The sequence below is a fragment of the Odontesthes bonariensis genome, chromosome 22, assembly GCF_027942865.1.
Source record: "Odontesthes bonariensis isolate fOdoBon6 chromosome 22, fOdoBon6.hap1, whole genome shotgun sequence".
Lineage (NCBI taxonomy): Eukaryota > Metazoa > Chordata > Actinopteri > Atheriniformes > Atherinopsidae > Odontesthes > Odontesthes bonariensis.
The window spans coordinates 10,527,026-10,671,204 of record NC_134527.1 but is presented as its reverse complement, the minus strand read 5'-3'; the positions used below and the strand labels follow the sequence as shown (position 1 = coordinate 10,671,204).

At 39.4% G+C, this 144,179-nt stretch overlaps 1 protein-coding gene across 2 annotated transcripts; it reads left to right on the top strand.

Moving 5' to 3' along the window:
* Positions 1–49,160: 49,160 nt before the first annotated feature.
* Positions 49,161–142,726, top strand: LOC142372986 (matrix metalloproteinase-17-like). 2 transcript variants are annotated; one of them, XM_075456027.1, is made up of 10 exons: positions 49,161–49,596; positions 95,656–95,788; positions 98,684–98,819; positions 109,784–110,070; positions 122,040–122,216; positions 122,662–122,764; positions 126,024–126,106; positions 127,647–127,799; positions 127,878–128,135; positions 138,609–142,726. In XM_075456027.1, exons 1-10 carry the CDS (start codon positions 49,456–49,458, stop codon positions 138,929–138,931), a joined length of 1,794 nt encoding a protein of 597 aa, XP_075312142.1. In that variant the 5' UTR covers positions 49,161–49,455; the 3' UTR covers positions 138,932–142,726. The 2 variants fall into 2 exon arrangements, with proteins under 2 accessions (XP_075312142.1, XP_075312143.1); XM_075456028.1 differs by lacking the exon at positions 49,161–49,596 and adding an exon at positions 54,595–54,653.
* Positions 142,727–144,179: the final 1,453 nt, after the last annotated feature.

Here is a 144,179-nt window from a genome sequence, read left to right as displayed (position 1 = left end):
AACAAATATGTTAACCCAGTCTAACCTCATAGAAATACATGGAATGGACATAACTTCTTAAGCACGCTCATGAATGTGCTTAAATTATTTGCCTATAACACAGAATTCAACAAGTGCCTTTTCCAATGACTTATTTATCAGATTAATGAGTCCTGCTCCCATGCAGTGATGGTAACCCCAATACTTCTGTAAAAATATCTACGATTTTCAGTGCACTTGACTCAGACCAGAACAGAACAACAAATTCTATTGTTGTTTTTCAGGTAAAAATTAGGCTCTTGTCACACCGCGGTGAGGTTAAGTTGGGTTTTTGTCTCGTTTCATGTATTGTTTCGTCATTTCCTGTTTTATTTTGAAAGATTAACTTCCCTCTCGTTTCAGGTCATTTGCCCTTCCTCTCGTGCTCCAGTCTGATTGTCGTATGAATGATTCCACCTGTTTCCCACCCCGGTGTGCTTAAGAGTCTGCGTCTCCCCCTGTGTTGTGTATCTGTCCGGTTGACGTACCTCACTCTCGCCTTTGAACCAAGCCTGATCTAAGCCTCGTGTATCCCAAGTCTACCAGTTGGTATTATCCTCATAAGAGTGTTTTTTGTTTTCCTGTTAATCTTTGATAATTAATCTTGTAAGAGTTACAGAGATAGTTTATGTTTATAGCCCTCTTGTTTTTTCCTCCGGGTTGGAGTGATTTTCAGTTGTAATATTCTATAGTATAGTTCCTCCGTTTTTAGGAGAGGTGTTTTGGTTTTTCCTCCGCAGCAGGAGTGATATTTATTTAATATTAACTTTTCATAGATCTTTGTTTTTTCCTCCGTTAGAGGAGTGATTTTGAGTTTGATAATTTATATAGATATACTTCTCCATTTTGGAAAAGTGTATTATTAGAATAACATTTCATAGTCTGTGTAGTTTCTCTGAAGAGGAACTTGGTGTATCTGCTGCCCTCCATAATAAAGCTCTTGGAATTACATCTCCTGCATCTGCGTCCTCCGTTCTCTAAGTGTGACAACTCTTATGTATTTTACAAAGCCTAACCTATGATTTTTTTTTTTTTTTGGTGCCTAAACTTTATTGCTTACACCTAATCAAAAATGAACAATTTTAACTCAGAAATTAAATTATGGTTTTGTTACATTTCTTGTATCGGTACTCTCCACTACCAGCCCCTTTTCCCTTTAAAAGTGTACTTTTTTGAGAGGGGGGGGGATTATACAGTCTTCATGCTGTATAATCTCAACTTTGAGAAGAAATTTGTGTATCCAGCAAAAAAAGTGCCGTATCCTCCACAACCTGAGAAGTTATGTATCCACCTCAACAAAGCCACTGACTGACTATTCATTGGCATCATTTCTATGGTTCCGGCATGTCAAAAGTAGTCATGCTCATTTCATTCCAGATCACAAAATGCTTACGCTTGCCATTTTTTGAGCTGCCATATAAATTATTTGAGAAGCTTAAAAAACGTATCACACCTGAAAGATGTCACAGTTAATTTTTTTCCCCAAGAGAGCACTTTGCCCTCAAAGTTCACTCACTGTGATTCCTAGAATTCCACAAAGTAAAATAGGAGGCAGAGCCTGCTTTTATCGGGCCACTCTCTTGTGGAACCAGCTCCAAGCTTGGGTTTAGGAGGCAGAACCCCTCTCTACCTTCAAGATTAGGATTAAAACCGTCCTTTTTGCTAAAGTTTATAGTTCAGGTGGGTTCATTCCTGTCGTTATGCTTTAAAGCTAAACTTCTGGGGGACTCTTCACCTGACTCTCACTATATGCACTTTAGGTCTGTATATGCCATAATTGATGTCATTAGCTTTTTGTTTTTATTTGTCTCTTCTTCTTTCTCTGGTATCCCCGGCCTGAAGTTACTGTGCTTACCTCTCATCCCCAGATCGATCGAGACTGATCGCCTTGTGTCGAACTTGTTTACTTAATGTTTGTTCTGTAAGTTTTGTATTGAATTGGTGCTATGTAAAAAAACTGAATTGAATGGTTAGACCCAGACATTTCCTTACACGTTTAACTTATATGCTAATATGCAAATTTGACAGAAATCATGCCACACATGTCGATCTGTCGGCTGACATCCTTTTCAGGATCTTGCATCTTTACCTGCTTTTATCCAGAGCACATTGCCACTATTCCCAATCTCTCACATTTTGCCAAATTATCAAGAAATCCCAGCTACATTATTGATATTATAAGGGTGTCCCTACTGTTGCAGAGGTTCTGTGTAAATATAGTCTACTAGAGTGTTAAACTAAATGTTAAGTCAGTTGGAAATAATGTAATGGCTCTGAATATTTTCCCAGGATGTCTCACTATAATTTTTTTCCTGTGTAATCATGCTTTGAGCTCTTCCTGCAGCCTCATCTGGGATCACGTTGAGCTTGTATATCATATAGAACTGGGTTTATAGCTGCAGCCAGTTTACCTGTGCGTATCAAATCTATTCTTACCAATGGGATGGCATCAAACATAGACCCATGTCTCTGCTGCATATGCACATCCTGATACACTTGTTAATGAAAGTACAGCTGTGGACAATGCTGAGCTTTATCTTCTTTCTTTTCCCCATTCACCTGTTTTTTCTCGCTTCAGCATCTTCTTTGCTGCCCGCTGAAAATGTCTGAGTGCCTTCAAGTGCACGCTTCAATTGTTTCACTCCCCTTAGTGGAGCAACACAGCAGGGTCACATCTTCCCTGGTGCTTTTAAAACCACTTACCAACTTGTGCACTCTGTACACACAAGTGTAGAACGTGGATAGCCATTAGTTTTAGTCCTTCACATTAACATGTTCCCTTATATCTCATTATGAACACATTTTTCACCACCTTGTCATGAACAGCTCCTTTTCAAACTTCTTTCCTCTTTCTCTTTTGTTCGTTTTGTCTTCCTGACTGTTCATATTTCTGTGGCACTTCTGTATTTTCCTGTCTTGTTTACTTTGTCTCATCACTTATTGCATTGGCACATGCCAACATTCTTTTGTATTCGAGAGGTATTCAAGTCATTTAATTGGGATCTTGTATGACTGCTGTGTGCGTTTATGTGAATGTTTGTTGAAATAATTTCTGCTCTTTCTTCATCTTCCTCCTTCTCTTGCCATGCAAAAGGGCCAATCAACTGTGGGCAGACACAGGAGGGAGGCACCCTTGAGTATTTTTGAGAAAAGTAGGAGCAGCTTTGGAACACGGGCAGAGTCCTCTGAACAATGGCTGCTGAATAACCGTTGGATGTGCAGACATTCCCACCGCAATTGGAAATGACCTCTAATGAGTGAGGTCAACAGGCCATGGGCCAACAGGCCTGAAGCTAAAGTTTGTATTAATGTCTTTGTGCACCAAATGCATTGGATTTGAGTTCTTTGGCATTGTTTATTTGAAGCATGTGAGGATTTACTGTGAGAATATCCATTTGGGTGAGCGGTCCTCTACCACAGTGCACATCTTATCTTTTGGTCTTGCCTGCTTTGCATTCAATCTAAAGGCTCTACTCCTATTCACTGATTCAATCAGTGGTCTTGCTGTGCTTGCTAACTACCTGAAATGCCCATGCAAATCCTTATTCTTTTAAATTTAATCAAAGACTTTTTAAATTCCTTTTCCTTTTCTTTCCCTTCTCTATGAATAGACGTGGTTGGTGATGGCTTGCTGTGGTAATGCAGTTTTTTTTGATAATGAGTTTCCAGTCTGGAGAACAGCCAGGTCACAGCTCATGTCTCCTAATAAAAAGAAATTGGTTGCCTTTCTTCTGTATGGAGAGCTATTCAGCTCAGACTTGTGAGTGAGGAAGTATCTTAATTAGGGGCATTATTACTCCAGTAGGAACCCAAAGGAACATGTGAACGCCTTGTATATTTATGTCTTTTTGGTTGTCAAAACATTGAATCAATACATCAGTGCTTCATCATCCTTGTCACATCTTCACAGCATTATAATTCCTTCAATGGTAAGCCTGTTTCTTTCACAGCTGAGCAGCAGACATTTTGCGCCAACCCTTCTCCCATTCAACACATAGTGAGGTCACAGCTCGTCTGGACTTCAGTCTGACTGGCGGGAACTGTTAGTTTTCTCTTAATTTTAGCACATTGATCTGGCTTTTAACCATACGGCATGTTCCATAACATATAGCAACAAAGCATAACATAATTCTGACACAGAGACATTGTTTTCTTCACAAAATAAGAATTTAGTTTATATTTTTCTCTTCAGTCTGATGACTGACCTGACCTGACCTGTCTCTCTGCTGCGCTCCCTTTATATTATTATTCTTTAAGCGCATTGTTTGTGATAGATCCTCCTGAAAAATACTCAGCACAACAGTGAGTATGAAATAAAAAAGAGAATGCGTTCTTCAACCAGCTTCCGTTGAAACGCAGAGAGTTTAACAGCCATGACGCGGTCTAATTAGAGAGCCACGCCAAAGGAAACGGCTCATGTTCCTTGTTAAACATGCTGAAGGCTGTAAGCTCACCGTGCAGACTGTCTGGGGGTCAGCAGGTCAGACGCGGATGATAAAGTTTCACCTACATGTTTCCTGTATTCGAATGAGGTAAGAGTCCTTCGGTAGACTGCGTTAGATAATGATCCTCTGGATGTAATTATGTCTTGAATAATCAACATAACTTAAATATCACTGTGACCACTTGAGAGACTCCAACATTTGTTTCTTAAGCTCACTCCAGACATGGATTAAACCTCTAAAAGTTCATCACAGTGACAAGATTTCACATTTTTTCTTTCATGCAAATGCTCTTCTTGTGATTAAAATTGGAAAAAAATATGCAAATATGGAAATAAGCTCAGGCTCTTTCTTGATCACTGACCGTGATGCAGTGATGATCACTGACGACTCCCCCCAAATCCTGCTAAAACAGTCTTATAATCAAGAACAGTCTTGTTCTTCAACAACTTGTACGTTTTGAAAGCCAGGACTGGTTCGTTAAACTTCTTTTTAAGCTTCTTAATTGAATCGAGGGCTTTGTCTACTCAGCACACCACTTTGCTTTGTGCAAAGAAAATATTTTCATGAAGCAAAAATATAATGTTTGAGAGGCTGTAATGGAATCTGCCTGACTCTTTACACAGCTGGCGCGGTGATCATGCTCACCATCTCCTTTGACGTCTTCTCTCTTTTCTAAGTTGCAATATGCACAGTATCAATGCTCCTATAGAGTAGGTTACTTGAGCAGAATATGGCATAGGCACTGCAAAGATTCAAAGCAGAAGTTTAAATCAAGCTCCAGAATATCAGAAACTCTGGCTGAATCTGTTTTTCTCACTTTTCCAAGGTAAGTGCTCAGCTTTTATGCTTGCTTTTTGTTTTTCCCTCTATACGTCTTCTTACATGTTAAAAACACCACAAGGACATGTTGTCAAGGTTAAAACTTTATCTTTTTTTTTATTCATTAAAGGGAATACATTATGCCTTCAAAAACCAAATTCACTTGTTTTGAACTGTTGCTGAGCAAACTTGCGTAGTCTTCAGTGCTTTGCTTTGTTTATGCCACTAATCATTGCTGTGCAGTTAGTCAGAAAGTTTTGTATGCTAAAAGCACTTTCAATCAACACAAAGGGTTTTACACACACACACACACACACGCACACACACACACACACACACACACACACACACACACAGACACAAAACCTCGATACATAAGACTGAAGAACAGAGCAAACGCTGTTAACCATAGAACTCATATATCTCTTATATTTGTAATGAGGAAACCCTTTAAAGGCAAATGAAAGAATTGTTATATTGTCAAATTGTACAATCGTAAAAGGGTACTACTGGACCATAAACACAAACTAAATGAAAGTCTAATTAGAAAAAGTGAAGAATATATTACATGTGTGGGATGTGTTAGTGTAATGTATGCAAGTGTAATAAAGATAAATGCAAATACCAACAAGAAAAAGTCAAATGGAAACAAAATAGGTCGCTCTTAAATTTTCTATTAAATCATCACAACTGTTTAATATGAGCTTTCTGCTATACCAGAGGCTGTGTTTCTAGGGCCCTCATTTTCAGCATGATCTCACTGCAATGTATTTAGATAGCATGCAACTTTCATTCCTTTTTGAGCATTTGAAATTTTTCGGTGTGTCATTACACTTTGTTTACATACCATTAGGGATGGGAATCGAGAACCGGTTCTCTTCGTAGTAGTTCGATTCCGTGGAATCGTTAATCCACCTGTCTAACAATCTGGTTCCACCAGAGCTATAGAGTAATACATGTATTCTGCTAACGTCTGATGCATTTGTGCGATAACGTCATGTGCACGGTTCATATTTTGGCTCAGAATGTTTCCAACATGGCGTCGAGGCAGAAGTGCTCCAAAGTTTGGTTATATTTTACCAATACAGGGACCAGTTGCAACATGTGCAAAGCTTTGATCTCATCAAAGTGGGAAACACCTCCAACCTGCTGAAACATTTGACCACACAGCATGCAATTACTTTGCACGAATGTAAAGTCTTTGACTGTTGATTGTAATAATGTTAGCGACATACTTTATGAATAATTTCCATCTGATATAAACATTTAGTTGATGAGGACTACAAGAGTGAGGCAGACTCAGAGGCAGGCTCCCACATACCTGTAGCTACCCCTTTCATCGAGGCAGGGAAAAGTAAAATGACAGAGGCGAAAATAGATAAAATGTTGGTGCATACATGAAATTAAAGTGTTACTATATAACTGGATGAAAATCGATAAGAGAACCGACAAGGAACCGAATCGCTAAGCGATATCGATAATGGAACCAAAATTTCAAAATTCTAAACAATTCCCATCCCTACATGCCATAATGGCTCGGGAGAAAGTACAGAGTGACATGTCATTCTCTCATCGTAGATAGTGTGAACTCTTTCCTACGCTTTCTTATTTATACTCCTCCAAAGTAACAATATGAAAAAATTAGGGTCCTGGTATTGCTGTCCTGAAACCGCAACCTCCGATTCTGCTGGAACCCCCTACTCTCCCTCTCTAATGCATTCAGTTCTTCAGTTAGGCTGTTCCTCAGACAAGAGCCGTGTTAAAAAAAGGACACCTCAATGTGGATTTTAGTTCTTAGTGTAATTAAGATGCCTTTAATAGAAGATCTGAGGGTTCTGAAAGATTTGTAAGACAAAAGCAAATCGGATAAATATACCGGGACAAGACAATTATCAGATTTCTAAACCCAACAAAAGAACCTTAAAAAAGGTACATCAATGCAGACACTTTAGAACTGGTGTGATATGAACTTTATTTCTGTTCATTTTCGTCTTTTGTGCTGTGGCCCAAAGGTGACACAGCCTTATAAAAGAGTCAGAGGTTCGTGTAGACTCATCTGAACTCATGAACTGTACAGCAAAAGGGTTAAAGGAGCAGTTCACTATTTAAGACCTTGAGTCCCAGTTCCAGCTTGTTTATCAAGAATAAGAAATGAGGAGACCATTTTCACAACAATGGCTCATTTCTATCCATTTTGGCTGTTTTCGCTGGTCCATCCTGCTGCTACAGACAGGGTTCCATTGGGCACTCTGTTCAATGTCCATAAAACAATACTAATGTTAATTTTAAAGAAAAGGTCAACTCACCGGGTGGTTCGTGGATGTTCCTGTGTGTCCCAAAAAAAATTGCGTTGCGAAATAAAAGTTATTTCTTGCTTTATTTAGCATTTTGTAATCCAATTGTATTCCGTTTGGAAGACTTTTCACTTTCACTTTCACTGTCAGATCACTGCGCCAGGGCTAGAGCCTCAGACTCAAATATAGAGCGGATGTTTACGTGCGTCGTGATTTAGCATGAAAAATAGTTCCTGAACAGCAAAGAACACGGATTACACGGACGGAAAACCATAAAATGCGCCAACATTTTTTTTTTAATACCACTAACCACCCGGTGAGTTGACCTTTTCTTTAAAATTAACATTAGTATTGTTTTAAGGACATTGAACAGAGTGCCCAATGGAACCCTGTCTGTAGCAGCAGGATGGACCAGCGAAAACAGCCAAAATGGATAGAAATGAGCTATTGTTGTGAAAATGGTCTCCTCATTTCTTATTCTTGATAAACAAGCTGGAACTGGGACTCAAGGTCTTAAATAGTGAACTGTTCCTTTAACTGCAATTAAAACAACAAAGCATTTCAAAGGCTTACAGTAGGATTAAAATGTATGACTACTGAAGTGCTAATTTACTTATTATTCCAACAATATGTGCATGGATCACCAACAGTAGAAATTGTTAAGGCGTGCTGAATAATGTGATAGGGATTTGTTTTGTTTAGCAACCTGTCCACAGTAACATGTACAGTCATTTAGAAACAGTTTTTTCCTTTTTCAAGAATACAGTTCATGAAGAATACAGGACATTTGGGGAACATCAGTGAAACACATGCAAATAGGCCACGATATCAAGTGCATACTTGATTCAAAAGTGACCCTGCAACACTCACATATTTTCCCTGTCCGATAGCACCTCTTCACTGTCGCTCAACAGGCCACAAGACAAATGTAGTGTGTAATGACCCACTGTCCTGTTACTCTTGGCTGCTCCGTTTCTACCATCCCCGGGGTGTTTTATTTTGCCAGCCTGACTGAACCTGTGCAGTCATTCAGATCCACCAGACGAACCCAGACATCGAAATATAAAACTTTAATCTGAAGTGATTTATCCTCTTAGTTGTATTCTAAATCTATCTATCTATCTATCTATCTATCTATCTATCTATCTATCTATCTGGGAATCTTTGGTCTGCAATCCCTTAGTTATGGAGCTCCCTGCTGATTAATGGCTTTAATGATATTTTACATAATATTTGATACAAATACACTGAATAAATGAGACAGGGAAGGGATTTGAGGAGTGTGTAGAATTAGAAAAAATGCAGCCGCAAATAGAGTGGAAAGGTTACTCCTCTACTAGAGAGCCAGGAGGAGGAACAGCCGGGACTGACTGATCAGTACTCTGTAGAGAAAAGAAAAAAGACAAGTGGGTGATAATACGAGAGCACTTGAGTTGAAGACCTAACCGTAGGCTGGAGGTTTGGGAAAGCATGCCAGCATCAAAGGTCTGACCTTGAAAGAAGTAGTCGGGTGGAAACAAAGTGTAGGGTGGTGTAAGAGGCTGACATGCTGCAATGTTCTTGAGCTGAAAGAGTTCAAGAAGTCAGCCAGGAGGAAGCTGCAAAACAAATGGGAGAGACAATGCAGTGATGACTGGGGAAAGAGCTGGGCCGAAACCTTAGCTAGCAGGACATTTTATTTAATTTGTGACAATATGTGCAAACACAGTAACAGAGCAGATTGTAGCTGTCGTAGTCTTGAGCTGAAGTCATCATCATCATCATCAACTTTATTTCCAGACTCGGGGTCCATTTTTAAAAATCAAAACACTATAGACAATACATAAAGACAAACAGAAACACACTTATAAAAGACACTTGTACCAGTGTTTCCACATATATGACTGGTATCGCACCGCACTAAGCGCAGGATTTGACAGTAGCATAATAATTTGATTCCATGAACCATCCAATTTACAGATAAAACTATACATTAAAATTCTCAACAATGCATGGAATGTGTTGACCCCTACACCACAAAACAATTTGCTTGCACTGCTCCACCTGGGCTTCTTAAGCAGAATGCGCAGCCCATCATTATATGCGACTTGAAGTTTCTGCAGGCTACCCTTTTTATACTTAGCCCACAGGGGGGCAGTATACAGGGGGGTGCAGTATGCCTTGAACAGGCTCATTTTAACACTATCAGTGCACCAGTGAAACTTTCTTACCAGCATGTTAGCTTGTGCATATAACATGCGGCGCTGCCTGAAGATGTCATCATCATCACACATTTGATCAGTAATTATATGTCCCAAATACTTTGTTTTGTTATTTACAGGTAAAGCCTGCCCCGCCAAATAAAAAGAAGGAAAAGTTTTACATATAAGCACAACACTTTTCTTGCAGTTGTATTTAACATCAAAAGTCAATCCATAATTGGAACAAACATGTAGCATTTCTTGCAGCCCAGTACTGCTGGGGGAGAAGATGGCTAGATCATCGGCATACATGAGATGGTTTAGCAGTGCATTCCCAACCATGCATCCTGTCCTACAGGCCCTCAGTTGCTCAGACAGGTCATTCATATAAATATTAAAAAGAGCGGGAGAGAGTAATCCACCCTGTCTGACCCCATTTCCCACCCCAAATGGTGTAGAGAGCACCTCCCCCCATTTGACCTGCATGGTCTGGTTGGCATACCAGTATGACAGGATCCTAATTATACTGTTGGGGACACCCCTCTGTCTGAGTTTTAACCCATTGAAGCCGGATGTTGCGAAGCGCAACATTGTGCCTAACGCCGGGTGTTGCGTAGCGCAACATGGTCCCTAACGCCGGTTGTTGCGTAGCGCAACATTGTTCATTTATCATTATTTTCAAGACGCATGTAATGCACAATGATTGGTATTTGTTTGGAGAGGATGAGGACGAGGACGAGGAATTTTTTGGCTTTCAAGTAGACTGGCAGTCCGCTGGATTTCGCCCCCGACGTCAACAAAAGTTTACTCGTACACCGGGGCTGAAGGTGCCAATATCTGAAGATGCAAGTCCTTTAGATGTGTTCTCGCATATTTTCACTGATGAAGTTTGGGATATGTTGGTGACACAGACAAACTTATATGCGGATCAGGCGCGCGGCCACACACCATCCAACTCGAAGTGGAGCCCCGTGTCAAAGCAGGAGATGAAATCTTTCATCGGTCTCTGCCTAACTTTTGGAATGATCAAACTACCAACTCGCCGGGATTACTGGAGGCAGAGCAAGTGGCTGTATCAGGCAAATGTCGCCCGAGTGATGGCACGAGATCGTTTCGACATGATCTGGAGGTAATTATTTATTCTTGCGCTTCATTCTGACAACTTCTCATTCTTATTTGAGTGGCGTTGCCTTTATGTAAAAAAAAAAAAGAGAGCCCGGTGCGAATTACTGCAGTATGACAACTATGATGTTTTAGAAGTCGTGTCACTGAAGTTTAAAGTATAACTGCACAATGCAAGATATATTGCAGGTTTTTTTTATCATTCATTATTATTGCTGATATTATTATTTTGCAATGACGTCTCTATCATGGCCAGTAATGTAGCTGAAGTGGTGCCTACAACTACTACTATTACTAATAATAATTGTGTGTGTGTGTGTGAATAAAATGGGTGTGTGTGTCTGTGTGTGTGTATCTTTTTTTTTTATAAAAATGTGTTGGTGTTAATGCTGAATGAACATGACGGAATAAAAGCAGAGAATTTAACCTTTAAAATGCAACTTATTTCATGTCTTTATGTGTTTCAGAGGCTGAGACTATTGAATTGTTCTTAGGTGTTTTCAATGAATTGTTTTTAGTTAAAAAAATCCTCAGGCATTGGGGACCTTTTCTAAAAACTGGCTTAGGCATTGAGCAGCCTTTTTTGCAGGTGCTTTAGGCGCCAATGGGTTAAAAACAATTTTAAATGATTTATTCCGTCAAATGCCTTAGACGCATCAATAAAACAAATTAAAATGGAGGAATTCTGTGTTCTGTACATCTCCACCATCTCCTTAAGAGCAAAAATACATTGATCAGTGCCATGCTTCGGCTTAAAGCCAAACTGATTATCTGTAGTGCTAATAGAGCTATCAAGTCTATCAAGCAAAATTCTTTCCAGGACCTTGGATAACACACTGGCCAGTGCAATAGGCCTATAGTTATCCAAGCTCCCCACCTTGCCCGCCTTGTCCTTAATAACAGGCACAAGTGTAACAGACAACATAGTATGAGGCAAAATACCATGAATCATGAGCCCTGTAAAGCATATTGCTAGAAGAGTTGCAGCTCTTGGGCTAGCAAGCTTGAGGTGCTCAGCAGTGATCATATCCTGACCACTAGCTTTGTTATCAGCTAGCTGTGTGATAGCGTGCTGGACCTCCCTACATGTAATTCCCACAGTGTCACTATTAGCAATATTGTCAACCATGTATACATCACTTTTAACACAGTTAAATAGTTCAGAGTAGTGTTGCTTCCACAACTCCGCTATATTGCTGGCCCCAGACACCCCTTCAATGGAACATGGCAGTGGTGTATTGACCCGGTTTATATTCTTCCCCTCCTTCCAGAAACCATTGACGTCTTTACCAAGAAGTTTCTCAGCCATAGCGTCTGCTCTCATTGCTTGCTCATGCTTACTGATATATCGAATTGCATATTTATACCTCGCATTAGTGTACTTTTTGTGGTCCAAGGCCGGCCCGTGTCTGGGCCTACCTGCCAGAACCGAGGCCTTGTATGCTTTTTTGGCTTCTGCATGAAATGCACTCACATACTTATTCCACCCTGGCTTACTGTTCTGTCTTTTATTAGAACAAGTAAAGAAAGGCCTACTGGCTTCAAACAGTGCTCTAGTAATGGAATTATACATACTACACAAGTCTTCTCTATGTGAGCTATTATTACAGTTTACATTAGAACACAGGATTGCATCCCTGGATAACAATGTGTGCTTTAAAAAAATATCAGTTTTCTCAGAGTACAAAAACACATCTTCTCTTGTGAGCTTAGTCCAGTCCAGCCTAGCATGAGAAACACTGTTCGCTTCTTGTGACAACTCTGGGAGATTATCACAGTCCAGTACCATAACCAGAGGGATATGATCAGCCATTGTAACCTCATACACAATCTCCATAGATGTCATTGCAGTATGTGCATCAGCCGTGCTTATGCAGTGGTCAAGCCATGATGTTGAATGACAGGCCTCACTAATGTAGGAATAACTTCCTGCAGGAAGGAGTTCATGGCTGGATATTTCAAGATTATTGTCATCACAAAATTGTCTTATATGCTTGGCAAATAGGGAGCCTTGATCTGATATGTCAGCGTTCATATCTTCAACTATAAACACACTTGTGGATGAACTGACAGAAATAAAAGAATTAATAAAAGCAAGCCTATTTAAATATTCATCCTCGTTTTGCTGCGACTCCTATGGTGTGTACACATTAAGGATGACAAAGTCTTTGTTATTCACTCTTATCTGGACAGCAATGCACCAGTCAGCATCCAGTCTAATGACCTTAACGACGGGGTCCAACTTTTTATGCCACATGATGGCCACACCCCCTGCAATTCTTCCTCTTACTATCCCCATTGATAGGTCCGTGGTAGACTCGCCTGCGCCATGAAAGTTGGCATTAAAAGAATTTAGTTGTCCCAATTCCTGTTTAGGTAAAAACGTTTCTTGTAAGCATAAAATGTCACAACTCTGCAGCAGTTTGTCAACCACAGCACGTCGGGCTTTATCGCCTGCGCTGTTGCCCAAACGTAGCCCACGGCAGTTGTAAGATCCAACTCTCATGCAGTGGAATTACACAGTGTGGCAGCAGCCCCACTCAGAACAGACAGTCAGAGAGAGGCCTTGCTCTCTGTGCAAGTGACATCTTTAGATGGATTTTCGGTAAGCAGACATTCAACAAAAGATTTCAAAGGTCCGGGTTGGCATATCAATATTGCTATAATGAAAGAACACCTTGAAAAGACCGTCTCGATACCTTAATCCATCTTTCAATACTTTCTGACTTAGCCACGCTGTGGTGTTCAGAGCAACACATAAATCTTAGAAAATCGTTCACAGTTTTTGCAAATCAAGTTATTTTCGGAAACAAGTCTTATACAAAATATAAAACCGTATCCTTCAGTCCAGTAGCTTGAGATGTGCTTTGTCAGAGTCAGTGGACATAAAATGAAATGAAGAAAAAGGTGTTTTCAGCATTTTGGTGATCAGGGTTATAGAACACAATGATAAATCTTCATCCAGTTGTGGTTTTCCAAGACTCATGACGGAGAAATTGTCCTGCAAAGAGATCTATAGAAATTGTGCTCTTGGATACTTTTTTTTTTCCTTCCAAGAACATTAACATAAATTTTTATTAAACATTTCCCAGATTTGACAGAGGAAACAGTCTGTGTTTTGATTTTGAGAGGTGTGGGAGTGACGGTTTACACCTTACTACTATACAGGAGACATGACTCCTGTCTGTTCCACAGATAATTCCACTTTAAACTTCACTTTTGTTTTCTCTTGCTGCTTACTTTCACTTTCACACAGCACTGGAATATGTTTAGGCCAGGGCTTTGAACCGGTTCAAGGAACGAAAACGAAAACCGGGAACTTTTTGTATTTTACAGGGAACAGAAACAAAACCGGAAACGTTATTATTTTTTATGTTCTGGAACAGGAACACTTATTTAAAAATAATGGTAACCGGTTAATACCAGTTTTATTTTGTTCCTCAAAGTTTTCGTTGCCTGATTAACTAAAAAAAAAAAAAAGTTATTATTTTCCTGCACACGTTACCATGACGGCTGAGGTTCACTTCCTGTGTGACATCAGACATTCGCTGACTGAACGGAGAGAGAGCGGTGGATTATCAAGTCTCCACATCTTAAATAAGAGGTAAATTACGATCCATCGTTAATTTAAACACTCATTCCAAGCACAATATCGATAGTTATATCATATATTATATTATTTGTTGACTCCACGTTAATGATGGACTAGCGAATATTTGGCTAAATGGCGTCAACACTGTTTGCCTAATGCATAGATAACACACTAAACGGATTATCTTTCTCATTTGTGGCGCCTTTTCTGTTTGTGTAGATGGGAAGACATGCTGAGAATCCAAATCGCCAACATTTTTCCTTTGACCCAGCAACAAACAAATCGAAGTGCAACGTTGAGAGATGTGGAGCCGAAATAGCGGGCAACCATAGGGGGAACTTGCAGAGGCACATCTAAAGGCGTCACCCGGACCTGTTCAACAATTCTACTGATAGGCCTACCACACAAAAAAGACCTGGCCCAAGGCAAAGTACTTTAGATGAGGTTGCTGTTAAGAAGCCAAAATTGCTCCATGTGCCCATTACATCGGAGGCCCTCGTAGATGCGTGTTTGGAGCTTGTCACAGTGAACGGCAGACCATTTTCCTTAATGGAAGACACTGGCTTTAGAAAAATAATTGACCCACTACAACAAGCAATTGGAAATGGTTTCGCAATTAATTCAGCCAACATTCGTGAGAGGGTCACAACACTCGCTGACAGCGAAAGGAGAAAACTGACAGATGAGCTTAGTGGCAGGCTTATCCTGCTGAAAATCGACGGTGCCACTTGCAGGGATCGCTCTGTTTTGGGGATCAACGTGCAATATGCAGAAGGAGAAAACATTGTGTTACGGACGTTGGCTGTTCGAGAACTGTGCGAAAGACATACGGCCTCCTACATATCTTCTGTGGTACAGGAGGTGTTGGAAGAGTACAAAATCAGTCTGAAGCAGGTGAGAGAGTAGAGAGAGTGTACCTTATTGAAACTGTGCAGCGCACCTGCAGCGCATGTCTATCTGTCATTAAGCATTCTCATTAAGCATTCTTATTCTTAGGTGTACTCGATCACTGCGGACAACGGTGCCAACATGCAAAAGGCAGTGCGACTATTGTCTGACCTGCAAGCGACAGGCAATGATGATGATGAGGAGACTGATGCAGACACAGAGGCTGACGACACGGGAAGAGAACCTGATGTTGAAATTGATTCTGTTGTGCAGGGGCAGATTTTGCGGAGTGTGCGTTGTTCAGCACACACTTTACAGCTAGCAGTAGATGATGCATTGAAAGAGAAGGGGGTGTCTAACATCATTGGCAAAGCACGCCGTGTTGCTAAAAAGTTGCGCACTCCAAATGTTGTGGCCGTTATCAAAAGAGTGGGCCACAAGAGGGCCATAGTTGACTGCCCAACGCGCTGGCATTCCACGCACGATATGCTAGAACGACTTTGCAAGCTCAGATCGTTTTGTGATGACATGTCACCTACCGTTAATGAGCTGCACCACGTGCACCCGAGTGGCAGGCCATTTCAAATGTAGTCAATGTGTTGAAACCTGCAAAAATTACAACGAAATGCATCCAATCAGAACAGCTTACCGCAGGTGACTTTTACGGCCAGTGGCTGAAGTGTGTGTTAGATACCGACAAAATTGACACCCCCTTTGCCAAACGACTGGTCCAGTGCATGAAATCACGTCAACATACACTGTTTGAAAATGACGCATTTGTGGCCGCTTTATTTGTTGACCCCAGATATAGGCTATTGTTGACAGATAATCAGGCTGAGATGGCGAAATTACACCTGTGCCGCACTTGGGACATGATCCAAAACCTGTCCGCTGCCCCCAACACAGACAGCGTAGCTGAGTGTTCATCATCTGAAGATGATGACGAAATTGAGAAGCTGCTGGTGGCTAAAGAAAGAGAAACCACTGTCATACAAAAGGGCCGAGTCCCCATTGCATCGTTGTTAGACGCCTTTAGCAGAGAAGCGCGTTTAAAGCGCACCGAGAACGTTCTTCGTTATTGGGCATCCATGGCCGCTTCAAATGCAGATATGCATAAACTCGCAATGTCCGTCATAGCGCTCCCCGTGACCCAAGTCAGCGTGGAGCGCGCATTTTCATCTTTGAAGTTCATTCTTTCTCCGCTTAGGTCGTCCCTGAATGACAAAATTCTGGAGGATATTCTTTTCATCTGCTTGAATAAACAGTTTGGAATGTAGGCTGACCCATTTGCACTTCCGTCTTCTTAATGTCAGTCACAAATTGTTTTTTGTTGTTTAAAAACGCCAGGTTGGTATATAGCCATGTTTTTGAGTTTTTGCGAACATTTTGTTAAATGTGAGCCACTGTTGTTACCTAGTTGTTACATAGTAGGCTATGTTTGTTGATAAACAAGGCCCAACCCTGATGATACAGGCCTAATTGAAAGTAGGCCTAAGCAAAACAAAACAAAAGACTTGTTACGGTATGAGTACTGGATGCCTTTCCCCCCTACAGTTGGATTTTGTTGTTGCCTGTGTGGCATAACCACGTTTCTTAATGTCGTTACGTTTGTGTATAAATTTTCTCTTTTAACAATAAACAACACATTTAAAATAATTGTTGTCCTATTTAATTATTATTATAATAATAATTATTATTATTTAATAATGGCTGTAATATTATTACATTTGGTTTAAGCCGTGCATCCTAGATTAACTTTGTTGTCGGCAATGCGCAGCTGATATTTTAATATTGTCTTTATGGGTTGCATACGGCGGCCATGAATAGGCTATCCTACCACTAGAGCCTGGCTCGGGCCGGATTTTTCTGTCCGAGCCCGGCCCTCAACCGACTGAAAAGTTCTCAAATCCGACCCGAGCCCGAGATTAATTAAAATATTTGTGTCTGAGCCCGCCGGAAGCCCGAGACCAGTGACCAACGCTAGACGGCGCACCCTAATCAGTAAAGACACATTGGTGACAGCGCACCATTATCCACCATAATCCATTATAGCTTAAAGCGTTTCCACACAGTGGATTTCCCCCTCTCATTTTCCACGACTTTCAGTTCTCCAGAAGCTATTTTTCTTTTAATGTCCTTAATAGCGCTTCCAGCCAACTGAGCTCGGCTGCACTGATCGCACGTGTTTAATGTAAAGTTGTTCGAATGTTCGATATGCGTGCGTGCGCACCGAGCATGCACAGACCACAGATGCACACAGATGCATGCTGCACGGCATGAGGCACGAATAGCCTACCAACATTTTCATTTATGCATATTCAATTATTTATGTTTATCACAAAAACTGACGTTTGCAATTAACTGAAACCTGTCCTCTGGCTGTTTATAATTTTCACGATGTCTGCTTGCTTTCGAGCCCGACCCGAGTCCGACAAGACATTCAAATTTTTTTTCCGAGTCCGGCCCGGCCCTTCGGGCTTCGGTCGGGTTGCCATACTCTACCTACCACGCAAACGTTCTTCTCTGGAAGACATTAAGCAACACCATGTTTCCATGGCTTCATGGTCGAAACGCAGTTTGGGTGTTTCAAGGCTCACTTATTGTACACGGAATGTGTTGATTAACTATGTTTGGTTATGGAATAATACTCTGAAAACATTTGTGTGTGTATGCATAGCCTATGTGTTTGAATGGTTCGACTAGTGATTTTTGTGCTCATGGCATTGTTGTAGTGCCATGTCCGCGTGCGTCTCGGGGAAGTCAACGCAGTTCAAAAGACATCGCATCGTCTTTTTTCGCACTGGAGCCACTCATCCTCTGCGCTCCGGGACCTCCCGCTTGACAAATTAAGCACTGCGTAATAGTATGCGTAATAGTATGGCTCCATGAGTATGCGCTCACGTGCTATGGTGTGTTCTGCATCTCTGGGCACTGTGTCACTTTATGTTTTGCAGTGGTTGCATTTGTTCTCTGTTAAAAGAAAACAAATGGTTAATGTAGCCTATTATTTTGGAGTTAATACATTTGAAAAAAAGGAACACCTGTATTTCCATGGGAACACCTAGAATTTGTTGTCTGGCTACGCTACTGGTTTAAGCTGGATGAGAAAGGTATGACATAATTCTATAGCATTAAACAGCTGACAGGAATGAAATGAACCGTTCCGGGAACAATATGTTTTTGTTCTAACCGGTTCGGGAACGTCAATTTATTGGTGGAACTCATAACCGGAAACGTTATAATTCCGTTTCTGTTCGGAACGAACCGATTGGAAAAAAAATTCGGTTCAAAGCCCTGGTTTAGGCATCTAAATCATTTGGTTTGGTCAAGGCATTAAAAACTAAATGGTTATGTTTTGGAAAGGGTGTCATGGCTTGCCTCAAAGTAGGTCCTACATAGAAAGTAGAGTAGAGTTGAAGACATTAAATGAAGATATATGATGTTTTTAAAAAAAAATAAAATTAACAAACCAAGTACAGAGTAATGCCTTGTGTACACCAAGAACGACCTACGCTAACTGAACGCCGGAAATCATTATTTCTCTATGGAGGGTGAGCGAACTGGGCGACCAGAGCGAATTCGCCAGGGGCGAAGCAAACTGAGTGACCAGAGCGAATTCCAGCGATTAAACTCAAGCTAATATTATGGTAATGAGCTATGACGCGGTTCGGCGAAAACCAATGACAATCCACAGATTGTAGGGGTCCGACAATCCGTGGGGTTCGCGGAAACAGACGTGTAAACTTTGATTCCTAGTTCCTACGTCCTTTAAACAATAGTCGTTTAATCCTGAGACTGTTGCAATTGCCGTGTCGAGTGCTTCAATACAATAGTGTAGTAACCCCACGCATACCTTTCTCACTGCAATTAAGTTTTATTTCGGATTTATTTCGGATTTTATTTCGAATTTATTTTATTTTTCACAGCTGCCTCTGCTATTCCTGCTCTTCTCAGGTGTACCTAATGTAGTTTTACATAATTTGTAATGTGATGTATATCTTGTATAACAAATTGTAAATAACAACACGTTTATTCGTGTCCCTGCCCTCTCTTTCCTCTTTTGTTCTTTTTCGCGGGGGTGCTGCACAGCCGCACTAATAGCAAAGAATTTGCTATTAGTGAATTCTTTAAAAATTGAACATTCTAAATGTGACGTCACGAGCGAACAAAGCTACCAAAGCGAATTCTCAAGCGAAGCTTCTCCAGCTACCTCCGCTACCAGGCAGCGTAGGTCGCCCTTGGTGTACACGCAGCATAACAGTGGAACAAGGAAAAAAAAGGTCCCTTCAGTCTCAGACAGGTGTCAGACACTGGTCTCCAAATTCAAAGGCTCTAAACTTCTATATTTACCACCCCTCCGACCTCCTTGTGTGGACCTTTTCTGTCAGTGACAGGCCAGCCTGTCAGCTATTGCTATGGCTTATACTGTATGTCGCTGTCCTGTAACCAAAGCATATGGTAGAGGAGCTAGAAGTTTCCAAAAACAGTGGAATGAGACACTGAGAAGATTGATTTTAGGTTGATTTTAGAATATCATCCATTATTTCTCCATACAATGGAGGACTGATTTATTTCTGCTCGCTTCATATAACTGAAATGGTGTGAGAAAGATCAAGGAATGCTCCTCCTTCAATATGTGAAAAGCAGAGATGATAATCTTCCTTTTTAATATGGTTTGACTGTCGCAGAAAGATTGGAGATAAAGTTGGGATACTGGAAATGAAGTGATTAATAACAGATTTAAGACTTGATTTTGTCATAATCTGACAGGATAAAGAAGATTATATTCTTACAAGTGTTTGTAACAAATTTTCACTGTTTAAATATTTAACTGTACATTAATATATTTTTTATATATAAAACATTTTTTTGGGGCATTTTAATCTCCCACTTTAAACTTTTTTTCAATCAAGAATCAAGAATCTTTATTGTCACTATGCAGGCATAATGAAATTTTGTTCAGGAGCTCTTGGCTTAGAATACACAAAAAGACACAAAGCACACAGTGTAAAGATATCTAAATAATGTAAAAATAGAATAGAAATAGTAAAAGTTAAAGTTTCAATAATTCAACCCTGCCGTACTGAGCAAATGCTTCCAGTGACTGGAGCAACAACAAAAACACGAACAAAACAAACAAAAGCCGAGAGCCCTGAGCCACTGCGTGCGTACGCGCCGCCATCTTGGAATTCATTTCCATATTAAACTCTCCAGTGACCCTTTTCCGTTGTCTTTAATCCTTTTTCCACCCTCCCCAATCTCGTGCTTTTCAGGGGATCCCAGTGGGGCCTTATGATTTATAAGCTGGTATCTTCCTTGAGTTGCCTGATTTGTTAGCCTATTCCGATCACAGACTTCTACACTTCACAGTCATGTCAGTGAATGATTATCCGCTCTAAGAAATACTCTCTTAGTTAACAAGATAACGTTTCCACCATTTCTGCAAAGTCTAACACTCTCCCAATGACACTGCTATTATGCTGAGGTTTAGCACTTGTAATATTCACCATTTTCATCTTTGTTCACAGACTAGCATTTGCTAATAACCACTGTTCAGAAAGTTGTCTGAAGGTGATGCAAACAGGCATGGTAATAGAAATAGAAGTGTTGTGATGATATTTCCAAAAAGGAACAGAGCAATATCGTAAAAAAAATAAAATAAAAACTTAATTCAAACAGTTTCCTGTCTTTCCACACAGGGTGATCCAGCTAGAGAGATGGGAATTATTCCCATTCCAGTAAATGCTTTTATTTCTAGTGCTTCGAAAGATTTATTGTGCAATTTTCTTTTAGTGACAAATAATTTTTTGTCTTCACATTGCTGACGTAAAACGACTACCTTCCTTTGGTATTGTTTCATTATTTTCAGCCGCTGCTTTTATAAGCTTGCTGTCTATTGGCAAAGCGCGCATGTGCAAGCATCTCTAAGGAAATTGTGATGGATTACGTTACCATCCTACCTTCAATAAACTGCTGATACTGAAGACAAAAGCTCAATAATCTAGATTCTGTTATGTCTCGTAAAATTTTTTAATCATGTTTATGTTATGACATGTCTTGTTTCGTTTCATGTGTGGGTCCTGTATGTTTTAGTTTAGTCAAGTCACTCTTGTCCAGTCCTGTCATGCACTTCCTGTTTTATTTTGTACTCACATTCTCCCCTCTCGTTTCAGATCCTGACTTCCTCCCTTTTTGTGCTTTCCCTCATTGTGATTGTCAACCCCGCCCCTGATTGGTTCCACCTGTGTCCCCCTACCTCGTGTTCAAATAGTCTTTGTCTCCCTTTGTCTGGTTGTCAGTTCGTCTTGTTCAGTCCAAGCCAAGTTTATGTCAAGCGTGAGTGCAATTCTAGTTTGGATTATTATCACCATCCTCTTTGAGAGCGCCGTTTATTGTATTCTTTGAAGGAAAAAGAAGTGAAAATCTACTTTGAACTATCATCGTCATCCTCTTTAAGAGCGTCTTTGGTTTTTTTGGAAAATAAATACCTTATTGGATTACCTCGCCTTCTGAGTCGTGCAATTGGGTCCATCTGAACTGTGTCTCAGGTCGTGACAGATTCAGTAATTTAGACTTTTTTCACCCTATAAAAGAACAAAAAGAAAAAAGTTAATGAATTCAATATACTACCACACTATGACTCTAAAGAGAATTACGAATGTACCTGATTTCATGGTAATCTAACCAGATGTTTAGACATCTTAGTCTAAACCCACATCATTCTCTACCTCAATTTCAGTGCTATCCACCCTGTTGCTGATCAGACAGGTCGATGTGACATGTCCTGAGTAGACCAACATTTTCATTGTCGAAAAGAATATAAATAATTGTTAACTGTTCATATAAAGAATCCAGTTCCCTTGAAAGTAAATATTCTAAGTGGGCTGCACGTGGTGTGGTGGTTAGCACTGTCAAGACAAGAGGGTTCCCCGTTCGAATCCTGACGGGGGGCCTTTCTGTTTGGAGTTTGCTCGTCTCTCTGTGCATGCATGGGTTCGCTTATATATGGGTTCATTTGTAATGGACCGTCAGAGTGAGAGTGCATGGTTGTTTGTCTCATTTGTCCCTGTGACAGACCGGCGAACCCTCCAGGGTGTACCCTGTCTCTCACACAATGGCAGCTGAGATAGGCTCCATGGCAAAGATGACTCATTGGTTTAATTGCAAACATAAAATGCAATTTCAAATGGATAAACCATGGACTGTCCTTGCAAAAAGAATAATGACAAGCCATCTACTCAGAGAAACAGTCATTGAGTAATGCAACACCACCCCAAATGAACTGAGGGAGAGGAGAGGAGCAGTGTCAAATCTTTTACCCTCATTCTATTGATGCCTCGGCTTAGCTCTAATTAAGGAGGTGCTCACTTGACAGAGCAAGCGTCCCGCCTATAGCACTCACTTAGAGCAGCTCTCCCTGAGCTGGAAAAGATGTCCTTTACTCCCTGATGTCCTGCACTCAACTTTTAAAATATCAATTGTAATTTGAGCTGAATAACCTTATCGACTGATGGATTGCTCACACAGACTCATGGGGATCAAAAGATCAATACAATTTTAGAAAATGAAATAGGTGCATGAGCCTTCTATGTTTACTCCAAAGTTAAACATATACTCTGTTTAGCTCTTACAAAGTCTGGCACTGAGTTACAGATGACGGAGTTTGCTAATAACACCTTGGTATGAAAGCCCAACTGTTTCTGGTGGGGATGTAGGAGATTATGCTGCGAGATTTTGTTTGTTCGAGGTACTACCTGTTGGAATCTATGATAATCGAGTAATAATCTGTGCATCTTGAAAGTGTTTTGTTATCGTTTGGGGTTTGTTGATTGATATTGAGTAAAGTCTTATGATGGATTGATACCTAGTTCAATAGAGATAGAGTGCTGCTTCTTCCATGTTGGTTTATGAGGGATGACAAAATGATTTCTCTTTAACAAATGAACTGGCTCTAGTAAAGGATCACAGACAGAACTGATGCAGACTGTAGTGTGTATGAGGATGGGCTAACAAAATCTATATCCAATCTCTTGCTATGCCATTTGTAAAGGCTGATTTAGAGGATCAGAGTGAACAACCCCTTAAGCATGTGAACTGAAACAACAGTATCTTGTTTAAATGCTCAGTACAACCTCCCTTTATGCTCCCTCTGCAAGCAGCTTCTTGTGGTGATGAAATGTGCTCTCCCAGAAATAAAGTAGTGTGACATCATCACCAAACATTTCTTTCCTATTAACTGTCAAAACTGGTTTCGATGGCAGGTCGATGACAGATCGAATGTTGAGTCTGATCTTATTAGAATGAGCCAAACGTAGAAGTAACACAGAGCGATCAACCATGACACTTAACACATCTCTGGCAATTTGATTTATTTCTAGAATTGAAAAATGATAATTGAAAATAATGGTTATTGTGAATTTTAGGGCTGCACGTTGGTGTGGTGGTTAGCACCCTCACACTAAGAAGGTTCCAGGTTCAACTCCCGGCTGGGGCCTTTCTGTGTGGAGTTTGCATGTTCTCCCTGTGTATGCGTGGGTTCTCTCCAGGTACTCCGGCTTCCTCCCACTGTCCAAAACCATGCATGTTAGGTTAATTGGTGTCTCTAAAATTGTCCTTAGGAATGAGTGTGTGCGTGTGTGTGATTGTTTGTCTCGTTTGTCTCTGTGTGGCCCTGTGATGGACTGGCAGCCTGTCCAGGGTGTACCCTGCCTCTCGCCCGATGACCGCTGGGATAGGCTCCAGCCCCCACCGCGACCCGACCGATGGATTCAGCGGGTATAGAAAATGGATGGATGGGTTATTGTGAATTTTAATAAATTTTAAAGGTATGATCTTACACTTTTGCCTTTGCACCTTTGAGCGTTTCATTGTACTGATCAAATTCCTCCAACCAGGGGCACTACAAAAATGGTTGAATAATGTAACTAGAAGGATATTTAAAGATAACACCCACTACCAAAAATAGTTGTATTTATTTTATTTATCGTTTTATTTTTTTATGGAAACATCTTGCCTCTGTACTTAAAAAAAAAAATTAAATTAGATTAGTTATTGAAACTTAGGTTTGGGCCTTGACCTTGCCTTCTGCACACCTCAGTGACAGGATAAATATCATGCAGGTGGACCGTTAGATGTAGAACTTCTTAGTTGATTTACCATGTCCCACATTTTCTAGCGGAGTGAAGCATCAACACAATTTTGAGACGCAACGTGTTCTGTGTGGTGGAATTAAACATAATGGTTACTTCAGCATGTTTGATTTCACTATGCTGGGTTCATGCAATCCCTCCAAACCATGGCTGCGATCAACTTTGACACACATTCACCCCCTTCCGATAGAGTTCAGCGATTTGCGTCTGATCCTGAACTGACTTGGGATAGATTGATATGAACTGTAACTATTTGTTTTGGTGAGGGCTGCATGAAATGCTGTGGAAGCTAGCCAATACCATTGCTGGGTTTAACAAACAACCCATCTCTCTGTACTGAATTAACCCAGCTTGCATTTAGTCCAGTATTTACTCTGAGATGTATTTGAAAACTGCCCAAATTTGGTTGTTTTAACCACAAATTGTATGTAAAGAAATTGACTTATTGATTATTGAACTGTCATTTTGAAGCCCAGAGTTTGGTATTTGGTTTTCACCATGTTGGCTTTTCTTGAAGCAGATTATTGGGACAAAAAGGAGCTTGATAGGAATCTTGATTGCTAATGGGAAAAAACTGCATGTCTTTAAGGATCTTTATTGAAAAATGAAAGTACTTTCAAAATGACTGATCAGACAGCCTTAAGTGTTGCTCACATGACCATAATAAACCGAGCGAAAACTTTACAGACTTTGGAATTCAGGAAGAGAAGCTAATGTTTTTTACATGTTTTGGACCCAATACCTTGAATCTGTTGGTGGATGGCTTTGTCCATCATCAATCTATGTTTTCAACCAAGCATTTTTTAGGGTGTATATCTGACCAATCAAAAAACATGTGAATGATTTGTAGCAATAGTAGTAGAGTATTTTCATCGATTATTTTCATGTTAATATAGACACTAATTGCCTAAAGAAATATATTAGTCAGAGGATTTCAAATGGGAAATCAGTGTATTATTGTGAAGGTTGGGAACATTTGCCATAATATGCTTACACGCACCAAGAAAAAAAAAGACATTCACACAAAACTGCAAATGTTATTGTTCTGCTAACTCAACATGAATATGTCTAACACATGAACAATCCACAAAAGTCAATTACTGCTAAGAAATCACTTTTTCTCCTCAGGTACATAATTGACACGGTTTCATTAAACATATTTTCATCTGTAAGGGGTTTTCATTGTTACTCCAAAGGGATACTTAATCACAGGGATTAGATCAGTGGAATGTGCAGGAACCATGTGCTGCCAGCAGAGCCAGCACCAGGGAATTGGATAAAGGATGATGCATTCCTCATAGAGCATGCAGGCAACAGAACCTTTTAAGAGGAAAGCGCAGATGCAATCATGAGCTTTCGTATTTTCACACAAAGTCACAGTAATACACAGTAGTACACATGCAACTAGACACATGTCCAAAGATCAAACCACAACTCATTTTGGGATTAAGGGTTTAAAGGATCGGATGTATAATCCAAGCTTGCGTGTTATGGCACAAGTTTATGGCAGCGTTTCACTAAGATCACTTTACTTTAGTTCATGGCATGTACTATCACGTATGTGCTATTGTAACTCATATTCATTCCACCCCTGTCCAGTGATGTTAAACTTGTGACGGAGTCACCAGCCCATTACATCTATTACTCAAAAAACCATGAGTCTGCAGCTGTTCTCTAGCTCATTAGACAGAGATCATAGTGTCACTGATGATGCAAGTTTAGTAGTGATTTCTTCTTTCAGTAAGGCAGCATGGATGCCAGGGAGCCCATAAATACCCCCATATAGCAGATGAAGGGGTATGGGTATATACTGTACACATGTCACCGTCTGCTGTGACAATTCCCCTTGTTTAGTCACATGCCAGAGTAATTCCTTATTCTGGGCTGTTTCTCCAATGCAACTGTTTGACACTGACTTGGTTTTTAGTAAAGACTGTAGGGATAAATGATATATGTGTAACATTCATTGATTCGGATTTAATTTCTTATTGATTGAGAAAAATTTGGAGGTTGGAGGTAAGCAGAAGCCACAGAAACAAGTCTATTCATTGTAAAATTGTAGAGGATTTTAAGATAATTTGGTGTAGCTTTTGATTATTTGATCATCATTAACATACAGAGGCATATTCAGACAAATGCATGTTCTATTTTGACCATTTTTCAAGGAATAGACTAACCACAAGCATAGAGACTGCTAGCTTGTTGAAAAATAGTTAACAATCACTAGATAACCAAATACAATACAGGATACAGTCAGTACACCCAACATTTTCAATACCAGAATTCTCTTTTTATTTCTTCTTCCTATTTTTTGTAGCCTTTGTTGCTTGTGTTATACACTGAGTACACAGTGGGTCCACCATGCCTGCTGCAGTAAGACTTTTTAAAAGCCTACCGTGTACCCTGATTGTTTTAATGTATCCTTCTCAATAGAGACAGTTTTCTTCCACACAAACATGTTCCTTTGATGCAAAACCATTTTTAGGAAATGTCAGAGGCAACATATTGTGTAGAATGTTTTCTCACACAGTCCACAGTGTTCCGTTGGGATCAATATTGTTAACTACCATCGAAAAAACTTCTTGCATTAGGTTTATCATGCAATCAAGTTATTCCTCAAGATATTCTAGAGTTAAGTAGGAAATAAAAATCAATGGATGCAGTTTTTCCCAAAAGGGTTGCTATTATCACTTTCCAGCACTACAATCATATCTAAAAATGAAAAATTAAATATGAACTTTTTGATGGGTGTGAAGTGCAAGTGGAAGTCCAGAAAGGGATTATGGAATCTTTAGCACACTGGTGCACTTTTATACTTTTTTTAGAAGAACATTTTTTGTATTTTGTTGGGTTGTTTGCTGTCATTATTGAAAATAAAATTTAGTAGGATTTAGGAAAGCATAGTGGGGGTTGAGTCAAAAGAGCTCCTTCAATAATGTTAATCACAAACACACTTAAAAAGGATGTCTATTTCAGATGTTGGGGTACATTTATACAGGCTTATTGTTGGAAAACAACACTTAATACATACAATGTATGTGCTAAAATGTGAGACTAAGGGGCCCTGACCAAGAGTCCGATCCACATGTACCAAAGTCTGTTCAGTTTGAATTTAATTCAGTCTCATTTACATGTTGCCAAATCATAATATAATTCATGAAAAGGAACTTTATATTATAAAGTCAACAACTTTCAATTGTGACCTGACCTTACTGAAAGAACCCCAACAGTTTCCCAGCAATTCCCCTTTGAACAGTGCTTGGAAACAGTAAAGAGGTTCAACTCCTTGTGGAGTGAATAAAGGTGCAGGAGCCTTTGCAGAAATTCAAGTGCAGAAAAGAGACAAATGATGGAGAAATTCTTTGCTTGCTTCTTGGCTTGTGCTGGTTATGGACAATATTAAACATGCTCTTTGATCCCCTTCGTATCTCTTTAGATGCTTAGATGACTGAGTAATTAAGGGAAAAGCCCGAATGCCCCACCAGTACTTTCTGGTAAGCTCCACCCTGCCATTATTCCTATCCAGCTGCTAATTAATGAAGTGCTATGAAAGGGTCACCCAATCAAATCACTTCATGCATAAATAAAAGGCTTCCATTCCCATGGGATGCTGGCTATGTTGTCAGATTAAGAATTCTGGAAAGAGAGAGATTATATGTTTCGGAATTGGTGCTCTTGGTCTTTTATAAGTGTTTGAATGTTAACAGGAGTGTTCCTGCGCAATAGAATGTTCCCTAAGTTTCTTGCATTTTGTTTAGTGTGTGTGTCTGAGCATTTGTGTATTGGTGCAAAGATGCGGATTAGTTTTTCTTTGCAGGGTGGTATGAAGAAATTTACCGAATGAAATACTTGCTCAGCTCAGTTGCACAAAGACAGGGGCCATTATCTAAATTAATTTGGAAGATTGGATGAATGTGAAAGGATGGATGGAGGGAGAGGGGAGAGACACCATCCCAGCCAAAAGAGAGAAGCGAGATGAGATGAGATCCGATGAGCTGAGATGGAATGACAGACACCTGTAAAGATGGTAAAGAGATGGGGATAGTAAAAAGACGTGAGTGGAAGGGAGAGAGAAAAATAATGAGCGATAAAGAGATTTAGCAAGATCGGAGTGCAGGCTCACAGAGGACGAGACAGAAACAGATTGGAAACAGGAGAGCAGCAGTGGAACGTTAAAATTGAGACCGTAGGAAGGTAGGATGTAGATGTGGGATCCTCTTGTGGAAGATAATGGTTCCCCTCTGCTCTCTTCTCTATTGCTCACGACAGGGCACAACCATCTGTGGGCAGATACTATGCATCAGACTCTGGGTAGCTTAGGCAATTTCATGGAGCTGAGGAAGATGATGATAATCCAGTTAAATTGAAAAATGGGAATGACTATAGGTCCTCCTTCATCCTGTAATTAATCCTCTCTTACATTCATGCATCATGATAGTTTATGAGATTAAATCTGAATGAGGACAATACTTCCCTTAGTGTTGCCCTGCTGAAATAGTGCTGCCCCCATGATGTGCAAATGAACATTTATTTCATGCTGTCTATTCAACAAAATTGGGGCTGAATTTGAATAGCGGGGTTTTAAGTGTGCTTCAGTGACACTCGGCCATAGATCAGTCATTAATTTTTGTAGGTCCTTCAGTATTTAATGGAACAGTTAAGGTGTTATCAGGACAGGTAGGGAAGCTACTCGGTTTTTACTGTACATGAGGGAGAGCATAAGTGACAGTGCGTGTATCACATTCTATGACCAATGTCTGGACCAAACCAGTTGACTGGAGAAGATGGAGGGAAAAAATATGACGTTCCCAATTTTGCTTATGTTGCACTCATGAATATGCATTTATCAAGCCTATACACTAAGAAATTAAGGAATGGTCCCAAAAACATGTTACTTTTGGATCTTCTTGCCTGTCCCTTTCAAAGATCATTTCTGAACCCCTAATGACATTAATCTGAATAAATCGTGCAGTTGGATTTACTGAAGTTCACAGTAGTCAGCGTACTGAAAATCATTTATCACCAAAAGTAATAAGTGATATCCCTTAAAATGGCTGTGATAGCAGCTTGAAGCTGTTATATTCTACAGTGTAGAACACCAACAGTTTCTTTGTGTAATCTAGTAGAAACTGAAACGCCTACTGTACAAGACACTTCAAATCATCACTGTTAGAAATAGTGTTAGGATATCAATTTCTTAGTACATTTGATTCAATATTCCTTTTTTGTCTCTACACAACATACAGCAAAATTCTGAAGGACTCCATGATGACGCCTTTATTGATGGAGTCTGCACAGCTCCAGCCACTGTTTCAGACTGTGAGTAATTGCATGTTTTAATAAAAAAAATGAAAGTTTTTTTTCATTTCATTTGATTTTGAGAGAACACTGTAGAGATCTTGCTGGCTTTGGGCCTTGCATGACCTCAGTCTGCTTTTGTACTGGCCTGGATCCGCAATTTTCTTTTGCTTTTGGCAACAGGTTGGGATCACCTCTGAATTTTGGCCAATTTGCAACAATTTTTTTTGGACGATTGGTAAAGTTTACTGCCATCTTATCTTGTTTAGGAGCTCAACTCTGCCAAACAAGTTGGCTTGAATGCTCCTTTCTGCCCCCAGCAGCATGATGACATTACACAGAAGCCAGTCTATCATAAAGAAACACCCTGGTATTTGGCCTTATCTTTCTATCTTTTGGAGTCTAATTGGTTTTTTGATGTTTGGACTTGTCCTGCACTGATAGAGAGGGCTATTGTTGGCAACCATGAAATAGCTGCTATGGCTAAGTGGAAGTGCTTGTTTTACACACTGAAAGGGTCAGGTTGTCGAAGTGTTAGATAGAATTCCAAAAACTGAAAAGGTCTCCCTCAAGTGTCTGAATCTCATGGGATATGAGTAAACATGAGTGAGAGTAGATTCAGAGTTGGCATAAAAAAAAAAAAAAGTGAATCCCTAAAGAAGAAAAAATCAATACGAACATGGTAAACATTTGGAGAACTCTTCAGCAGTATTCCCCATGAGCAGGTTAGATTAGTGCATTCATAAATGGCCCTCATGCTATCTGTGAAATTTGAACTGTTCAGCACAGTTTTTTGCTATCAAATATTAAGTGAGTGCAGCTCTGTCTCGCAGCATTGAACAGTGTTCTTGTCAACAGTGAACGTGTCATGCTAAATTGTGCAGGTACACGCTCTGGTAAGCATCAAAGACCTTGCAATGATTCCTGCGCCAGTCATAGTCATGAATACTGTACAACTAATGCAACAGCATTAGGACAATTTCAGAAATGTGTAGTCATAGATATGTGCAGAACTGTACAGCAACACTCTTAATGTAGACAACAAGACAGAAACTGACAGAAAGTGGCGTACCAAAACAGGTTTCAGAGGAGAATTTTAAAAAAGAGAATAAAGACTGAGGCCTACCAGCTGAATCTAATGTATTGATTTGCATTGCAGAAAGCCAGAGGAGAGCAGTTGAGAGATTTAAAAAAAAAAAAAAAACACACAAGGAGCTTGAAGGAGATACATTAAGTGGCTCAAAATACAAACTTTTCTTTTGGTTATGCTGCAACTTCTGCCGCCAGTAGTGTTGGCTGCAATGAGGATGCCAGCAGCAATAGTTGACTGGGTTTTTTTCGGTTCAGGGGAGGAAAGCTGTATGTTCACCAATTTTGTCCTCAACTGTGTTGATCCTGCCACAGGTAGGAATTTATCTGAGGTGGTGCTCGAACACCAGATTTAGTCACACAGTTGTTTTATGCGTGTCACATGTTGTCACTCGTTTTTTTGTATAGTTTTGTGGTCTTTTCCACTCCTGATAAAATATACAAGATGGGGTGGTTTGCCTGTTCTTTGGGTCTGTGGCTCTAATTGTGACCAGTTTCACTGATCTCAGCTGTCTGTCTCACCCATTTCAGCAGTATGCTACTGCTGCTGGCATCCTCATTGCAGCCAACACTACTGGCGGCAGAAGTCGCAGCATAACCAAAAGAAAAGTTTGTATTTTGAGCCACTTAATGTATCTCCTTCAAGCTCCTTGTGTTTTTTTTTTCGTTTTTTTTTTTTAAATCTCTCAATTTTAGGTATCACCTTTATGTTTTGTGATAATTTTTTTTCCCCCTCCATGCTCGCATAAGCATCGCAGTCGCATGCTTTTAGTATTATATTACTCGGATGGACAATAGCCCATCAGAATTGTGTTTACGGTGACTTTTTTGATCGTAATGACGGTTTCCAGTCGAATGGGAGAAAAAATCTTACACCATTGAAGAAAAATGTTGTTCTGTAAGCAGATAGACCTGTCCGGGATGAAGTGGAAGGCAAGGCAAGTTTAATTGTATAGCACAATTCGACAACAAGGCAATTCAAAGTGCTTAACAGAGACATTAAAACAGTAGAAATAACAATCATGATTTAAATTTTAAACAAAAAAGAAAGAAATAAGAACAATAGTAAAATCTGATTAAATCAGTAGTTAAAATATAATTAAGTTTTGAAACTCAAGCTTCAGATTTGGAGCTTTATTCAAATGCAGCTGAAAATAGGTGTTTCTTCAACCTGGACCTAAATACACTGAGCGTTTCAGCTGATCTGAGGCTTTCTGGGAGTTTGTTCCAGACATGTGGAGCATAGAAGCTGAATGCAGCTGGTTCTGACTCTGGGAACTGATAGAAGACCGGATCCAGATGACCTGAGGGGTCTGGAAGGTTCATACTGGGTCAGGAGGTCGCTGATGTATTTTGGTCCTAGACCATTCACAGCTTTATATACCAGCATCAGAACATTAAAGTCTATCCTCTGATGGACAGGCAGCCAGTGTAAAGGAAGTAGTCATGTTATCTAAAGTTGCTTTATTTCGTTGACCTGGCGTCGGTACACATGGAAGCGTGGCAGGATAATGGCAAAAATAGGCACTTTTACACAGAAAATTGCTATTTAGATAACATTGTAGCCAATTTATGATTGCTGGTTTTTGTCCCAGTTCACAATCTAAACCCTAAAAGATGGAAAAAATTAGGTTGTGTTTTAGAATACAGAAATTAACCTTCTGGGGATCTCAAAAACAAGAATTGCTACCAGCTGAGCTGTGTCTCACAAAATATCTTTGGTTTACTTAACACACTCCCTCTACTCATTCACGTCTCACAGAAAGCACAGAGAACATCTAAATCTGTAGATTTATGAGGGACAAACTCTCAAAAAAGATGCTTGAAGATAGCCGGTGGGCTATGCCTCACTGCATCAAATAAATGACATTTTGAAGGTCCTACCCTTCTAAAGGGCACATTTATCTTTACAAAAGCATCAAATGCCAGCATGGGGCCAAAATGCTCTCTATTTCAGGTTTGGTATTCGATGGAGCCTCCTGAGAAGTCAGCTTTTAAAAAACATGTTTTCAGCAAAGAACTGGTGATTTCACATGGCTTATTCTTCAAACTATTCAAAAGCATCAAACGAAATATTTGAAAATGTTTTGCACTTTCATCACAAGAAGGTTAAATAAAGGTTAAATTTCATCAAATTGGTTAAATATAATTTAAGAAATTTGTATAGAATGTAATTGTTCACAATGCATTTTAGAGTTAAAGCTTGTTTTTTGAGGCAAGGACTTATTTGACCTCACACTAAAAAAAAAAAAAGGCTATCACTAATACTGCAGTGATCTGCTCTGTATAAATTGAAGTTTAAATTAAAGTTGTAAACTCTTTTTGTGTGCCTCAGACAAGATAAAACTTTTAGTAAGAAAACCAAGACACCACTTTAATAGGGGAGCTGAGGTCCTCTGGAGAGCAGCATCAAAATAAATTGTCAATATTTTGAACACTTGATAGCACATGACAGTTACAACTGGGATTTGTAAAGCTCTTTAGTTTTGGAGCACAAAATAGACTAAATTTGGCTAGAGTGATAGTTTTACATATGCGTAAAGTGAAGGATTGTGTATCGGGGGAAAGTACAATCTCTATGGTGGAAGTACGAGTATGAATCCACATTTCCTTGAACCCCAAAGATAAAGCTGCACTTACAGTGAAACCATCAAGAAAAGCTCCTTTCATTGCTTAAACTACAATGCCAGAAAAGTGATAAGTCTCTGAATGTCCTTGGGTAAGAATGTTAAGCCTTTACACATACACCTCCATAACGACTCCAACAAAGGCAAACTGAAATTAATGTTTGAGCACAAGGAAAATGGAAAAGGATCTGAGCATTTAAAGAGCAGTGCAGATATGGTTCCACAGAACAGTTTCTCTAGACTTCAGGATTTATTTTTACAGATGACTGAAACAGCCAAAAATATTACTTCTTTGATAATGATGTGTTCCTACTTAGTCTCAACAAATACCTGCACTGGACACATATGTAAGTAATTAGAATTGATCAGCTGGACTGGGAATAGGTGAGGGACTGAGTCCAGAATAATATTACTTGTCAAGCCAAGTAGAAAAAAAAAGAAATTAAAAATGAGTGGACGGCCAGTCAGTGCCATCCACTTATTATAAAAGATAGTAATGATAATAATCACTGGGTCAAAGGTGTTCTAATCGTAAAAGCAGCATAGACACTAAGATGATGGATAAACAGCAAAAAGACACAAAAGGAGGAAAAAGAGAGCTTTGGGTACTCAGGCACAGAAATGCTGCACTCTGTTTACCTCCACTCTGATGCTTTCATTAATGTTAATTCAAAAGGGGAAATCAAAATAGTAAGTGGAATATTTTCAAAAGCCCAGAGGAGGTCAGATTTATTTGAATTGTGTTCATATGAAAATGTAATCATGGAAAAGGTTAAGACATGTCACTCTTGTGTGCATAGGATGAACCTCTGCTATCAAACTGAAAGACTGACAAGGTCTTTTTCTTTAAACATTTACACCTTTTTAGAAACATCTAGCATTCTCCTATAAATATGCTTTCAGGGACACAATAAAAACAGGACCATGCCTCTAAATTTTGAGATCAATAGACTGAATGATGACTTGCAATAATTTTATGTGAAATGGAGCATCGCGTTAGTTCTGGCAGACCACGTAGTCAACGCGCCCTTTGCCTATTGGCTGACGCCGACCCAACCCTTATGGCCAGCTGCGCTCAATGGGTAATCAGCTGATGCTCGCTATTGGATGCTGGCATTTGGGGCACTTCATTTAAACTTGGTTTGCTGTCACTGCTTTTTTTTTGCTCTCTGCTTGCACCCACCACCTCCCCTGCTCCACCGACTTCTCATTGCCAAACAATGTCATACTGTTGTTCATTGTTGCTTGCTCTGTTCTAGGGGGTTTGTTGCCTTTACAGCAAATGGAAGGCACTCCACCTGAGGATGCTGCTGTTCCCTGTCTTGGCTTCCATGGAGCTCATGGAAAAGTCGGGAACTTCCTCTGAACAGAGCCATACCGCCAAACATAAATTGTATGCATTCAGAATAAGCTTCTGAAATTCATCTCTGTTCTCGTCTCATTTTGATGAGAGTGGTTCTGACAGAACTGTGTCAACTTGAACAGATGCACAAGTTTATGATACCATACCAACTTAATTTATGAAGCACTTTCACACAACCATAGCTGAAACAAAGTGCTGTACATCAGGAATATAAGAAAAAAAGAGTAGAATACAGCACCGTCGCCAGGGTTCCAGGTTCAATTGATTGAGTAATTACTTTCAACTTGTAATCCACTGTTTTTAACTAAACTTTTTTTATTCAAGTGGGAATGTGCAAAGTACTTAGTCACTAAGCCGTTTCACATAAGAATTTAAAGGAATTTATGATGAAATAATAATTGATTGATATAGTTAACTCCCCATAAATTGTCATACATCTAGACTTTTTACAAACCTACTTCTAAAATGTCTGGGCTTTTGTATTTGTGTTCATCATTAGATTCACCTAAATGTCAATCTTAGGTCTTCATTGGATGCCCATCTCTTATGCCTGTCTCTTAAAGACATTTTTGTCTCTCTCTTTAACTGTGTTTAATTTGATGATGTATGCAGGCTTATACTGTGAATCTCTTAAAGGATAATGAGGCTGCCTTACAGAACAACCCTTCCTTTGAAGTCTCTATACCAAAATTTCACAGGCAGTGCAGGCTGGTACTCAATCTGGCTTTGAAATATAACCCACACTGACTGATGCTATGGAACTCTGGGACTAGTCTGTGACATTTGAGTTTCTGTTTGCAACATGGAAGCCGGTAAATAACATTGTGGTTGAACAAACCAAAGAAATGTAACCCACTGCTAATGTCAACCATTGGGGATACTTTTAGGAGGAAGAGCAAACCAAGTGAGCATGACACAAGCAGATGTAAGGATGCATTTTGATGATGCTACATCAAATGTTGCAGACATAAAGACACAGCAATCACCACCCCACCTGACTTCTTTGTCCTTTTTTCCCTAAAGAAAGTAAAGTTGTCCAGACTGACGTCAGCTTCTAATAATCCCTCACTGAGCCAGATGTCGTTCCACTATTCATTAAGTTAGCAGTTGCTGCTTTATTCCAATGTTATGACAGCCTGATGAAGAGGTCTAAAGGACAGCGTAATGGCGTAATGATGCAAAATGTAGAGGTTCCAAATACAGTATGCATAGCCTACATACAGTACAACAGATCTTGTTTGGGGAGCAGGGATTGCTCATGGTGGTCGCAATAAACAAAGCTTAGAGACACTAACAGCTAAAGTATGATAGAGGAGGGTCGAGTACACATGGTGTGGTGACTTCAGAGCAGGCTTCCATTTCATGGGATTGCCGGTAACAGATGTTAGCACTTCTTTGCAAGTCATCAGTGTGATCTGATGATGAGTTTGGTCCATAAATTTGTTTCTGCCAAGAACTCATGACATTCCTGGCAAACATGTAACTGTAATGTTCACGGATAGCAACTTCTTCAAAGGTAAATCAACACAAATGAGGTTAACTTATTAACTTAAGTTCAAGGCTGAGGCCATTCCTCAACCACACCTCGAATCATCTTGCATGTCTCCTTATATATCTTCATTTACCACTGTTGTCTCTTTTTTTCAAATACTCTTTTTTTCCTTATTCGTCCATCCATCCAACCATCCATCCATCCCTCTCTTTGTACTACCTAACACATTCACAGTTGAAACAAGGTTATTGCCAGTGAACAATCCATAAAAACCTTATTTGGCATTTAGCTCAAAACATTTGCACTGACATTAACTAAAGTGTTACTCCAACTGACCAATTGCCAGCGAGTAATAAGGATAATAATGCAGTACACCCACAAAAACACTAACCGTACAATGCCCAACTCAAGAGGTGTGACACACTGAAATATGAAGTGGATACGCCAACACTGCAGAAGAGCACCCCACTGTTGGCAGTTTTTTATTTTAGCAGGTTAAGAGGAAAGCATCTACAATAGGAAATTATCCTGCCTTGTGATGCTGTGGGGGTGTTTCTTGGCATCCTAGAATAAATAAGTACACACATTTATTCCCTGCATAAGAGGAGATTGAAATGCTTTCTGGATTTTAATGCTATTAGATTATGCAAATATACAATAGCTTTTATATCTAACTGGCAATGTGCGATCAGCTGTTGCAGATTCTCTTTTTTTGGCATTTTGCAATCTTAGGGTATTCTAACTTTAATGTCCACCTGTAAAAGAGCAGGGTAATGTGAGATAAGGATTGTAAACACATATTGAGAGAAGAATTTATCATCCTCCACCACAAAGTGCTTTTGCCATTAGTATCTACTTTTAGCTATGACCACTGCGGTTAGGTATGGGCTACCCATGTAGCATACTGTTGAGTGTGTTAGAAAAGCTTTGTTTAGCTCTACATTTATAACCAACTCTAGTCTAATTCATTACCAAAGCATTCTTAATCATTTCTAATCCACACCCATTTTGCTGTGAGACCTATCTCTCTGCAAGCTGGAGGATTGAGGTTACAGTTATACTGGAGCAAAGACAACATAAACACACTAAAAGCAGGATGAATCGGTGACTAATACTCTGCCACTAGAATGGATTAGAATGGAAATCAGATTAATCGAGTAATGTCATCTACAACAACTACAACATGTTTTTTTCCTGGCTGGCCAGCCAATATAAAGGACACACTAATCACAATCACAATACCAAGGGTACTCCATTGTGATCGTCCCATATAGGCCACACTATTCTCTTGAAGAGCCCTTCACAATTTTTGACCCATTCATCGCATTCTGTCTCGCCACATTTTTGTTAATTTAAAGGGCACTCATCATGGTGTCGTGTTTTCTCACATAAGGGAGCGCCCCAAAGGAAGCTTTCTGTGAATGTGTGTGTGTGTTTAAATTAATTGAAAGGGCTTGCAATTCTGCACTTCAACATGACTCATGACTTCATTCCAAATTGCACTTACAGTTTTCCATTTGATGATAACACTTACAGTATGGCACTGCATTTCATTGCCTTTATTCATGTTGTTTTCTCAGCTGCAGAGGTATTTATCAGGCACATTTTCCTTCAAAAAAAGAACCCCCATGACTGTGCTGTATTCCAGATGGTCACATATAGAGGCATTCCAGAGGAAATGCCACTCTGATTTATTCTTTACAAATACAACCAAGTAGATGAAGTAGAATTTTTCCATGTTTCCCTCTTTGTGTGGGCACCTTCAAGGGAATTTGAATCACTCACTGTCCCTTTGAATGCTTTCTGCAGAATAATGCACAGGATGATGTTGCACTTCACAAAGTTACAGTGGCTTGCCTGGTAACCCAGGTCCAAACAGAAACTTTTCATTGAGCTGGAACAGAAGGTTTGTAGCATAGATGTAAATGTAAAATGTATGAAGAAACAACTCAATGTTAATTGGTGTTCCTCCCTCACTCTGTATCCTGAAAATCTTTGCTTTGTAGATGCAAAGTTATCATCCTCAGTGCAGGTCTTAAAGCTAAATTAATCTAAAGTAGTGTATCAGTTCTATAGATATAATTTACATGCAATTTATATTTAATCTCAGTTATAATCTACATACAGAGCACATTTGTTTGTTAGCTTGATTTTGTGGAATGTTTCAGGTTTTTCTCTGATGTTTTATTACTGATGCCAAGAGATCTCATCTTGTGGCCTTAACTTGTGATTACCACACTCTGAATTACTTTCCTGTCCTTTATTTAGCAAGGAATTGACTAACACTCGGGTGGAAGTAGGTATGGGAAGATTTGATAACAATCAATTTTATTTAAGATTTCAGTTGACAATAATCTTGTTTCTGAGAGGAAGATGTGCAGTTCCACTCAGTTTTAAGAAATTTGTATAGAATGTTCTTGTTCACAATGCATTTTAGAGTTAAAGCTTGTTCTTTGAGGCAAGGAATTATTTGACCTCGCATTAAAAAAAAAAAAAAGGCTATCACTAATACTGGTGTTATCTTCTCTGTATAAATTGAAGTTTAAATTAAAGTTTAAACTCTTTCTGTGTGCCTCAGACTCAAAATAAATTGTCAATATTTTGAACACTTGATAGCACATGACAGTACAACTGGGATTTGTAAAGCTCTTTAGGATTTGGAGCATAAAAGAGACTAAATTTGGCTAGAGTGCCAAATTTTACATATGCGTAAAGTGAAGGATTGTGTATCGGGGGAAAGTACAATCTCTATGGTGGAAGTACGAGTATGAATCCACATTTCCTTGAACCCCAAAGATAAAGCTGCACTTACAGTGAAACCATCATGAGCTCCTTTCATTGCTCAGTTTTTTTTAAAGTCAGTCAGTTTACAGTACTTATACCAAGATTTTCGGACAAAACAAACAATACATGCATTAACAGAAGAGGTATGGGTTAATTTAATGCTCTTAGGTGAGAAAATGAGCCAACTACAGAAATAAGTCTTCCATGACAGAGAAAATCCTTTCAGCACTTTCTTGACAACCTTATCACAATTAATTACAACATTGTTGTCTTTTGATGCCATCAATGCCCCATCTCTTGAAAATTAACAGACTGTGGTAGAGGATAAAGCTCAGTCAAAACCGCTGTTACCAGCATTTGTTAAACTCTCTGAGTTTAAAGTCTGTAACAAGACTGGAAAACTGCCAAATCTAACAATATCTTTACATTTATTCTTTCAGTCTTTTCTCACTGTTTCTCAGTGTCACTCTTCTGTTCTTAGGTTTTAACTGAATTAATTATTCATTCACAAGGTTAAAACGGTGGTGTTTGAGCAAAATCGTTCCTCCTGCAGTCAATACCAGGATAAGAGGTGCACCTGACAGTGCCTCAGGTCTGCTGTGCAAACCTGAGCTTTTTACAGTAGCACTGACAGAATGCTGCAGGCTGGTAATTAAGCTGGATAACTAAATATCTGTTAACCCCACTGTTTTAACTGTTACTTGCTAATATTAGAGCATCTAATAGGACTCTCTGGGGTGTTTTCATGCCCTAATTCTGTCTGTTCTGCAGGAAGTGAGACAGCACTTTGGTGTAGTCTTGTATTTTATGCGAGGATTTTAGGGGACAATGTATTGAGTTCTGCGCTTTCATAAAAATAGATTACGTAAACAGTTTTCTTTTTCTTCCCTATTTAATATTTTTTTGCTGGAACTTTAAGGCTGTTTTAAATGGTTAATCTCATGTCACACAGATAAATTCCTAAAGTACTTGGACAGTAGAACTTCTGTACCTGTGAGCTGACATGTAACCATGTGGCACTGTCACACTGAGTAGATACCTACACAAATGAGATTGGAGTGATCTTTTCTCTGCGTTTCCATACTTGTTAAATACTTGTTGCCAATACTTTTGTTGTTTTGCAGGCAAGAGCAGGCTTTCAAAGGCAAGCAGTGAATACTGACAGACTGAAATTATGAGAAAGGCATTGGTGATGGAATAGCGATATGTGAGGAGCAGATGAAAGGAGAATATAGAGAAGGAAAAGAAAGGAGCACACTATTGTTTCCATGATGTATTGGTTTGCTGCATCCCCTATGGTGCAGCTGTTTGTTATCTGTCAGAGTCCCAGCACAGAGGAAGGCAGGGAAGGCTAACTAGTCCTTGCTGCGTTGACATTTATTAGCACTGAATAAATTAGGCCGAGCAGACCACCCAATGTCTAAACATATAGTGTACACATACAGGCAAGCAGCTGCAGTGCTGGTTGATATTGCAAAGTGATCCATATGTGGTCTCAGGGATGTGCAGGCAGCACTCAAACAAAAATTTGGAGACTTTTCAATTACAACAAGAAGGTAAGTAGAATTAGGAATAAATGTCATATAACGAGTAAGATTCTAAAAGAGTCAGAGCCCATAACACAGGCAGTGGCATCTTTATCAGGCTGTTGGTTAAAGGAGGATTATCTAACTTTGCTTTTCAAAAATTATCACCACAAGAGGGTAGAGTTTTACCAGATGCGGTGTATGATTTCACTCTTAACTAAGATACACAAGTTTTTTGTTATTTTTTTCAGCCTACTGGGACAATGAGAGGGGAATTTAAACTCTTCTTTATCAGCTCTGTTGCCAGTTGATTCCTTCAAGCTCATTTAATTTTAACTGAAAAATGATCAATAAAAATAGCTGATTGACATTTAACAATAACATGCACATATAATCATTTTGATCTTGCTGCTGATAATATTCAGCCAACCACAACAACACAGCCACCTTTACATGTGTGTAGTTTACATGATATGATTAATCTGGGTTGTTTTTTTAGCGCAAACTTAGTAGCAATTATAGGAACACTATAACCTTTTCACATACAAGTTCACGTCATCAGCAATGATAATACCACCTCTTTAACCTGACACTCTTTGGTAATTCATGCCAATCAAACAGAGGTTGCTCAGTGCCGTGTTGTGTGCTTGCGATACATGATGACACGGCAGAATCAGCTGAAAAAAGTAACAGCTACAACATGAGCTGCCTTCACAATGTTAGCAATACAAACGTTCTACCTACCAGTCCAAAAGAAAAGTTGCAAGGTCTGAATCGAATTGCAGTTCTTTACTGCCCAAAAGCTGTCTGCAGCGAAGTAAGGCAACACCAATATTTATACTTGTTTTAGTCATTTTGTATGTTTGCTGGTGAAAATGATTTATTGCAGAAGAGGGTAGTGGTGAAGGTAATGTTGGTTGGCAATTGTTGTAATTGTTTTCAATAACCATTAATTGTCAGTATGCTCTGTTAGCAACTTTAAATCACTGTCTGTGATCATGCTCCTGTGTGTCCACTTGTGTGCACATCTTCTCTTCTGCATAGCCCTTGAGGGTGCGAGTCTCTGACCAAATGTAAATTCCCTTTAACTAATGGAGTAGCTACGGATAGCTGGTCAGAGTTTTCCACCTGTGTTCAGAGAGCTACAGTTGTTCTGCATAATTAATTTCCCCTTTTAAAAAAGGCACATCCCTCTAATAGAGCTCTTTAGGCTTAGAGTAAAACTGATAATGGCTTATTCTGATGCAGTAAAGCTAAAATCAAATATCTAAATGGTTGCAACGTTCTCAATTTCGGACACAACCCTAACTATTAGTGTACTGGAAGTATTGCTAAACCACCACCACACCCCATTTATCCTTGCTGCCAGGTCCATGGACTGTCAAATTTCCACCAGTATTCATATCTTAGTTTCTTATCCTATACTGAATCAAAAAAGTGTTTTTCTTTTCATTACATAATCAAAAAAAGCCCCCAAATTTCCATTACTTACAAAGAATTGTTTTACTTTGTGATTTGGTCGTCAGTTCATTCTCTTTGTTCTGATCATGCTCCAGACCTCAGTGAGCCATTTTACATTTGTTTTCATCACAGTCATCCAAGTTAACATTTTTTTAGTCAACATATTGAAAAAGCAACCGTTAAATCAACATGATTTAACTTCCTAGCATTAGCAATTATAGTTTCCATGTCAACTATTCTTACGCTGAGTCATCAACATATTTAGATAAGACACAATATCCTCACCTCACAAAATAAAATTGGCTGGCATGAGCACAATGTTATTTATGCAATGCATATGACATTTGGAGAATAAAGTGGGAAATACTGGCTGTTGGGGAAGGATGGCGGGAAGATTGACTGAGCCTCCTATGAGCAGCAGAGTCGATGAAGCACATGAGGTGGTTGCAAATGGAGTCATAATGATATCTGTCACAGCTTCTTTGGCCGGAAGTTTATGCACTGTTTAAATGATAAATCCCGGAGCTCAGTGGCTGGGTGGAAATCATGGGTGGAACCATATATGATGAAACGGCATTGGATCTTTAGGGCTGAAGAAGACAGGTGAGTTTGGAGGTAAAGAGGATATGACAGTCATAAAAGAAACAGTTCCATTGTAGCACAAGGCTTAGTCTGGGATGATTGACGGGAAGTGGTGATATTTCTGAAGAATGGCAATGAAGACTGTGGTCTTTGTTGGTATGACAACATGGGAGTGATAACTTGTTGGCACAGCTGGATTCAGTGTAGTGGATGATACTTTGCTGAAGTAAATGGATCAGAGAGCTCATTTCGGAGTCTTGGGGGCTGCTGATGTCCAGCTCAGTCTATGCACACGTAAATTGAGCAATGTGTAAGGTGTTAGTAGTCTGCCTGGAGACGGTCAAATGAATGTTAGGCATACAAACATGCAGTACATACAGAAACAGACCCAGATTTTGTTGCACGTCAGACCCATCTTGAAATTCATTCTATTTACTCAAAGTCCAGCGAAAATCAGCTTTTTTGAGTGTTTTGTAGATTTGGTAAACATAAAAGACTGAAATACTCCATCTACATACAAATTGTTGCCCTTCACTTAGGCTACGTGCCCACGACAACGGTAACGACAGATAAAAGCAGAACATTTCGACAGATGTGCCTATCTTGCACACGGCGACGGCGTTTTTAGGAGTTCAAAACGGAAAAAACGCAAACACCCTCCAGAGTGGAGATCTTGAAAATGATCCAACCTCTCGTCGCCGTAGGAACAGTTCAAAACGCAGAAGTGCGTTTTTTGCACACGTTAAGTGAGTAGTTCTCCATGAACGACTCCCATATCTCACTATATTTATTTTGGACACTCTCCCAATCCACATTATCCACTGCCTTCCTGGCTTTGTAGTTTAGTGTCGTGTTCAGGAGCAACTGGACCTCATCATCTGTCCAAACAAAGTTTGAAGGCGTACTGTTGTTGCTGCCGCGCTTCGCCATTTTCTTCCAACTGACTCGGAGGAAGTAGCCACAAAACAGGCATTTCTCATATTTATTAATATATAACAATATAACTCATATAACAATACCAAAGGTATTGTTGCTACTGCCACCTACGTCTGGGGCGTGAATACTACATCGGCAAACTGCGAGTTTTATGAGTTTTATACGTTTTCCCTGTTCCCCTCGATAGACAGATATCCACCCCCAAGCGCTCGTGAGAACGCAGATAAATTGTGGAGGAAAAAAACGGACATCTGCGTTTATGCTTCAGAGCGTTGTCGTGGGCACGAAGCCTTAGTACATGGTCAAATCCCCAGTGGCAGCTTTCAATTTTTTGAAAAGCCTTGAAAACTTATTTCTGAAGAGGCTTTCTTAATTTTCTTGGTTGAAACTCTTAAGCTCAACCATATTTGATAGTGAACATTTTCATGAATCCACAAAGATGTTTTACAAGGTCAGGAATCCAGGTCATTGGCTTGGTTATACAAGGATTTCCAGAGTTTCCATGAAGTCACTTTTGTGTTTTCTTGGCAGTTTATTTTCGGTTAATGTCTTGATAAAATATAAACCTTTCCTTCAGCTTGAGATTCTTTATTCTTTATACTCTACTGTATGTCTTTCTGCATCAGTTTTTCCTGTATAATCTGACTAGGATCCCAGTCTTTAAAAAGAGCTATCCCAAAAGAATGCTGCTGCTTCAATCACCATTGTTGGACTGTGGGGATGATATTAATGAGGTGATGTTTGGTGCTTAGTGTCCTCCACAAACTGTTGGAAATTGTGCCCAATAGTTCAGTCTGTGTTAAATCAGCTCAGAGGATTTTGCTTTGATCAAGGTCTGAGTGTCGTTCAGATACTATGAGCAGTTTCCCAGGGGGCTGTCATGTGCATTTTAGTAAAGAGTGGCTTCTGTCTGGCCACTTGTGTAAAAGCCTTATTGGTGCATAGTTGCACTAATGACAGTACCTCTGTAAGGTTCTAGCATCTCCTCAAATTAACTCTGGATCTCTGTAAGAGTAATCATTACCTTGATGGTTACCTGTTTGACCAAGACGCTTTGGCATTGATCGCTGATTTTGGCTGGGCTGCCAGACTTACATATTATGTCCGTGATTCTAATCTTTTTAGTAGTTTTCTCAACTCTTGTTCTTTAGGGATTTTTAATAGTTGTAAAGACAGTTGTTCTTGGAAGATGGTAAAATGTGGAAAACCTGAAAGGATTTGAAAAGAATTTCCACCTGCAGTCTTGAAAGGGAATTGGATAAGGAATTTACTTAGGTTGACAGAGGAGCCTGAGAATAAGATATAAAAGCCCAGATTTTCATGAAAACACTGAAAAGATTAATTTCAGCTAAGCTTTAAGCTTTCTCACACTCACCCAATTTGAGCATGTTTGCAAATTACATAATATTTGCAAACTTTATTTAGGCTGTTAGGGGCAAATAAATACAAATGGTCTGAAGTGTAAAATCTGTGCACATGCCTCAAGGTGGCCTTGCGCTTGGCTCTGTCTGAACACAGATGCATCCATAGGTTGAACAGTCGATGATGCATACAATGTCCCCAGTACCGGTCTCTCCCCTAATGTTTCACAAAGTTTTAGAGAAGCAAACTGCCCATGTGCACTTAAGTATTCTGTGGACACGAATCTAACCAAAAGGTTTATCATCAGAAGAACTTTTAATTACAGCTTATCAACTACAAATCTCTGAACAGTTCATTTTACCAGTTGACAGCCATGATTGATACACAGATGTTACACATTGTCAGGGAAGCAGTCAGGGAATGAAGGACAATTACTTCTGGTGCCACCATAGGAATTTGGAGGAGAATTGATCATATTTTAGTGATGAATGATTGTGCCAGCACACCTGCGGATTCTGTGAAGGAGCGAGGAGAGGGCTGTTGATCTAAATCATTGATAGCTCTCGCTGGCGTCTCATGCCGAGATCCTACAAATGAGACGAGCAAGTTCTTAACACAGAGCACGTTTTCTATCAGAGTAGTGACTGTAACCAGATGGGAGCCAGTGTGGGTACATTTTTGCTGCTTTGACCTCAACAGTAACAGACAAGGTTGGGAGCAGGCTCTGCTGGAACAAGTGTGTATTTAACAAACACCCCTCTGATGGTTACCTTTTTGTGACCGTCATTCATTTTACATGCTTGATTTATTATTGATTCTATCATTTCTTTCAGGGAAATCTTTCCATTATGCATTGTGGAGTAGCTTATAGATCTGCAAGTTTATATTGTAGTACTCGGAGGAATGATTTACTGTGTCTAGTTCTGACAGTAATAACACTTAGAAGTATGAAAAAGAAGAGTGGAAGATGGTGTTAGATGGATGACTCCCATACCACAGACCAGCACTTGTAAAACTTGTAAATGAACACAATACATATCTTGCATTATCTGTACTAAACTTAGGATGTTAGGTAGTTGCTTTCCAGTCTATTTATTCGCTGGGAGCAGTGACATTCTCAGGTCTCCACTTATTGCATTGCAGGCTTATGGATTTCTTTTTACAAGTAGAATGAAATAAGATACAATATGATAATTATTAGATTTTATCTGTTTTTATCTATGTAAGGAGCCTGAGTTCCCAGCCTTATTCTAAACCAAGCTATCTGTCCTTGGTTCTCGGTGTATACTGAAAGTTTTGAGATTGATTTTCTCACCTTATCCTAAGCAACAAAGCAGAAAAGGGTATCTCTTAATATTGAATGACATGCTTAATTTACTTTGGAGCAGGAATAAGTGAAGTTTTCCTAGTTTAAGGGTGGGGAAGAAATCTGATTGAAAATAATCCCCATAAAATATAAGAAACATTTAATTAATCCCAGAAAAAAAGGCCTTAAATTGAGTGTTTGTTATTATGTATTGGGATTCATTTAGAGGCAATAAGAGAAGCATGGCATAAAAAGTAGCAGGGGACTTCAATCATTTTGACAAATAATTAATGGGCAGTTTTATCTCAGTTGCATTTTAATTAAGACCTATAGGCAAGTTATAGGCTTAAACGTTTACTCCACTTGTAGTCTCTAAAATGTTGCAGTAATCAAAATATGAACAAAAAATAAGTAGAGTAGTCCAACGCTTATAAATGAAATATACTGAAGGACACACCCGCACAAATGACATCAGAGACTAATGAGGGATGTTAGTGTTTAACATCACAATGTTAACATGACTGATGGGAGTGATTGGACAGCAAATTAAGTAGAGTGTGGCATGTGAATATAAAATGCATACGGTATCAATGATGTTATTATTAAACACTGCCTTCATAGTCAAACTCAGTAAGTCGCACATAAACCCTCCTATGAAGACTCCTGTCGCTCCTAAGTTACACTGTATGACATTTATTGATGGTGTGCCATATTTAGTTATCTGGAGGACTGCATTACAAAAGTAGCCAATAAATTCAGTTCATCCCACATCCACACTGGGAAATGGGGTCTCTTGTGTATGCACCACCTGACTTTACCATTTTTCTGGACTGACTGACTGATCTAAAATTAATCTGGTAACTGTTTACAATTATTAACAAAATATGTGTATTATTACATTTTTCTTTTCTCAGAGGAAGGTAAGAGTGGGCATACTGAGCTGTACAATGCATTATCCTCACAATGCTTTCCTGGTGATTATATCCTCATGTATTTGGCATATCTGGACTTTCCTTTTATGTCGAGTAAGATCTGCTGAATGTATTAGTGTAATGGGGAGAACAAAATCTTAGCATTTCATGGATACGCGCTTTTATCACTTAAAAAAAAAAACATTTGTGCTGAAATGTGCATTTAATTGGGTGTCAGTATGTTCCTAAGTGTTTCCTCGCATTTTCCTCACAACTTCAATGGCACCAGTTAGTTACAGGAAAGGAATAATAAATTCCTTAAACACAGAGAAAATCGTTAAGAAATGGAGATGTGATAGCTACAGCAGTAGATGAGATGGATAAGGTTAATTTGTATATGTGGGCGCGCCTGCTGAGGCATTCATTATGCATTTCTTTGCAGGCTTTGGTACAGTAAAGAAGAGCTGTGAATCACTTGTGACAGTTTGCTAAGATTAAGAGGACTGTCTATCAAAGTGGACACAAATGTTAAGATGCTGGCATATGGGTGCATGAATGTGGGCTGGCAAGGAGCCATGTGCGTGTTTGTGTGTCTGCTGTGTTATTCAAGGCATTTCATGTGGGTGGAGAGTCACCATATTGGGGTCTTGAACTTGGATCCTCCACCTGAACTTACTTGCTTGTCACATACCATGATGTCCCAAGTTTTAAACTGCAAAAAAAAAAGTTTTCTTGTTGTTTATTCCTGCTTGCTTTACATTTTAAAAAGCCATATTACACTTTTTATGTTTTTCCCTTATTTGTGTGGGTCATCCGGCTTTTTCCGGATGTAATGGTTTTGCCATGTTACACGTGAAGCCCAAAGTCCACACGAAAGGGAGTAATTATGTCTCACAGAAAAAACTGACTCCCAGAAATGCCTTGTCAGGGTTTACTGCGTAAAGTTGGCAAATTTCCTATGGATATTAAAGCATATAAACCTTTTTTTTTTTTTCGAAAAATGAAAAGAAATGAAATCGTCAACCTAGAACGTTGATATGGGCACGTTAAGATATCTAGAATTAGTCACTTTATTGGGGTAGTTGGAGCTTGGATTATAGAATAGCCTATCCCCATATTAATGGGGTTCTCAAGCCGAATTCAAATGATCTCACAGATGTTTAGATCAAGTTACAAGAAAACTCATAATTAGCCCAAAGGAAGTATGAGAATCCAAGTTCAAAGTTAAAGCACAAAGTATAAATCAAGATGGAACATAGACCGTAAAGAAATAGGCTGTAAATAATTGAATACCTTATCATCCAAATCAAATGTAGGTGAGGGTCATATGTTAATCAGTACTTAGTTTGCATGACATTTCTGAATATTACTATTTCTGAAACACTCAAATTCATCGAACATGTTTTGACTGAGTTGTTTTATAGATTTAGGCCAAAATATTTAATGATGGCTGTCATTCTTTGTGTCAAACAAAAAAAAAATAAAAAAAATATGATATGGTGAGGCAGATGAAGATTATAATCCCTGTAGTTGTCTCTGTCATCAGCAAGTTCATGACCCACATAGTTTGTAATGATAAAACAAAACATTTCTCGGCTAAATTAAAGGCCTTGACCTTTTACATTTATCATAATCGCCATAAATGTTGTTATCTGGCAACCCACGTCATTACTCAGAGGCTTCATCGGGGATATGTTTCACATCAAGGGATTTGATTTCGTTTAGTCTAATCCCACGTGTCATTTAGTATACGCATGTTTCTTTTTTCTGCGACGAGAAGATTTTATTTTGGTGATTCCTTCCGGAAATTATATAGATTATTACACCGGTCTTGAAGCTCTCGCGCGCGACACCATCGCGCGCAGCTGGTAGCAGCTGCTTTCATTTGCAGGACGCGCAAAGACTGAGCGCGGAGCTCGTGCTTCTTGCATTAGGGATCCCACCTCTGACGGGCTTGACATCAGAGAGGAATTGCGTCTCTCACAAGAGACCCTCGGGTGTCCAGATAGAAGTTTTGCGCTGATGAAAGTGCTCAAATGGTCTCAACTGTTTCTACTGGCGCCGCTTTACATGTGTTTGATGTGTTTGCGCGCAACAGTGAGGCAGACTTATTCGGGCAGGTTTCACAGTGTCGGCGTGTGATGCATCCCGTGAATGTGGCGGTCGGGGTCGATGTCTGAGCCCTGCAGGATCGGCATGTCATAGGGCATCATGATTTCTTTGTTTTTTCACAAGTGGATGAGGAATACCTCCCCTGAGATAATGATGATGCTGCTGGTGCCAGTATTGTGTCTCTTGCCCCTGGTTGGAGGGGCTCCCTCTCTGACTACCGAGCAGCTGGACATGGGGGTGGTAAGTTATTTTTTCTTTCTTTCTTTTTTTTTTTTTTTTTTTTTTTTTTTTTACCTTGTTCTACCTACTTACAGAAAAAAAAAAACGGGGCTCGGAAGTTTTCCAACCTCATTTTAACAGTTTTCCCTGCCCCTCCGTTAACATTCAGCCGGCAGGCTTCATCTCCTGTCTTCTTGGGGCTTTTCTTGAACGTCCAGTGAAGAGCGAGTGAGTGCCCCTCGACATACTTGCTCGGAATTTTAACACCGCTCTGCAGTCCAGTCCACCAGGCAGAGTGGCGGTGTCGCCTATACGAACGGCAATATTAACCATGTATGGACCTTATTCTTGTGTGGGAATAATCTCATTGAAACAAACAAGCAAACAAATAATAACAATCGAGTTGTTTGTGTAAATAAATTCATGTGAGGAGGCTTGTTCCGTTCTTCTCGGTATTCTTCCACCCCACAGGGATACAGATAAACTCAATCCATGTAGGATATGGTACTTTATTGGTGTATTTTTTTTTTCTTCAGCCTCTGAAAGCGTTAAAAACTGACGATCTACTGACTGTAGTGTGTGACAGAAATGAATTGATTCACTAAATAGCCAGCACCGTCACTGGAGGGTACTAACAAATCATTTGAGCTGTGCTTTTGTAAAGAAATGACACTCTTTATTTATGCCCAGTTTTTTTGTTTTGTTTTGTTTGATTTTTTTGCTCCAAAAATCAGAAGTATACTAGATGCGTTGTGTTCCGTGCATATGTGTGGGATTTGTGATGCCGTCTGAAATCCTTGCTGCACTTGCTTTACGTGATGGATCATCACAGTACAGCAGCATGCATGGCATAGCCTACAGTGAGGATGGCTTTTTCAAACTAGAGTTTTAACGATGTGTCTAAGCTCAGTGTGTGTGTTGGGCATCTAGTGATTTTTTTTTTTTAATTTATTTTTATTATATTTTATGGACAGTTCCATGTTTGTGTGTGCAGCATTTTTATATAATAAGAATTAGTGATTTATAAAGGTGGCTTTCCCTCGACTGCAGACGCATTTTTCTTCAACTTCACTCCTCAGGGCAGCTGCTACTCCCAAGTTTAGTCTCTCTGTGTCACTTTCTCGGTACCGAAACTCTTCATTTTGTCACCAATTAGGGATTCCATTTTTATCTGAGCGAGTGGAACAAGTGAACTGAAAGTGAACATTTGCTATTTCTTTACCTAATCTTTGCTTCTAGTTTCTTGGACTTCACTTTTTTGATGTTTTTGATTTCTTGTATTACAGCTATCATAGTTTTTTTTTTTTTTTTGTGACTTTGTTTAGGTCATCATTTTTACCATGGGTGGTCAAGACAAAGAGAATTTGAGCTCAACCAATTACAGTGCAATTTAGGCTTCCAACAGTAAAGGAAGTTCTATAATAGAGGAAAAATGTAAATGGAGACACCATACACCTTACAGACTTACATTGCTCACATATTCTCACAGCACAAAACTGACTTGGAGACATGATGTGTTACACCATAGCTTTAAACCTATAGGCTTTTCACCATGACCTCTATATGCTTTTTTTTCTGATGTGGAGCTTTGGCCATGATCAATTGTAGCCTTGAAGCAACCGATAACATAAACAGAACAGCTATCTGACCCTTTAACATGAGCATTACGGCTTGTTTTACTCTCTGGTTGCAACATAAAGCTATGCTGCTACTTCCTGAGCATATAATATTGAGATAAGTAATTTAATACCAAAGAAATACCAATGGTAATGCACGTCTTCTTTTGTTTTATCTGGCAATTTTTCATGTTTTTTCTCTCTCTCTCTCTCTGTTTTTTTTCCCTACTATGGACACAAAACTCTGATCCCCTTTGACTCTTAGATAAAAGGCAAAAGGTAAAGAAACCGTTTACTTCAGTAGAGAAGCAGCCATGCAAAGTTGACGATCGTTAATGTGCATATTAGTGACAGCGGCTGTGTGTAAATGCTCAGCAATATTCCGATGTTGAACTGATTAAGACTTACTTGTAAACAATATTTTCTGATCACCTTAACCAGAAAAACATGTTGTTTTAAGGAAATAATAATCAAATTAAGTCATGTGAATTATGCCTATCTTGCGGTCATTATGTACACATGCATTCCCTTTAATTGTAATTTCTCTCATTCCCAACTCATGCACTCATCTATGGTAGTCATTATAAGCAACTTTGGGTTTCATTTTTAAGTGCCCCGTCACTTGTTTTGGGCTTTTCATAATCGATGGGGTTGAATGTTTTTGTCAAATGATTTGGCAATACCAGCTCCAGCAGCAGCGTGTACAGAATGGGATGGCTGCAGGTACAATAAAAAAGATTAAAAACCCCTTTAAACAGTCTCAAATATGTACCTAATGTATACTGGATAGTTCAGGTTTAAAGGAGGGCCAAACAGAAAGGTAAATGTAGAGGGGAAGTTGCTGACACCATATCGGACAAATGTTCCCCTTGATATCCAGAACAATGCTTTTTGTAGTCAGATTGAATAAGACAGTTCCAAGCATATTCTTCCACGGGGGCGAGTGCGTCAGTATCCTGCAGAAGACAAGGATGAAGTGACTATAAGAAGGATTTAGAAATATTCACTCAGCAGGGATCTGTCCTTGTGAGAAAGGTCCCCGACACCTTTGGAAATATTTTCAGCACTGAACAGCGCACAGGATGGCACCAGAGACAACTGATTTATCTGTAAGAAAGACATTTTTTTAAGGTGACATCGCTTCTCCCTGTGTTTGGATGTATTTGAAGTATTGACGAGGGGGCAGAAGATAATATACAAACAAGCATAAAACAGGTTGAAGCAGCAAATGTCGTCAGCAACACTCTCAATTGCTGAGAATCTGCCAGATAGTCTCTTCCTCATGTTTGCAGACTTTACTCTGAGGAGCTGTTTAGGTGAAATCTGTGCAAAGTCTGATCCATATGATGCAGACATTTTGGTCACATTCATCCCCCTCATGATAACATCTTGAAAATGTCCTGGCCACAGTAAATGTATGAAAACAGCTGAACATTCATATTGGACATTGCTGTCTTTGCTGTTTAATTCCTGTTCACTTAAGAACACCGGAACACCAGCAGTTTTATGCAGTAACTCTTGCACAAACTTCTCTGGAGAATTGGATGTGAAAAGACATGAGAAACACAGCAGTGTCATCAGATGAGAAGCTGTTACCATAGGAAGGATAATAGTAGTCAAAGTGGAAGCTATCCTGCATCTGAAGACGGAGCTGTGTGATCCACTGAGCTTCTCTGCAGCCTGAAGTCTGAGGGGCTTTACTCTTTTGTGAAATCTGGTGTGCTTTGCTCCTACTTCATATGCCAGTAAATGAAAAATAACATTTACAGTTTTGTGAATATATCCATATATGTTTGGACCTGATGCAAACATTTATTCAGGCAGATGTCAGGCAGTACACCCAATAGAAATGACCCATTTCTTGATATGAAACTACATTTTTTCCAGCTTCTGTGCTGGAGAAACCCTTTCAAACCGTATTTTGTCTGCAGGCAAGTAGAGGCTGAACGTTAGCCTGCCAGTTAGCCTGCTCAGTGTTTTAATAAACAATGCTAATAGCATCTGTCAAAATCTTATTTAGTTTTATCAAATTTTGTATTTCATCTACACTCCAAACTAGTTCCAGGAAAAACTTTTGAACTTTTTGAGATCTTAACTCAATGTTTGAAGATGGTTGACGGCTACAACTGACACATTTAAATTTCTACTTTAGGCTCCATTTTTTACTTAAATTTGCTCAAGTCTTATGTCTAGAAGAATTACAGATCCACCCTGTAATCCATTTTTGTCCTGTTCAGGGTTGCAGGGGACATAAGTGTCACAGCTGGGCATGAGGCAGGTCTTACCCTGCATAGATCGCCGTTTCATCACAAGAGTCACATACAATAGGAGCCGATAATCGTGCATGGGTACCCATACATTTAATTCAGAATCACCAGTTAACCACGCAAATCTTTGGACTGAGGAAGGAAACCGGAGCTCCTATAGGAAACCCACATGGTCACAGGCAAAACTTACAAACTCAATAAAGAAAGGCCCTAGCTGAGATTCAAACCATTGGTCAGATCAAATAGTCCTTTATGCTAAGAAAAAAAATGTTCCGGAAGTATCTATGTGGCAGCCATGATAAGTGCTAGTTGGATTCTATAAATGGTAACCAAATGAGCTTCACTGCTTCCATTGTAATCTTTATTTGGACATAAAAAAAAACACTGGACCATACTCTATGAACCGAAAGAAGATTGATTTGTCCTGCAATTTCTTGAGCCGCCTCCGACCACAATATAGGTTGTCCTTTCCTAACTCCTTATGCATTTCTCCCACCATTTTTTTCTTAACTCCACATTGTTTTCTAATGAGGTCAGGAAGGAGTGCTAAGGAAAAACATTTTTTGGCGTATTCCACCCCATTCTTGCTATATAGCAACACGGCCGACCACTGTCCTACCATGCTGCTCAGGGTACCAGATGTAGGGACATTTATAAAAACACAAATCTAATTTTCTAAATTGATTACATTTTTTTTCAATTATGCTCACCTTCTCTATTGTCTGGCAAGTTCAAAATGCTGCTGATTTGTTCTCTCTGTATAGCTTCAGATCAAAGAGGGAAGTGTTTCAGAAATAAAGCACCCTTTTTTTTTTTTCAAATTTGACTAAATCGCTTTCCTGGGAAATTAGTTACTTGGTGAATCAGCTTCAGTTTGTTCTCTCTTGTGTTTTTTCCTCAGAAGAAGGTTGGTAAACAAAAAAAGAACAATTTGACTGATCGGTTTCTGTATCGATGCTGGTGGTTGTTTTGATGTTGGAAGGTGCATTTTACTGCACAGGGTATTGTATTTTGGAATCTCTGTCTCAGACTTCCTGTTTGACTTTTGTGCTTGACTCGCCCTCCATCAAAAATAAACTTGGCGAGTATTTTTAGAGAAACAGAGAGTCGCTTCTGGATCCTTCTGATACTGATCATCTTGAGCAGCGGCAGTGGGCCATGCTACAGCCTGAATGCGACTCAGCCGCCTCCAAGGGTAAGAGTGCTGCGTGGACTGCTGACGCTATTGACAAAGAGATTTACCAACTTGAAGAAAACACTTATTCGCCAGCATTGCGTATGTACTCTGAAATGTATTTCTCTCTTGACCATACACCTTCAAAAAGTGGGAATAGCTGAAAACTATCTCTCTGTACTTTTATGATCCACGCAATATGGGAACCTCCTGTGCCCAGAAACCACAAAGACATGAAAGTGCCTTTCAAGTTTATTGTTTTGAAGTCAGCTAGACCGTTTTTTAGAAGTAACCAGGTGGAAGAGATGTTTTTCTGCAAGTCCAGGACAGGTTATGCTGCTAGTTTTCTGGGGTGCTAAGAAAGGAGTTGCAACAGAAACTTTTTCCTCTGTTGTCTTGTGAAGTCGTGGGTATAGTCCCCGTGTAGAAGCTCCAAATAAAAGGTGCCGTCTCCTCCATCTGCTCATGTGACCCCTTCCCTCTGAAGATCAGGGAGCTGCAAAATTAAACTTTAAAGTTTTGTAACTTTTACAATAAGATGAATGGTTGGATAGTTATACATATTACCTTATTTTGGAGTGCAAATTGAGCCTGTTGGCATAAAGATTACTCTTGATTCTGTTCCCAGTTATAGGAGAAAGCATGTTTAAAGTAGAGTTCCCTATCGCACTTTGCAGAGAGATTATACATCTGATAATGTAGAGGGACGTGCTTATGGATGTTGGTTGTTGATGATTTGTCTGCTATATTCAGTGTAAAAAGAAACTCTATGTTTGATCAGAAACAGCAGTCAGTCTAAACAATCTAATCTAACTACTACTACTTGCTCATCATGAAAGGCTGAGAGCAAATCGGTGCAGACAGCTCAGATGATTATTAGTTGGTTGGTGACTGATTTCTTGTCACTGGGGAGCCAGAGGACACACAGTGAATATCATTCTATGCCACTGGAAAAAGCCATAAAGCACAGATATTATCAAATGATTGAACAAATCATTCACCAGCTGATGTATTATTGTGTGCATTGTAAGCACGAGTTGACTCAAGACAGAGAAACAGCCATATAAAAATTAGTCATCGGATGGCTGCTATCGCATTACAGTTGGCCCTTAGTTAACCATATAAGTCCTTTTTATGGGGTGTCTCCTCCCAAGAACCCCACTTTTGAGTTACTCCTGTAGCTCAGCCACTCACTCAAGCAAAGATCAGACGTGTTCATTACACAGCTAAGCTACTATAGAGCTTTATATACTACTGCATGGCTCTGACTTGCAATTTCAGCACTCGGGGGAACTGAGTCATAACAAGTAAAATGTAATGTGCTCTGTGTTTTCTGCTCATCGTGTTATCTTCGTCTCAAGGAGCATCTTCTCCACTGAAACATAACTGCAAGCTTCCCATGGGAGCTATTCACCCTCAAACACAAGGCTTCCCATTTGATTAGGGGGCATGAGCTGTCCAGATGGGCAGCTGATGGACTCCCTGAGTTGCTTTATATTCAGCCACCTGTGGAGCTTTTTGTTTTTTTTAAGAAAGAAACCCAAACATTACAAATTTAAGCGATGATATGAAAACCTTAAAAATGTGCAAGTGTGTGTGACTGGAAGGACAACCACTCTCTGCTAAATCCATTTCTCACTTGCGTTTTGCTGTTTAATTTCTTAAATGAGAACGCCATCTGGCACCAATTATTCTGGGGCGATAGGTTTCCTCCTTCTGCTCTTATACCTCCACCACTCACCCTTCCTCCCTCACTTAAAATGAAAATGATCAAGTCTTGGCAATTGTCAAGATTTGTCATGATTTTAATGAAAAAACAAAAAACATTCTTATTATTTTTGGGAATTGTGTTTCAAGGATAAGGAACAAAGATGAAATACCTTAATATGCAGAAGCTTTTCTGATACATTTATAACCCAGCTTGGTCATTTTGCATGGTTAGAATTTGTAAGATGGTTGGAAAGAAAATCAAATGGATTCACTGATACCCACAATACGTTTTGTAATGAGGTCAGTTATTTGCAGAACAGTGACGGATGCAGAACAGTGACTCAAGGAGCTTCATGCTCCGAAAGTTGTAGCTTCTAATATGTTCATGTAAGAATATCCACTCGCAATGCTGTTCGAATCCCAACTCATTTCCTTTCAAGTGTCATTAATCTTCCACCCTGCAGCAGTGGCTTTTAATATGAAAAACCAGATGGAAAATGTTATTATTAATAATTCAGTTTTTGTTCAGAAGGGTATTCAGGCAACCAATCTGGCAACCACTGGTACCACCACCCTCGTTAGCACCTCATTCCCCTTAAATTTGCGTACATTTCCTCAATCTTGAATTCTTCCTTTTCTCTCTGTCAGTGGGCCTCCTTTCACGGTGCTCTTGCACGTAATAGACTTTCTTCTTTGCTTCCTACCAGTAAATCAAGATTCCTTGTGGCGCTGAAAGAGAAAATCGGAACAGAGCCTTTTGCTAACTCTTGCTAAGACATTAAGCTCAGATATACAGTTAATCCCCTGGACTCCTACATTAACTTTAGGCTGGGGTTGATGGAAGATGCTTGTTGCTCAGCACAGCTGACAACAGAACATTTACAAATACCGTTATTATGGAAAAATATTAGATGATACAAATGTGAGTTATCCATCAGAAATGGGCCCTTTGTTCGAAAGAGGCTGTTTTTGAGCTGGCAGTGTCGATTGTCCTACAAATGCAGTGAAGATCATTATTTAAATTCTAGAGGAGAGATGTCCTTGTAATTTCTTTCCTACTGGTCAATCAGAATTAAACGGCAGAACTTCTGATTAAAAACACTTTTTGCATTAAAAAAAGTGGCGGAGGAAAGATCTAGGTTGAAGATGGGTTTTGTAACCTAGCAACATTAAGAACTGTCCCAAAAAAGGGGTCATGCGCACAAAATCCTGTGGACACTCAAATCTCTGTCCTGTGGACCTTCAAGTAACTCTCTGCAGCTTCGTACCAGTTCAGGATACATATTAAACGTACATAGCTTTTGATGAACGATCGTGAATGATTAAACGTAAAAAAAGAAAAGCACTTTGAACTCTTAATTTTCACCTAAATCTGTTCCCCTGCTCAGCCTGGATCATTAGCCCTGCTGTCCTACTTCCACCAACGAGTGCGACCTCCTGTGTGTAGAAATACGTCATGGGACTCGTATTCGGGGCGAGGAGATTATTTCAGGAACGGTGTCATGTGGAAGATAATTTGAATGTTGAAGGGACATTATTTCTCCATAAAGATTGACGGGGAAGGATTGTTCAGCACGTTACATCTAGCACATGCTCAGCTATACAGGAAGAAGAAACTGAGTCCTTCAATCAACTCGTATCTTTTCCGTCACCTTGGCTGTGTTGAGCATTAAAGCTCCCCAGAGAAATGCGGATTTCTGGGAGAACTGTCAGCATTATTGAGCAGCAGATGATTTTCTCAGAAATCAGTTCAAAAAGGATCCCAAGAGATCTGACACCTCATTGGGTTCCGCTGTAGGAATATGGTGTGGCACTGATGCGTAGCAGCCGCCAGACTTCATGCTATGATCACATCAATTTGGCAGCACACATCCAAACCATTTGCTGTTCTCATGCTGAGTCATGAGTATACGTCTTACAAGTCTAAGTCTTGCAAGATTTCTGGTCACATTCTCAACTTACTCTATATGAACTATGATTCTTGATGCTTGGAAAAATGGGGAAATTTCGTTCTATTTGATGGTCAATCTGACAGATTAATCTAGTTTCCTGTTTGTAATGTAATATTCAACTTTTATCTTTTTCTCAACTTTATTTGTGACTTCCAACGTTGTGGTTCAAAGTAGCTAACTACAGCAGCAGTTTATTTTCTAACCGACCACTATTGCTCGCTGCATTATTAAAACTTTCCTCTCCCGCGAGCTTTGTCCTGCATGATCTCAATTCCAATGCAGCCCTCTAAATGCATACCCAGGTGGTGCTAAAAAAGCCTTTGTTTTATCACTTCAGAGGATTCTGCAGCTTATGGTCTGACAGCCATTCAGGGGCCTATTAGCAAACTCTTAGCAGGATCTCTTGTATCTTTTTATCAAGGAATGGGTTCTGTCTGACTGCTCTACCAAACGGGCCTGATTTGGGGATTTTTGTGCTAATGGTTGTTCTTCTTTGAAGTTTTTCCACATGGACAAAACTCTGTCTTACTAAGACCAACATTTCATCCCTGATTGCTCAGTTCGACTTAGCAGCCAAATGTGGGAAGTATATTGGAATTTCCAAACATCATCCTCCCTTTCATAATGATGGAGAACTTTTGGACATTTTCAATTTGAAAGAAAAGCGGAATGTTGTCCCCTACTCAGATCTGTTCCATAAAGCAATTCTGGGTTTCCTCTTTTGCATATACCCTCAACTCTTAATGGCAGGTATGTGCCTTGTTAATTATGTCCAGATATTTTGATTAGGGGAAGGTGTGCTTAAGTAAAGTTGTAAGGTAAGGACCACTGAGAGAAGCAGAAAAATGCTCCTGAACTCGGTGGTAATGGTCTGAAACTAATACATTTTAACATTGTCAGAAACAAATCTTCTCATGTTCAGGAATTTAAAACTTCTGTTCAAGACAGAATACACTGTAGTCATGCTTTACTTGTGCTCTTTGCATGTCCCTTTGAGGTGCAAAGAGCACAAGTAAAACGTAAATAGGGGGCCTGCTACAATGATTTTACCCTCTAAGGCTAAAAAACTTCAGTGATCCGTAACTCAGTGCTCTGCCTGAATGCCCCCTGGTCACAGACGAAGCTCCTGAAACACATTTCTGCTAACAGGCTGCTGATGCAGCACTGCCTCGGAAACCAAGTTGGAATTTAATGCCATGAATATGCATATCAAATCAAGCATATAAAATGATCAATTTACCCCGCAAGTTAGTTTCACTCAATTGTACCTTCTTTTGTACTCATAGAATGTAAATGTCAGTGTAATTGTTCCGTTCACATTAAGGTTTTCTTTATTTTAATATTTTGTGTCTCTTTGTTTCAACCGCCTTTATGTGTGCTTGCATTTCCAACTTGTGCTTCGTCTCAAAGCACTACATTTATTGCTGATGTGTTTGCTCGAAGCAGAAAAGCTTCCTTTCCAGCATTTGGTGACATTTGAGAGAAATCTGTATTTTTTGCTCGTATGTCAAGTTGGTTGTTGGTACACAGCACTCAGCAAAAAGAAACTGTCAATGATATCTCTCTTTACAAGTATGTGTTTCTGTCTGCTCAAAGATATCTGTTTATATTTTCCAAAATATTGCATTAAAAGAAACAAAAGAGCACCTGTATTAATATTCAGGCTTATATTTAATTACAGGCAGTACAGCACATAATAAAGTCAGTAATTGGATGGAACATATTAAATGCAAAAACAAAAAGTTTAGTATGTAGCCAAATTATTACTTATTTTTCCAGACTCAAGCATGTGTTTGATTATATTATTTAATTTAATTGTTGCTAGTGTTGGATACATTTATGAATACAAAGGGGAATTAATTATTGTGTTATTTTCTGAATTTGGATTCATAATCATTCATGACAAAAAAAACAAGTGATACCTTTATAAATTGAACTGCATACTTTACAGATGTGTATGCAGCAGCACAAAGTGCAAAGTGCAGCAACATTTTAGGAAGAAAAGGCAACAATGCACACAACTGATGAGGCATTGTCTGGTGCATAAAAAGGCAGAATACAGAGATGTGAGAAAAGTGTTGAAGCAGCCTGCTGTCATTTGCATGTGATTTAATCAAAGTAAATGGTACAGCGCATAATGGTACAGTGCTAAGTTGCAGCCCATTTCAAATAAGGGGCAGAAGATTTGTCAGCATCTCTGTCCTGCTGGCTGCTGATGCCTGAGGGGTTTTAATGAACTCATTGTATAAATGTGAAGTGTAAAGCAGATGTGACAATAGACAAAGAAACTAATAATAATGATAATAATGGACACCTACAGACTGAAATACCAACACTGTTGCTTTAACCAGATTAAAGCTTGAGTTTGTTTATTTAAATGTAGGCTAAATGATTTCAGAAATGGCAGAATTGAAATAGTTGATTCACATTGTAAGCCTCATTTGATCTTGTGTTTGTATTTGCTACAAGTACTTGGCTACCTCAAAATAAATTGATTGGTTTTGGCAGAGACAATGGATCAAGCTGTGTAAACGGTTTAACGGGAGTTACTGTTTCAGGCCAAATAAACATGATGATCTTGTGCTGCTGGCTCTTTGTGTTTTCATGACTTACTGTAAGTGACTCATGCTCATTTTTTTTTTTTTTTTGCCGAGAAAACACTAACAATTCCATGTGGCTATTCTATTTCACTGCGCACGATTCTCGTCGCTTATCGGATCAAAGATTTAGTTGCCAATGCTATTTCTAGGATTGTACCTCTGGTTGTCTCTGGAATTGTGTTGCTTGCATGATAAAGTTAAGATAATCCTGAAATCCTCTACATCACCAAATATTTCCCTGTAGATCAGGGATGTTGTGCTCTGCTCAAGCTTAGAGAAGATCAAATGCACACTTAATGGATTTTGCCACATATTTCACTCCTCTAGGAATGCAGCTTTGTCTTATCTTGATTAACTAAAATTCCTCCCAATCACTGATGATAGTGAAATGATGAGATATGATGACAGCATTTTTATATATATATATATAGAGAGAGAGAGAGAGAGAGAGAGAGAGAGAGAGAGAATTTTCTCTCTTTGTAAGAGCTGTTATTGAAATCTAAAGTGTAAGTTCTTGACTAAAAATTTGAAATTAAATTGGCTCTTTTGGATTTTCAGAAATGCTTCCTGTGATTGTTGAAGGTAACGCCCTCTCTTTTTGTGTGTGAACCGATTGTGTCCTGTTCAGGCTTTACCAAGCTTGTGTGTGATGGGAGGAGTTACAGCAGATTAAGGCAGTTCTGTCAGAACCACTCTCGTCAAAACGAGACGAGAAACAGAGATGAATTTCAGAAGCTTATTCTGAATGCATACAATTTATGTTTGGCGGTATGGCTCTGTTCGGAGGAAGTTCCCGACTTTTCCATGAGCTCCATGGAAGCCAAGACAGGGAACAGCTGCATCCTCAGGTGGAGTGCCTTCCATTTGCTGTAAAGGCAACAAACCCCCTAGAACAGAGCAAGCAACAATAAACAACAGTATGACATTGTTTGGCAATGAGAAGTCGGTGGAGCAGGGGAGGTGGTGGGTGCAAGCAGAGAGCAAAAAAAAGCAGCGACAGCAAACCAAGTTTAAATGAAGTGCCCCAAATGCCAGCATCCAATTGCGAGCATCAGCTGATTACCCATTGAGCGCAGCTGGCCATAAGGGTTGGGTCGGCGTCAGCCAATAGGCAAAGGGCGCGTTGACTACGTGGTCTGCCAGAACTAACGCGGTGCTCCATTTGTTGTATTTCTTCTGATGTTTTTTACCTACAGTGATCATTATTATTCTATATTTTGTTGTAGTTCTTTCTTATGCTGAAAGGCGCTACTCGGGATTGGTGAGATGGGACGAATGGGATGGGAGTTGTGCTCATGCTCTCTGAAATGAAAATTGAATTGCTTTATTGTTTCTATGGCTGTCACTCGTCCTTTGTTTTGAATAGAAATAAGAAAAGTTAGAGCATGTTCCTGACCCCAGTGGTGAACTCAAGGAAACAGAAAGTAATGGGAGAACTTCATTGTAGCTCACTGTCAGAAAATAGCTGTATTGGAATAAATGATTTTGTTTGTGTGTTGGGGATAAAAAGACTGTCTATTTCTGCTCTGCAGCAGAATGCTGAGTGATATTTTTCAACTCTGACCATTTGGCAGAGGATTGATGGGGAGTGCTATTGGGTTATTTTATATCAAAGCTAAGGACAGTTTGTGCAAAAAGATGGACGCATAGCAGAACAAAGTTTCTGAAAGAGGGCTTGAATGTTCTCAATGTGAGCTGCATTGACTCTTCTCAGCTAAGGTAAATTAAGAAGGAGAGGGAAAGTCAGACCCAGAAACAATTTCCACCACGGGAAGACTTTTAGTGTTTGGCCAGCATCTTTGAGTAATGTGTTTATTAGAGTTATAATAAGAATTGGATGCAATAAGCATTAAGGCGTAAAGATCTGTCTCGGAGAGTGGAATCACTTTGTCCCATCGCACAGCACACAGACACATTAATTTGGAGTGAATGCTACATTCAATATTGTATCTTGAGATGCCTATTAGCTCAGCAATTATTCACTGGCTAATTACAAGCTTTTCTCTCCAACTCATGGGAGACAAACAAAAAGTTATTTCTCAATATGTCTCCCACTTAGTGACAATTAAACTAATTAGATATTAGTGAACAAGTGATTAGGTGATCGGATGTTGTTTTTTTTTGTTTTTTTTTTTAAATACTTTGAACTCTTTGAAAATGATTACTAAAGAACAGAAGTGGGTAGCAGCTTGTACACTTGTAGATATAATATATAGCCTAACTGATGTTGGTCAACAGCAAAATCAGTAGTCCACCTGAAGAGAACAAATTTGAGCAAAACAAAAAATAAAATAATGAGAAGAATTGGTGATGATAGCAGGCCAGCTCGGATGCCTTTGGATATTGCACATAAAAGTACATCTGAGACCTGCTGCTATATCAAGAGTCACTTTATAACTGATCAAAGGGAACTGAGTTTCAAGTGGTTTGGTGCACTTGTGATGTAATGAAATGCTCTCATTCTTATTTTATTAGTGGGGGAAATGATAGTTCCATTAGAATTGATAAGGTGGAGAAAACTTTTCAAATTGAGCTCAAAAAGTTCCCCAAGCACCAACTGCCAGCCTAACAGCCGACTACCTGCTCAGTCTGTGCTGTTATTTTTGCATCAAGATGACATTTTGTGTCGCAGAAGGAGCAGAACATAGTTATTAGCTTAAGTAATTTGATGATTGTAAAGTTGTTAAGTTTAACCAAGTTAGATAAATGTATCATTTCACTGTAGATGTTTTTTTTTCTTTTTCTTTTTTTTCTGAATTTAAAGTTAAGCTGACCCCAGCTTAGCCAGAGAGTATGAATTCCCCCAGACCAGCCTCTTTAGATTTTCTAATCATCAAAATGGATGCATTTTACATTTTACAAATTGAAATATAAAAGGGGAGCTGGTTAGGAGCCATGCAGGGTGCCAACTGTTTCGCGGAAAGGTCAGATATTTCAGCTATCCAACGAGCAGTCGCATCACAAAATCGCACATTTCCACCCGCTGCTGAAGGGTTTGTCAGTGCAGAGAACGGTCAAGTGTCAGAGCAGCTCGCAGTCTTTATCTTGTTGAATATTCACACAGTTGGAGAGTGTGCCGACTTTTAACATGCAACCTGAGAAACTAACTGTAGCATTCCAAAATGAAAATGCAAGCTGATTCCTGTCATTTTTCATCAGTGCAGTTGTACATGGAGCACAAAAGTGTTTTTGTTGGGCACACTTCAATGAATGTAATCAAATCTTAATGTACCCAGGTAATAACACATTATTTTCGGAAATAGATGCTTTATTTCACCGACTGTGGTCTTTCAATTTAAAAAGAAGTCTAACCACGCAACTCAATCTATGATTGTTTATTGATTTTTATTTGGACTGGCGCTTTGTATAGTACTACACAGTAGCATGTAGAGCCATTGAGCTGAGGGAGCTGCAGAAGTGAAAGGATATTGCAGAATAATGAAAAATGTTACTTTTTGATGTAATATTTCATATTACCAAAAACCCATCTTTGTGTTGTCTTTTGCTTTAGTTTCATAACCCAAAAAGCAATCCTTTTTCAAAAAGCTTCTGGCAGCGGCCACACATGTTGGACATTATTCCTTTTAAAGGTTCATCTGATTTGAAAGAAAACCCCTCGAAAATGCCCTCAAACAGTGACCAGTTATTTAAAAGACAACTTTATACCATGTGTCACAGTGTGTTTTCTTGTTTATATCAAAGGGTACTTTCTGGAGGGTGTTGGAGTTTTTAATGCATATTTAATGCATGTTGAATCAGAATAAAGGTGTAGCTTTACATCACAGCAGAATCTAACAGATACTGTTTAGAACTGCGGTTGCTTAAAGCTATTCTGCTGTTTGAAGTACTGTTGAGGTTGAAAGACACCCTGTTGCTCCAGGAACGCTGTTATACTTCTCAGATCTCAATCAGCGTCCTCACACATGTCTAGTGTTCTTATCACATTTTGTTGACATGATGAAAAACAGTCATTATGCTCCAGGACTGTGGGGTTTTTTCTCTCTTTTTATCTGGCTTTCTCCTTTGTTGGATGAGTACAGACGCTGTCTGAATCTTTACTTTTTTTTTTTCTTTACCTTTTTAACTCCGTGCAGATTTTGTTAGATAAAAGATTTCTGACTAAGCTGATGATATTAGGCAGTTCTGTTCTGGTAGTTAGTTGGTGTATAGTTGAGTTTTGCTATGTTTTTGTTGTTGGATTAATTAGATAATTCTGTTAAGGTTGATAAGAGGAAGTTGCAGAGACATTCAAACAAACTCATTCATAAAATGCTGGTGTTATTTGTGTTGATATTTCAGGAATAGAGTTTTATAACATTGTATGTTGACAGTTGTGTCCTGGTTGTACATGTTCTTTCTCCCTTCGGTATGTGTGAGTGTATGTAGTCTGCAGTGCTATTTTCAGTTATCTTCAGTTTTTTTTTCTTTACTTAATATGGTAAGGCTGTTGATTTCTGTCTGTTATCTTTTTGGCTTCTATGATGCAGGTTTTTTTGGTGGCCTGCCAGGCCTCTATTGAGTTGGTACCCATCCAGTCCAATATTGTTATCAGGTTTCAATACAGACATCATGCACTGATCAAATATTGAACGGATGCTGCTCTCAGAAAGGGGCTTTGGACTTTCATTAGGCAGCACAATACACTGTATTTCAGAGGAAACCCAAAAGATAGACTGCCAAATGCGTCCATTCATTCGATTTTCAGACCCACCTTATCCTATCTGGGGTCACTGGAAGCCCATCTCAGCTACTTGTGGGTGACACCTGGACAGGTAGCAGTTTGAAGTACAGCTCATTTAATTTAATTCATGTTTTAAAAAATCTTTTGCTCTCTTAATAGGAAGTGGCGTATGTTTTACGACAACTGAGAATGATGTTCCAGTAAAAGAGTGCTGTTATGGGAATGTATCACCTTCGGCAGCCATTCAAATTTAAGTCTCAGAATCATTAGCGATAAAAAGGGATTGGTGCACCGCGTGTATTTTTACTCATATACTGTATCTTTACTGCTGCTCATGAGTTTAGTAGAATAGAATATAGGAAATGCAATGGCAACATCACAATGTAACAAAAGGTGCTACACAAAATGAAGTCATTTTTTCACAACTTGCATGTTTGATTTCTTTTTTTCATTTTGCGTGCATAAGACGACCACAATCCTGTAAATTTAGATGTGCATCTTTTTAGCATTGTTGTAGCCTTTATGAACATTGTAAAAATGAGACAGTCAATGAACTCATAGAGTTTTCCCTTGACTACCAGGCTGTCATTAGTGTAACAAAAACTCCGCTTGGATTTCTCGCCTACTCAGTTTCTATGCAGCTGTGCTGTGCTCTGCTAGATAAGCGTCTTATTACTTCATGGCATCACAGTGTTATCCAGAGGAGGTGAGTTGAGAACGCACACGCTGCCACCCCCTTGACATCCAGCATGGAGAAAGAGATGCACAAGGAATGGAGATGAAGAGGAGTAGCAACTATGCAAAGAAATGGTGGTTCATATAGGTACCTGTGTTATTGTGGAGGCATGGCTTCTTTGCAGAAGCCCCCCCCTTTTTTCTATTTTTAATTTTTTTTCCAGGCCAGAGGTATTGCTAGAGTGAGAACTTTGACCCCATTTCCCAGGCTACAGCCGCGTTGAATCGCAAGGCAAGAAAACTCCTGCCGTCCCTTATTTGATCCATTTAATCTTTCCATTCTTCAAGCTTGAAGTTTTATCTTCTCGCTGCTTCGGGTTTCAGCGTCTGGCTGTGCAGGGTCATCTTGATTCACAGCCAGTATACCATTTCATTGCAGGCTTATTATTGCTGTAGGTACTGTACAGCCCTTCTCGGCCTCTTTTCCCTAATGAAACGGCACATATCGAGATGTCTTCATGTCTTTCTGCAGGTGCAGCACACACTCTCTGTCTCTGTCTCTCTCTGTCTCTGTCTCTCTCTCTCTCTCTCTCTCTCTCTGCATGCCATTTCTTCTTCCTCTCTGGTACTGTACTACTCATCTTTTCTCAGGAAACCTTTCAGCAGAGTCACAAAAGCTCCTCATCACCAAGCAGTGTTGGATGTACTTTGCACTACTGGAAGCAGTGTGGGTTTCTAAATAAGATTCTGACTGCTTTGTTGCTCTTTCAAGACCTTTTTTGTTAATGCTGCACTGCAACAGGTAACAAGGTTTGTTTATGTGGTGGCAAGGTGAGAGGTTTGTTTGACACATCGGGATATTTTCTGCTTTTGTTGTCAGACACACATGAGGTGTCAGAGACACACAATGCACAAATTCAACATCTTATAGTGCAACATGTATGCTCCATGTACCATTGAGAGTTGTGCTTGCTGGACTGTTACTTTTAAGACAAGGATCAGGATGCTGTTGTACTGAATAAACAAGTCCTACATTATACACACTGATCTCAATATCAATGAGGCGTGAGACTACGCACTTTTGACCAAAGGACTTATCAGATTCTACTCTTTAATCCCACCAGATCTATTATGAAGACTATGCATTAAATATTTAGCACATTTCTTTTTGCAGAACAAACCTCTGGTCTGCGTTTTGGAATATCAAAAACACTCTTTCTGACTTATATTATACTTTATTGCTAGCCTTTATTTTACGTTATTGCTAGCCATTATAATATACCAAAAATACATTTTAGGGCAGTTTCTATTTGAATATTATTAAATAAATATGGGTTTTAAGGGGAAGGAAAATCCAACTTGGAACAAGGTCGGTGATTGTGTCTGTGTACATGCAACCAGTTGCCGCCAGCCCTCAGCGTGTGTTGTCATCTACTGGCTCAACAGCTAAACCCTCAGGCCTATAAATTACATACAAGATCCATAAATACATTCACTTATATTCCTGCAGTTTATTTGAACTTGAAAGCTGACAGAGATGCATTCTCTTCTTCACATGAATGCTTTATGAGCCAATAAATCTACTCGGAGCTTAGGAAGAAAGAAACGCATCTAACATTCACTTTCACACACTTTGTACAGACTGAAATTCACTCACAAATTCACCCTCTCCGACCCACACTCAAAAGTTTGAAATTATTCTCTGCAGAGAGCTGGATATGTTGAGCAGTTGAGTCGATCTGTCAAGAAGTCAAGTGTGTGTGTGTGTGTGTGTACTTATATGCATATCTCCGTGTGTGACTTTGCATATTTCTGTCTCATTGTGGCATATGGGATGAAAGCCTCAGCAGGGACACTGGGCAGGCGTTATTCAATCCCTGTTTGCGGGCTTTGGCTGGGTGCCATGCCACATTACCGACCACAGAGAGAGAAACTTCAAAGAAGGTTTGGAAGCCCCTAAATCTTCAGCCTGCTATGATAGAACTTCAGTTACAGGGGCATGTCCTAATTGACTGCAAAAACCATCAGTTTGTTTATATCCAAACCTAGGCTGATTTATTTTTACTGCCGCACTGTGTGAATCCCCCTCTGGGGCTCTCATAAAATATGCCATTTGTTCGATAATTTTGTCCAGTGCTCATCAAACGTCTACAGGACTCTGACAGCTGTGGAAAAACAGACACCTCTACAGCTCACTTCTCTACACTTTGATGGGGCCTATAAATCCATAAATAGAGGCTCAGTGTCTGGTACATTCTTTTCATCGGCTGCACTTTTAACTTTGAATGAAATGCACGTTGTCTGCTTAAAAATGTCTTGAGTCCTCACTGGTCTTCCGAACAAACATAGATGAAATTGTGTTAAGAAAGCCAAATACAAGCACAAACACCATCTTACTAGAAGCCAAAAATTCGGGGAAATGTCACTTTGAAAGTCAACACAGTTAATGTACTACATGGTGTTCTGAGACTTGGACTGCTTGAATTAGAAGCACTGCCGCCGGGTCTAGACTGGCCCAGCTTTTTTTTTCTTTTTTTTTTTTTTTTTTTTTTTTTTCTTGGCTTCCCTCAGAGCAGTCTGACTCTTTTTTTTTTTCTTTTTTATTGATTGATTGATTTCACAACTTGTAATCTCCTTCACTGAAGAACTTGTTCTTTGGGGACGGTCTGAGATGATGCTACAAGAGTAGTTCCTCACATAGTCCCTTGTTTTTATCTGTGTGTCACTGTGTAAATTATGTATTGTGAAGCGCTTTTGTCCAGTTGAACTTGAAAAACATGGTGTATGTGCAGATACTGATAATCCCTCTGACCATCAAAAGGAGGAAGAGCTCAGGGCTGGGCAAACAAAACTTTTTTTGTGTGTTTTAAACATAACCAGCATGCGTGCCGTGTACACACAAATTCAACATGTCTTAGTGCAGCATGTATACTTCATGTACCATTGAGAGTTTTGCTTGCTGGACTGTTACTGTAGCTTTCTAGATTTAAGACAAGGAATTTTCAGACGGCTGTTATACTCGATGAACAAGTCCTACAATATACACACTGATGTCAGTATGAGGCTGCCTTTATTTTTCACCGAGCTTTGTGGTCAAAGTTGAACTCCCCCGACAGAGGGGCCGACAGAGGACTGTCATTAACTCCCAGGGTCATGGCAGAACTCCAACCCATTCTCTGTGTCCTTTCTTACTAGGGCGGGAATAGCTCGTAGAGACACACCAACTCTGGGCAGAGATCAGTCAGTGGGAGAACCGGGAGACTGGCACAAGGAGAGATGATTATGAGTCCACCCACCTCCGTTAACACTTATCGGGCCTTGCAGAAAGGGCTGCGAGGCATTAGCTTTGCACCTTACAGACTCAGGTGGCACAAACCCATGCCGTGGGAGGCTTCACCACTGCTTATGTTTTATAACTCAATTTGTTCTACTGTGTAATCATTTGTACTTTTCATCATTACTGCTCTGTTCCTTGCTCATGTCTGTGGGCAACAACAACAACACAGACTCTGTTGTTTCACTAACAACAGAGTCTGTGTTTTGAAAATGCATTTTAATATTAGTCGAAACTGTAAAGATCAACCTCAAAAATTGGAGTAAATTATAAGACTCTAGGGAATAACGCAGAATAATTAGATGAATGATGGAAGGGAGCAGTTCAAGTTTTAGTTTGTGGCATAAAACGCTTTTACTGACATCACTTTTATGGCAATGTTGCCTTATGTTGAAACAATTAATTACGTAACCCTATAAGTTAACATAACTCATTTTTAAATTTTTCTTTTTTTTAAGTAAGCCAAATATTGGCATGAACACCATCTTACTAGAGGGAAACGACATGAGCACTGCCGCCGGGTCTATACAGGTCCAGCTTTTCTTTTTATTAGTTTCCCTTAGAAGACTCTGACTGTCTTTTATTTACTGAATGATACGTTTCACAACAAGTAATCTTCTTCACTAAAGAACTTGTTTTGAGGTCACAGTCTGAGGTGATGTGTCAAGAGTAGTTCCTCACATAGCTTCTTTGCTTTCATCTGTGTGTCACTGTGTAAATGATGTATTGTGAAGCGCTTTCGTCCAGTTTAACCTTAAAAACCCGGCGTATGTGCAGATACTGATAATCCCTCTGACTGTCAAAAGGAAGAAGAGCTCAGGGCTGGGCAAACAAAACTATTTTTTGTTTGTTAGTTCGTTCAAACATAACCAATAAAGACATCCCTGTTTTATAGTTGTTGCCTCAATGCGTGCCATGTGTTGCGGCATCCACTGGATAGCGGGAATAAAAAACGAAACAAAGAAACAAAGCTTGAACCACAATGTTTGCATCTTATGAGCGAGATATTCATCAGAGTGTGCTCTAATACTGAACAGGCAGAATCTGTGCTGGAAGTCATAAGAACAGGAAGCATTAGATGGAGGATAAGGAATGAAACAAAGCAAGAAAATTACCTTGTTGTGACAACAGAAACGCTTCTCACTGACCCTTAAGCGCTGTCCTGTCAGCTACATTTTTGGATTCACTAAACGGATGTATCAGCCCATATTCAGAAAAGAGAAAGTTAAGTTGCATGCTGGCACTTGGGAGCAAACTGTCAACTAATACAAAACTTATATAATATGAATGTTTTAATGTTGACCTCCATGCCATTTGCGGTATTGCACAAGCTCCTAAGCATTCAGTGCTAAGGAGTTGCAGACACAGACATGTTTCATACATGTGCTTACCTTCTGCCAGCAGAGACAACCGATCCTTTTGTGTTTTATTGGGTTGTATAGCATAAAAAACTAATAACAAGTAAATAATAAATCCCACTTTTTGAAAATAGGACCCAAACTGTGAAATACAGAACTACAAGACTTGCATTTTACTTTTTATATGCAGTTTGTGCACTTGCTTGTGCAGGCAGTCTGTGTGGTTTAAATTTTTCATCTCCATCAGACTTCTGCAAAAAGACCCGATACTGACAAGCAGTATCTAAAAGTTGTTTTTTTTTGTTTTTTTTTCGTTCAAATTTTATTTTGTCTATTTTTGTTGGTAAAAGATTAATCCTTAAGACGTGGAAATCCCTAATGCCTCTTATGCCTATTATTTTTGGACAGAAATGTGCAGGTTTTGTGGTTAAAATGAACATCGATACATTCCAGTCGTCACCTTTCACATGGAAATGAACTTGTGTATGAGAGTTGTTGTGGTTCCGCAGAATATGGTCATTTTAAGATGGAACAAGGAATTTTAGCAAATTGTTTCGTTACATTAAATATTAAAAACTACTCTAATATAAGTCAATGATGTATAATATATTTAGAATTTTTAAGTAATTTGTAAAAGAGACCATACCTCTGAAGATGGCTATGGGAAGTAATACTGCTAAGGCTCTGATATTTGGATTATAGTCTCAAGATGGTCTCTCTGTAATCATTAGGTCACTCTGCCCAAAGCCCACAGCTTGAGTCATTAACTGCATTACATTATATTGGTGTCGCTGTCAGTTACCCGCAGCGTAGCAGCCTCTCAGATCAATTCCCTCTTGTACAAAGTCTCCCTCAGTCTTTCCAGCTTTGCTTCTTTCATTGCTCCATATTTAAGAGGATTGTCCAAATGGCGAGCTCCATTAACCAGACATGTCTAGGTCACTTAGTGCTGAAGATCTAGGGGAGAGGCGTAACATTTTTAAATCTCTCCCCTCTTCTGTCACTCTGCCAGTCACTCTTATTCTCCTTCCTGCTCTGCCTCAGCCAGCAGCCTGCAGTTGTCTCACCTCTCTGCAGAACCAGCTGTCTTTAAGCCTTGGATTAAATGATTCACTTACCAGCCGCATGTTAATCCTTGCTGTCACACTGTCACACACACTTGGCTGCCTCACGTGGGCGCTCCAAATTGAATTATTTTTGAAAATATGAGAGTTAGGCATATGTAATTAAACATCAACGTTGAACTGTGAATGTAAACTTGGTGTGAAAGCAAGCACATCGAGCAGAAGTTATCCCAACAGTAAGTCAGCCATGTGTTCCATTATAAGCACATTAGATGGAGGTACTTGTCTAATGAGGTGATTGAGTACTTCAGCAAGCTGGGTGTTTGCCATCTGCTTGCAACATCGTGACTTTGAATCTAGCAGATGACTATAACTGTATGTCAGTCCTTTGCACTGCACGAAAAGAGGGATTTGTGTCACTGTGGACGGCAGTGAACTTCCGCGAATTTGCCTAATTTTCGGACGCACCTGGGCGCTTGCAGGCAGACAAACTTTAAGTTTGTTGAGCGACAAAATCGTCGGAAACGAACCCGACTCGCGGCGGGCTCTCACAGCGGGGTGCTAATGGCCCAGCGATTAGCACCCCGCTGTGAGAGTGCCTGGACCTCTCACTGGCCTCGCTGGTATTGGACAAAAAAGGCACGTGATTACATAAAAAAGCTCCTGTAAAGCTGTCCGCCCATTGGCCAATAAGGTTAATATATGCATACTTTATATGGGCATATCATTCAGCAATTATGATTAATAATTGTGATTATGATTACTAATATTCCTGGGATGTTTGTGTACTTCATATATTCACGTCATTCTTATAAGCTGCACTATGACTAGGCTAATGCAGGCATGAATGACGTGAATCTATTGAGAATGAAAAAGGAAACTTTTTTTTTTTTAAAGCGCTTTTATTGCCACACCACACAATGTACATAGCTTACATTGTAATAAGAACCATGTTGATAATAAAGAATTGAAAACTATATACACACACACTGCTGTAGCCTACAATATACACAATAAGCCTAAACGCCGCCGTTTGGAATCCGCATTCTTCGCATTCCTCCGGTCCCTGCAGAGTCTGCGGAGTTGTCAGACGTCCTCATCCTGGATCAGAAGCTGGCTTCTGGGAGCTGTTGGAATAACCAATAAATAACCAAACCATAGTCTATCCATGCACAGCATATTGACAACTTGTCTATAAAGTAACAAAAGTCATATTGACAGCGTATATGTTCTTACTCTCTTTCACTCTTCTGTGGTGAGACTGTGAGTATTTCGGGTTGGCTTCAAGACGCGCCTGTAGCACAGCACACAGGTCCGTCACGCAGCTAAAAACAACAGACAAGAGGAATGAATAAAATGACCAGTGCTTAAAAGTGTCAGTGCCAGCCGTGGTAAAAGTCAGCGCCGCTCACCCTCGATAGTGTCCCCGTCTGCCTCTCTGAAGTTCGGACTGTTTGCCACCGCCTCCTTCAAGCGACTCGTTACATCCATATTGTGAGGTGACAGTAGCCTGTAAAAACAAAAGGCCTATGGTTTATAAAAAAAAACTGCATTGACGTAACGTAACATCGGGTCCAACTCAACTAGATATTGGGAGAACATTCACTTATTCTCACCCTTGACCTGGATTATAATGCCACGGTGAGTTATGCAGGCGGCGAACTGCTTCCTATAAATTGAAAACACGAAATTCATTTTTTTTTTAATAAAGCAACTCACACTGGTTTTCACGTGATGGACACAATTAAGTTGAGTTTAGCCTAAAGCCACAGTCAATAACCTACTCTTACCGCGGTTTTCGGATTCTGTATCCGCCTTCTCTTGCGCTCTTCAACTTCTCTGGAATGTAACTTCAGTCCGTTCTCGACGGCCATCTTGCCTCCAACCTAGCGAATCTCTGGTCCATTCCCTCCAGAACCCTCTCCACGACCGTATCCACGGTGCTGGCCACCATACGAGACATCCCGGTCATAGCATTCAACAGGACTTTCATTTTATCTGCCTGTAAGCAAGTGAGTAAGTAAGTTTAATATACAGCACATTTAAAATCAGCGAGAACTGTCCCAAGTGCTGTACAGTGTCAACAAGACTAAAATTAAACAATCAAATGGTCATGTGCAAGTAGAAAAAAACACACAAACCTGTAGACCCGCAGAGAGTTGCTGGGGAGTTGAAAGCAAGTAGTCTTCCAGCCACAAACCAGGGCAGTTTTTACAGCACGGGACTCTGTCTCCCTTTCTGCCGCCAGATCTGCTCCTTAAACTTTTTGTTTACACTGCACGACACAATGTTTCTCATACGTGATTGAACGAGAGCTTATGCGAGCCGTTAAGCTCCACCAATCATATGCGTATACGTCATTACACGGAATACTCGCGAGACAACCTCCCGTCCTTTTGCTATTTAATGTTGTCTGACCACAGCTGGCAATTTGTACTGTGTTGACACAAAAATGGACTCTGCAAGGAGAAAGAAAAGACCTCGGCGATATTGTGACCATTGTGACACCGAATTAAGCCATACACAATAAAACACTGAGCGCACTACTGCACATTATGTATACAGGCCAGATTTCTATATTTTTATTTCTATTTTATTTAAGAAACCTTTTAGAATATTGCTGTTGCATGCTTATTTTATCTTTATCTTATCTTTATTATTATACATTTGGACATCCAGTGCGGGCAACAAAGAAAATAATTTCATTGTTCAGGGAAACACGTTTCTAACTGCACACATGACAATAAACCTTTGAAACCTTGAATCCTTGAATTTTGCCCACAAAAAGCAGTTACAAAAGAGGTGTTTGGGAGAAAAAAAAACAGATATGCATCACCTGTCACCAGCAGACAGCGTGCACCTCTTCTTTTTCAAGACAACACAGCAACAAACTTGGCTGGAGTTGGAGGTGATGGTGAACATGTAGAAACAGGCCTGCCCACCCCCCACCTCACCTCACCCCACCCCACTTGAAAATGACTGTGGCACCTCCTGACCTGATCACTGGCATTTACATATTAAAGGCTCTCCTAAGTAGGGGAGGGGAGGGGGGCATGGGGGAGCAGTTGCCAGGTCAATTTGCGACAATTTGGGCCAAGTTTTCACTTTTACCACCGCAAATGCAGGGGCTCAACGTATGCGGACATGTAAGGGGCCACATACATCCGCAAATCCCTCTTTTCATGCAGTGTTGCTGTCTGTACAATTTTAGTGCCCTGCACGGAGAGTAGTGTGGTGTCGATTTGATTAAAATGATATATTGTTTTATGTTCTTTGTTAGGGAAGAATATTCTAAATGCAGATACTGTTTATGATTAAGTCTTTGGGTTTTGAGAGAAAGTGTGAGATTGTACAAGTTAAAACAAAAAAGAAGCAGCAGAGCATAGTAATATTGTAAAAAGAGCGGGATACAATCACATCATGAAGATTCCTTGAAATGGTTCCTGACTAAATATTCTCTTTCTGAAGTGGAAGACAAACATTGAAACACTGACTCACAGAGATTCCGATGCCAACCTTGGCTCCCGCAGCGTCTTGCTGCTCCCGCTTTGTCATCATTTCTCTCCATTTGTCTTAGCTCTGTGCCATTTGCTTTTTTTCACTCATTCAATATGAGCTTTTGAATGTGCCAGCTTGCATGGCTCTTGATTTTCTGTGATGCCCCAAGGATATTTTAGCAATAAATCCAGTATTTGGTAAGGAAGAATCACGGACACAGACCAAAGACGAAAAAGAAAGATGGCCAGTGCTCGTCCTGTACGCTACTGATTATGCTAAATGTAAATTTTGACGATGACACAACCCTGACAGCCTTACAGATATGACTCCCACTCAGAGATGTTGGGCTTTGAAAAAACTTACACGGCTTAACACACTCAAAACACTTCAACTGAGGATTGACATCTGTGAAAATCTCCCACCTCATCTCTCTCTGTAAATCAACAGGACAGCTGTGAGGGTGGCATGCTTCCACCAGCATGTCTAGCCTTCACTCCCACCAGTTGAAGACGAGCCTTCATGCTGTATGGTTAGCATAAGGTTTTCATGGACTGCACTTGCACTCACACCGAGGACAAAGCACGGTACCTACTGTTGAACACAAGGCAGAGGCTAACCAGCTGCAAACTGCTGAGCTTGGAATCTACATGAGGGCAAAGCCAAGAAATCATTAAGATTGTGGTCAGCTGAACCTTTCCACTCCATACCATCTGTTACTGAAACCCCTCTCAGGAATATGATTCTGTTTTACGTCAGCCAACCAGTGTCTTCTACATCCACAGCCTCTGCAACATGCTCTCCTCGCTCAGCAAGACCTCTAAGATGAAATGCAGGCCTACCAGTTTCAATACTGTTACCTTTGTTATCCTATGGAATGGTGAGATCCAGTACAAAGGAAAATGTACAATGAATTTTGTTGCAGATTCTGATCACTTACTCTAAAACTGGGTATTTACAAAAGCAGAAACCTGCACTTTCTGACACCCTTTCGAGCAATTTTTACTGTACAACAGAACACGCATGGCAAGCAAATGTGATGCATTACTTTCTTGAATTTACAATATTTGAACTTTCGTTTTCATTTCACTCTAGCACAACTTTCTATTAATCTGCTAGCAACTGACATGAATAATAGTGCTGACCAAAATTTCCTCCTCCACGGTTTTACTTATGATGATTAGCTGTAGCACCGAGTCTTTTACTTTAGACTATTTAAAAGTGAACTGCAGTTGCTCTCTGAGTATGTATGTGTCAGTGTGTTGAATTCCCTTCCACAGTAGCATTGTTGAGAACTCTGGGGCTCTGGGAGGACTTACAGATGCACTTGTGTTTTTCCTCAGATTGGTAAAATCTATGTTATCTATTCTTCATGAGTAGAACTGCATGGTCGATAAGTTTCAACATGTTTCACAAAGGGCTTATGGCTCTAAAGATGCAAAATTATATGAATTTCCATATTACTAGGTTAATAGTTAACACGCATATGGACCAAATCATGTAGCTCAACCAGCACACACTGATGGTTGCATCCAGCTCTGTTTTCCATTTCACTTACTGGAAGGCAGAGACGGTGCAGAGTCTCTGATAATTTGCTCTCGGGTGGCCACTTTTACAAGCACCTGAGAGCTCATATGTATCGTTTTTGATGCCAACATTTTATTAGATAATGACTGCAATATATCAAATTCAGACTGAGAGCACTGTGGCTACTGTACACTTGTATGTACCCTGTGCTAACAATCAACAACAAGCTTTTCCTTCATGTTGGAAGAAACACTTAGCGAAAATATCCCCCCAGCGTGCTACAGTTTGTTTTCCAGCAACTTTGAGGATTTTTATGTAAATTCACAAAGTAATGGGTTTATGGTTTCACAGCGTTTCTATAGGTGGTAGGAGGCAATATATTATGTATTCATTTTGTGAAGTTATTTTTTTCTATGCACATTTATATTGAGGATAAAATAGCGGAGAATGTTGTCCTTTTACATTTATATAACACAGAATGAAAGAAGTGATGAAATTAAGTTTGTGCAACAGTAAGCACCCTGGTAAGTTCAAAAAGTTAGAAGCAAATCTTAGCATCACGTAGACGGCAACAAACCAGGCCATCGACTTCGGCAGATGAAAACTTCAACTTAAACCACCTTCCCTGAAACACAATGTTCCCCTGAAGAATAAAAACTTGGCTTCATTAGAGGAAGAGTTTTCAGCATTCCACGTTTGGATCCAAAAGTAGAAAGCTCCAGATTTGTACAAACCATGCAAAGAACCCCTCGTGTTGTTAATGTTGTATAACCTGGAAACGACTCAAAGAAATAATCCAGTAAATAAATAAATGAATTTGTTTGTTTAAAATTGTATGCACTGTTCGTCTCACTGCCAAGAGAGGACGGGAGAAGGTCAGAAATGGTTGTGTATTTCGAGATGTTACATCAATGGGAGTAAACTCTCTTTGGCTCAACACTAAATTTACAGCATTATACAGTCCGGAAAAAATATTTGAAAATTAAAATGATGGCAAGAAGAAAGTTATGCATAGCCCTGAAGTGGATATTATATTTTTGCTCATTTACTTTTTTAAGATAAATAGATTTGTATTTAGAAAATTTGTCTCCATGTGTTGTCGCAATCCTTCTGTCAGGGCTATGCATAACTTTCTTCTTGCCATCATTTTAATTTTCAAATATTTTTTCCACTATCATGCTCATAATGTTTATCATATTGAAATTTGATGACATTTGTTGATATAGCCTGAAAAAACAAGCTTTACAATGTAAATGGCTTTTAAAAAATATTGCTTGCTTATATGCAGATGTAACATGACTTAAAGTAACTGAAACGGGTTCAAATATTGATATCCCTAATTTCATAATGCTTGGCTTTGATCGACTGGAAGGGACCTGGGCCTGATGCCGATAGAGCATGGAATGGGCTCAGAATCACGAGAGGCATTGAGGAGCTGACCCAGGAACAGGAGAGGTGACAATCAACCCAGGGGCAGTCACAAGAACGGGAAAGGTGTCGGCCAAATAAGAAGCCTGAACTGGGAGGATGGCCGAATGATCCGGATTGACAAGCAAACTGGAAAAGAGGAAAACCAACCACGGAAGAGACGTGGGTTTGGCTTCAATCCAGTGTTGCTGTATCCTGCCGGACTCCTAGTGTAGGACGATAATCTAAACTAAATAAAATGTCTCAGTCTTGGCAAATCTTAATTTGAACAATTTATGTGCTTTGCATGGATCTGACAGCCACTTTCAATTCAATTTGTGAAGACTAGAATTTAACATTTTAAAAGCGCTTTTGGTTTATGATTATTATCATGCATGTTGTGAACGGACTCAAAATCAGTCCAAATTAAAATCCTTTTTTCATTAAAAGATTCCCAACATGGCAGGCCATTACCCATAATTCCTCCTATGTGTTTGTTTTTTTTTTTTTGTTTTTTTTTTCAGTTTCTGAATCATTTGCCATGAATTTATGGCCCACAAGCAATGTCAATTATTTGCATTCCATTCCCCCTCTATTTAACATTAAACTCTGTCTTGTTTGGATTTATCTTATGTATATAGCTTTCTCTCCATGTGGAACACCTTTGGAAAATTGACTTTTGTACATTTTTATAAAATGTGGGAGTCTACAAACCCTTTGTACGTGTACCTCGTACCATATTATGCAAGTGTTTGGAAACGCACATTCCCATTCAGTTCATAACTACCCAAGGTGTGTACAAGATTGACAATCTAGAAGTTATGTTACAACCTGACAGAAGGATTGCGACAACAAATTTTCTAAATACAAGTCTATTTATCTTAAAAAAGTAAATGAGCAAAAATCTAGTCAATGCATTGCACAAACAACAATAAGTGCTTTCCAGTGATAAGAGCAGTACTCCCTCTACAAGCCTTTCACACTCAATGAAGCCCATGCACAAAGACTCTTGCACCACCACTGCAAGGCAAGTGGGGAAGCAGTCTCAGATGTGGGTTTGGTCACAAATAAAAGTATAATTTGGTGGTCTTATATGAACAAAAATGTTTAGACCATTTGAGCTTCAACAAATTGGCAGTATTTTGTAGGCAGCTATATTTTGTGCGACACTGATGTTGATGGATGGACCATTTAAGGCATAAAGGGACAGACTCATTGTTTTTGTGTTGAACACTTTTGGAAAGGTACAGAAACGATGCCAAGGCCCTTTTATAAATACTTTTTTTGTCGGTCATATTGAGCAATTTTGACGTGCCTCCAAAGCTGCACACAGATCACGGTTTCCGATGACTGAGAGTGATGTTTTTTTCCCTGCATATTTCGGTCAAATTTACATGTTGACAAGCTTCTCAGTGTTCTGAATGGAAACTTACCTAAGCTGCTCTATGAAGAAGTTATGTTAAAGTTAAAAAGAATATTGAATGTTATTCAGAGTTTAGGTCAATCTTTTCTAATAAAATAGACATATTACAGCAACACCACCACGAAAGTATTCTTTAAGGTTTTAACTCCAGTCAACGACCACAGCAGCTCCTTCTCTGTTTATTGCAGCCTTTACCAACACCCTCGAATGAAATTAATACACTAACGTGATTTTCTTTTCAATTGCATTTCAAAGATTTTGTTCATATTCATTTGACACAGATGTGGATGTGATGTTTTTTTTGTCATCATCAGTTAGAGAGAGTCAGCTTAGTGACTAGAAAAGCAGTTTGTGATCATACAGAAATTAGGGGTGGAAGAGCTTGAAAGGGAGCAATAAGACTGGGGTCTTTTATCCATCAATTTTTTTTTTTCACACTTTTTGAAAAATTGCTACTTTAGTTGCAGTCCTGAAGCCATTTATCTGAGCAAGATGAAACTGCATTGTCAATATACTCATTGTTTATCGGAGACAGCTCCTTCATCTTACATGCCATTGTTCTTGAGTTTATCTATATTCCAGAAGACAATGTAAGGGAGGTGGGCTTAAATCTCCCTTTGCTCTCTTTTCCCTGTCAAAACTTGACTGTTCCGTTGGCCTTCACTCAGTTTCCGTCTTTGTTTTGTGGACGGCCCGAGCTCAACAACTGTCAGCTCACAAGTGAATGAGGGTTCTAAACAAAGGAAACGCATTTGAATGAAAGGTGATTAAAGAAATAAGAAGTTTTTTCATGTTTCAGTCTTCAGTAGCTGAAAAACTCAACTTAATTATTTAAGCAAAGACTGATTGTGCCGGAAACGTTGAGTCATTTCCTATTTACACATAGAGCAGACAGCATTCATGCTGAGTGGTGTTTCTGGCCGCGTGATGGATATATTCTCGTCCCATGCTAAGACTTATTACACAAAGCAATTTAATACAATGTGGACTAAGAGATGTTGAGCAAATATTATCTATTCATCTTAAAAGACAGAAAGAAACATAATCACTGCAAGAAAGGGAAAGATATTCAGTAGTTTAAAATCTGCTCTAACTGTTTTTGCTCACTCTCTTTTTGTGCTATCTCTTTCCTCTAAAGCAGATAAGCTATTAGATTAGGAAGGAAGTGATTTTACACCCTCCTACGTTTTCATTCCTTTTGCCTTTACATAATCTGACATCAAGTTTGCAAGTGTGAAAGTCCCAACCACACACACAGCGACACTGAGAGGCACATCCTGTTGGAACATCTCGGATTAGGTGACCCGGGGTTCAACATATGCTGTTAGTGCGACGCACTCGCATCGCCACTGTTTCAGTCTCTCACTCGACACGCTGTATCAACGCCCAGTGTAACCACATACACACACACACACACAGCATCCAGGAGCCCCTCTGGCTCTAATGCATTCATTTACATTATAGGCGGTAATTGGTTTTCTTTGGATTTATGATGTGGATATTTTTTACATTCAAAATGCACTGCAAGAATATGGGGGCTGAAGAATGTAGGTATTATAGAGGTAATGAATCTCAATGGATGTCAAAATAGATAATGTGTAGGGTAAAGGATAAGTATCTTTAGAAATTGAAACCATTTTAAACATGTACCGTACCTTTAACGATTTAAGAACCTTTGTGACTAGGTGACCTTAGAGTTGGCAATGAAGTAACATGACAGAGGAATATAGGTAGACCAGAGATGTAGCTAAAATTTAAATGTACAGTCATGTGAAAAAGAAAGTACACAATCTTTAAATTTAAAGGTTTTAGGCATTGGATGATTTAAAAAAAAAATCCTCTGGTTGTTATCTGGGCTAAAAAATAGGTCAACTCAGATGAACAACAAGGATAGTCTGACTAATGACTTCTTTAAGTACATTGACTGAGTCATTCTTTCGTTCATTCATACATTTTCAATCCGTGTTTCACCCTATTCAAGTTTGTACGGGCTGGAGTGTATTCCAGCTGCCCCTGGGCAGAAGGCAGGGTACATCCAGGGAGGGTTGCCAGTGTATCACAGGGCCACACAGTTGAAGGGAAAGACAAACAACCCTACACACTCACACTCACTCCTAGGGTCAGTTTAGAATCACTAATTAAAACTGCATCTGGACTGTGGGAGGTAGCCAGAGTACCAAGAGAGAACCCACCTACTGTATGCACGGGGCAAACATGCAAATTCACAGTAACAAGTGTGTGAAAGAAGGCTCTTTTTTCTGCAATCCTTCCAAACAAACCATTCTTATTCAGTCTTTTTCTAAATTTGCTGTCATGAACTTTAACATTTGACATGCTAACTGAGGCCTGTATAGTCTGAGATGCAGCTGTTTGGTTTTTTGCAGTTTATGTGAGCTTGGGTTGAACTTGCTGGGACATCCCCTCCCGGGAGAATTCACAGCTTAGCAATCGACATGTTTTTCCACTTGTCAATAATTTGTCTCACACTTGATTGATGGGCCTCAAATGTTTTTTGAAAATACCTTATAACCCTTCCCAGATTGATGGGCACCAACAGTTGCTTGCCATTGATCATTGCTGATGTCTGTCCTCCTCAACATTGTGTTAACACACATCTGAATGCTCCAGACAAGCATTTTATAGAGGTGCTCAAAGCTGCTAATGATCAATTAATCAAATGTTTTTGATTAACGGCACAGAGTTGCCACTTAGCCTTCAAATGGAGGCAGTACACTGATTCTTTATCAACGCTGCTTCTGCATTTTGTTTCAGCTTTTGTTAAATAATGACACAATGGCATGTGTTAGAAGATGAAATACGTTTTTTTCACATGAATTGAACACATTTTAAGAAATTTTGCATGCAAGTAAGGACAAAAGACAATGCTGTTCCAAAGCAGAGTAGGTACCAACAATAGAAAGGACTAAAGAAACCAGAGTTATCATATTCTGCATATAATATTTATAAATAGCCAGTATATGTCATTGTGGATTTGTGTCAGCCCATTTGCAATCCAAACTAATGGCTGACTCTCAGTTGGGTTTTAATATACATGACATATAGAAGGTAAAAATAGTTTTGAGGTAACTTGCGATGACTCATACTTCCGACCCTGTTGGCTTGATGCAGCTTGGCTTTGGATACACAAAAAGGAGAAATGCAGGGTTTAGGAGTAACAAAACAGTGATCATTTTGTTTCACAACTAATTTTACTTGGCTTTTTGTGATTGTCAGTTGCTGAATTAGACATTAGTTTTTCTTTTAAAAATGGAGGGAATTTTTAAAAGATTTCATCTGAATTTTGAAATTTGACTTTCCAGGTGGTGGCAGCTGCGTAAATCTATTGACTCAAATTCCTCCATGGCTTTTGTCCTTTGACCCTTGTTCCCTCATTGGGGGATCATCGGCTTATTTTTACTTTAACACAGGCTACAAAAAGGGACGCGAGTCAAAATAAAAGCAGCTGGCTCAGCGGCCCCCAAAATTTGAATTACTTACCATTTAATGATGGCACTACTTGAAAACTGATGGCAGTAGGCTGACTTGGATAAACTTTTTAAATTGGAAAAACTCTTATTACCAGATATTAAACAATCTCAGCAGAAAAGCGTTTGCACTCTAATTGATCCTGTCAACCATGGCTCATAGATTTGAAATGCTTCACAAAAAAAAATGCAACAATTGCAACAAATTCAGCTTGGTGTAGTTTCCTTGGTGATGAACTCCAGCTTTGCAGTCATTGTTGAGAACTGTATGGCTAATAACTTGGCTTTTGCTTTAGTGAGTAACGGGCAGGCTGGTCCTCCGTTTGCCGGTGATATTTTCTTGTTAAAATGAACTATTTTGTTATTAGTTGCTCCACATCAGGCGTAAATTGTCCATGCATTTAGTTATCAAATATATTTTTGATTATATCCCTCATTGCATTAATATTTTGTCAGAAATACAGAGGGGGCCACCAATCACAGAGTCAGTGGACCATTTGCAGGTGTATTTTTCTTCAGAAACCTTTGCTTTAATTGAGTATATCACAGCTCTCTGAGGGCTCTCACAGAGATCATTGATGGTTCATCAAATGTGATTCAAATTAAATTTTGGGGTTCAAGTTAACTAAGACTTTACGTTTTGATCATCACTCTGAAGTGTTGAAGCAAATATCTTCCAAGCCCCAACCAATTTTTCATTTCCTTCATTCACATTCACACCTTCTGTAAACCATTCCACCAATATTTTTTCATAATGCCACATCTTGCCTTTCATTTAGTTACTTGCCAAGCCAAAAAAAAAAAACTGATTTTCACCTCCCTTTTGTAGAACAAATCTGGCTAAATATCTCAGTTTGACACAAATTATGAGGACATTGCTGCGCTTTTGTCGACACATCAAGTTCTAAGAAACACCATTGTTTATTGAGCTTTTTCTCTAAATGTATTAGTTGGCACAGTCCAGCAGGGCAAAGTTGATTTGGCAGTGTTAATTTACATCGCTCTTGATGATGTATGAGATTATCGGGGACTTTCTATTTGCAGTTTGTGCTGATGTTAAAATGAGAAAGTGAGGCTTTTTTTTCTCTGACTCCAGCTCTCCTATCAAGAAGAAAGAAGTACCGTTAGTTTGAGATATCTGAGACAACGTTCATGATGTGCAACAGATTATGTGTAGGCTTAGTTTGTGGCCTCAGTGTTTTTGTCTGTGATCAGACATGGACGTCAAACTAACCCCATATCTCTCTCCTGCTATATCTTATATCCTTACATCTTTCACCTGTTCTGTTTGCACAGGTGAGACCGAACCCCTCATTTCTTCAGGAAGAGGTATTTGCTCTAATGGCTCTGGCTTCGGGTTTTTATGAGCTCTTTCGTCAAACACACAAGTTGCCATCGCCTGCCCGCTATATCATCCCAATCTAATACTTTAAGTAAATGATTTCTCAAAATAAGCTGGTATGAAATGAAGACCTGCTCCAACTGCTTTAGAGAATGGTAGCATCACTACTGCTACTCCATACTCTCCCAAGGTGTTGTGGAGAGACTGTTTAGATACACGATATATGTGATACAAAAGGGGGGTTTCTTTGGTCATACACAAATTGTTTTGAGCTATTCATTAATATCACATACAGCACTTAGTTTTAATGTTATTTTGCTGCTATAAGAGATTTCACGTTTCTAACAGACCAGGCTAAAGTTTAAAGTTGTACATTTTAAAATCGAAAAAGGACACAATCATTTCTTTATACAGATTCATAAAGGATTTGATTATAAACAGAGAATTTACAAAAACTGCCAAGTTTCAGTTTAATCTCAAAGGGAGAATGTCCGAGTTGAATATTTCTTTACAAGAAAGAATAAATCATGGAGTCGAATTGTTTGTTTAAACACTGTGGCTAAAATTATGTTTAGAAATCAAAACTAGCTGATTAGGGTTAGAAAACAATCATGCTTAGAACTTTAGTGTATTCTTAAACACCACTTTCGCCTACTTGGAGATCATGTTGATACTGATGGCTGGATACTTGAACCTAATCATAGGAACAAACGGATGGAGGATTATTTTGTTTCTCCTTCACGCTTGGGGTCTTTAGGTGAGGGGTTTTCAGCTGTTTGCAATTTTGAAAATTCTCTTTAACTGCTGATAAATATAAGGAAAAGTGAGACAGAAGTTGCTGAAACCCTTTTCCTTGGTAAGTTTTCTTTTTGCAACAGAGTCTTCGGCTTCTCTGTTCTTTCCTTTAATTTCACTCTGTGCTAACAGAGCCTTCATGTCTTTCACTAGCAACAAATGGTGTAATGGGTGGTAACATATAACAAAACACTGGTTCCTCCAGTTACTTTAAATTGGATTAAATCATGTCAGCAGACAGACTGTTTCTTGTAGATTAGTCATGGAAAATGAGAACCGTTCAATTTTTTTTTCTTTTGTATCCAGCAGTTAATATGCTTCACTTGTCTTTTCCCATCATATGATGTGACTACAGTTTTGTGTGTGCAAAAGATTATGCAGCCGAATACGTCTGTCACCTGAGGCTGTTCTCAAAGGTTATTCCTGGAATTTGCTGGAAGAAGGATCAAGCTGTTTGATAAGCTCCTGACAGACGAGATAGAGAGGAGGTTTACTTTTGTCCCCGACGCATTGAAGAACATTGTAAACACTAAAGTTGCTACTGTTGGTTACTTTATTGAATTCTGAAGGACAATGGCGGTGGTGGGGTTAAAAGTCTCCTGGTGACTCATTTCACGTCAGTAAGGCTGAGGGTGAACAGACTCAGCAGCTATTCATCAGGGAAAAACAGAGGGATGTTTCTGTCAGATGGAGAATCCCACAAGCAGGAGGATGAAACAGTCAGAGCTTTATAGAGAGGCAGAGAGGATGGCAGGGTGAGCACTGAACTCTTGGGAATCAGAAAGGGAATTCATCTCATCTGACAGAAAGCATTGTGTGATGTGAAAATGACTTTAATCTGTGACGGAAGGATGAGGGAATGTAGTTGAGATGGATGTATAATGCCTTTTTGTCAGTGTCTGCACCCTTTTGCGTAGCTTTCTATTCTTTAATCTCTGTGGGTATTATCAGTTTTATGTTAATCAGAAAAGTCCACTTCAGGTGAGATATTACCCAGACAGGTTAACGACCAAAGAGAAAATGTGAAGATAGAGAAATAAACAGGAAACTGAGCCTGACAGATGAAAGTGAACAAGTAATACAGCGTGTGGCTATTTATCTGCTGTTGTCTCGACTGTGCAATTGAATTACATTGACCTGTAGTGAGCATTTCAGAGCAAACAAACTTTGCTTCACACAATATAGCACAAGAAATAATAGCAAACAAACCCTCGGATGATATAATACCCACTTTGATATCTTCTAACAGTTTGAGATTCTGGGAAGCATAAATAATGCATTTACGTGTGAACTATTAAATCACAGCAGAACTAAAGTGACTATATTGTGTGCACTAATGTAAGCTATTGTGAAGAATCTAGAGAAAACACAAACTGGATTTGTTTTTTACTGGAACACAGCAGCAAAAGTTCCTCAGATCGATATCAGTCACAGTAGATGTGCGTGTTTTTTTGTTCAATGAGTCCGGCCTCATTAGTTCTACTGAAATAGTGTCTCGATGTCGACAATAAAAGTGACAAAATCCTCTAATACAGCCATTAACAACCTTTTTTTGGCTTCTTTCTATGAACCCAAATAATTGACTTTTCACAGAACCCTGTTACAGGGTGTGTAATGTTCGCTGATCCTTGAATAGTTTTAGAAGCAAGAAGTTACGCAATCCAATATTACAAACATAGATAAAAAACTTTTTTTTTCTTTGCTCTGATAATCATCTTGTGACCTCTCATTTTTGTCTTGCAACACAAAGGAAGAAACCAAGGTAGTCCAAGGCTTGAGTGTAATGACAAAAATTTGTTAATATTATATGAAATACACACAAACATTTCAGCTTCAGGTGTTTCAAAAGGGAATTTAAAGCAAATTATAAAGACAGAATAGTTGTTTGTTTGTGGAAAAAAGCCCAGCTTCTCCAATTTTGTTTTAAACTAGACGAAGCAGAAATCAAATTTAAAAAATAAATAAATAAATGAAGCACTTTGCCATCTTTGTAATTGCATAATGCTGCTCAAAGAATCTGATGGCGTCTCATGAAACGTACTTCCAATCCAGTCTTGGGGAGCCGACGACCCCCTCACTTTGTGTGCGATATGTTTTATATGCATTCATGCAATTCAACTATTTTCTTAGGCACCTAAAAACCAATTCAGGTACAATTATTTTGTGTTGAGGAAAAACGACATCACAGTCTTGGACAGACAAGATAGAGCAGGCGGTATTGGACAAAATGGGTAGACCTGTCATGACAAAGCCAAAATAAAAGGACTTAGGGTTAAGTGTTAGGTGTCCCACCACCACCACCCAAAAAATGAAACAGTCAGCAATGGAATCAACTTGGCACTGATAGCTGATCTATTCGCCCAATGCTAGTTTACGGGACACTAACGATACTCTTATCACAACAGTAGAAATCCCAGCCATACGGATAGTGGTGCGGACTTAGGAGTCATGGGAGTAAGTAATGAGTTTGTGAAATACCTTGTTTAAAAACTTAATAGTTCATTATCCTCAAGCATTTTATTGTAAAATATTGTAAAATAAAATATGTCACTTATGTTTACACAAGACTGTCCTCCTCCCAAATAAGAACCCTGGATAGTGTAGTGGTAAGATTGTAAGTCGCTTTGGATAAATGTGTCTGCTAAATATAATTATTTATTAATCATGTGCTCATTTCGGCCAAAATGAACTAAAATGAAGAAAACACAACCTCTAGTGGCCATTAGAGCAAAATGATGTATTTGGTTCATTGATTTTCATGTGTGTCACCTCCGGTTTAATGAACATGATGCTTTATTAAACGGCAGCGTTTCGCTGACATAGCAAGACTTGGAACACAGACCGAAGTACTCCACACACCTTGTCCAACAGATCTGAAACCTCTTCGTTCACTGTTATGCCATTTGTAACAAAAAAATACAGAACACAAATCTGATTTATTGTAGTTCTTTATTGAACAGTATATCATCCCGTCAACACTGGGAAACACTGGTTCCATTCATAGACACAAGCATGTGTTTACGCAGTGAATATACCAGAACTGCCCGTTTGTAAGCAATGACTACATCACATAACATCCCAGTAACCAGATAACACTTCCTCTGCACGGACCTTAAGCTGTTCTTCACTGTCTCGCCCACTTTCTGTTTGACACGTCTTTGTCTTAATCCGTTTATCTCCTTTGTTTTTTGATCGTATCGGCTTTTGAAAATCGAACCCAAAAAATGCAGCCAAAGCATCCTCTCAAAATCGCATTTGTTCAAAGCATGATAAATGAGCAATTACATGCTGAATGGCCATAGCAATACCTATTTGGGATTTTTTGCATTTAGATAGTATGCAGTTGTGTGTTCAGCTAGCTTCTAATATATGTTGTTTTCTGTTTTGGTGATTTCTGTTTTTGCTCTCTCATAAAGAGCAGAGCAGAATATGCTGTGCTGCACCGTGTAATATTGCAACAGTTTCTTACAGCAGAATGTGTAACATCTTAGTGAAGCAGTGAGCTGTGCGCTGGCGGGAGATCGGCCTTGTAGTGTTCATGTTTGTTTGTTTTATTTCAATTGTTCTCTTGTTGATTTGGTAACTTTTATTTCTTTCATGCAAATGTGGCATCTACCATTCAAGATATATGATGAAATTATAAAAGACAGAAATCAAATTTCTTGTTCAAAACGCACTGCCCAACAAATGTAGAAGGAGTTTGCGTTTGTGTTTTCACGTGTGCTGCTTTGGCTTGCATATATACAACAAATCATGGTAATTGTAATCAGCACAAAGCTGTGACGATAATCTTCCTAATTGTGATCTAAATAAATTTTTCTTACTCCTGTCTAGAATGTGATATATGGTCCCTTGTTTGCTGTTTTACATCATGACGCATCAGATCCACCTCATCAGTCAGTCTAACAGTCTGTCACTGTTCATATCTGAAATCTCCTCGTTCCTCCATCTTGACCTGGGAGCAGTACGAAGGCCCAGCTGTCTGCTGTTGCGTTCTCTTAAGTCTACTCGGTATCTGTTCTTTCCCCTGAGCTTCTGTTTAATAGGAAACTGGCTGAAATCCCGTCTTTTTTTTTTTTTTTTGGCTGACCTCGTGTCAAGATCATGAGCAAAGCTGAGTCAGTGTGTGAGGAGCAGGCAGAAATGGAGAGTGACGGGGTCAGGAAAGGATGTGAGGGTGAAAAAGTTAGATGGCCACGACTTGTTTTATTTCAGCTTGGATTCTGTGCAGGAACATGCTTGGTCTGCAACAATGTTTAAGTGGATGGTGCACGTCAAAGTAACATCCACATGATCACTTAAACCCGAGATTTCCAGGGCAGAACATTGCATTATATCGAGATGATCAATGTTACTCACTTCACCTGACAGGAGTTGTTCCGTTGTGGTGACGCAACCTTATACTTAATACATCTCAAGATATCACTGTGTGTACAGCTAAGATGTGAGCTGTCCTACTATCCTGCTGCATGACTGATGCACCCTCATATCATCCTCTGTCAAAGAATCCATCTATCTTTTGATTAAAGAATCCTGTTTGTGTAATTGGACTCTCATTGCAGTCCAAGACTCTGTTTTTTTTATTCTCTGTAAACAGGCCAGTCTCCGAGAAGGCACAAGCACGCTTGGGAGCCAAAACTCCTCTTCATATTACAAATGACTCCACAATGCCAGGTGCAGGGCATCCTAAAAAAGCTGTTCATACCTCCTTAATTCCACAACCTTTTAGTATTACAAACGTGGGCTGCAAGCCACAATTATATACATATGTTAGGACCCTTTCTCTATGATTACTTTAAACATCATCACTATTCAGAGTCCATTTGTTTCAGAACAAGTTAACTACAGTGTGCATTAAAATTGTATATTTTCTAAGTTGCAACAAAATTGCAAAGTAGTTGGAATCCTCTGGGATTTCATTTGCTGCGTCTTTCTTGGTGCGGCTATGCTATGAGCTGGAGGACACAGCTTAAAACGTCAGTGCATTAGTATCAGATGGTCAGCAGACATGCAGCAGACACACTGAAGGATGGTCGTACAAAGTTTCTGACACCATCAGAAAATTGTGTTATTGTTACTATCAAAATTGTTAACGATGGTCTCTGAACCTCTCGCTGACCGAAGTATGACTACAGTTTTTAACACTAGTCAAAGATGTCCCCATGATTTCTTTCATGCTCGCCATCTTTCATCTGGGACAGTTGAGATTTGACCACTACACTTTGGAAACCTGCATGTGTTAGACTGCTACCAACTATGACGCACCAGATTAGGGGGTAAAAAAATGGAAGTTTAATTTTCTTAATTTCTTCAGAGCTCAATGATAAAGAGGCCCCATTCATTTGAATCAGAGGTGTTGGAGCAGGGACTCTTCCAGAAAAACATACAGGGAACTCAGAGACACTGCTCTGCATAATTACTTTTCTTCTTCAAAACTTAATTCAAGATTATATTCCCCTTTGCATTTATTTTTTGATGGTTTCAATTAACTCTGGATGAAGTGTTTATTGATGTTTAGCAGAGATGCAAAGTGATGTCCTTGACTAGTAAAATATGGGACAAATAGAAATGCACTTGTTACCACAACACGTATCATCATCCCCAAACAGCTAGCAGGTAATTGTGAATTAACCTCATGTATTGTTTGAGATTTGTTGCATGTTATTGTATTTATTTTGAAAAGATTTACTTTTAATATGTTCAGTTAACATTTGAAACAACAGATGTAATTATTTTACAAATGTCAAATCTATTGGGCAATAAATGGATAACATATGCAGCTTGATTTCTGCCTGCACTTTTATCGTTAAACTCTCTGAACCACACACACATTTGGTGGCCAGAATGAACAATTAAAACACTTAATTTTTATTGCTTTCTTAGTTTTTCCTCAATTAATTTCTTATTTGACTGTTTATAGTTTTTAAATGGCAAGTCAACATTGTAAAACTGTAAATAAAACCCTGAATCTGCTTATAAGTGTCAATACGCCGCCTTTGTTGGCTTGAAAATGACTGTTAAAAGTCCACTTTTATAAAAGAGAAACAGTTATGTTCAGCTTGGGTTCATGTCGTTGGATAGAAAACATGTTTTTACGATGGAAAAAGCAGTCAAATGGATATAGGAACTTGTAAAAGAATTCTGGCAAGAGACTGTATTTTGAAAACTCTCAGTGGATATTAGAACTCACCACAGGAGGTGAAGCTACTAGTTGTACACAGGCCTGCCGTCTTACTTTGTTCTGAAAAGCTCTAAAAGGTCAAAGGGAAACCTGGTATATTTTTTATTTGTGTATGTATGAGCTTTGCCGTGATGTTCCTTTTTTCTTTTTGGCCGCTGTTATTGATGCTGCTCATGCATGGCTTCCATTTACACACTCCTGCTCTATCTTGTGGTGTATGAAATCATAGTCAGGGCTCTGGTTTGATGTTTACAAGGCTGTGTAACAGAAAGCTCTCTTGAGCATGAGCTGATCTTAATACGTAAGAGGACTCCCTTTCATTTGCTCGCTCTTTCTTCTCCATCTTTTTCTTTTTTCTATTTTTACCTTTTTTGACCCTGTTGTGTCTCTGCGCCATCTGAAGTGTTTTATGAAGTTAACTTCTGACACTATTTTTTTTCCCTCTTGCACATTTTCGCTCAAACATTATTTAGCCCAACAGTAGTCCCAGTTACTCTACAGTCACTATGTAAACAGCAGGCAGCTCTGACAGTTAGATTGATGACAGAGTTTTGGACTGTTGACATTGTCGAACAGCAACCTTGCTCAGTATCCGCAAATCCACAACACAGTGATGTACCACTTTTGAAGAAACAGCCCCAAGGACAAACACAACATGGTCAGTTCTGCAAAACTGTTCACCTTGTTTTAACCTTCAGTTCAGAGTTTTTGTGTTCTTTATTCAGGCCAGTAGAGGAGGTAGTCGAATCAACGTCTGCATGAAAGGGAGGGCTAGCATGTCTTGATGTCTGTTGTGTCACTTTTAATCCCAAATGCCAACTTGTTCTCTAAAGGAACATACATTTGGTTCAAGGTAAATGAGACTAGGAGGAGGGAAAAAGTGGCAGAATGAGTAGGTCTTTTTACCAGGTGCCATTTCTGAGTTTAGCAGGAGACTGGAACCAAAATACATTTAATATTCAAGAACTTCCAGCCCACAATGATCCACATGCTGTGCACATAAACAGTTCCATGCAGAGAAAATCTGCATGTGCTTGTTAGCTGAGCATCTTCAGGTAAATGGTGAAGTCTTTACATTTTTCTGCACGGCCTTCAGAATGAATAAAATGCAAGATCCACATGAACCAGTTCTTTTTCTTGCTTGTCGTTGTATCCACTGTTTTTTGGTTCTGCTCTACAACCCTGACAAGAAATGAAGAGTTTACAATTCTGTGCCAAAGGACAGCAGAACAACAGAAAGAGTACACAAAAAAGTGATTTTTCAAAGAGCTCACTGCCACTGTAAGCTTAGCAGAGTGTTTCTCTCTTATTTTAGATACAAGAATATTGGAATTTAGACATTACTTTGTGCTGTCATGTTCTTTCTCTGTGTTTCTTGGTAAAACCTAATTAAAGAAGACCAGAGTCTCGCCATGTGCGTAGCCCCGCCATGCTTCAGTTAATCACATATTTTGAGAGAATGAACTCATGGGTAGCTCCAAGTTTTCATCATATATAGCGTCTTCTTGCTTTAGATAATTGCAAGATGTTTGCACCTCGAGCTACCTTTTTCTTTCCTTCTTTTTCTTCATGAGCCTGGTGTAATCAAACATAGCCTGTGGTGTAATTTAATCCTTCAGCAGGTATTTGTTCCAAAGCACCTTAGCTTCAAGAGTGTCTCACAGATCTGTGGATTTAGAAGTACGAATGGTTTACATACGCTGCTGATTTTTGTAGTGTTACTTGTAACAGACTGTACTGCATGTGCTCCTCTACTGTTTTTAGACTGGCTGCCTATCCTGCCAGAACATTCTGAATGCAGGCATATGATTCCAGCTCTGAAAGATAGATTGTTTTTTAACTTTAAAGTGCGTAGCTGGAACCTCCAGCTCAACAATACCTGCCCCAGAATTGCACTTGTTTTGACCCCAGAACAAAACTTTAATGTAATAAATGCCATCTGTATCAGGAGCTTGTTCTGACTTTTGAGTTTTTTAGTTGCCTCATTTGCCTATTATTTATCTATTTTCATCATCTTTTTGTTTTCAGCCTTTTAGAAAGATTTTCTGATATTATGTCAAAACCCTTAATCCATTATCAGATATAGTTTCAACCATCTGGCATGTGCACGGACACTAAAAGACCCTCATCACATTGACAGTGATTTTAGTTTGATGTGGGAATGAATAGACACCCATCTCCCTAATATTATTAAAATATAGTGTCTACACAACTCTTTTCATTTTAATGTCCTATTAAGGTATTTTAGTAAGCACAGGGAGTTATTTTTCAGACATCAGACCTATTATTAATGCAATGGGTCATTGATTTTTTTTATATCACGGTTTGGAATTCTGTAAACTCTGAAGAACTGAAGTCAGTTAAAAACATTTAAACAGTGTTGCCAAGAGAAAATATTTGCCTTTCTGTTGGCTTCTGTAACTTAAGAGGATCAGAGAGTAAATTAATGAATGAAAGACATATTTATCAGGCTGGCTATTAGATCATGGGGAGTAAAAACTGAGATAGATGGAGAAGAAAAGAGAGAGAGCGATACAAAGAGGAACATCCAGAATCAATTAGAACAAAAAAAGGGCAGATTTGACTCTCATTTGGGATGATGATAATTGGCACGACATGCAAATTAACCTTCAGGAGATTAATAGTTTTGATTTTATTAATCAGATCTGAAAAGATTGTCTTAACGAATTAGGAACTTTTTACAATGTAGCATTTTTCTAAACCATTTTTTTTTTCTTTACAAACCTTCTGTATGTTAATGCAATAATCATTTAAAATGCTAAATCCGTTTAGTAATATGTAGAAAATGTACTTTGCAAGAAAAAGCAAATAAGCCAATTATTTGTACTCGTTCTTATCTTCCTGTAGAGACCTCGGGATTCTATTTTTCTTGTGTGTGTGTGTGTGTGTGTCATAATTTCAAAAATTAAAAACAAAGTACAAAACTCCAGGATCCTGGCTTATTGAAAACTGGGAGAACTGATGGAGCCATCATTTAGGAAATTTGTTTCACCTGCTCTTTTCTTGCTGTAACAGCTCAAAATGTCTACTATGAATAAAGCTAATAAGGTCACAGGCAAACCAAGACTGTCTGCTCACTCACCCACTATATTATAATGTTGACTATAGAGAGGACTCACTAGAGAATAGGGGCAGACAGCTGCTTTTGTATTTCAGACTCTACTTGAATGCAACATTGCTTCATAATTATGTTCCTGATATTCATAGTTCCTTGTCGCAAAAAGAAGCATTGGCAGGATAGATGACCTGGACGCTAAATCTAAGGAGAAGGACGGCACACATTTTTGCTGTGTGTACCCATAACACGTTTTGGTTTCACTCTAGCCCCCTGCGTAAGCATTGACTGCAGCTGCAGCTATGTCATTATTCATTATTATTATTAAGATTATTATCTTTAATTAGTATTACCTACAAAAAGCAATCCAAATGAACAATAAGCTGTTTCTGGAGCTATGATTGCCCTTTAATTAAAAAAAAAAAAGGCAATCATTACTACGTTTCTTTATACTGTTCACCGTTTAGACTCGGCACACTTTTTAAATTTCCGAGTTGTTATTTTGCTCAGGCATTGTCAACAGAAAAGAAAATCAGAAATGCAACCATTAGCATTGGCATTAGCTTGCTCATCAACTCCATAGCCGCTGGCTCCAGACCGTAGTATTTTGACTTACGTGGTGCACAGAATTTCTTCTCTACTTTTGGTGCTCCACTTGATGATTTGTGCACTATATAGTAGATGAAAATTTAAAGTTGAAAACTTGAACAGCACTACAAAATGGTGTCTGCTAATAAAAATGAATCGGCTTCAGATTGTGTTTACTTTAAATTAGCAGGTAAACAGTGGCATACAGAGACAAAGCACCCACAGAGACACCGTATCCACGGACAGGTGTCAGAGCTTTGGGATACTTTTAGTCCTTTTAAAGTCTGGGTTGATCTCTGTTGAACTCAATCTCTTCTGTTTCCCTTCCAGGACTGGCTGAGTAAATTTGGCTACCTCCCCCCTCCTGACCCGGTGACTGGCCAGCTTCAGACCAAGGAGGCCCTGACAAAGGCCATCAAAGCAATGCAGAAGTTTGGAGGGTTAAAGGAAACCGGAGTATTAGGTATGTGGCTGTGTTATATGCGAGACTCAGGATGGATGCAGCCCTGTGACTGCAGCTCTGCGGTTCTGTTTGTTTATCATGTCTCCACAGAGTTTGACAGACCAAGTACCTGGGGAAGACAGTATAAACCTTAAAATATAATGCAATCTTACCAACAGAAACATATAGAGTGGCATTAGAAAAAGCTGAATCAATATCACTGAGACATAACACTGAAAGGTAATATTTAGTTCTGTTTAATGTATTGGATAGCATTACATTGCACAACTGTCTACACACCACAAGACACCTTGTAAACATAAATCATACTTGTTGTCACACAGGGAGCGAGAGAGTGGAATGACAATGCTGCAATGTGCCCACTGTATGTGATTGATGATGCTTGTATGTGTGAAACAGAACAGTATATTGATTAGTGTGCCTTCCATTCTCTCTCATAATTTCCTGCAGAACATAGTGGCAGTCCCACTCACTCATTCGCACCACAGTTCTCCTATTCAAACATCTCTCACATAATGTATACAGTAATAGAAAGTAGTGCAAGCTGCTGTATGTGAGTGATTTCTTTTTTTTTGAGTGGTGTACGTTTGTGAGCAGTCATAGTATATATTTTAAGCCTAAGCATCAGTATATGTGAGTGTATCATTGTGCATGTAAGGGGGGTATCTTACAGAGCATGTATATTTTATGACTCAGATGGCTTCTCAAACCCCCAGTGGAGATGCAAATGCAGTATGTATGCATATAAGATATGAGTTGCACCTACCGGAGCAGATGTTTCTAAACAGATGTTGAGCCATGTTGTTCTCTTAACCCATTTAGGCCTAAAACGCCTGGAAAAGAATGCCTGTAAAACCTATGGGCGATTTCAGAAAGACACTCTAAAACCTGAAGTTTTTTCTGGAAATTCCGCAATTGTGTCAACACCTACTAAATGATTGATTTCTCAGCCTCTGTAGCAGATAGAAACAAAATTCAAAAAGTATTTGAGAGCTTACACCTGTGGTTTTCTTTGGAAATTGAGTTTATTTACATACACCTTCACGAAAATAGAAAATGTAAAAAGTAAAGTGCAGGAACAGCACTATTTCCAATAAAAAAAACAGTAATAAATAAAATAACAAGTAAAGTGCAGGAACAGCACTATTTTCAATTAGAAAACAGTAATAAAATAAAATGTAATTTTATATTTAAATTATTTATTTATTTTATCGCCAGTAATCTCTTCGTACTGGCAGCACAAGGAGTCCCATGCCCATACACATTCCAATAAACGTTTTCATCTCCGGCACAGTTACGTGTGACCACCTTGCCATCTTTGCTCGAGCTGGAGTCTGATGTACCTGCTCACTGTATCTATTCATCTCGGAAACAAGATGCGCCCAAAGCTCCTCAGTAAAAATATTAAAATGATTAAATGCCTGCAACGGTGTGGCATCTGCAGGTAAATCGACTTTCACCCCTGGTGTGCGGTTGAAATCTCTCCGTCGATTACGGTGGTAATTGTCAGTCTTCCACTCACATTCAAACCCTTCAAAATCATCCTCGTCGTTATCGTCATCTTCAAACATATGTGCTAGCCATAAATCTCCATCAATTGGGTCAGCACGTTCATCAGCATCATCAAAGCCAAGAAACTCCTCACAATCGCTCCCGTCTGAAATGTCTTCCCACTGAAAGTCCTCCATGCTTGTTCGATATAACTTAACTTCAAAACAATGACACGAGGAACATGACGACACTCTTACGTGTCTATTATAATGCATTTAATGGCGCATAGGTCAATAATTGGTGCAAAACAACCTTATACATGAAAAAAGAGTGTACGCTTTCCTACCTTTAAAGTGATACTCCGGAGTAGATTCAACCTGGGGTCATTTGAACCGTGATATCCAGCCAAGTAGCCCATCCGCAGTTTTTTCGATATTGGCTGAACATCAGCTGAGTTACTGAGTTATTCCGAATAGCTTCGTACAAGGGTTAATGGATCCTGGTCCGTATCTCCAAAATTACCACACTAAAATCACATGCCATGACACCAAACTTCTACAGTAGTACAAATATGGTCTGTACTCACCAAACGATGCATTTGGAAGTTTGAAAATAGTCCAGGAGTTTATTATTGTCATCACAAGCCTAATAGCTTCTCTGCAGCTAAAGCTGCATCGACGTCACTTCAGGGAGCTGGGAGCTTCAAAATAAGATGAGGGTTGATCTACTACTGTAGACAACAAAGCAAGGCTGCTCAATTTCTCCATTGGTAAAATAACTTCACAACTCTAAAACATAAAAATTAATAAAAAAAAAACATGTAGAATATAGCATATACTTTGTTGTCTACAGTAGTAGATCAACCCTCATCTTACTTTGAAGCTCCCAGCTCCCTGAAGTGACGTCGACGCAGCTTTAGCTGCAGAAAAGCTATCAGGCTTGTGTTGATAATAATTAACTCCTGGACTATGTACAAACTTCCAAATGCATCGTTTGGTGAGTACAGACCATATTTGTACTACTGTAGAAGTTTGGTGTCATGGCATGTGATTTTAGTGTGGTAATTTTGGAGATACGGACCAGGATCCATTAACCCTTGTACGAAGCTATTCGGAATAACTCAGTAACTCAGCTGATGTTCAGCCAATATCGAAAAAACTTCGGGTGGGCTACTTGGCTGGATATTACGGTTCAAATGACCCCAGGTTGAATCTACTCCGGAGTATCACTTTAAAGGTAGAAATGCGGCAATGCTTTTCCGGCCTCAATGGGTTAAAACATGCACGATGCTTTCAACCTAAAATACCATAATATCCTAACTAATTTAGATTTTATTGAAAGAAATGATAAAGTTGTAATTTTTTTGCTTCACAATTATCTCTCCTCATCTCTGTTGTCCCTCAGACCAAGCCACACTAGGTTTAATGAAAACCCCCAGATGCTCTCTGCCAGATGTGTCTGACACCGAAGTGACGACGGGACGCAGGAGACGAAGCTTGAACCTGCAGAACAAATGGAATAAGAGGCATCTGTCCTGGAGGTAGGTAGATTAAGACAAACTCTACAGGACTGAAAATCATCACAATATCCAGATATATTCAGACATCCACCATGCTGAACCAAGACCAGTCAACAGTTACAAGTCATTATCTTGATCACTAAAGTGCAGTCTGCTGTTCCATGGCAACCAAATAACAAACTATTGGTCATTCCTGCGTGTGCTATCCTCCCAAGGATACAAGAGGCTTTTTTGGTACGCCAAATGTAAAAGTTCTGTAAAAAGTTAGTTTAAAACTATAAAAACAGTTAGACGTCGTCACCTACGGCCGCTTTTCTACAAGGCTCTAGGGGAATGAAATGAATCCAGTGTGCAGTAAACTACAGATTGCTACCTTAATGCTTTTTCTTCAAGTGTAATCTTGTAGAAAGCTGTGCTACAGTCTTTTTTCAGACAAGACTATAACATCAATTTCAGTATCATCTGGGGCAAAACTGATAGCTGGAAGAACCGACCCATTTTTTCTGTTTTCTCCTTCTTCACATCCCTTGATTCACCTAATTGTCAGTCTTTACATGGTAGAAATATTTTGGGTTCTCGATTAATTTCAGCTGAGAGGAAGAGTAATTATGTACAAATGACATGATGCTGGAGTGAACATACACAAACAGCAACAAGCTCAAACACTATTTCAGAATTCTTTGGAAAACCTGCAAGCATAAATGGCAACAAGTCTATGAAATTGGATGATTTTCATCGTGCAAGCTCAGGAGTTTTCTAGTTTGCTCCTTAGTGGACTCGTCCAATGATGCGCATGATACATATCTACGTACGTAAGCAATTGTGTTCATGATGCAGACGATAGTGTGCTTTAAAAGGAAGTATATCCATGCCTTAGTGTTAGGAAAGAGGCAGTGAGACATACAGTATGGCAGGCATGAGCTGATTATTGCTCACGATCAGGAGTGATTCACTGAGGAGATGATCTACTGGAAGGTGGAGAGTCAGCCAGTTTGTGTAATGTGTGTCTATCCATGCAGCGCAAATCAATGCAACAGATACAAACATGCAGCCGCTCAGAAGCAAATGCAAACAGAAAAAAAACACATGTTGTTACGTATGCACACATACCCAGAGAGCCACACTCAAATAAAGATACACCTACACTCTCCCTTCCAACATGAGGTTGGATTTCACTCTTTGTTCTCTTTCTTTCTTCTGGTGGGAATTTTTTGTAGAGGGTCAGGGCTTCTCAAGTAGCCCCACGTTTTGATACCTTCTCCCCATTTGCAAGGACGTTGTGAAAATCTTGGCAGTGTGTTCAGTGTATACTATGTTGAGATATTGTTTACAAAGATGGAGACTTTATTTTCACAGTTACTGATAGGGTTAGCACTAGATTTGTAAATATGACCGTTTTTTCAAAAAAGAAACGATCGATTCAAAGGAGAAATTTTTTTTGGCTGATTAGATTGAACCTTATGGAGGAGCAGTGGGTTAAATGTAGGCAAATGTTGGAAGGGGATAGGACGGGGCCCCTCAGAATCTATGTACTGATGGTGGTGGATGGGCAAAGTTAGTGAGTAGTTGAGGCTTCAGATTAGACTGAAGATTGGGATGAGGGCTGTATGAAAGACAGTCTGGAGGAGGAGTGACACAAGAAATTAATTTTAAAGGATGGGGGCGAGACTGATTGTTTTAGGTGAAAATAGTTAGAATTATCATTGTAGTGATTTTGTTAACACAGGAAAGCAGAACTGACAAGAGGAGGAGGAAAAGCCCATATACAGTGGGAGGTAGGGCAGACAAGAAGGAATAGATTATTATGAAAGTTACATAGAAGCTTGATGAAGGGGATGTTGCCATCATTACATCATCCTCTAATTTGTAGACTTGTGCACTTCCGAACTGGAGTTGTGGACATCACCATCTTAGTTTTCGGTATTGGATATAAATGTAAGTGGAGGATCTTATACCCATATAGTAGTGACTCATCAGCTTCCCCTCCACAAAGTACGCCCTCCTTTATCATCATTTCCTCTAAATGCAGTCATGACATAAATTACCATCATGCTGTATTAAAGAGGACATGAAACTATTGATTGAGACAATTAATTCATTAGGGAAAGGTGAACTGAGGACTACCTCACTTTTAGTTGTTGGAGTGGATTGCACATTTAAAGCATTTTAGTCTGAGCTCGAGGGTGGCCAACAAGCCAACTAAACCTTGCACATGGAGGAGTGAGATGAGTGATTCCCCAGTGGAGGCGATCATCTTCAAGCTAGCAGTTACCCCACCAATCACCTCCACACTCAAGTTAACAAACACTTTCACACCCACTGGATTCATGCCTTACTGCGAAGGAAAACAGATTACAGTTACAGAACATAATGCAAATGCAGAGGTATGAGTATAACAGAATGCATCTCACCAGAAATGAAGGGCAGAAATAGATACAGAAGGAAAAGTTTTTATCCGTTTGAATGAAGTTTTATTTTGGCCGGACCAGCCTGCACTTGAAGAGTGTTGGACACAAACCTGTCATTGGCCAGAGCGACCAGCTAAAGAATGATGAAAGAAGGAGGCTAATCGATCTAATAGGCAGGACAGAAGGAAAGCAAAATCAAGTGAGACGACGCAAGAAAGCAGGACATCATTGCACAGGAGGATTGGAAACAGGTCAAAGAGCAGGAGTCTTCAGCTGAGGAGAAGGCTGCTGGAGGGAGGCTCTGGTGGTTAAGAACTGAACAAAAAAGAACTGAGACTAGAAAAAAAGATACTACCCTATGCTAATACAATGTTTCAGGGTGCTTGTGCAAGTCTTGAAAGTCTTAATAAGTATGGAATTTTTAAGAGACTGAATTCTACATACATTCATCCATCCATTCATTTTTTTTTATAGATAGTTTTTGTGACACTTGTTTGATGTGAAATTCATGTACTTATGATTTTCATGTTTTGAAACGTTTTCATCAGTAAAAGCATAATTCACTGTGAATAATGCATTTGTTCATTGAATACTAGCATATAAAAATTAACATTTCTAATAAACACAGTTGGTACAATCTCAACCAATGAAGTAGGCAGTAGGCACACAAGTTACAAGTACATAAAGTTAAGGTCTTGGCGGAAAAAAGTATCAGTTAAAGTCTGGAAAAAGTCTGGAATTTTAATTTGGAAAAAGAGCAAGCACCCTGATGTTTATAGGCAAATAAAGTTTGTCATTCGAACTATTTGTTTCTGACTATTAATGCTTCATCCAGAATTTGTCACTTCAGGTTTACTGGAGTCTCAACACACAGAGGGAGGCTGTTGTTTGTGGGTTTGAAATCATTTATCATAAACAGGATGAATTCGAAGAAAAAGTACTAGTTAAAGTACTTTGAATTTTACCTCTATAAAATATTGCTGTAGCTGGCATGTGTGGCTGGCCAAAATTGTGAAAGTCACCCTGGCTGCCACAGGCAAACTTTCCACTCGGCTACCTTTATGCTATATCACTCCTGAATCCCGGCTTTGGACATAAATTGAGGAAAATCATCCATCCCTGGTTCCCAAGGATACAAGCCTGGCTCATCCAGCCAAGATCAGCTAAGCAGAGTAAGTGTTTTCAGCAGCTGCTCAGACCATGAGAGTGATGAGTTCAGGGGGATGGATCAGATGTCACCAGGGGCAGGATAGCGACAGCTTATTGAAAACAAATTACCCGGAGACTTTGTCCCTGTGGCACTGCCTTGTTGAAATAATCCCCACATCACTGGAGGCTCTCAGTCAGAGGTTCAAACATTTTCTGAGGGAGTCGGGATGTGAATGCTGGATGGGCTATCATATGGTCTCAACTGACCTGGAAAAAACAGTGGCAGTTAGCCAGCACTGCAAACTGTGCTGAGGCTACAAAGTCAAAAATCCACTGAAGGGGGCCAGCAGTCCAGACCTGCCAGGGTCTTCTGTTGAACAACTGCAACACTTGGCTTTTTTCTTAAAACTAACTCTGCTTTTCTCCAGCCTACAACTGCCAAACAACTACTGCCCACCTCATGATCTGCAGCACTCTCAGTTTGGCTTCATAAGATAAGGCTCTTTTTTTCAATACAAGGAAGCCACATCTCTACTTTCACGTCGGTGAAAATTGTAATAAAGAGGCCTTGTGATCTTTGTTAAAAAGGAAAGAACACCCTGCAGCTCCTGCTGAGAAACAGATATTATATTTATTTTGTTTTTATCATAAACATGTGGATTGTTTGATTTGATTGTGATTGTGTGAAACAACATACATAGGACATAAAGATACTCCACACACTCCTATTATGATCGTAGAGTGACAGTAAAAAGGAACAATATAAGTTCTGTTTGATGTTTTTTTTTTCCCACATTGATTTTTTTTTGGCATTTCAGCCTGCATAGAACGTAAAAACAGATCAGAAAGGAAATCAAAGGCTTAGAAAAGAAACAGTTATAGTAATATAATGACACTATAGATATTTGCTTCGTAGGGAAGCAAATATCTATAGGATAGGGGAAGGTTTCGTAGGGAATTCAGCTCATTTCTTGCTTCTTTGTTGACTAGTGTGATTACTTATTAGACAGATATTTACTGTTTTTTTTCTGATGTTGAAACATTCCTTTGTACATTGCACACAGTGAAAATATTCCACTTCATCCCAACTTTGTTATTTACACAGTAGCTAAAATGTCTGTTTTTTTTTGTGATGAACACACGTTGCAGTAATTTGTAATTCATCTTCAGTTGACCTTTCACTAACGGTAGATGTTATGTCTTGTGGATCTTTTGTTTATTAGTTTATCTTGTTTCTTTTGTGCACTTGGTACAATTAGGATTAAACTCCATTTCCTACTCACTAAAGTTATATATTGGGAGGAACTATTTTGCCAAAAAAGAGACAAGAAACAATAAACAAAGGTTAACATGAAAATGACTGACAACTTTTTGAAATATTACAATAATACTGTTATCGGGAATTCTTTGAACTACAAAAACAAGCTAAATTTATGCTTGCTGCTCTCAACCTTGTGAAAATGCCATCAAGATACTTAGTATGCTAAATATTTGGGTGTGTTTTTGGCCTGTCGTCCACCTCCTGATTTTTGTAACCTGTCATTCGCTGTGCGACTGCAGTTTTTGTAAAACGGGAAGAGCTGCAAGGAAGAGTGCGCGAGTTGGATCCATCAAAAACCGAGAAAGTACAATTATTGTAAATGATACAAAAAACATTCGATGCAACTTAAAAGGTTAAGTAGAAGGGCTGCACAGTGGTGTGGTGGTTAGCACTGTCATCTCACAACAACGGGGTCCTTGTTTCATATATCCTGTCGGGGGCCATTCTGTGTGGAGTTGGCATGCTCTCATCATACATCAACGGGTTCTCACCAGGTACTCTGGCTTCCTCCCACCACCAAAAAACATGCATGCGAGGTTAAGTGGTGATTCTAAATTGACCCTAGCTGTGAGAGTTAATGGTTGTTTGTCTCTGTGTGGCTCTGTGATGGACTGGTGACCTTTCCAAGGTGGGAGATGAATATGCTTGATGCAAATCAGTTGTAGCGAGGTGTTACCATCACAACTGAAACTGTGGATCATCTAAATGATATGGTTATTGCCCGCTGACATTTCTCTCTTGCACATGGCCAAAGTATCTGGTTTTGTGTATTTACACCTCAAAGTTTTGGCCACTACTTATGTTGCAGCCATGTGCAACATAAGCCATATCACGCTGATGGCATTACACTGTTTAGTTTAGTCACTCCAAACCAGTTAAGGGAAATCTGGCCGATGCGTACTTTTCATGAAGGGACGTTTCAAGTCAGAAGAAAAAACAGTCTGGCGAAAACCTTTTTATAGTTTGTATGATATATTTTGTCAGAATTTGTCAAATTTTAGTGATAGTCTTGGGTTCCTGCAAATATTTAAACATAAATTGTCCAATTAAAACGGATTTAGGAAATAGTATTTTTGAATCTCTGGGTAAACATTCCAATGACCTTTAAATGTAGCAATTCAAATAGTCTGAGAAGAAACTAGACCACGGAACATCCCCTGACTCAGTTTTCAGGCTTTAGAAAATGTTACCAGTGATGGGAGAATTTGATCTATCACAGGTCTCTTTGCAGCAGATCTGGTAAGATATTACAAAGGGTTACATATTACAATGTCCATCCAAAGACTCAGATATAGTAAATGAATGGCTTAATTGCGCTTATGACTTTCCTTATCTATGAGGGCCTTTGGACGCATAGGGAAGCTTCCCTGATTTCATCCTCCTACATCTTTAAAGCAAATCAAATTTCTTTAAATCATCTTATCTAATATATCTGACTGAAGTAAAATAAGGCACCAGCTCTTCTTGTTTGTTAGAATAAAAAAACATGTTGCAGACATGAAAGACTTTGAACAGTCTCTGACAACTCTTTTTTTTTTTTTTTATTGTATATCCAAAGTTTGAACAAATGCATGCATAGCCGTATAATCTTCAACACCTGTTTGACATTGACTTGGATTTTCTTTTCTTTTGTTTCTCTTTCCTCTTTCACTCCCACCAGCCTCTAACGATGTGCCTCTCTCCTAATCCTCATCCCATTTCCTCCTCCTCTGTCCTCAGTTTGCCAGTTAAGCTCCGCAGCGTAACTCTGGCTAGGACTGCTTGCTAAGTAGCGTCAGGGTGTTCTTTGATGTAAGTAGTTCTTTATGTAGGTATTATATTTGATTGATGCGGAAACGTCCGACAGCCCACTCTGTTCTCAGATGTTTATTTGTAAGTCAATGATGCGCACTCTGAAGCTGGGTTGCTGCTAAACAGCCCTGCAGCCTCTGAGCTGCTGATGACTCCTGCTTTATACCGCTGCCAAAATTTCCTACATCTGCACTTTTTGTTGACCAAACGGTGCTGGCTAATGCACTCATCACTCTCTAACTGCTCATGAGTCAGACTCGAGTTTCAAAGAAAATGGACAATTATGCTGTGATCATGCAGCTCGATCCGCTGCATGTTTATTCTTTTAGGGCTGAAAGGAAAAAAGCGTGTTGTGATCAAACCTGCTGCTCGTAAAAAAATAAATAAAATAAACTGTCACTTTTGTCATTATCAGTCAGGTTTCTGTTTTTTTAATTAGTTTCCCACTCAAGTGACAACAGTCCTGCTGAAACTGTTTAATTACAAGTCAATTAGACAACCCACAAGGAAGGGATGATTTCATTAATATAGGTTCACACAATTTTTACCATCTCAGCTTTGACCTTGATGATAATAACTCCTCCTTAGACTACTAAGTGGACTTTTAACAGTGGGATGTGAGAATTGAAGTGGGGTTTAATTAGCAGCAGCGGCAGCAGTTCAGGTAAGTGCTGATATGGCTCTCCGGCCATGCTTGGAAAGATGTAGCAGGAGGCATGCAACAATAAAGGGAAGCAGACCACAAGTAGCCTAAAACAGTGAGATTTGTGGATATATAGTCAGTCAGTTTGTCTCCATGTAAAAAAAAAAGAGACTCAATAACACCGTGGTTTCTGCCTACTAAAAATATGTAGAGTTGGTATTCAGTCAGCTCAGTTTAGCCTTAAGACTGGACAGGGGATGCTACACAGAGTTAAGAAACTGAGACCTCCAGCTCCTTTAAAGCTGACACATCACATCGTGTGTGTTTATTTTTGCCCCAAAACGCCGTAAAGAGGTGTAAAAACCACAAAATTGGGATTTTACAGGGAATTAGGTGTTGGAATAGCTTTCTCGGCCAGACACACTGACTTCCCGGAGAGCTACCATTACCTTGGGGTTGTTTGGCACCTCGCGGAAATCGAGTAGGCAAGAAAGCAGGAAAAGCGCATTACCCAAAATGTCAAAGTATTTACAGGCTTGTTGGAAACGTATTGGATAGATGATGCAGGAAGAGAATTATTTGAGAGTACCAGCAGACTTTAGTTGATTGCTTGTGGGTTTTACATTCATTGAAAAATGAGAACTTAAATGTCTTGTTAAATCTGAAGTGTGTTTATTGAAATGCTCTCAAATGAAAAGTATAGATTTTGAAAAGTTTAATTTTGGAATAAATATTAACTTCTCTTTTATTAGATCTGCTTGACCCCGCCTTGGGTTGTAAACGAAGAAAATGAATGGTTTTGTTTCATTAGAGCATTTTACATTGGAATATGTCTGACTTGCCCTTCAGGAAAATACCTCAGGGAAAACAAATGTTTTAGTCATCATAACTAGATACTATCATGTAGTATGTACTATAGTCTATGGTTAATCTATGAAAGATTAACGTGATAGCTCTTTTTGGTTTGTTGACGAAAAGAATGGATTTGAGAGAGGAAGCTGTGCACATCCATCCGGGGACTGATCTGTGATCCACTCATAATGGTTAGATTTAAGTCTTAAATAAAATTAAACAGGTGAAATACATAAAAATTCCGATGTCACAAAGGATAAAATTAGCAATGGAGGCTAAAATTGGTGTTTCAACCAGCTTTATACGAGGTGGTTGCTGCTTGAAAGGTATTCTGAAAACAACTAGATCATAAAAAAGCAAAAAATGCCGTTGGCTTAATGAGGACAAGATGTTTCATAAACATCACATCTGACTGCAGCTGGTTGCTTGATTGAAATATAATCAGAAAGGCAGATAAATTGAAGGTGTTTGATTGACAGACTGTTAAATTCCATGTCGTGGTCTGTAATGATAATCCAATTTAAAGGAGGCAAGGCAGGGAAATGACACCTGCTCTATTCTAATGCATCTATTGTCCCTGCATGTGAATGCCAGCAGTTTACAGAGAATCCTCAGTTCATCTGAGATGCAGGGCAGGAATCATCTGACCTTGGCAGGCTTACCTACAATTACATACACACACGCGCGCGCACACACACTTACTCACTAGGTGATGCTCTCAACATTTAGATGCAGATACATGCTCGCAGCTGACAAAACCACGCACCCTGCCTCTCTATCTTTCTCTCTCAAACACTCTACCAAACACAGACATGCACAATCGCCCACCCTCGTCTGTTTGAATTAGGACTAATCAGTAGGTGAATTGTCTGTGGAGGCTGAGCCATTTGCAGTGACCTTGTCTAATTGTGGTTAGCAGTGACGGTCAGATACTCGGGCAGTATGAATAAATGGGCTGTTTAGTAACATTTTTGCAAACAAATCGAAGCAAGACGAATCCGGTTTCACTGTACACCACAGATTTTCCCACAGAATAGATGGTCTGTTCAATTTTTGAAGTTGTTTGCTGCATTCATTTGCATAGTAATGACGAAAAACCAATTTTCACACAATCACTTTGTTATTGCTTTAAGCTAATATTGCGTCTAAGCTAATACTGTCCATCTGTTTTGTGACACCCTGTTGATATGGACACGATTGCTAATTAATGCATTAATTAGCTGCACTAATAAACCGATCTGCATTGCTAGATATTTTTGAAGACGTTGTGGTATGAGTAGAATGCAACTCTTTAGTGCAGTGAAACTGTGGATGTTAACAAGCTGTCAAGATCGCGAAAGCATTCTTTATTAGAGGGTCGTGATTTCGGAGGCGACCATTTCCATTTCACGTTACGCTAGAAGATGCTGTTCCTGCAAAATAGCATTGCTGAATGAATGCACTTAAAAACAGCTGAACATTTTTTCAAAGAACTTAAAATTTCTGAAACTGCTCTTTAACTAAAGCAGTAAGATGATTGGACAATCCAATGTTGTTGTTCCACGGTTGAGTGTTCATGCGTGGTTAGTCACTTTTTCAGTAAGCAGCAAGTGTAATCTTCTTTCAAAGCAATTAAAAAGAAAACTTGAAGAACTTAAACATGCCTGAGAAGATTGAAGCATGTTCACTTCGCAACAGTATTCATAAATGCAAAAAATTATATCTTACATATTTTGTATGTACTGTATTGTTAAAACTATTCCCTCTGGATAGTTTATTAGTTTACTAACCCCATATTTTGTAAAATGTAGACGTGTGAGAACGAAGTAGAAAAGTGACAGATTGTGAGTAAGGGGAAGGAATGAAAGTATGATGGCGGTCAAGAACATTGTACAGGCTGGGTGTCAAACCAGAGATCTCTTACACAATGGGACAGTCACAAGGGTTTGTGCATTAGTGGCTCTTAACCACACCCTCTGTGCTCCTCCATATAAGCCTTTCTGACCAAGTAAACACTAGCAACAAAATGAAGATTATAACTCTATGTAGGAACATTTATGGAGGAGGAGGATGATGTCATCATGCTGATAAATTGAAAATTAAGCTGTGTCTGTAAGGGAACAAGGGAAGGCAAATGTAGTAACTGTACCATTTTTGTGCATGTTCATAAGGAGTGTGCTTCATAGATGTAACAGCAGTCATACTGTAGCTGTAAGAGCCGATCATTGCACATCCAGCATTTCCGAAGTGATTATTTTACTCATTTTGCATCAAGTTTGATGCATTATTCAATATTCACTCAGTTGCAGAGGAAAAGTGACAAATACAGTAAAGGATAAATCAAAAGTAACCAGTGATACATGGAGACCAAATATTTCAATTTCTTCTTGTAACTGCAACAACATCCTCCATTCTGGAAATTTAAAGAGGTATAGCATAGTTCACAGCACTATTGGACATAATATATTGATTCATCTTAACAGTGGAGGACATATCTGCGATGTGACATTGCCATCTGTTAAAGTTGAGATTCAGGTAACTTCTGACCTGGAACACTGTAATGTAAGCTCGTGCTGTTTTTAAGAAGAGAAGGAGGAGTGTTAGCTCTGAAAAGTTTTGCACTGAAAACAAGATGCAGACACTCAAAAAAACATTTTTAATACAAAAAAATAACTGACATATTTGCTCATCTGTAACCCACAAACATTGATGTTATTTTTGTTATTTCCAATAAACATCTAGACATACCTTTTGTGAGTTTAGATCTACTTCATAATAATCCCTACCCCCACATAATCGTTCTTTCATCTTTTATTCAATATGGGATCTTTTGCTTTTACAGAGTGAGGACCTTTCCTAAAGATTCAGCGCTACTGGGCAGAGACACCGTCCGAGCCCTCATGTACTACGCCTTGAAAGTCTGGAGCGATATTGCGCCGCTGAACTTCCACGAGGTGGCTGGCAGCGATGCAGACATTCAGATCGACTTCACTAAAGCCGACCACAACGATGGATACCCCTTTGATGGGCCAGGAGGTACAGTGGCGCACGCCTTTTTTCCTGGTGAGAGGTTCACAGCTGGGGATACACACTTTGATGATGACGAGGCCTGGACCTTCAGGTCACCAGGTGAGGAAAAAAAGCCTTAAAGTGTATTGAATTACACGTCGAAGGGAAGTGTGAATGTGTGTGAATCAGAAGAAGCATAAAAGACAAAGATGTGGGGTTCTGGAAAAAAAAACATTTGTGAGAGATTCTGAGAGGACTATTAAACAGTCAGAGTTTAAAAAATATGGAGAAAATAATTGTTTAAATCAAAGGACTACAATGCTGCTTGGGAGCCAGTCTGTGCCTCCCTCCCGTTTGTTCATGCTCCACATTTTGTTATCAGTATTTCATTTGTTTGAAGTAATAGTTTAAAATACAATGGCCTCAGTGAAGTGACTAAAGCAACACTGATTATTATCACAAGCTTATTAGGACTTCCTTTCATTTCTTGTAGCTGTTGCAAACAAATAACCAAATTCGTATGCCCACTGAAAGCCATTAAATCAGTTTTTTTAGCCATTAGCAGAAGGAACTGAATTTCACCGTCGACTTTTATCGATCCCGCTTTATCATGCCACTAGGTTTTCACCGAAATTGGGTCTTTTCCATTTGAATTATTGGGAAGAAAAGGCACCACATTCAGAGTGATTAAAGTGTGCATTAGAAGCTGAGAGGCATGTGTCTTTACCAGACCTTGAAGCGGCACCAGGATTTGTGAAGTCACCCCACAGCTCTACCAACATGTAATGATCAATAAAAGAGTGATTGGGATGCAGTAAAACAGGGACACTTATAAGGTTGTAGTGAGGAAAAAAAGCTGATAGAAAGCTGATGCAGTTCTGAGGTACTCATGCTCAGTCTGTGTATTTCAAGCATCCACTGAATTTCATATTTATATTTAAATTACACCTTATTGTCCTGTCAGTTTTCTATATACTATACTTACATCGTTAATAGTTTGTCGCACGGCAAAGGTTTTGTATAAAATATATTTTTTTCTGAAATACAGAGCACATTAAACGGTAATGTCAATTAAATTGAAAATCCTTACTAGGTTTACAACAGTCAGCCACAACATTTTAACCCTCTGCCTGACAATGTACTGGTTCTCGTAATGACATCAAAATGACTATGATCCATCAAAGCATGGATTTCACAACACCTCTGAGGGTGTCTTGTGGTATCAGACACCAAGATGTTAAACAGCAGGTCCTTTTTTCCATCCTGTAAGTTGTGAGGTGGGACCTTCATTCATCCAGCACATCCCACTTCATCAGATTGAGATCAGGGACATTTGGGGGCCTAATCAACACTTGGTTTTCTCAAACCTGTGGTGGTCTTAAGGAATAACTGCTTGGGGGAAAGCTGTTGGCATGATGCCTCAGATGTGGTCAGCAACATTCAGTACAGGCAGTAAGTGTCAGTGTAAGATCAACATGAATACTGGGACTTAAGGTTTCTTCGCACAACTTTGCCCAAAGCATGTCGGCATGCTTTTATTCCCCCACAGTGCATCCTGCTACCCCAGCTGGTAAACGTCACACACACCCAGCTGTCTACATGATTTAGAAGGAAACATGACTCATCAAAGTATACCATGCCATTCCATAACTATGCCATGATCTAAGCTCTGATGCCTAGCGGACAAGGGTCAGCGTGAGCATTCTAACCAGTCCGTGGTTACGCAACAGCACACACGGCAAGCTGTGCTCCGTGTCTTCTGACAGCTTTGTATAATAACCAGCATTAAGATTTTAAGCAGTAGCTCTTCAGTCGGATTGGATCACGCGGGCCAGCCTTCGCTCCCTGTGTGCATCATTAAGCTTTGGTTGCACATGACCCCGTCTCCGGTTTACTGTTTATGCTTCCTTGGAACAGTTTTGGTTGGCAGTAATCACTGCATGTTAAAAAGACCTCACAAGACCTAACAAGTATGTGCTGACCCAGATGTGTATTCTTCAAAATGTGGTCTTCATCAAAGTCATTCAGATCCTTATGCTTGCTCATTTTCAGTGCTTCCGTCAACTTCAGAAGCGGCTGCCTAATATACCCCCCCCCCCCCCCCCCCCCGGACAGCTGTCTTTGTAACAAGACAATCATCATTACAAATATTATAATAACCTGGCTGATATGATACTGCTCATATGAATAAGAATGTTGTTTTATAAATTATGCTTAAAAGGTCCCTATTTAATTTGCAGGACTTTTATTTCTAATGATGTACTTTCAAACCGTAGCACTCCACAGGAAAGTTTTGAATTTTAAGAAGTATGCTGATGAGCTCCAAATTAAATTAGAAAACTGATACTCACTAAATGTGAGGTTACTACTCGCACTGCAGCTGCCTGCATTTAAGACTGGAAATACTCTACCTGGCTCTGGAAAAAGAAAAGGTTGCAAATATGTTTTTTTGTGTGTATTTTTTTGTTTGCTTTGATTAAACAGTCGAGGTGAATTTGATATTTTTGGACACAGCAATATGTGCTTTTTCTCTCTGTTTCTGGTCCATATGCTAAGGCGTAAATTTGATAACAGTTTTCTAACTGTCTGCAAGAAAGTTTATAATATTCTAAAATCCCAGGCTTCTTTACAAAAAAAAAAAAAAAAAAAAGACCAGACCAGAATATGACACTACTGGTGAGTTATTGCTTTATAAAAGCCGGAATGAGGTACTTTCTGCATTTTTATATTTTCTTTGTTGGAAAAACAAAACATGTTTATGTGTGCAAATACCAAGATGATTGCTCAATTTGAATGAAAACACAATTCTTCTCCGCAGACAATCCTCACACTTATGACTGTAACCTTATAGATGAACCGCTACTGACTCACAAGCATATAGTGTTCCAACTCCTAAGAGATGAATCTGAAAACTTAGAGTCAGGGTGTAGATGTTGCTGATGAGACATTACACAGCCAGGACCAATGTTCTTTCAGTCTTTGACTTTTGCCCCATTACAGTTGACATATTTTGCCGTGGCCCAATTAGCTTCAATTATATCTCCGAGCAGGCTGCAAAGCTTGTCATGACATGATGACATGATGCTGTTGTAGTTTACAGCAGCATTTGTATCGACGGGGCTTTGATTAATGGGAGCAGAGCAGTAAAGCAGGGCGAGATCAGAGGTGTGTTCTTGTCGTCATGATCCCAATGTATTTATCTTCTCAAACCATGCAATTATCATGTAGTACATAGAAAAAAAGATTGAAAGTTCTCTTTGAAAAGAAATACGTCTGTATCCACAAATTACTTGGCAGTGGTGAGGGGCTGACGGAAGGCAGCTTTAGTGTTTATAACGCAGCGCCTCACTCTAAAAAGGCTGCTGCTTGTGAATCATCTTACCTTGTCACGTAAACCTGCTTTCAAAGGCTACTTTTTCACTTTCTGTGATGAAGGCTGAAATTTACATTTAAAAAGACTTCCTTTGTTTGTCAGGCATATGCGTCTTCCCATGTATCTATACTCGATTTTGGGGCTAAAAACAATTCCACGCGGCAGGTCACTGTCAATAAAAGCAATCCTCTTCACTGCTGTCCGTATGGTCTTTTAGAAATGGTATTTATACGATTTTTTTTAGATCTCGATGACAGACTGTTACTTCCTGTTATTTGTATGCTATTAAAGAACGCGCAGCTCCTTTGCTTGAATCTCTTACTCTAGCGGTTTGAGACTGTCTCTTCAAATGCCATTTGCAATTTGGGACTTACCTCTAGGTCAGGACTCTTACTAAATATAGCATTTGGAATCATTTCCATCTTTCTAATACACTGTAAAGAATAATAGCCTCCCAATTAAGTCCTGAGCAATGTGGTATTCGGATGTTTCAGTCTGACATTTAGCAAAATTTACAGCACAAAAGATGCACTTTTAAAGGCAGTAAGTGACCTGCAGTATACACTGCAAATCCTACTCCGAGTTAGTGTTCTTCTTAATAAGGAGAGCAGTCAAGCATTCTTTAACAACAACTTTTTCTGTTTTGTTTCTTTTAAATCCGTATCAACTGTTAAACATTTTGTTAAAATTTTGTGCCAGTTTGCACAATTTCCAGGTGACATGGACCAAAGTCGGTATTTCATAAGAAGCTGCCTTGCAAAAAATCAAATCCAGATTCAGTCTTCCTTGCTGTCCTAAGTGCTCTGCTAGCCAGTCACTAGTTTTATCTTGGCTGTTTGGTGCTGGACAGATACAATATATTGGTTTTAGAGGATCAAACTCCAGTAGTAGACGGTAAATAAAGCTGATGTAAGCAGTGAGAGGAAAGCTGTAAGACGTGAAGCCAAAGCAAAAAGGTAAAAAGAACTCTTCTTACAGCTGTGACGTTCTGTAGAACGAGATAAGATGTTTTAACACCTCACAAAAGAACATAGCGGACATTTTGACATGTCACAGGAGGGAATATAGATGAATTCATGATGGCTGCCTTCCACTTGGGGGAAGGTCCTGCTCTTGTACATGCTGGTTCATTATCAGGTTTTACAGAGGTATTGAAAGGAACGTTGCTATTATTAATATAATTTATTACACCTCTAGTTTTCATGCTGTGATGAGTCAAAATGTCTGCTGTGTACGGGATCTCTTGTTTTTGTAGTTCGCTGTGTCATATTTACATATTTTTGATGAGTTCTGGTAACATCTATGATACTGAAACATTGAGAACTCTTAACCGGTGTTTGACACGATAACTCGAGAGGGTGTCCGACTTTCTCTGCTGCTGTTTGATCACATATGCAAGACAGCAGCAGATTCTCTAACTGCGATCAATTAGAACAGGCACCAGACAGATAATGCAAAAACTGCTCTGCGAAAAAGACATCCTATGCTTACCACACACTGTGGATAAAAGATGAGGCTGCTTACTTATCTCTAATTAAGATGGTTTTGCGTTGATAAACTACATTTATACATGGCTCAGATAGTGGCAAATAAGTGGAAAGCCACAAGAGCATTTCTGTGTGATGTGGGCATTTGCATGTGTTGAACTCTAAGAGCAGGAAACTGAACTTGTTTTAGATTCTTGAAGACATGTCAGCGCTAATCCAAAGGGAATTTTTTGTTCTAATGATATGTTACATTTGTATGGGGTAGTCAGAAATCAGATGTCAAAACCCCCACAGGGCTCTCTGACTTGTTCCACAGAAACACAATCTGCTCAGGCCTGACTCCATACCCAGCTCCAATTCCAAATTCTGACATAAACAAAGCGCAGCATTACAGACTCGTGGGGAATGGGTCTGTTGACACATCTAGCTATCCTGCGAATAAGTACACGCACATGAATCAAGTGTGACAAGGTTAGGGATCTCTTACCGCCATTGAAAGTAGCCATTTAGCTCCCAAATATACTGTACTCTGACCGGGATGATTGAGAATCTTCATGTCAACAGGCTTCAACCTTTCTTCTTGCTCCGTTAGTTGTACATATTGATGGTTTTGAGTCAGACGCATTTGCATTTTGATTGTTACTCATTGTTACAAACTGAAACTGTATTATTCAAAAATCTATTTAGCTGATGGGGTTGTTCGTCCCATATCTTCATAACATTCATTCCATCCAGCTAATGGCTTGAATAAAAATGTTTCTTGAACTCCCAACTCTCCTCATTTACCTAATTTTGGCATAATCTGTTGAATAAACATTGCATTTTCAGACAAAATCCTAGAAAAGAGAGTTATCTCAAAATGGATACAGAGTCGTTGGAAATAGAGGGTCATGTATAGTAGAGGAGCCTGACCCAGTGTGCCAGGACAGTGTTTTATTGACTGTTTATCTGCACATTTCTGCAGATGACAAACAGCAAGTTGAAGTTCGGAGATTTGATTGATGTGTCTACCAGATAGACCAGAAAAGTTTATTTTTAAAAACATGCCACTCCGCCTAGTTCGATGACAATTTTTTCTTTCCTAAGAGTTCTAGAACTAAGCTTAAAAGTTGGCTTCACTTCTTATTGAGTTCAGTAAAACTGCGATTATTATTTATTGGACAGACATCTTACCTGGACATATTGATGATGGAGTTCTTTCACACATTCTCCATTTCTTTCAAATGGCACGGTGTACCACTGCTTCATCCTTATTTTATGTTTTGCAAGGCAATTGTTGTTGTGCTGACCGTGTTCACATTGGCAAAAGTAACATTGTCTGCCGGCATTCTGTCCCGAAGTTCTCTTCGCATTGTTTGACCACATCAATAAGAGCAGTTTCTTGGGCATCTGACAAAAAAAAAAAAAAAAAAAAAAAAAAATCGGCCTCTCCCTCCTGTCCCAGATAGCAAAACTCTTTTGGCCCATACCTGACATGTTCATCCGGCCCACATACGGTATGGAATGATGGCACTTGGGCGGTCCGCTCATGTTTGCCAGAAGTGGGCCACAACCAAGCCATCACAATGCCAGATGTCAGCCAAAATCAGCCCAAATGAACCAGCACTCAACCGGATGTGGGCCACTGTACAAAACTCTTTTGGCCCGTATCCGGCCCACACCTGACATGTTCATCCGGCCCACATACAGCATGGAATGATGGCACTTGGGCGGTCCGCTCACGTTTGCCAGAAGTGGGCCACAACCAAGCCATCACGATGCCAGCCAAAATAAACCAGCACTCAACCGGATGTGGGCCACTGTACACTTTAATTCTGGTCAGAACTGGTTTACACACTAGGACCTTGACTAACCTGCACACTTGGGGAGTCACAACCATGATAAAATAGTATGTCAACTATGAAAACACAGAATGGTCTCAATTTGTGGCTACATGCCATTATGGTAACCCCAGATACCGTTTGAATGGTGGCATGCAGTGGGACTCATCTTGGCGTCAATGATGAGGAAACTGAAGAAATGACCAGACACGAGAAGTGGGTGTGATTTTTTTATTTTATTTTAAAACATAATGGCAAAAAAAAAAAAAAAAAAAAAAAAAAAAAAAAAAAAAAAGAGTTGGCGACCTACAAAAATCCAAATCCGTCTTCCGTCCCTTTAAGAAATACACAAAAGAACAAATTTAGTTGATTCAGTAAAGTATATTCAGTATATGGTGGCAGTGAATTGCAAAACACAAAACCTCATCAGGATAAACAAAAAAGGCTGTGTGAAATGATATTAAGTTATTATAATATTGTGTTCATGCCTTAGAAAACTTCAAAACCTAGTCTGTTTTTAATTACAATTAATCTGAAGCTAAACCCAATATCTGCTTGCTCAACCTCATTCTGTTCAGGCAATGAAAATTGGGTAACAGGCAATGTGAACTGGAGTAAAGCAGCTTCAAACACTCAGACAAACTTCACATTTAACCTCAACATTTAAGTTACAGTAATAACTCATGTTTATGTTAAAGGTGATTTTTTGCTTTTGATATTTTGGAATATATTGAAATTAAACTCAGGAGCTGCATACACCCCGCACACATGCTGGCAGCTTCATCTTGATTTCTGCTGTTGAACAGCATCACATATTGCAAAATAAGTATCGTAGCCGACTTACGTGCGTGCTGTGATGAACTCCTTCTCTCCTCCCACCATCCCGGTCTCCGGCGAGATGAAGGCACCTTTTTATGTAGGCCTCCACCTCCTGGTCAGTGGCAGTGGCCGTTAGTTGGTTGTTTCTGACCGTTCCTAAAAAAATGAGAAAACAGTAAAGTTTTAGACAGATTACACACAATGGTGAGAAATGCATGGCATGCTATATCCTGTCCATTGCTGGGCAGCAATGATGAATGTAGTTTGAAAACAGTTTAGCCATGCCCATGACCAGCCCATTACTAAAATTGGAGGAAAACTGCCCTTCACCTGATGAACTGATTGATTAATCAACAATCAATGCCATTATATTGCAACAGAATAGAATATTGTCTGCTACCACACTGATGCATAATCATCCACATATTGATAAAGCGATTATGATTAATTTCAGCACCCCTAGCAACTACTCAGAATCATGAAAGAAAAGGAAAACCCTAACCCAGTCATAAAACGCATCACAATGAAATATAACACAATTAACACTTACCAGTAATGACATCTTTTATTTGGAGGCTGTGGAAAGCCGTTTTTCCATTTACGCCTCGCCAGTTGAGCTGCTTGGCCAGCAGTATCTCATGATTCTCCAGACCGCATCTTTAATGTGAACCCCACCGATGACACTCAAAGCAGTAATCTCAGGGGGAAAAAAAAAGAGAAAAAAAGGCAGTATTAGTACCACAGTTTTAGAGAAAATGTTTAGACTAAATAATCAATTTCAGTAAATGAAATCAGTGTACTGTGGTTTCTTTATTTTTCACCCGAGGTGTCCCAACTGAGCTTCATTTTTGCTGTGCATGAGGAGTTTTGTTACCCACAGATGTACAAACCATACACCCCTTACTTTAGAACAGTCCTCAACATCTCTGTACAGTTACAGTTCAATTGGATTGTTTTTTGATAAGGTTTCGATATTGCTTAATCATAACCTAACAGAAAAAAAGTTCCCGTACATGTGCATCAATAACATAGCATGCTAACTAAGCTAACACAACGATCGTCCTCGGTCGCAAAAACAAAAGAAAGCAAACCCTCCAGTCCCAGCGGTCTGGGAACAACTTCAGACTCATACTAATGACCATAGAACAAGCAGTGTTTCTTTTTGAAAAATGGCATCAACCTCACTCGTGGCTGTATTTTGGTCGCAGCATAGCTTACAGCACTATGGTCGTTTTGAAAAGTAATTACATTTCAACTATAGCCAATTTCAGCCAACCCTATCTGAAGAGGTACAATGCCACTTGTAGACACAGCAGGTTTGTATAGTTTAAGAGAAACAAAGCTAACACATCTCACACATAAAATTAAATAAGCTAAGCCGAACTTACCTTCAACTTTTCTGTGGATCCGATTCCCAGCAGGCTGAATGCGGCCAGTTTCTTCTGCAAGGTAGCTAGGTCACGATGAAGTGCTGCCTCAGCCAATCAGAGTGGCGTTGACCGATTCAAATGTTAACGGTCGTGTTCCAAACTCCCCCGCAAATTTGGAACAAATCACACCAAGGGGGCGTGGTAGTGAAACAAAAAAACAGTCTAACTTCTCTTCAGGTAAAACTTGCAGTTTTTTTGTGGAATAAGAGTGGGTTTGCCCAGCTCACAGTAAACCCACTTTTACCCATAGTTTCAACAAAGGTGGGCCAAGTTTATATGCGGGCCACTTTAGGCTCACATCCGGATTACTCTTTTCTTATTTGCCATGTTTTGGCCAAAACTGGCCCAAATATGTTTCAACATAGGTGGGCCAAGTGTGTTTCTTTATATGTGGGCCAGTTTAGGCTCACATCCGGATTACTTGATGCTCACTTGCCGTATTTCGGCCAAAACTGGCCTAAATATGTTTCAACAAAGGTGGGCCAAGTATGTTTCTTCATTTGTGGGCCACTTTAGGCTCACACCCGGATTAGTCGTTGCTAACTTGCCATATATCAGCCAAAGTTGGGCCGTATCCGTTTTGTAATATTTGGCCCAAATGTAGCATTTACTACATGGGCCACTTTAGGCTCACATCTGTTTTGTCCGGGTCAGAAGAATGCCTACAGTGCCGGATCGTTGCCTCAAGTGGCCCACATCCGCATGCTATCTGGGGTAGGAGGCAACCTTTGAATCCTACATACAGTAATATAAAACACAAAACAATCAATATTTAAAAAGATTCCGTAAATGTAAAATATGAACATAGTGTACTCTAAAATAGTTGAGGGATGCATGTCTCACCTGTTGTTTTGCCGGAAAATTCTCAATATTGATGCAACTGTTGAACGCTGCCAGTTTGGCTGCACCCTTAAACCTTCCTCTCTCAGAGAGAGACCATGATTCACCACATGGTCAATAAGCGTGGCCCGTATCTCATCAGTTACTACAGCTCTTGGTCTTCTTGGTCTTCCTGGTCTTCCTGGTCTTCCTCTCCTTCCTCCTCCTCTCCCTCTCCCTGCCACTCTTCTCTCTCCACCAATGTGTACTCTTGAATCCATACCCCCCCCCCAAGTCAGAAGCCATCCCCTTTTATCTGCTCGCTATGAGCCATGAGACCAGACGTGGGTCACCTGGGTAGGTTATCAGCTGCAAACTGCACTCAGCTGTGTTTGGAATGATTATTATTTCATTTCATTGTCAATATTTGTATATCATTTTCTATATATTTCAATGTGGCAGTAATAGTTATTTTTTTCCTCATCATTCTGTTTTGATTGTGTTTTGAACTGTTTTGAACAAAGTGTGTTAGCATTTGATAAATGTGCCACGAAGGTATAGTGTTTTGGAGGTGGTGTACTATGATTGAGAAAAGAGTTAATTAATTTTGGTGACTGATCACTGAATGCATTTTGTGTGAAAGCAATGAAAAATGATTCACAGTTTGCTCCACACAGGCTACTGTTGTGCTGACTGTGTGAAGAGTTATGGCATCACCATGACACACTCTTGCATTATGCCATAATGCTCTGGCTTGTGGCTGGTTTGACACATTTCAAGCAAAGGACAAGAAAGCATCTTGTACTCCACTATTTTAGACCAATAAACTGACCCACCAGAGCAGTTGTGGCCTTTCAGATCTCTTGAAAAGACTGGAGCCAAAATAAAATATTTCAGACAGAAAGTGACAAGAGGTTCAGAAGAAGAGTACAGTATGAGAAAATATCATGTTTCAAAGAATTAGTGAAGAATCTGTCATATTTCCAAAGCTGTCAAAGAAACTGCTTTATAGGGAGCCGACAAGTACCACAAGGAAAATAAATAATAATAATCCTGGTGGAAATAATAATCCGTGCGTATGGATTGCAAAACCGAGAGCATAGTTTAATAATCTGTTTGCACGGTTTTCCAACATTTTTTTTTATTTTACAGGCTCTGTAGATTTACCATCAAACTCTGATGATTTCATTCACGTCCACATGAACATATAATTAAAGATTTTTTGTCATGGCAGCTCCTTGAACATTATTTAATGGTTTAAAAAATTAATAAATCTGAAGTCTCTCGTTGCACCAGGTAATGCAGGGTTGCATTATTACGAGGAAAAGGGTTGCCCTTGGCTCTCTGTGTTATTTCCATCTCCCATATAGAACAGCACCCTCATTAAGCTTTAAACATATGCTGCAGCCTTTGTTTGTCACACTCTGTTTACATCATGTCATATCCAAGGAAGGGGTGCAGCAATGTGCAGTATCCCTTTTCCCTCCCTCCGTTTACCCGCCTTTCCTCCCTCCACTTTATGCTCCGGCAGATTAGAGTTGGCATGTGGCCCCTGAACATTCCAAGTTAAGAAAGCTCAAGTGCACCTCTCCACTTGTCCTTTGTCTTTTGATGGAGCACAGCGCTGAGATGTCCCTAAATCAAAGCCAGCATGAGGATAACAGATTTGATCCAAGTCACTAAGGAGCTCTAAGCTAGCTTGGCTCAACATGGCCACGCTCAAATGTTTGCAAATCTAAATCTCAGCACCACATGTTTTGTCTTGCTTAGCAGAACCAGCAAGGAGTTTTTTAGCTGAACATCCAGGGAAATTTGCTCTAATAGCCTGTGGCCTCTTAAGGTGTGTTTCCACACTCGGGTTTTGATTGGCAGCCCAGGGGCTCAGGCGGTATTACCAAAGTTATCTCACAGCACCACATCCCAAACAGCACTCACAGCCACCCGAGCTGTCTGTCATGCCTCTTAACTTCCAGACTTCACTCAAAAGGGAGAAATGTGCAAACAGAGGATGAGCCAGTTCAACAAAAATCATAAGCTTTCAGCGGCAATGTGATATTCACCAAAGCTGCAGGTGATTATAGTAAAGGTTAAGTCTACAATAAAATGTATTTATGCTTTATGAAAAGTAATATTGCCATATCAAATCATGGTAATTCAAAATAAAAAAACAAGAGAGTAGTTTACTCACGTTTCATTGTGTTCTGTTGTGTTTTAGCCCATTTCCACATTATAAGTTAAAATAAAAGTTTTGAACGGTCCCAATCATGATCCAATTTTGATATGTACAATATGTAAAGAAAGAGGGGGAGTTTCTCATTCTTGCTCTCAACGTTTTCCTCAGAGTCTCATGGAATGGATCTGTTTGCGGTTGCAGTCCATGAGTTCGGCCATGCCATCGGCCTGGTCCACACCTCAGCCATGGAGTCCATCATGAGACCGTATTACCAGGGTCCGGTGGGAGACCCTCTGAAATATGATCTACCCTATGAGGACAAAGTCCGTGTCTGGCAGCTCTACGGTACAAGGGAACATCTCGCCACTCTGTGTGTGTATGTGTGTGTGTGCATGTGTGTGTGTGTGTGTGTGTGAAAGAGAGAGGAATTGAGCTCTGTTCTGTGAGCTTATTGATTAATGAAAATGGTGATGCAGTTAATTGGACCTCTTTATGGCATATGACCTTATCACACCACTCTCTGTTATAGAGAGTGGGTGTGTGCAGGGGAGAGACTAATAATCAAGAAGACGTAAATGAATGCTGAAGGACAGGGCTGCGAAGGAGGGGGATGAGTTTTATTGAGCTAAATTAAAGATAAACACAGACACAATAAGACGAGACGGTCATACAATGTTACAACAATTTAAATGTAGAGAGTAAACCAAATAAAATTCAGTTTGCACTTTACTTCAGAGGAAAGGACTTGGTTGATTGTCTGGTCTTTGGTATGTTCATATGAATTTTCCAGGTGTCAGAGATTCAGTGTCCCACACCAATCAGCCAGGCAACCCGTCACAGACACCTGAGCCTCCCGTCCTGTTGGACCTTCCTGAAAACCGATCCACCCCGCTGTAAGTAAGATTTCTGGTTGACTTTTATTTTCACTGAAATAACTTTCTACTTCTCTGGCTCTCTCAAGCACACACACACTGTGCACTCTTTTCCCAGCTTGTCAAGGTTTTTTTTGTTTGTCCACGGCCTTGGTAAAGACATTGGAGCAGAAGGTTGTAATAAATGCTCCCCATGGATGAACACAGAAAGCCAAATAAAGATATCTTTTTGTTTTTTGTTAAACTCAAAATATTGTTAGTTTCAACACAACCTGTCCAGATGCATTGAATGATTTAATTAACTGAACTAACTTTGAAGTGCAAGTCTGCTAAGATGAGCCAACTGTTTCAGCATCTTTGCTCATTTGCTACTTGCTGGTTTTCTTGCGCTCTGAACCACTAAATGTGGTCTTAAGCTGCTCCAGCTGTGTGTGAAAAAGTGTCTGATCAAGCTGTAGTTATTTTTTTATGTAATTAATCGTGATACTGCACAATTTTTCCAACCATGTATGTAATGAGTACTTTTGATGGGGAGCCACTGCATCAGGAGAAGTAAAAGAATATAATGATGGACTTAACCATGTCATTTCTGTTGTTCACAAAATCATAAGAATTATTAGCTCTTTATCTCAAGAGGTTATATTAGGATGCTCTTATATGTCCTGGAAATATGGTCTTGCAGGCAATTAATTGGTCACGACACAAAGTAATTTTCCAAAGTTTGCGTCCATCTGTGCTTTAACTCATCATTTCACCTCAGGGTGTCTTAAGAAGAGACATCATACCAGCTAAAATGGTCAGAAATAGGCAATGGAGCATGAATGTGATTAGTGAATATGTATTAGGGGAGATTAAGCTAAGAGAGCAGGACAGATTTCATTTAGGTTTTTGAGTGGTTCAGTGGACAATAAGTGGGACACTAAAGGGATACAGTTTTGATATTATTAAGTAAGAGTACTTTGCAATATTGTATGTTGTATCCATCCTTTCCATTACTGTTCTTAAGTAAGCTCCTCCTTCATTTTAAAATGAACATACACTTTTAAAAACAAACCCACTGATTTAATAAATAAATGAAAAGACTACCTTGTTTGTTTGCATTTATAATGCTAGTAAAGCAACACATTAACCATCATTGTGGCCTGTCTTACCTTATGAATGAATAAACTGAAAATAATGAAAAAGGTCAGAAGAGTCTTAATTACAAAGGTTCTAAGTTGGTTTTGAGTATAAATTGCTATTTACAGACTGTGTAAGCTAATAAGCTCAAGAAGTCTAATTCTCCTTTGATAACTTAACAACTTATAGTCAAGAGGGCAAAAAAGAAATATTAGAAAATTGTGTATATGATGAAAAATTATGAGCCAGGGGACAACAATGTTGGTCTTTTATTGCCAAAACTTTTCTGAAAGGTTTATGCATCAAGACCCTGCTACTTTTTCTACTGGCTGGCAACTCCAAAAGCTCTGCATGCATGGCTGAAAGTGTTGGTATCTTCACACCAATTTGAAGCAATGCTCTACCTGAAAGGTTTTTGAATAGAACCCATACAGAAAGAAAATCTGAGATCCCATGAATAGATGGAATTTTTCTCTTATTGCAAAGAGGCTTTAAAAAAATAACAGTGATGCAGATGACTTGATTGAAGCTAACCATAATCTCCCAACCAACTTAAATGGAGAAAAGCACCCATTGTGCTGTCTGATATTCTGTGCATCTCACCAAGAATAGATGAGAGAGGAGAGTACTCTCAGGAGGGAAGAAAGGAAATAATTGAAAAAAATGGTCACGGTAAAAGCTACAAGACCATTTGTCTGCCAACACTGTTACCACAGCTACTAATTTTATTAGAAAGTGGAAGATCCATGGGATTACTGCCAGAGTTCCTGAGTTGGCTGCAAAAGGAAAACTGACCCCAGAATTAACAGAAGGACAGCTGGAATTGTACAAAATGAATCGAGGTGCAGAATATGCTGGACTCAAAGATCAAAGTTTAAACAATGCCTTACTCATCGTGCTGTTTTTTTTTTTTTATTGAAAGAAGGCAAAACAGTTAGCATGACCTACATCTAACTCCACCCAAAATGTGCCAATTCTGATCCATCTCAGCACCTCCAGAAAAACTGAAACCCACGACTGAGACGAGACACCCATTAAATCTGAAATAACTGGAACTAAGTTCGAAGTTAACTCAGAAAAAACAGCCCAAATCTCTACTTTTAGTGATCACCTTCAAATGTGTGGTGCAAAATGTGAAATTAAGGGTCTAGATTTTCTATTTTATTCTTTCTTGCCCCGACTGTTTTCATTTGTTGTTATACTCTGAAGCTATACTATGTGGTTCAATGAAAATGATGTGCCTTTGCCCTATCTTAGCAGGCTAATTGTGAATTATTAATTCTATCCAGCATTGCACAGTTTTGTTCATTAATGAACCATCAGTGAACAAGTTCTTTGTGTTATGCTTGTCACTGCGTGAATGATTAAGTTTCTGTATTATTGCTTCTTGAACTTATATTATAGACACGGCAGGTTGCTCAGTGAGAGATTAAACTGTGCTCTGAACTTCACTGAGAAGATCCTCAATGATTCCTGTTTTTGTCAGTATACATGCTGATGTACAATGCTATGTATTTTCTAAGTTTGGGTTTTCATTATCATCGCTCATTTTTCACTTGTTTGGGATGTATGGAAAAGCTAGATTCTGCTTGACAAAGGTCACAAATGCAGACACCAGGGAGCCGTACCTTGTTACTAGGGCTCTGAATAAGGATCTTTGTTGTAAATACGAAGGCTTTCGGCCCCCACTCACAGTGGCAGGCCTGTGGTGCTGATGGCTTGATCATTGGCAGGCTGACCACGTCACTGCTTTAAATCACTTATTAGCCCTAGGGCTAAATGTACCGGAAGACCTCTCTATGTAAGCTTGACAGCGTTTCACCTCATGTTTAGCCTGTTTAATTGAAGGAAACACATGCGCATGCATGCACAAATTCAGCGTCTCTCAGTAGGTAAGTGCAATTATAACTGTTTTTTTTTTTTTTACAATATGCCAAGGGCTTCAGGTCATGAATTTTACACTTTACCAAAAGCAATGTTGTTCTGTGATAAATGCGAGAATTTTAAAAGGCATGTATAAAGTCGTCAACACAGTGTTCAGAATATAAATGTAATGTCTTGTTGGTACTTAAGTGCAACCCTCACCTCTTTATCCTCTGTTGTCTTCAACTATTTTTCATCCTTTCTTCAACTTTCCTTGTGACTCACCTGTTTTTCCCAGGCTGGCACAAGATGCCCCGGACAGATGCACCAGTCACTTTGATGCTGTTGCACAAATACGAGGAGAGGCCTTCTTTTTCAAAGGTATTCCAACCCAATTGGAGAATGCAAGCAAGAGCGAGACGGAGACAGAGCTATGAAATGTAGATTTATGATGATTATTACTTAGTCTTACTTGAATTACTACTGCTATGATGTGTTGATGAGTCATAAAGGGCAGTTTTTGAAGGTGTTAAAAACACATAATGCCTAAATAAATCAATACAAGTAATAAGTATGATTCTACCAAACTATCATTTTCCCTTAGAGACCAGATCAGGTCTAAATCATCAGTAAATTGGACAGTTTACTCAAAACCTGAGAGCAACAGGGTCTTTACTTTCGTGGGATGGAAAATCTAGGGGGCATCTTGTATAGTGACCTGGAGCTCAGCTGGCTGAAACACTGGGACTAATTAAAGAATTACACAGTAGACTTTTTTAATAAGCTCAGGGCTTAAGGGTTTATGCTGCATCCTGAATTTAATGACAGGCATGATACTCCTCACACGGTCACAGACAAAACATTGTGACATCCACGGGGTTTACAGGAAACAATTTTTAATGGGGAGTTTTTGTTTGACGCCTCTAATCTGATTCTACTGGCAATGGAGCAATAGCATTGCTAGAGGTGTGCTGTGGTCACTGATCAGTCAAATATTACTCATGGTCGGGCCAGGCAGATCGCTTTGGGAATGTCATTAGCAAAAACCTTCATTTGGTCATTTTGAAGCATCACCAGCACCAGAGTCAAACCTATACAGACATATTGAAAATCATGTCACTTGCACATTTTTGTTCCATGCACTTCTGCACCTTAAATAACATGACTGTAACCCAGGAATGACTTCATAGATGAAAACAATCCGTTGTTTTAACCGACAATAGGCTAATGATGATCAGCCAACCCAAGTGTACAAGGAACAATTATGTGTGTGTTTCTTTGTTTTCCAATAAATATCAGATGTGCATGAAATACAATATCCAAGGAATATTAGCGCTGAGAAGTTAAGAGGAAGAAGGACAGTGGGGGAGATAAGTCTCTGTTTGGCTAAAAGTGAGGAGAAGGGGGCTTTGTTTCAGGAATTAAAGAAGATTTTTGTATAGTTCACTTTCATTTTTCTTACAAATTGCTGAATATAGATCTCAGCAGACAAAGACTTGTCAATGATGGAACCTTGGTGTTGATAAGAAGCTTACTGTCTAATGGTGCAATAGTGCTTTGATTTGCAGGAATAGCTAAGGCAGGCATTTGTATTGGTTCAGTGTAATAAATAACAGTGACATCTGCATGCAAGTGCAGATTTGCTTCAGGTACTTATCGGCCAATAGAAATGATAGAAACAAAGAACAACAATGGCTCGAGGACAGATCCCTGGGGACATACCCAGAGATAACACAGGCCAGTAAAAGGCTCTAGTTTCTTCTTCTCTCTCAGAAAAAAATAATTATAAATGTGTACTAATACTTTTATAAGGTAGTGCAGAGACAGTAAACTGTGTGCCAGCTGACCAAACGAAACAGGGCTTTTCTGTCATGTCAAATAGTAAAGAAGCTTTAACCAAATGTGTTCCTGTCTATCATAGGGAAGTACTTTTGGAGACTAACACGAGAGAAGCACCTGGTGTCTCTTCGACCAGCTCAGATTCATCGCTTCTGGAGGGGCCTTCCTCCCAATCTCGACAGCGTGGATGCTGTGTATGAGAGGCCAGGCGACCACAAAATAGTGTTTTTCAAAGGTGAAAATATCTACCTGATTCAAAGTTTTTGTCGTCTTGTTTCGTATTATAATTGTTAAATCTGTGTTCACATCTTAGGTCTAAAGTATTGGTTGTTTAAAGACAATAATGTTGAAGAGGGCTACCCTCGTCCAATCAGTGACTTTGGCCTCCCAGTGGAAGGAGTGGATGCAGCTTTTGTTTGGCTACACAATGACAAAACCTACTTCTTCAAGGACAACCACTATTGGCGCTATGATGACCACTTGCGACGTATGGACCTGGGCTACCCTAAAGATAGTGCTCTTTGGAAGGGGCTGCCACCACATTTGGATGATGCCATGAGGTGGTCTGATGGTGAGAAGCTGAAATATAATAATGTCTTTGTTCTTTACTTTTCACTCTACTTCAGATAACTAACAGATTGCTCCAGAGTGGGTTAGCTGGAAGTTTAGCAGGTGATTGAGTAAAAACATCCATCAATGTTAAGTAATATTTAAAAAGCATTGAATCTTCATGCTTTGTAACAACAGATTTAACAGAGCCCTCCATCATGGCATATGGCCCTTGCAATTTTAAGAAAAGTGATCAGGTTTCAATAGGTTCTTCATTTGCACATGCTCCACCTCTTTATCAAGTGTTATCACATTCTGCTGTCTCAAGCTCAAGCTCTGCCCTTGCCATTGAAATAAACCAAAGCTGGAAAAGTAATCAGAATGTGAAGACAGATTTATGGAGCTTTATGGAGCTCCTAAGGGATCTATAAAAGCTATGGAGAAAATACGAGTAAACTTGACTTTGGGTCAGAGACAGGACCTGTATAAGAAAGACTGTTGTGGAAGAATTTTACAGGCAGATGTTAAGGCTTTTAGAACATACTGGCAGATCAGCTTCTTAAAATGATTCCCAGCCAGACTAAAGCTGTATGTAAAGCAACAATTTGGAAGATAATTTTGAAGCTAGAGATACTTTTTGTCAACTACTAACTAATAACGTTATTTTTTTGCAACTCTGATTCGGAAAAAGTCAGAATATTATGTAAAATGTCATTAAAAACAGAATGCAATGATTTCCAAATCTCATGAACCAATATTTTGTTCACAAGGAAAATATCAGTTCAGTTCATTCATTTGATGGTTGCAAAGCCATCTCAAAGCAACAGAAGGCTGGAAAAGTAAGTGGTATTAACAAGGAATAGCTGGAGGAAAATTCACTTAGTAGGTTGATTGGCAACATATCAGTATTGGATTTGGTGTAAAAAGAACACCTAAGAGAGACAGAGAGTTTTAGAGGTGAATATATGCAGAGCTTCAGCAATCTGCAATAAAAACTGCGTCTACAAATGTTGCTTTTCCATTACAATACCATACGGTACAGCTTGCTTAATGGAGGGATTTCCATTGTGTTTAGTAAAAAGTTACTGATACTATCTGATACTTTTTGGTACTATCTCAACTAAGGTTCCAACCAAGATGAACAAAAGTTATACAGAGAAAAAATTTCAGAACATGTATGGTCAGAGAGGATCATCGCCTCTGGTCACGAACAACGTCCCTACAGCAGCCCACACACCGATACACTTTCTTGTTCCTTGAAGTTGTTTGAAAGTTTTGCAAACAATTGTCAGCACAGATCATGGATATCTCATTTGTGCACATAGATTATAAATGGGTTTTCATTACTAATGAATACATTCACATGTTTATTATCTGGGAGAATAGATTCAAAAGGTCAATCTTTGTCTCGAGCTGAACTCCGTCATCAATGATCACTCACAAAAAATATTCAAAGCCTTCTAAACTGAAAGCCAGTGCTGTGAGTTCTTTGTGCTCCTCACTTTTAAGTCACTTTGAATAAAAGTGTCTGCTAAATTAATGTGATGTATCACAGATGAGACCTAGAAGCCCTCTTTGTTGTTGCAGCTTCACACGATGCACCCACAGTAAAGAAATGCTGTATCTAATGAAAGACAAAGCATGGAAGAGCCATGCTGAGTCCAATCGTACTGTGCTGTGCCATGTAATGTGAAAATGAGAACATTGTGGAGAAAATTCAAAATACTGTTCCTCAACATGAATTTATGAAGACTTTGAATGTTCCATCATTTACAGTACATGAAATCATCAAAAGATTCAGAGAATCTGAAAACGTCTCTGCGCAGAAGGGACATGGACAAAAATCAATATTGGATGCCTGTGATCTTCAGACCCTCGAGCAGCTCGGAATTAAAAACAGACATGATTCTGTCATGGAAATCACTGCATTGGCTCAGGAGCACTTCCAGAAATCACCGTCTGTAAATCCAGTTCACTGTGCCATCCACAAATGCAGGTTGATAATAATGTGGTTCACGTCACACCGTCGTCTTCTCTTGGCCAAAACTTTTGAAATCATTTCAAATGGATTGAGGCAAAGTGGAAAACCGTTTTACGGTTCGACAAATAGAAAATTAAATTGTTTTTTTTTGGAACTCATTGACTGGACTGAGCTCCCTTCCGTCCAGACCTTTCAGCCATAAAAAGAAACATTTGTAGTCACCTTTTTTGGAATTGGGGTTGTATTTTATCTACAGAAACTCTCACAGATAAGCAGCTTTTACTGTATAGATAAAGCATGCTGTGCTCTTGGAAAGTAAAACATACAGCAGTATGTCTGTCTTACACTAGGATCGTGCCAACACTGCTACAGCTTGTTGCTCAAGTTCTCCAACACTAAACTATTTTGACTGCAGACACTGGGTCACTCTACTCAAAAGTGTTGGCAAGACGGGCATCTCTGCTTGCCAACAGCTTTGACCTTTACACCATATACATAGCAGAGAGCAGAGGGGTGTTATGTATCCACAAGCTGCCCCTTGGACTCTTCAGACTCAAAGGGAGCACAGATTTGAAATATAATAATAAATAAAAAGCAATATGAGATCACATGATCTCCAATCTAATCAAGGAAGTCTAACAGAGAATGCCTCTGCAGTCTCTACCTTGGCACATTCGATCCTAATCTGTAGTCCTTCTTAAACGTCTTGTGTGGCACCAGAGCAAGAAGGAAAAAGGCAATGAAAGCAACTGTTGATTTTACTCCTCTACTTGGTAGCAATGCCTTATGCAGGCTGCTCACAGCTCTCAGTTCAGTATCACTTATTCTGCTGCAGCCATCCAGCTCATTAGCAGGCCTCCTATCACAATCACAGCTTTCACAAACACTTGTATATACCACCTTTGAATGAATGTTTTATGCAGATACCGTGAGCTGTTTTGGCTGGAAACATTTTTATGCAGTTGTTTTGTATTTGTACTTTGATCTGCATCTTTCATGCGAGTCTTAAATTGTTTAAATGTCCCACATCACTTCAATCGGACAATGGCAGAAATTATAGTTTGATCTAGTTGGAAATGAAAATCGCATTATTAAAGTCGGAGTCAATATTTTTCATACCGATAATGAGGAAGATTTTTGCTTTTAATGTCAAACCGAGACAATAGTCACTCAACCCTGCAGTTCCCCTCAGCTGTGCTGAGCATTTGTGCATCTTTCAACACATTTTTTACAGCCTGAGACTTCACAGTTTGATCCACTCTCAGGTCTCAGCAGTGCTTGTTAGAGATTGTGGACAGACAAAGTCAGCTGTATGAGCCATCGTGGAGCTGGTTGAGACTAAAACAGATCGAAATTAGGTTGATTTAATTGGACAAGCACCTTTTTGTTGACATCAGTTTTGATGGATGATATTTTAGTGTTTTTACAGCTTGGTGGAAGAAAAATGGCTGTTGATTGAGCCTGAAGATTTATATTCTTTCCTTTCTAAAAGTAATTAATGTAAGCTGTAATACAGAAACATGACAAAAATTGGTGCAAGTCATGCAGTCACTTGAATCTCTAATGTTAGCCTTTTTTTTAGCTGGTTCTGATTCTCTGTGCTCACAGCCAAGTCTGTGTGGTTTTCAAAGATGTCATGCTCATCTTTTGTCAGTGAGGTGTTGAGCATAAAAAGCGTTTCATTTTTGGCATCATGCACACTGCCCTCTGTTTTTATAGAATTAATCTGGTTCCAGAATATGATCATCTTCTGTGATGCTTCTGAAAGCACATCAGGGAGGAGGTTTCACAGCCAGATGGGTGACAGAATTGTTTTCTGCTAACTAGCACGCGTCGGCTCATTGCTTTTATGACAGACTGACCCAGCGCTTGACGGTTACTTGAAAAAGTCATCACGGCTACTGATGGCCCTTTCAAACATAAATCAGCATATTGTGACCTTTTGTTAACTGTGTCAGAAGTGGTCCCATTTATGCTGAGGAGGTGCACGCTTCCGTGAAAATCCCTTTTGCACGACACTATAAGATAAGCACTGCATGCCAAGCTGTGTGGGGCACAGATTTTATGTTCACTTTAGTATACAAAACATTAATTTTTTTAATATCCTCATAGATCCTCATTTGATACTACAAGGCAGTTGATATATTGAAAATAGAAATTTAATGGAAAAATGCTTAATTAATTAATTATTTTTTTCTCTCAATCATCATAAGCTGTCATTAGGTTATGGCTGCTGGCTAGAATGAATTCCTGTATTGTTCTTTGTTGCGGCCGGGCTGAAAAAGCCTCCTACTTAACAGAGGGTGGGCAGTATTGTCCAGCATGTTCATTAAATTGTAAAGCATTCTTCTTTTTACGATCAGCTCCAGGTGCAACATCTTGGTGCAGAAATTTGAAGGACCTAAGTCTCCTTAAAGGACAAGACCGTTTTTTTTACATTGGGCCCTTGATTTCACATTATAACATGATGTTCTACTCACCCCTGCTTGTTGTTGGTAATTTGGAGCTGTTCCGAAGATATTCGAGAGGCGTCTGGCTGCTCTCTTGAGATATTCGGCCATGAAACGGTTTCCTATGGGCAACGTTATACAGGCACAAACTACGCTGTTTATAATTTATTAATTACTGTACACTAGCACTGATAACGTGGAGGTGCGTCGCTTACTTAAAAAAATCTGGGTTACTGTAATTTTGAATTTTAGCCAAATGAATAAATAGGCAGCAGGTCTGTGGGCTGTCTGTGGTAGTAGCACCACGAGGACGTCAGTAACACCCACTTTACGACAAAAAATCAAAATTACAGTAACCCGGATTTTTTTAAGTAAGCGACGCACCTCCACGTTATCAGTGCTAGTGTACAAAAAACGGTCTTGTCCTTTAAGTACAGTTTGTTCTGTCTCTTTTTTAAGACGGCCTCAGTCTTGCATTTCCAGTCTTGTCTGCTGTCCAGGTAAACTCTCAGGTATCTATAGTCCTCCACCACCTACACCTCTTCTGTGTTTGGCTTACTCCCGCTCCTCCTAAAATCCACAATCATCTCTTTTGTTCTGGTCATTTTCAAGATGAGGGAATTATTTCCACACCATGCTACAAAATGATTGACCAGTTCCCTGTCTGACCTCTTGTCCATCACTGATACACGAAACAACATTATTCAACATGATTCTGTGTTGTACAGGAAGTCTGAGGTATACAGAATGAAGAGAGACGATGAGAGTATGGTTCTCCTGTGGTGCTGATCACCTTCAGTCTCTTCAGTCTTTTGGTCTATTGTAAATTAGTCAGTCATCCAAGCGGTTTGGAGGTATCCACTTGTACAATAAGCAAACTAGTGGGTCCTGAAAGTGTTCACTTGCCTACTCAGGTGAACCCATAGCAGTCTCTACGAAACTTTAATGATGTGGAATGTTAGGACAACTGATTTGTCACTGAGGGCAGATGAATGCGATTTTTTTAGCTTCTGGAACATGGCAGGATATCTTCCAAAGCAGTAATGGAACTTTCTCTTGACTCAGGCTAAGGTTGAAGAGGTGCTGCAGCCTTTTTAAAAAAAAATTATTTATTTTGAAATTATTTTAGTATACAGCACTTTGGTCAGCTATTGTTGTTTTTAAATGTACTTTATAAAGACTGTAAATTGGATGGGATTGTTCTAATTCTGTCTTCCCAGCTGCTCCTTTACCTGATTGTTGGAGGTAGACGGGGTGGTGGGGGAGGCAGAGGATGTCTCATTATGTCCAAGCATTCTAAATTTTAGTATTATAAATTGGCACAGCCATAACAGAAAACCAAGCTGGTGTGCCTATTAGCAGCATGAGTTCTAACACACATATATGTATATATGTGTGTGTGTGTGTGTGTGTGTGTGTGTGTGAGTTGGATGTAGTGTTTGTGTGTACTATCGCTCTCCTTCACCTCTCCATGAACTTTCCTCCTAACCTCCCCTGTTCTTTTATTCTCCTTTTGGTTCTCTGAAAGTGGCAAGCTTTACAGGAGGAGGTGAGGTAATTTGATCATTACTAGAGCGTGTCACGCCTGAGTCTGCCATGTCAGAAATGTTTACAGCTTATGTGCATCTGTGCCTGTAAAACATGCGGCTGCTTTACCTATAAAATGTCTAGTGCCTTCTATAAAACCCACACATACAGTTTGCTAGAGTGTGAAAGCATGCGTGTGTGTTTGAGCTCACAGCTGGTGCTGTGTAATTATGCATTGCATCAGCATGGCATTACCCATTATGATGACATATTATTAGTTTGTACAGAAAAGTAAATTTTAATGAATAGAAATGTAATCAAAAATGAACCACTCAACAATATAGTATGAAAAGTTTTCTGCAAGAGGTTTTCATATGCATTGAGTAAATAGTTGCATAGAATATATGGAAGTTGTTGACACAATTTTACCCAAATCAAATAGTTTGATTTATCTGGGTTCTTTGTTAATTATTTTCCTTTTTACTGTATTCCAGTTGCATTGAATAAAATCTCTAGTCAGCCTCTATGTTTCTATGTTGTTTCAAAGTCCAAGCTTAAAAAGCTCATTTATAAGCTCGCTGACTCTCTTGCAAAACGGTTAGAAACTATTTTACAGCTCCATTTAATCACTGAAAAGCATATAGGATGATGTGGAAAGGTATGAGACTTAGTGAGTTAAAAAGAAATGAATCAGTTAGGCAGCTGCCAGCAGTAATGAGCACGAATGCCAATTTCAAGGACATGAAATGAGAATTAAATAGAAAACACCTTCCTGTCCTGAAAAAAAGTCTATCTAGAAGAAGTAATGTTTATGCCATATTAGTTTGTTTTAGGTTTTCTTAGCAGGTTAAGTGGTACATAAAATCTACTGAAAGCACTCCCCATTTCACTTTGCACCTACTATGGAGCTAGAATTTGGCAGTAAGTGTCCAACTTTTATCACCAGTACAGATCAAATCTACATTTTTGCATGTATGGATCAAATCTGCATGTCCCAATCAAAATTAGTACAAATCAGTTCAGCAAGTCTGAAAATAAATGTCACTTATGTTTACAAAACACCCAAAAATGTAGATTGTTTTGATAGAGATACATTAAATTTACATTAAATTTTTCCGTTTCTATTGACGGACGACCAAGCATGTCATTAAGACATGTTGCTATGCTCTAATGGAATACTTATTTTATCATTTCAGAATCTTCTGACAAAATCACCATTCAAGATAATATCTGTCAAATTAAATAACTTACATGTACGATGATCTCCCACTGAGTAAGTTTTAACTGTAGCTGGACATGCTGGACTCGACTGTGATTAGCTGAAAGCAAAAAAGCAGCAGGACAGTAGAGCTGCTCTTCCACATGATGTTCAGTTTGATTGCAGATAAAGTAGGTTTTCCCCTCTCTCCCTCTCTGATAAGTTAGTAGATTAGATAAATGAGATTGGTGAGTCAAACTGAAAACTTTCATTGGGTATTCCGTTCGGCATGTAGAAAACAGGGTGCTGTTGAGCTGCATAGAAATCAGGGATGCATGGGTAGATGCGTTTTTTGCTGATTCATATGTAACAGACCAAATAGCCTCAGTATGAGTGGAGCGTGACAGTGCTGGCATTTAATTTTGGATTGCCAGCTGTGATGCTGGAATTTGTAGTTCAAATTCACCTGCCTGAATACAAGTGCATCCATCACCATCCATCCATCCATTTTCTATACCCGCTTAATCCAATTTAGGATTGCAGGAGGGGCTGGAGCCTATCCCAGCTTTTATTTTTTCTGATTTACGGCTTAGCTCTGTGACTGTCTGCGGTCTCTCATTCACTTTGCTGAACACTTCTGATACTACGCAAGTGTGGGGAAGGACGGGTTGAGTTTGAATGCAGCATTTGCAAACAGTAATAGTTAAGTGTACCTTTAAAGAGTTTTTTCCATCTGTCCAGTCAAGCTTTTTTTGTATTTGATAAAGAACCAGTTGTTGATAAAACAGGCATAAAAAATTTATTTCACAGGAGGTACTCGGTCTGAATTTTAGGCAGCTGTCAAACCCGTTTTACTCTGGTCAAACAACTGACTAACACTAACACTTTCTTCACTTTCTGAATTGTCCACCCTAAGCCTAACTGATACCCTTTTTACTATGGATCCCAAATCCTAAATGCATATCTGTTTTACATAACTGTTCATGGTCAGCTACCTCAAGATCGCTCACTTTGATAAATTTGTGACCTAAACATAAAGTTAATGGATTGGGCATGGCCTTAAATTTCGTTCATTCTTCGTTAATGCGTCCACCAAGGCCTAATCCAATGCAAAGTCCATCAAAGGATCCAGGATACTTGGAACCCCTTTCTGGAACTCTCCCTCACTACATCCCTGAACCTTTGAGAGAACAAAGTTTTCATTCAGCCTTCTTGAGGCAGTTCACTTCATACACTTGCTTATTTATTTATTTATTTATGGATTGCATCGTATCTTTGTTTCATTACTGTTGGAAAACAATAATAAAAAAATTATTGGCAAAAAAGACACTAATGTCCACCAACATCTGGTTTTGAAGTCCAATAGTAAAGTATTAAATTTCCATGAAGTCCTGTCATTAGATGACTCTGCAGTAGTTGCAGGTTTTTAGAAGCTCTGGCACAGCATGGAACAGCATTGATGGGAACCCAACACTCGGGTTGATGCTAATTATCGCTGATTATGCTGCAGTTAGGGCTGCAAAAGTTAACACAGCCCACATTTTCTTTGCAGAAATAAACATTCAGCAACCGAAATGTCTCGCTTTGAGGCTCTGGAACTAACAGCAACAACTTGCAGTCAAAAAGAGGCAGACCTGATGGATTTTACCAGACTTTTATTTGTCTGGTTGATAACTCGTAAGCCACATTCATCCATTCATCCATTCACTCACACACTCGTGTCTTAGTCTACTCAGTGTTTGTTCTCTACCGTACACATTCACACAATGACAGATAGATTGGAGGTAATGGGGAGGGGACACTTCAACATGTAGTCTGAAGGGAGTCGGAATGAACCACCGATCTTTCAGTTTGCAGATGACAGCACTTCCTCCTCAGCCACAGCAGACCACGAATTATTTCCCATGAACAAGAAAAAGTGCGGGTCATGAGCTTGCGCTGATTAAGGCTCTACCCTTTGTACACACTGCCGTTGCCACTATCGATTGGGTCGTTTAATAGTTGTCTCAGAGTCTGGATTATCAGAAAATGTGGTCCAACACATCCTGCATGATACAGTGTAATGCCTTACCTTGATATTGTCATAATTCCAGGCTTGCCACTACAAATAGTTGTAGTAACTAGATCAGCTTGTTGCTATCATAGCACTGAGAGTAAACACGCCGCTGGCTAAATGAAAGGATATAATCAACTTGTTTCAGCAGGTGTATTCGGGATTTTAAAAAAAGTTTCAGCATGCTACTTTTGGTGGAAAAATAGCATCAGAAGGAGTAGGAAACATTATCTCTTTCCCTTGCATCAAGTCCTGGCTGCATGAGCGGAAGCTCTTTTCTGTGTCACATCTGTCTGAGTTTTTGCCAGCATCAGTGGTCCTGCTCCAGGCTTCATTACGTTTGTAGAAACAGAAATACAAGAGCAGGGATAGTTAATGCAAAATCTCAAATTGACTGAAAGGACACGAAGAAATGCATTTCATTAAACTGCAATACATCCACATGAACTATGTACACATCTTTTGGCAGTGTACATTAAAAGGAGTTGCATAAAAACCTCAAGCTGCCTCCGTAAAGTTATCTCCACGTTGAAAAAAATGCTCATGAACACAACTGCAGTGTTATCAGGCAGAGTCAATCCCTTGACAAACAGTGTCAATATTGGAATTAGTCAGTGTTATTGATCAACTGCACGGTATCATGAAAAAAACCTCTGCATAACTGGGTAATTAGAAGCAGAACAACATTCTACAGTTTCGGCCTAAAGCAATCTGTCTGCTCCTCTATCAGCTGTCAGCAAGTCTCACACTGGAATTCTAAACACATGTCAAACAGAGACTGACTTAATTAGCATAATTTAGTAGAAAGCCTTAAACACACACAGTGCCACTGAAATGTTTCAATGAAAAATAGGTTTTCATTCCTGCAGATTTCAGTGCAAAACCTCACAGCCTTTACAAAATCCAAGCGTCTGACCAGACCACTCCTGCTAACGGCTCATTATGTACATTTAGGGAGCAACTGCATTACCTTCTCGGGGATAATGACCATTTTCCATTCATTACTTTGGTGTAATTTTTTTTGTGCAGTTTTAGCCACAAAACAGCTCCTTATGTTGGTTTCTTTGTAATACTATGAGTCATCTTGGGTAGTTTTTTTCCCCCTCACCTGCTAATGCATTTATGCGTCCTGAAGTTTTATACAGAAACTGAAGAAGAAAGAAAGTTTCCACCCTGTGAGAATTTTAGTTTTATTGTTTTCTGCTCCATGTTCAGTTCTGTTACCTCACTCTTTCTCAAAAAAGAGCACAATACCAACCCTGTGTCCTCTCTTTATCTAAAAATAGGTTCGTCCTATTTCTTCAAGGGGAAGGAATACTGGCGGGTGCCGAGCAGTGACTTGGAGGTGGAGGCAGGATACCCCCGCCTCATAGCGAAGGACTGGCTGCTTTGCACTGAGATGCAGTCGGACTCTCCGGACGCAGAGGCCAAAAGCACGGAGACAAGAGTCGTGCAGCGCCACCCAGACCATGCAGAGAACGGATACGAGGTGTGCTCCTGCACCTCTGACACAGCCTCGCCTTTAGGCGCCCACCTCTCCCCATCTCCCATCTGGCTGCTGCCCCCGCTTTGGACGCTCTCAGTGGCTCTCCACTCTGAACTGCTATGATGCTAGAGCATGGGGCTAAGTTCTCGCGCTGGGTGCAAGAGAAAGAGACTTATTTGTGGAGGTGCCAGGAGATGCTCAGCCAAAACAAAGTGGAAGAATTTGTTCATATGAATATTGATTGTTTTGGGGGGGATTTTTTTGCTGTTATTTATTTCATATGCCATTTGAAAGTCATTTAAAGCGCCTTGCAGTATGGGTACAGACCATTATCGTTCTATCATTTTAGGTACACCTGGTAGACATCAGTCCACTGACAGTGACTGGACTAATGCTGTGCTTTTCAAACTGAGTTGCACAGAACCACAAGTTATCTATCTTACTTTTTTAATTGCTAAATTGCCTCATCTTTGCTTGGAGGGCTAACTGAATGGCACTGTTCTGATATATATTTTGCCTGGTAATATTTGGGCACTGACACAGTTGTTGATATTTTAGCTGTTCACCAAGTTACAGTTCCATGAATGATCTTAAAGTGCAGAGTCTCTGCTTGAAATCAATTTCAATACATCCACTTTCCATACCCTTATACACTATATTGCCAAAAGTATTCGCTCATCTGCCTTTACACGGATATGAACTTAAGTGGCATCCCATTTTTAATCCATAGGGTTTAATATGACGTCGGCCCACCCTTTGCAGCTTTAACATGTTTCAACATGTTAACAAGCTTTAATTTGTGAGGTCAGATACTGATGTTGGATGAGAAGGCCTGGCTCGCAGTCTCTGCTCTAATTCATCCCAAAGGTGTTCTATCGGGTTGAGGTCAGGACTCGCTTATCCATGTCTTTATGGATGAGCCTTGCTTTGTGCACTGGTGCGCAGTCATGTTGCAACAGGAAGGGGCCATCCCTAAACTGTTTCCACAAAGTTGGGAGCATGAAATTGTCCAAAATCTCTTGGTATGCTGAAGCATTCAGAGTTCCTTTCACCGGAACTAAGGGGCCAAGCCCAGCTCCTGAAAAACAACCCCACACCATAATCCCCCCTCTACCAAACTTTACACTGCACAATGCAGTCAGACAAGTACCGTTCCCCTGGCAACCGCCAAACCCAGACTCGTCCATCAGATTGCCAGATGGAGAAACATGATTCGTCACTCCAGAGAACTCCACTGCTCTAGAGTCCAGTGGTGCCATGCTTTACACCACTGCATCCGAAGCTTTGCATTGCACTTGGTGATGTATGGCTTGAATGCAGCTGCTCGGCCATGGAAATCCATTCTATGAAGCTCTTTACGCACCGTTCTTGAGCTAATCTGAAGGCAAATGAAGTTTTGAGGTCTGATTGACTCCGCAGAAAGCGACCTCTGCGCACTATGCACCTCAACATCAGCTGACCCCGCTCTGTCATTTTACGTGGCCCACCACTTAGTGGCTGAGTTGCTGTCGTTCCCAATCGCTTCCACTTTGTTATAAAACCACTGTCAGTTGACTGTGGAATATTTTTTAATGAGGAAATTTCATGACTGGACTTATTGCACAGGTGGCATCCTACCATGGTACCTCGCTGGAATTCACTGAGCTCCTGAGAGCGACCTTGGGTAAATGCCTTGGTAAAGAAATAGTAAATGCTGTTTACTAACACGGCAGTCATGACACCCAAATAAATCTGAGAAGCAATGTTTGGAAGTATTTTGGCTTATACACCACAAATGGTACAGTAATGAGGAAAGTCTCGGTTGTATGTTGAACTTTTGTGGACTCACCTGCTAGCTTGCCGCTTAAATAGTAAGCGGGGGCATATAAGCGAGTCAACGTCTCAATTTAATGTCATCTTACAGCCTGCTTTTCAGCACAGTCAGCGACAGCACATCACTTGCCAGAGGCTCATAAAAGTGCTATTAAGAACAGGATAACAACAAATATATAATATAAACATAAAGATGTGCTGCCCATCTATATCATTTTGTGAGCTTATGATGAACTTATCATGAAAATGATGCAATGATATACTTAACAATTACGTCCTTCTCCATACGTTTTTCACCTCGCCATTCTGTTGAATTTCTTTTTTTCTTTTTTCAGCAAAGTTTAATCTGATCTTTCTATACTTGAGGCTTGTGAATAGTTTGTACCTTGTGGTGAACGCTCAGTATTTGCTTATTTGAGGTCTTCTCTTCATGGTAGACTTGGACAATGATGCACTGGATCCCCGGCCTCTGAAGGGTTTGGCTTTACGATGGTACCATGGTGCTTCCGCTTTTCCATGTGTCCTTTTCCCTTCCTTATTTTTTCTCAAGATATACCAAAATGACAATTGGGTCTCCTTATGTTCCTACTCTAAAGGATTTGAATTGTTTTTATAGTCTTTCACTTACATTGAGAGCTTCATTGACCACATTTAGCAAATACAAATGCCACCTAACTGTAAACGTTTTACCATCTTTAGTTATGGGGAAGCAAGGAAGGAATAACACACACCCTTGCATGAAAAACTTTGAGACAATTGATTACATTTGAGTTTTTACAGGTTTTACAAGGTAAAAAGCTGTTATTCCCACACGCTTCAACTTTGATTGAAATACTCTCAAATTAACACTCAATCTGCATTTAAAGCTCAATGTCAGTTTAACTGTCAGTGTCCAAATATATGCACCTGCATGTGCACATGACATTCAGCAGTACTCAAACAGTGTCTAAAGTAATGTACAATTTTGCAGCAATAATGATCGATCATCCTTCGATGGATGTAGGGAGATAAAAAAAATGTGTCAAACACTCTGGAAAACAAAACCAAGCAAAAATTATAGAGTCAATTTTTAGAAATACTCTATGTGGGTAACCATTAAATGTTCTCATCCAACTCTCAGCAAGAAGGTAGAGAAGCATATTTCTCAAAAAGTCAAGCTATTTCTTCAAATGGAGTCTGACAACCAAAACTCCCTGCCAGGCTTCAAACTGCCTCCCAGTATTCTATACAACACAGATAAGTCTGCATAGCTTTCGGCTGGCTAGAGTTAACATCACAGTCACTGTTACGGTTGGGATATGGATCCACCAGTCCTTGAGGACCAGATAGGATTGTTTCTGAACCACATATAGAATAAAACCAAGGTGAAGAATGACATCCTGAGTTATCACAGTTAGACAGGAAGCTGACACTGTGGCGCCTGTCATTGCAGACAGCTGCCAACTATCCTGATATGTGGTATAGATAGATAGTTAGGTTTACAGAAGAATGCCCCCATGGGACCTTGACAAGACACATGAATAGCACACTGGATGTCGAGAGGTAGATGAGTGGCATTTAGGCTTGTAAAGGGGAAGATGGGTGAATACCACCAAGAAAATGTCACATAAGATGAATTAATGTTAGACAAAGACTCCACCACTACTTAGTGCCATTATCCTTGCTTAAATCCTTTACCTGCACTCCCACGGTCCTTGAGGCAGTGAATCTCCCTCATCTACACTTTTCATCATTTTCACCTGATGCATTCCCTGTCATTACCAGAGATAGTATTGGTTTGCTGTATTTTAAATTTTATTTTTTTTTGTAATAAGTAATGATTTATCGTGAGTCCATTTTGCTTTGAGATGACAGTTTATGGAGCATTTCCTACATAAATTCAAGCCCCTACTGGAGACGTCCATCACAGATTCACAAGACAGCAACTAGATTTATTACTGTTGCTGGTATATTTACCTACAATTTGATTATAGACACAGATATATTTGAGTGGAGATGTTCCACGGTTACTGCAAACCAAGTGGGCTGTGTATATTTGAAGCTGTGTTTTCTAATGTAAAATATTTTTGTAGAAAAGAATAAAGAATCTGAATGACTTCATTGGCTGATTGTGGTCACGCAAAACCGTAACGAGAGAGATGACTTTGAGTACTCCGTCTTTTGGCTGAGTGTGTAATTATTTAGTGCCATTGAAAAGAAACCCAGGCTTGAAGGCAACAAGACAGCTTGCAGACACCAACTGGGAGCTGCTGTCTATCTCTCTGGTGTTCTTAGGCATGTTTTTTCTCTCGTAATGGTCATTCGTTCATCAAGAATGCAGACCGTATCATGTTGATCACACCACACACTTGCTCTGAGTCTACTTTATGAGCAAATATACTGGTGGAGGATTATAGCACTTTTATTCTACACTTTTATCACTTGCAGCACTGTGAAAAGGTCACATGCCACCCCTCATTTCTTTATATATTTCAAGAGAGACAGGAAATAGGTGCAGAAAATTATAAAATACATATCCATATGGAAATGCAGTTTTTAAGTCAAAAACCGTTTTTACAATTTTAACAAGCTTGAAAGTCAATATTTGGTATGAACACCTTTTATTCTTCAACACAGTCGGAACCCTGTAAAACAAGCTTTCTTGGTATTTCTTTAAGCAGTCTTCAGGAATAGTTCAGGCCTGTTGAAGGACATCGCAAAGCTCTTCTTTAAATGTTGGCTGCCTTTATCTTCATCACTCCGTAAGACCTGCTGAAAACACAATTTTAGTCCAGCTCTTTAATGTGATATACCTCAACCTTTCTTCCCTGTTTTTCCTCCTGAAGAATGGCTTCTTGACAGGTTGCCTTCCATAGAGACTAAATCTATACAAACACACACACACACACACACACACACACACACATAAATATAAATATATATATGCATGTATAGAATTGAATTCTTTTAAAGGATAAGACCGGTTTTTTGACATTGGGCCCTTGATTTCACATTATAACATGATGTTCTACTCACCCCTGCTTGTTGTTGAACATTTGGAGCTGTTCCGAAGATATTCGAGAGGCGTTTGGCTGCTCTCTTGAGATATTCGGCCATGAAACGGTTTCCTATGGGCAAGTTTATACAGGCACAAACTATGCTGTTTATAATTTATTAATTACTGTACACTAGCACTGATAACGTGGAGGTGCGTCGCTTACTTAAAAAAATCCGGGTTACTAATTTTGAATTTTAGCCGAATGAATAAATAGGCAGCAGGTCTGTGGGCTGTCTGTGGTAGTAGCACGACGATGACGTCAGTAACACCCACTTTACGACAAAAATTCAAAATTACAGTAACCCGGATTTTTTTAAGTAAGCGACGCACCTCCACGTTATCAGTGCTAGTGTACAGTAATTAATAAATTATAAACAGCATAGTTTGTGCCTGTATAAACTTGCCCATAGGAAACCGTTTCATGGCCGGATATCTCAAGAGGGCAGCCAGACGCCTCTCGAATATCTTCGGAACAGCTCCAAATGACCAACAACAAGCAGGGGTGAGTAGAACATCATGTTA

Coding starts and splice junctions, on each gene's coding strand:
- LOC142372986 (XM_075456027.1), top strand. CDS start 49,456: ATGATTTCTTTGTTTTTTCACAAGTGGATGAGGAATACCTCCCCTGAG. Junction 122,217..122,661: donor CCGTGTCTGGCAGCTCTACG/GTACAAGGGAAC, acceptor TGAATTTTCCAG/GTGTCAGAGATTCAGTGTCC. Junction 126,107..127,646: donor AGAGGCCTTCTTTTTCAAAG/GTATTCCAACCC, acceptor TGTCTATCATAG/GGAAGTACTTTTGGAGACTA.